Source organism: Lissotriton vulgaris, unplaced genomic scaffold (genome assembly GCF_964263255.1).
Source record: "Lissotriton vulgaris unplaced genomic scaffold, aLisVul1.2 SCAFFOLD_451, whole genome shotgun sequence".
NCBI classification, from domain to species: Eukaryota; Metazoa; Chordata; class Amphibia; order Caudata; family Salamandridae; genus Lissotriton; species Lissotriton vulgaris.
The window spans coordinates 995,552-1,139,730 of NW_028248472.1; the positions used below are offsets into that span (position 1 = coordinate 995,552).

The 144,179-nt window shown below is 47.3% G+C and overlaps 1 long non-coding RNA gene across 1 annotated transcript; it reads left to right on the forward strand.

The window, feature by feature from the left end:
• Positions 1–10,946: 10,946 nt before the first annotated feature.
• LOC147664115 (uncharacterized) lies at positions 10,947–90,280 on the forward strand. The gene is made up of 5 exons (XR_015305181.1): positions 10,947–10,990; positions 19,001–19,065; positions 34,722–34,786; positions 69,891–70,009; positions 89,626–90,280. It is a non-coding gene; the product is annotated as an uncharacterized LOC147664115 (long non-coding RNA).
• Positions 90,281–144,179: the final 53,899 nt, after the last annotated feature.

Sequence of the window (144,179 nt, forward strand, 5' to 3'; positions counted from 1 at the left end):
GCATTCTAACGTCCAAGAAAAATGATGAGTACTGTTATTTTAAAGTGATGCTTAAATATGTGTTCTTGCTGCTACGCTTAGGGGAAGAACCCAGACTGGTAGCCCTTAAGATGTAGAGGTGTATACTTCATGGTCAGTAGGAAATGCTCTGTCAGGGTTGTGTGTCAGAAGGGCAGGTGTACCTATTTTAAATGCTTGTTGAGCTAACAGGGTGGGTCACCACTGGGATGATAACAGTGCGCAGGGCCCTCGCTCCAGGTAAGGTTCAACTAACTGCATTTGGGGGTAAGATGATGTGCATACATGGGAGTGGTGGTACTGGACCCCACCCCCCTTGCGGGAGGGGTGGAGATGTTACGGAATGTCACAAAGTAATTCCAACAGCTTATGTATATTTGTAAATTGGTGCATAGTATTGAGTAGTGTGTGTTTAATAAATGTACTCTTACTTTTATAAAGCAAAGTACAGACTGAACAATCAATTATTGAGTGCTACTGCTGCACACCTGTAATGGTGATTACTAGCACACACCACCTCCCTTGAGTAAGCCTCAGACTGCTCTGCAACGCTACCCTGAGAGTCAGGCGCTGCAATTGGGCGTTTGGTTCCCAGTGAAGGACAAATGTAGTCGTGTTCAGTTCAAATGCTTTTATTCGGGTTGTCAAAACAAACCATATCAGCAGAACAATAAAACATACATTCGTAAAATAAAACATCAAAGTTACAAATGTGTCATTACAACTAGAACTATATATCCCTCCTTAGTACTAGACATATGTTCCATACCGTGCACCCTTCAGAAAGATCTACTTTAATGTATTTCGCTATTCATATTGTATTTTTTACATAATAAAGTGGCGAGTGCAAAAGATTTGTGCAAAGTTTGCAACAGTGCAAAATACAACAGAAAAATGTCATATGCTTACAAAAAAAGGAGTAGATATAGTTTAATTTGTGCAAATAAGCTTTAGTGCAAAAATGCATCAATAAGGTACAATATACTTCCATCATCACCAGAATTTTTGAGTAGAGCAGTATGTAAGATAAGCTTTGGTAGCAGCTAAAATTTCTATCTAAAATATTAGTGCAAATTTGGCAGAATTATTTAAAATTCAACAATTCCAAAAATTAAAATAAAATACAATTTCAGTTTAAAACTTTTTGTGGTTATTCATAAATGATTACATCAGATAATTATAGATTTCCTGGCGGCTATACATTTCATTATATACGTTGCAACGAAAAAACAAATATCTGGACTTTCTAATGACAACATTCATTTCATAGCTGAATTCATGGATTGAACTTTAGATTTTAAGAAGGTAGGTTTTAAATAAAATTTCCGTAAAAAGTAGTAAAATTTACAAAACAGTGAAAAATGGCATCAGCTTTGTCTTGAGGCACAGTCGCATGGGCATACAGAGTTTGTACCAGTTTTCATGTGTGGAAATGCCACCAGATGGTGCACAATTCCTAGCCTGAGACAAGTTAAAACAAATCGATAAGAGCTGTGTGTCACCATGGAAAGATAAGCCGGATGTGCCTGCCTAAGTTATAGAGGGAAGACTACATCTCCCATAATGCCTAGTGGAAAGGGGATGGACCGCGAAAGGCATATAGTAGCTTGGGAGGCAGAGGTTATCGCACGTGATTCGTCATTGGAAGTCAGCTGGATAGCGGACGCCCTGTCCTCGTGGATCTGCTGCGGAGTTTGTTTGTTTTGTCTTCACGTAGCTGTTCCTGCTTTGTGGCTGCGAAGCAAGGGTGAGGGCTGGTTCGGAGGAGCTAGTACGCCTGACGCATTTACCGGCTGGTACTGCCGACGATGTTTGGGTGAGGCGCTAGAGACGCAGGATTGCCCCCTCCGCGGCCTCACAGGGTATCATCATTGTCTGCCTGAAGCAGTTACCGGCTGGTACTGCTTTTCATAGTTGTGTGAGACGCGAGAGACGCAGGATTACCCCCTCCGCGTCCTCACAGGATTTTGTCATCATCATTAAAGGGTAAGGCGCGTGAGATGCAGGATTGCCCCCTCAGCATCCCCTAGTAGGCGTTTGCCTCGTTGCACTCGGCTGAGTGTTACTTACCCCAAGAGACCTGGTGTTTGGGGGTGCTTTTCACTTGAGAGGAGAAGGGGGGCGTACTGTCAGGGTCTAACGGATGTGCCTGCCTAAGTTATAGAAGGAAGACTACATCTCCCATAATGCCTAGCGGAAAGGGGATGGACCGCGAAAGGCGTCCATCCCCTTTTGTAGCCTTTGACAATACCACAGAAGAAATTATCCAACCCTTGATCGCCCGAACCAGATCTGGCTCACCTTTTGATCCGTGCCCTCCAGGTGTCCTCAATCTCATCTCAGAAGCTATTGCCCCGTCACTAACTATCATCTGCAACGCAATGTTCACATCTGGCACTTACCCTTCAGTATGGAAGGAAGCTACCATAAAACCTCTACTCAAAAAACCCAGTCTAGACCCTTCTCTTCCGGCTAATTACAGGCCTATTGCATGCCTCCCATTCCCGGCCAAGATTTTTGAAAAAATCATGAATCAGCAATTGTCAACCTACATCCACAATAACAACTTACTGGATGACACCCAGTTCGGGTTCCGTCAGGGACACGGCACGGAAACTGCGCTCCTAAAAGCTGCGGACGAGATACGGTCCACAATGGACAATGGAGGAGCCGCAATCCTGATACTCTTAGATCTGTCCCCAGCCTTCGACACGGTCGATCATGCCACCCTGATCGACCGTGTCGCGCCATAGGAATAAAAGATAAAGCCAAGGAGCTCCTCGCCTCATTTCTGTCCAACCGCCCACAAACGGTGAAGCTGGGCCATTACACCTCCCAGACCTTCTCCTTGCCTTGCGGTGTTCCACAGGGATCCTCGCTAAGCCCGACACTATTCAATATATATGTGTCCGACTTGGCAAGGGTCATCAAATCCCACGGAATTTCCCTCACTACCTATGCAGACGACACGCAACTGGTGTTGTCTGTATACGACGATGGCATTGCAGTAGCGGCGAATTTCCAAACTGGAATGAAGGCAATAAGCTCCTGGATGTCATCAAACTGTCTTAAACTAAATTCTGATAAGACAGAAGTGATGACATTCGGGAGACTGCAACCAATCTGGTCTCCACAATGGTGGCCCCAACAGATGGGACAACCTCCAGAACCAGTAGCTAAGGTACGAAATCTGGGCGTTATCTCCGATAACAAATTGTCCTTCCAGCATCACGCCAACTCAGTGGTTTCATCCTCCTTCCACATTTTAAAAAGGATCAAAAAACTCATCCCTTACTTACCATCTTCTGCAGGCAAAACTTTAGTCAGTACATTAGTTTTTTCCAAAACTGACTATTGCAACGCCTTGCTTCTAAACGCACAACAAAAGGTCCTCAACAAATTACAGACGGTACAGAATGCAGCAGCTAGGACCCTGCTAGCCATTCCTAAATTTGTATCTGTCTCCCCTTACATCCAACAGCTACACTGGCTGCCGGTGAGGAGCCGCATCAAATTTAAAGCTTTATGTATAGCTTACAAAGCTATTCACAACCATGGCCCCCTATTCCTTAAACAAGCCTTCCGTCCACTCGAACACCAAAGGACATTACGTTCATCCTCGGCTCACCTGCTAAGAGTTCCCCGCACAAGAAGGGCCAATTGGGGAGACAAACGTTTCACTGTTGCCACTGCCAAACTGTGGAACACACTCCCTCTCCACATTAAATGTGCACCAACTCTGCTCAACTTCAGAAAAAAACTAAAAACGTGGTTGTTTCCAGCCTAACTTCTCCCTCTGACAGAGAAGCTCTGCAACAATAGCGCCGAGACACCTTCGGGTATTTGCGCGCTCTAAAAATCGATAAATAAATAAATAAATGTAGTAGCATGGGAGGCAGAGGTTATCGCACATGATTCGTCATTGGGAGTCAGCTGGATAGCGGACGCCCTGTCCCAGTGGATCTGCTGCGGAGTTCGTTTTGTCTTCGCGTAGCTGTTCCTGCTTCGTGGCTGCGAAGCAAGGGTGAGTGCTTGTTCGGAGGAGCTAGTACGCCTGAGGCAGTTACCGGCTGGTACTGCCATTGATGTTTGGGTGAGGCGCGAGAGACGCAGGATTGCCCCCTCCGGGTCCTCACATGGTATCATCATCGTGTGCCTGAAGCAGTTACCGGCTGGTACTGCTTTTCATAGTTGAGTGAGGCGCGAGAGATGCAGGATTGCCCCCTCCGCGTCCTCACAGGATTTCGTCATCATCATTAAAGGGTAAGGCGCGTGAGACGCAAGATTGCCCCCTCTGCGTCCCCTAGTAGGCGTTTGCCTCGTTGCACTCGGCTTAGTGTTACTTACCCCAAGAGACCTGGTGTTTGGGGGTGCTTTTCACTTGAGACTTCGGTCAGGAAGATGCAGGCTTGCACCCTTCTCGACCGCATCAAGTGAACTGGTGATAGTGATTGTGACCATCCCATCTAGAGTCAGAAGACGCCGGATTGCCCCCTCCTGGAACTCTAACACTAATATTTCAATTAGAGATACTCTATTAACTTTCAGAGAAGGAACGGAGATGTTCCTCATCCTTGGAACCAGCCGGTAGGCTGTCTTTGTTTTCTGCCGTTATTATTATTTCATTGGCCACCTATGAATATTAACTCTTTGTCTTGGTGGAACCAGGGGGAGAAGGAGATTATTGTTTAACTTGGAGAACTGAGAAGTGGAATATTCCCGATCTTCTCTTAGGGACTTATGAATGCACTTCTGGTATGTATGATAGCGGTGTGGTAAAGGAATACATAGTTTGTGAGTGACATTGTGATAGGAGTAAAACAGTTTATGTTCTCCCCTCTCTTAGACCAGTTATGCAGCAGAGGAGAGAAGGACCTCTGAAGAGGGAAGGGGTCGTCTCCTGAGTATTATCAGGTATTGTTTTGAGAATACCAAATAGTTTAGGAGCATAGAGAGAAAAGAGGAGTGTACTAATGTGTGTCCTCTTTTGTTACAGGTCTCCCTATCCCTTCTGCTCCTACCCCTACCTATCCCTCGCTTGACTGCCTTTGTGCTCTGGATGTTTACAGTTAGTCAGAGTCCAGGGACGTCAGGAGGTGGACCCCATTTGAGCATCGTTCCGAACCCGAGGACCCAGCAGCCGTGACAGAATCACGTACCCACGTTAATACACTCTTTCTGGTCTTATGATCAAACTGTTATAAAGCATTTGCGAATCTTCATTGGGACATACGCAATTGGCACACTAGATTCTGACCAGGTCCTAACGTTTAGCTCTCTGGCATACATGGGAAGTATGGGTGTGGCCTTGCTGTATTCCTCCCCCTACCATTCTGAGGTAAACTCTGTAGTTGAGAGGAAAAACTTTGACTTAAAGCAGTCTTTAACAGCAAGGGTATTAGGCTCATGTGGTAGTTGACTCAATTACATATATGGGGTCCCAGGGGCACTCAATAAAATGCCAAGAAAATCCCTAAGGGGTCATTTTCCTTAAGAACTCCTGTTTGTTGTGAGAATGTGGGTAGCAGACCTCGATAATGTCAGCACAGTGCTAGTGAGAACACCATTAGACATCAATGAACGTTTGGCTGTTTTACAGGACGGAGGGGCGTACGGAGGGGCGAAATAGGTATACGGCTGTATACAGACCACTGAAACTAATACGTTTCCTGTACTGTGGCATCCCTTCCCTCTAATCCCGTGCAGCATTCTAAACCCCTAACAAGGATTTTTTTCTGCTTTTAATGCAACCACTTTTGGGTTGCCTATTCCTCTGCCCTATAACTAATTTTGTTATTTGGGAACAAAGGGTTGAAGGTACGGCAGGGTGTTAGTGTACCCTGACCACCCAACACCTTTATTTTTGGTCCTGATGAAAAAGCGGTAATTTCCCTGACGGTTTGAAACATGTAGACCTCACACATACCTCACAGATGCATTTGGTCAGAATAAAACCATCACTGTATCGACACGCACTGTTTTTTACTTTTGTCCAGTAGTCCTAGAATAAAATATTGTATAAGCCATACCAGGACAAATTTTAACTCACTGACTTTTTTCTTTACATTCATCACTCACATACCCGCTCCACTGTATCCCAGGTGTTGCAGCACACCTTGATGGCACTCGGCTGTCAAGGTGGCCCCGATGATGAAGCATGTCACCGACCAGGTCGGTGAGTGAGGGGTTTATTAAAAACAAAGAAGGACTTCTTCTTTTTTCATTAGAATTCCATCCCACCGATATCGCTCTTTAGCCTTATCTATGGTGATACTCCTCCTTTTGTTATATAGTGTTTTACAGGACCTCAATAAATTCTGTGGTGCACAAATCAACGTCCAAGAAAAACGTACAGCCACTGGAGAAGTGAAGGTTGTACCGGCAAGACCATCCAGAATCCTGAAGATTGGAGATTTAGTCAGAGAGAACATTTTCGATAAGAAAGAATTTGGGTAATTTTTCAGAGGGTCTGTACCTGTCCTGGCTTTTGAAGGGACTAGAACTGTACTTCTACCACCACTTGCTGTTTGCAGAGACAAAAGGGTTGTCTCATTGATCTGATCAAACCACACTATGTGGCCGATTCTCAACAATAGGATACGTGGGCTGCTAGGTACCCACCCCACTCCTCTTGCTACTGTCAGGAAGTTTGAATGGAAGCTTTAATAACTGCAGAAGATTCCCTCTGCAAAGAAAAGCTGTGCACAAAGATGAAATAATACTTCTTACTGTTGAAAGAACTGCAACTGTACAGTCGACGAGTACTGAAATCTCAATTCGAAATCTATGTGAATATGCCACAGATCGAGTCATCTCCCAGTTCTACAAAACCTGCTGAGCTGCCAAAAATAGTTCGAACGATGTATGGCTACTTTGTGCATTATGGCAACTTCTCATCAGATTCTAGTGAACATGAACTGCCACCACTGCTTCTCCCTTTCAAGCTACGACTGTATACTCTCTATCTTTGGCTCAAAAAGACATACTTTGTTGTTCCATGGATCCATCTCTGGATTACATTCACTTTACTGTTTCTGGCCTCTGGATTGGCTTGGTGACTGTCTTGTTCCTGCTCCTGGGTGGACACTATCTCCTAGAACACTCCACAGTACAACTTGTGAACTTGGTTCTGAAACCACATACATCATCACACCGTGAACTAAGAGACCTGTTCCTGGTGACGATTACAGCAGTTCCAGTTCTGGAGGGAATAGTTTGGGAAAGTGTATCATATGATGTATATAGTCCGAATGAGCTATTGAAAATTTAATATTTGTTTAAAATTTCCTTAAATGATATCTTCATTTCTAGTACTTTCTCTGATGATTGGGACATTGAAACTGTGCATAATTTGACCAGGAGCAATCAGCTGCATTTTTTAATGATGAATTGTATAATGGTCCATCTAATTAAATTATGGAGACATGTTCTATTAACAACATTATGGTCACCATTTCTTACACAAAGCTAGTGTCCCAAGCACTGTTATAATTACAATCAGTGGGAACATTGCACAACACCGCCAAAGGGTAGTTCAAAACGTTTGCACAAATGTTAGCGTATTTTTCTTGTTCAAAAAACATGTTTTATTGAGTTTGTGAAAGTCAACACAGGGTTTCCATACGATGATAGACATATAAATCATATATAGAAGGAAAATTACAGTCCATATCTTATGTATCATATGATTACACACATAAAACAAGAACAAATGCTTCACACAGGTCCTAACTCTGCGCCTAGTCTTGGGCATTCTATTCTTGGTTACTCGTATCTCTGATACAGGTGTGTGTAATCTGTATAAACCCTCCATCTTTATTGGAATGCTATGACTTCATTCATTAATTGGCAATCCTCTGTGCTGTGCGTCTCCAAGGGAATGTCTCTATATGTGGCCCACCGTTTCCATATTTTGGTGTGCTTCCTTGGGCATCCACGGGCTATGAATACAGGTCGTTCTAACTCCATAGCATAATCCATGCCTCCCTTCCATGTCGATACATGAGGAGGGGAATCAGTCTTCCAATGTTTTCCAATATCCCATTTTGCAAGGGTCAGGCCCAAAAATAGTAAATGTCTTTTGTAATTATTATCGAAAATCTCGTCTGTGCAATGCAGGGGCGTGAGTTTGGGAGACTGGGGAATGGCCCATGCTAATACTGTAGATAGGCTTTGAAGCAACCCTCACAAGAAACGATCGAGAGTGGGGCACGTCCAAACTGTGTGTAGGAAGGGGCCGTCCTTAAAGTGACAGCGGAGCACTGAGGAGAGGCGATCAGTCCAGCCCGCCATAATCTATCTCAGGTGTAATACACCCTATGCAGGTATTTAAATTGAATATAGTGCAGGCGGGTGGCGATTGCAGTTCTACAAGGTGATTGAAGTGCCTTGGACCAGTCGTCGTCTATAGGTCCTATGTCCATGTCCTATGAGGCCCGAAGGGGAGCAAGGGTTGCGGGCTGTTAGTCACTATGGTATGACAGATTTTGGAGATTCTATGGTCCCTAAGGTCCCCCATCAGGAGCTTGCACTCTAGAGGACTAAACTCAGGTAAGGCCTTAGGGTGTGGCCCCTCATGACATCCCCAAGAGTTGATACTCCAATGCGATCCCAGCCTCTGAACTCCTGTAGGTCTGCTACCTGAGACAGTAAGCAGTTTCCCCACAGCGGGGTCTCCAGCGTAAGATGCCCCCACCAACCCATGCAGTGCAACGTCTGTCAACAAGATGTGATTACCACCTGTGTTACGGGGTGTGGCCCTTGGTGGTCGATATGCTGCACAGGAGTGGGTATAGAGATGGTTCTCGCATAATCCACCATTCGATCTTATATGCATGTTCATCCCTAGGCCCATATCACCATTCATTCAAGACCTGTAGTTGTGATGCTGCGTAGTAGGAGTGTATGTCTGCAGTGGCGATGCCGCTGAAGTACGTGGATTGCATACATGTGCGCAGGGCGACTCTAGCCGTGCTACTCCCCCCACATAAACTGACTCAATGCTGCATTCATTTACCGAAACCAGGTCATAGGAATGGAAAAAGGATGAGATTGTCATTGATATAGTAATTTTGGCAAAGAAACCATCTTGAAGATGGCCGACCTTCCATAGAGTGAGAGGGGGAGTGAGGCCCATTTTTTCATCTCAGCTTTGACTTTGGTTGTAGATGCTCCAGATTTTCCCTCCAGGAAAGTATTTGACTATTTGATACAAAGATACCCAAGGAGGTAAAGCCTTGTGTTACAATCTTCAGCCCATCAGCCCATCTCCCGCTCCCCAGTGACCCTCTGAGTGGCCATATTTGAGACTTGGTAGGGTTCATGTGTAGGCCTGATGTCTCTCTAGAGATGTGCATGACCTGTAGTATTCAGGGTTCTGTTCAGTGGGGATCGGTCAAGAAGAATAGGATGTCATCTGCTTATAAAGCTATACGATCCGATATGTCCGAAGTCCACTCGAACCCACAATAAAGTGCATTGCATTGTACCTAGGCTGCTAGCGGCTCGATGGCAATGGCAAATTATAGAGGTGAAAGGGGGTACCCCTGACAGATGCCACGCTTGACAGGAAAATGGACTGATGTAGTTCCGGCCACGCGCACAGATGCTATAAGGTCTGTATATAACAATCTAATCAATGCAATGAGGTGGGACCCATGTTTAAATGCCTCAATAAGATGAACATACAAGTCCAACTCACCGAATCAAATGCCTTGTCCATATATAATAGGAGCAGGGCAGTTGGTCTGTTTAGACAATCAATAGCAGCAATACATTATGGAGTCTACGGATGTTGTGTCAGGTCGATCTTTGCATATTATAAAGCAACAAGGGGACCCAAGGAGAGTCAACCAGAGACCTTGGGAATCAATTATTTTAAACAACAACGGTCCCTAGAGAAGTTAGAGATAGGAAACCAAACAATTAATATAGACTCAATTGGTACTAAGGGGAGCAGTGTCTCTCTTCGGTGTCTGTGCATAGCGCCCCGAGGCTCAGGGCGGAGGCAGAGGCGCTGTATGGGGTGGAATGAACTCTGGGCTCCTCTGTCCTTAATGAGAATCCTTCACCGAGAGGCCTGTCCAGAGGAGGGGCAGAGGAGGAGAGGCCTGTCCAGAGGAGGAGAGGAGGAGAGGCCTGTCCAGAGGAGGAGAGGCCTGTCCAGGGGTGCAGAGGAGGAGAGGCCTGTCCAGGGGTGCAGAGGAGGAGAGGCCTGTCCACAGGAGGGGCAGAGGAGGAGAGGTCTGTCCAGGGGAGCAGGGTCTCTCTTCGGGGCCTGTGCATAGCGCCCCGAGGCTCAGGGTGGAGTCAGAGGCGCTGTATGGGGTGTATTGATGCATGTTGGAGTGCAGACATGTTATAAATCCATATTTTGTAATGTGTATTAAATATTAGAGATCTTTTTGTGAATTCTCCTGGCTAGTTTCAAAATTGATCGTAAAACGTCACATAATTACTGTGTCACTGTGTCTATAGTCGAATTTTTGTAATTATATTGATCAGAAAAATTCGACCATAGACACAGTTACATAAATGACCCCACGGGCACTTTACTTTATAATAATAGACTACGGTAGCAAAGATCACCCAAGGATTGGATCGACTTTCTACACAAGGACATAATTATGTGACGTTTTACGATCAATTTTGAAATTAGCCTGGAGAATTCACAAGAATATTATAACATGCCTGCACTCCAACGTGCATCTTTTATACACGCCACCCTTTCAATGACCTCAATTGTATTTTTGAGATTACATTTATGAGAAGTAGATGAGTCTACAGAGCACGAGCTCTTGACACATTCACCGTTCCAAGATGGCTGCCGGTTCGGTCACCGCAGTCCTTCGTTGGTTGTTATGTCGGACACCGGAAGTCACCCAGAGCCTCGGACTGAGCTCTTCTACGCCGGTTGCTACAGCACTCGGGCTGCGGCTGTGGATGCTCTGCCGTCCTCTGCGACGATAGAGAGGTGAGTGTAGTATCCTGCTCTTCTATGAAAGTGTATTGACCTTCATCCCCCGATGACACAGCGCTCAAAGGAGAGGTTTAATTAGGCGTTAAGAGCACTATCCATCTATGTGGTTCATTCGGAGGCTTCGCACACTGGAACCGTCACATTTGATTTGCAGATATTGTTTGATTCTTGGAGAAAACAAGAACACATTAATCAGAGGACCCATCCTTTGGACCCATCCTTTGGACTCCTCGCTGGTACTCACGGACCCCCGTGTGGGTCGCAATTAACACGGCTTTGAAAGGAGGTTTCTTTGAAATATCAGTCACTCTGGAACTTCACAGATCTGGATTTTCAGACGTTTAAACAGATTCCTTCTTTATTTACAGAAAGTTACACTGGGACAGCAGAGGTATTTATTTCTCACCTTCATGCTTGATCCACTCGGGGCTCTAAAGTTTGGGACTTATGACCCCCAGACTAGAGCCCGCGGCTTGAGAGCCCATCATGACCCCCAGACCAGAACCCGCGCCTTGAGAGCCCATCATGACCCCCAGACTAGAGCCCGCGCCTTGAGAGCCCATCATGACCCCAGACTAGAGCCCGGGCCTTGAGAGCCCATCATGACCCCCAGACCAGAACCCGCGCCTTGAGAGCCCATCATGACCCCCAGACCAGAGCCCGCGCCTTGAGAGCCCATCATGACCCCCAGACTAGAGCCCGCGGCTTGAGAGCCCATCATGACCCCCAGACCAGAACCCGCGCCTTGAGAGCCCATCATGACCCCCAGACCAGAGCCCACGCCTTGAGAGCCCATCATGACCCCCAGACCAGAGCCCGCGTCTTGAGAGCCCATCATGACCCCCAGACTAGAGCCCACGCCTTGAGAGCCCATCATGACCCCCAGACCAGAGCCCACGCCTTGAGAGCCCATCATGACCCCCAGACCAGAGCCCGCGCCTTGAGAGCCCATCATGACCCCCAGACCAGAGCCCACGCCTTGAGAGCCCATCATGACCCCCAGACCAGAGCCCACGCCTTGAGAGCCCATCATGACCCCCAGACCAGAGCCCACGCCTTGAGAGCCCATCATGACCCCCAGACCAGAGCCCGCGCCTTGAGAGCCCATCATGACCCCCAGACTAGAGCCTGCGGCTTGAGAGCCCATCATGACCCCCAGACCAGAGCCCACGCCTTGAGAGCCCATCATGACCCCCAGACCAGAGCCCACGCCTTGAGAGCCCATCATGACCCCCAGACCAGAGCCCACGCCTTGAGAGCCTATCATGACCCCCTGACCAGAGCCCACGCCTTGAGAGCCCATCATGACCCCCAGACCAGATGACCCCCAGACCAGAGCCCACGCCTTGAGAGCCCATCATGACCCCCAGACCAGAGCCCGCGCCTTGAGAGCCCATCATGACCCCCAGACCAGAGCCCGCGCCTTGAGAGCCCATCATGACCCCCAGACCAGAGCCCACGCCTTGAGAGCCCATCATGACCCCCAGACCAGAGCCCGCGCCTTGAGAGCCCATCATGACCCCCAGACCAGAGCCCGCGCCTTGAGAGCCCATCATGACCCCCAGACCAGAGCCCGCGCCTTGAGAGCCCATCATGACCCCCAGACCAGAGCCCGCGCCTTGAGAGCCCATCACTCGGACCAAACCACAGACGCGGGTTCCACACTTGAAATTACCAAGGTGGATGTTGTGCACCAGGGCTATAAGGAGGTCATTTGCCATTGGAGTTTTATCTAGATTCGCTCTCCATCGTATACTGAATCTTAGATGCTTTTTTTACATGTATCTTCTCAACAAGGTTAGGTTACCATTGTCTGTATACCTAACATAGACAATCCCCTTAGTTTATGTGCGCTGTGGCCGTATTTCATTTTACAAAAAATAATACCAATGACTGAGAAGGATGTGACTTCTATTTAGATCATGGTTCTCTACCTTTATTTTTTACACAGCCTTGAGAAAGTCGCAGGATCACACCCTGTAGCGCCGAAACACGTGTTGGTTGTGCCCGAGAACACCAGAATAAAACACGAACAAGACAAAAGAAAGAAAGAATTGTGTATATTCTGTGACTCATTTACTGTACTTGTTTTTAACTTGGAGGGAAACCACATCTTACTTAAATACGTGTGCTGGGGAGTTGATTTTCGCAGAGGAGGTGAGGCCTGTACCGCGGGGGTGCAGAGGAGGTGAGGCCTGTCCCGCGGGGGTGCAGAGGAGGTGAGGCCTGTCCAGGGGTGCAGAGGAGGTGAGGCCTGTCCAGGGGTGCAGAGGAGGTGAGGCCTGTCCAGGGGTGCAGAGGAGGTGAGGCCTGTCTCGCGGGGGTGCAGAGGAGGTGAGGCCTGTCCCGCGGGGGTGCAGAGGAGGTGAGGCCTGTCCGGGGGGGGGGGGGTGCAGAGGAAGTGAGGCCTGTCCGTGGGGGGGGGGGGTGCAGAGGAAGTGAGACCTGTCCAGGGGGGTGCAGAGGAGGTGAGGCCTGTCCAGGGGGGGTGCAGAGGAGGTGAGGCCTGTCCAGGGGGGTGCAGAGGAGGTGAGGCCTGTCCAGGGGGTGCAGAGGAGGTGAGGCCTGTCCATGGGGTGCAGAGGAGGTGAGGCCTGTCCGGGGGGCAGAGGAGGTGAGGCCTGTCCAGGGGTGCAGAGGAGGTGGGGCCTGTCCAGGGGGCTGCAGAGGAGGCGAGGCCTGTCCAGGAGTGCAGAGGAGGTGAGGCCAGTCCAGAGTGGTGAAGAGGAGGTGAGGTCTGTCCAGGGGGAGAAGAGGAAGGGAGGCATGTCCAGGTGGCAGAGGAGGTGTGGCCTGTCCAGGGGGCTGCAGAGGAGGTGAGGCCTGTCCGGGGGAGGGGGGGTGCAGAGAAAGTGAGGCCTGTCCGGGGGGGGGGGTGCAGAGGAAGTGAGACCTGTCCAGGGGGGTGCAGAGGAGGTGAGGCCCGTCCAGGGGGGTGCAGAGGAGGTGAGGCCTGTCCAGGGGGGTGCAGAGGAGGTGAGGCCTGTCCATGGGGTGCAGAGGAGGTGACGCCTGTCCCAGGGGTGCAGAGGAAGTGAGGCCTGTCCAGGGGTGCAGAGGAGGTGAGGCCTGTCCAAGGGGTGCGGAGGAGGGGAGGCCTGTCCAGGGGGTGCAGAGGAGGGGAGGCCTGTCCAGGGGTGCAGAGGAGGGGAGGCCTGTCCATAGGTACAGAGGAGGTGAGGCGTGTTCAGGGGTTGCAGAGGAGGTGAGGCTTGTCCGGGGGGTGTACAGAGGATTTGAAGCTTGTCCAAAGGGTGCAAAGGAGGTGAGTCCTGTCCATGGAGACGAGAGCAGGCGAGACCTGTCCAGGGGGAGAAGAGGAGGTGAGGCATGTGCAGGGTAGCAGAGGAGGTGAGGCTTGCCCTGGGGGGCAAGGAGGGTGTGCAGAGGAGGTGAGGCTTGTCCCGGAGGTTGCAGATGAGGCGAGGCCTGTCCAGGGGTGCAGGGGAGGCCAGGCATGCACAGGGGGTGCAGAGGAGGTGAGGCATGTCCAGGGGTGCAGAGGAGGTCAGGCATGCACAGGGGGTGCAGAGGAGGTGAGCCCTGTCCAGGGGGTGTAGAGGAGATGAGGCATGTCCTGTCCAGGGGGTTAGGAGCAGGTGAGGCCTGTTCAGGGGTGCAGAGGAGGTGAGGCATATCGGGGAGGGGTGCAGAGAAGGTGAGGCCTGTCCAGGGGGTACAGAGGAGGTGAGGCTTGTCCAGGAGTGCAGAGGATGAGAGGCCTGTCCAGGGATGCTGAGGAGGTGAGGCCTGTCCAGGGGTGCAGAGGATGAGAGGCCTGTCCAGGGGTGCAGAGGAGGAGAGGCCTGTCCATGGGGTGCAGAGGAGGGGAGGCCTGTCCAGGGGTGCAGAGGAGGTGAGGCCTGTCCAGGGGTGCAGAGGAGGCGAGGCCTGTCCAGGGGTGCAGAGGAGGTGAGGCCTGTCCGGGGGCAGAGGAGGTGAGGCCTGTCCAGGGGTGCAGAGGAGGTGGGGCCTGTCCAGGGGTGCAGAGGAGGTGAGGCCTGTCCGGGGGCAGAGGAGGTGAGGCCTGTCCAGGGGTGCAGAGGAGGTGGGGCCTGTCCAGGGGGCTGCAGAGGAGGTGAGGCCTGTCCAGGAGTGCACAGGAGGTGAAGCCAGTCCAGAGTGGTGAAGAGGAAGTGAGGTCTGTCCAGGGGGAGAAGAGGAAGGGAGGCATGTCCAGGTGGCAGAGGAGGTGTGGCCTGTCCAAGGGGCTGCAGAGGAGGTGAGGCCTGTCCAAGGGGGTGCAGAGGAGGTGAGGCCTGTCCGGGGGGGGGGGGGGGTGCAGAGGAAGTGAGACCTGTCCAGGGGGGTGAAGAGGAGGTGAGGCCTGTCCAGGGGGGTGCAGAGGAGGTGAGGCCTGTCCAGGGGGGTGCAGAGAAGGTGAGGCCTGTCCAGGGGGGTGCAGAGGAGGTGAGGCCTGTCCAGGGGGGTGCAGAGGAGGTGAGGCTTGTCCATGGGGTGCAGAGGAGTTGAGGCCTGTCCCAGGGGTGCAGAGGAAGTGAGGCCTGTCCATGGGTGCAGAGGAGGTGAGGCCTGTCCAAGGGGTGCGGAGGAGTTGAGTCCTGTCCATGGGAAGGAGAACAGTTGAGGCCTGTCCATGGGTGCAGAGGAGGGGAGGCCTGTCCATGGGTGCAGAGGAGGGGAGGCCTGTCCAGGGGTACAGAGGAGGTGAGGCGTGTTCAGGGGTTGCAGAGGAGGTGAGGCTTGTCCGGGGGGTGTACAGAGGATTTGAAGCTTGTCCAAAGGGTGCAAAGGAGGTGAGTCCTGTTCATGGAGACGAGAGCAGGCGAGACCTGTCCAGGGGGAGAAGAGGAGGTGAGGCATGTGCAGGGTAGCAGAGGAGGTGAGGCTTGCCCTGGGGGGCAAGGAGGGTGTGCAGAGGAGGTGAGGCTTGCCCTGGGGGGCAAGGAGGGTGTGCAGAGGAGGCGAGGCCTGTCCAAGGGTGCAGGGGAGGCCTGGCATGCACAGGGGGTACAGAGGAGATGAGGCATGTCCAGGGGTGCAGAGGAGGTCAGGCATGCACAGGGGGTGCAGAGGAGGTGAGCCCTGTCCAGGGGGTGCAGAGGAGATTAGGTATGTCCTGTCCAGGGGGTTAGGAGCAGGTGAGGCCTGTTCAGGGGTGCAGAGGAGGTGAGGCATATCGGGGAGGGGTGCAGAGAAGGTGAGGCCTGTCCAGGGGGTACAGAGGAGGTGAGGCGTGTCCAGGGGTGCAGAGGATAAGAGGCATGTCCTTTTCGTGGGGGTTGCAAAGGAGGTGAGGCCTGTCCAAGGGGTGCAGAGGAGGCGAGGCCTGTCCAGGGGTAGGAAAGGAGGGGAGACTTGTCCAGGGGGAGCAGAGGCGGTGAAGAGCAGGTGAGGCCTGTCCAAGGGGTGCAGAGGAGGTGAGGCCTGTCCAGGGGTAGGAAAGGAAGTGAGACTTGTCCAGGGGGAGCAGAGGAGGTGAGGCCTGTCCAGGGTGAGCAGAGGAGGTGAGGCCTGTACAGGGGTAGCAGAGGAGATGAGGCCTGTCCAGGGTGCACAGGAGGTGAGGCCTGTCCAGGGGTGCAGAGGAGGTGAGGCCTGTCCAAGAGGTGCTGAGGAGTTGAGTCCTGTCCATGGGAAGGAGAGCAGGTTGTCCAGGGGTGCAGAGGAGGGGAGGCCTGTCCAGGGGTGCAGAGGAGGGGAGGCCTGTCCAGGGGTACAGAGGAGGTGAGGCGTGTTCAGGGGTTGCAGAGCAGGTGAGACTTGTCCAGGGGGTGTACAGAGGATTTGAAGCTTGTCCAAAGGGTGCAAAGGAGGTGAGTCCTGTCCATAGGGAGGAGAGCAGGCGAGACCTGTCCAGGGGGAGAAGAGGAGGTGAGGCATGTGCAGGGTAGCAGAGGAGGTGAGGCTTGCCCTGGGGGGCGAGGGGGGTGTGCAGAGGAGGTGAGGCTTGTCCCGGGGGTTGCAGACAAGCTGAGGCCTGTCCAGGGGTGCAGGGGAGGCCAGGCATGCACAGGGGGTGCAGAGGAGGTGAGGCATGTCCAGGGGTGCAGAGGAGGTCAGGGGGTGCAGAGGAGGTGAGCCCTGTCCAGGGGGTGCAGAGGAGATGAGGCATGTCCTGTCCAGGGGGTTAGGAGCAGGTGAGGCCTGTCCAGGGGTGCAGAGGAGGTGGTGCCTGTCCTGGGGGTGCCGAGGAGGTGAGGCATATCCGGGAGGGGTGCAGAGAAGGTGAGGCCTGTCCAGGGGGTACAGAAGAGGTGAGGCTTGTACAAAGGGTGCAAAGGAGGTGAGGCATGTCCTTTTCGTGGGGGTTGCAACGGAGGTGAGGCCTGTCCAAGGGGTGCAGAGGAGGCGAGGCCTGTCCAGGGGTAGGAAAGGAGGTGAGACTTGTCCAGGGGGAGCAGAGGCAGTGAAGAGCAGGGGAGGCCTGTCCAAGGGGTGCAGAGGAGGTGAGGCCTGTCCAGGGGTAGGGAAGGAAGTGAGACTTGTCCAGGGGAGCAGAAGAGGTGAGGCCTGTCCAGGGGGAGCAGAGGTGGCGAGGCCTGTACAGGGGTAGCAGAGGAGATGAGGCCTGTCCAGGGTGCAGAGGAGGTGAGGACTGTCCAGGGGTGCAGAGGAGGTGAGGCCTGACCCGCGGGGTACAGAGAAGGTATGGCCTGTCCAGGGGTGCAGGGGAGGTATGGCCTGTCCAGGGGTGCAGAGGAGGTGAGCCCTGTCCTGAGTGGTGCAGAGGAGATGCCTGTTCAGGGGAAGCAGAGGAGGCGAGGCCTATCCAGGGGGTGCAGAGGAGGTGAGGCCTATCCAGGGGGTGCAGAGGAGGTGAGACATGTCTTGTCCATGGGGTTAAGAGCAGGTGAGGCCTGTCCAGGGTACAGAGGAGGTGAGGCATCTCCAGTCTGGGGGTTAACAGCAGGTGATGCCTGTCAGGGGTACAGAGGAGGTGAGGCATGTCCTGTCCAGGGGGTTAAGAGCAGGTGAGGCCTGTCCAGTGGTGCAGAGGAGGTGGTGCCTGTCCTGGGCTGGGGGTGCAGAGGAGGTGAGGCATATCTGGGAGTGGTGCAGAGGAGGTGAAGCCTCTCCAGGGGGATGCAGAGTGGTTCAGGCTTGTCCAGGCGGATGCAGAAGAGGCAAGGCCTGTCCAGGGGTACAGAGGAGGGGACGCCTGTCCAAGGGGTGCAGAGGAGGTGAGTCCTGTCCATGGGGAGGAGAGCAGATGAGGCCTGTCCAGGGGTGCAGAGGAAGTGATGCCTGTCCTGGGGGTGCAGAGGAGGTAAGGCATATCCGGGAGGGGTGAAGAGGAGCTGAGGCATGTCCAGGTGGCAGATAGGAGGCCTGTCCTGAGGGGCGCAGAGGAGGCGAGTCCTCTCCACGGGTGCAGAAGAGGTGAGGCTTGTCCTGGTGGTGCACAGTAGGTGAGGTCTGTCTAGAGGGTGCAGAGGAGGTGAGGCCAGGCCAGAGGGGTGGAGAGGAGGTGAGGCATGTCCGGGTGGCAGAGGAGGTGTAGCCTCTCCAGGGGGGCAGAGGAGGTGAGGCCTGTCCAGGGGGAGAAGAGGAGGAGAGGCATGTCCAGGTGGCAGAGGAGGTGGAGCCTCTCCAGGGGGGGGGGGGCAGAGGAGGTGAGGCCTGTCCAGAGGGTGTAGAGGAAGTGTGGCCTGTTCCTGGGCTGCAGAGGAGGTGAGGCCTGTCCAGGGGTTGCAGAGGAGGTGAGGCCTGTCCAGGGGTTGCAGATGAGGTGAGGCCTGTCCAGGGGTTGCAGAGGAGGTGAGGCCTGTCCAGGGGTGCAGAGGTGAGGCCTGTCCAGGGGGAGCAGAGGAGGTGAGCCCTGTCCAAGGGGTGCGGATTTCCTTATCCAAAGTGCCTATGGCTTTGGCTCCTCTTCTATTCTACAATATAAGTATTCTATTCTTTGGTAACCTGCAATATAAACAACTTTTTAGCACCCTTTAACTCTTGTTACATAACATTTATTCTTTTTTACTCATTTGTTCATTGACTCTCTGCCTTACTTTCTTATCTTCTGAATTCTTCTTACTTCTCCCTTAGGAACCTTCTGGAGCGTCCGCTGTCAACCAAGCGACGAAGAAATCAGGAACTGAAGTTGTCAATGGGTAAGTATTAATTCTTCTCTTTATATATTTTTTTCCTATTTACTTTAAATTGGTATTTCTCTCTAGCCTACGCCTGGCACAAAACTGCACTTTTTCTATCTAACTAGACTACAGAAAGAACGTGACTAATCTCTGAAAATCCGTTAGTGAAGTGCGTGGTTCTAAAATCAGCCGGCGCACTTCACAGCTTTTCTAGACCTCGCACCCGTTTCCAGGAACGCAGGACTAGACCGACAACTTCTATAGCGGTCCCCCCTGTTGGTAGTACAGGGGAGAATGCCCAGTTCCGCAGTATAATCACCCGCGACCTTTTGCGAGTGGGTAATCTTTGCAATGCCCATTTAATGGCAGATACTGCGGGACAAAGAAGAGCTTTGATTTCTTTTTCCTGCACCATAACAGTACCCCTTCGCAAGTTTAAGCCTCCGGGCTGAGGTTTGTGAGGATTTTGCAAGTGAAGGACTGGGTTTTTCTAGACCCAGTGGTGCCAGGGATAACACCTAAAACCTTCGTGGGTAACCTGTTCCGGCGTACAAATGACAGAGACACGGGACACTTCCTTCGGCGTCAAAGATTCGAGGTTTATTACTGCAGGGAACACAGAAGTCACAGGAAGTACAACACGTGTAGGTTCGAGGAGACTGTTTCAACTTGTATCTGTGGATCGCTCCTTTTATACAGTTTTCAAGCATAGGATAACATGCTGCACAAAAGATTACAACTTGGTTCCCATCGTAAAGATCATGAGGGGTCGCTTTCATGTATCCGGAGCCCAGAACATAATCACAGTAACATTTGGCAGTTCCCAACTGTAAAAGTACATCTTCCCACCATTAGTACATTCCATTCAACAGTAAACGAATCGAGGGAAGGACAGAACCAGGTGCAGAGGAAGACGAGGACAGTGAACAGATCGAAGAGGGTGTAAAAGGGGTGGTACCAAGAAACACGAGTTGCAGGCATCAAAGGGGACGTGCCTAATGAATGCACAACTGAGACAATAGACCAGCACGGCAAGATGAGCCTCGAGCGGGGCCATCTGCCTTACGGTGTCATCCCCCTCATCATAAAGACACCTTCAAAGGAAACGTGTCTTCCGCAAGAGTTTGGGAATCCCAGGGTCGCGAAGCGGACAGCGTCCGTTCGCTGGCTACTTGAGGGCAAGAAACAAAATGGATGCCGTATCTAAGATGGAACCCGTGGGTTCAGATGAAGAAACCCACGAAACAGACGAACGGTTTAGGCTAGCACAGCGAAAACGCGTACACCCACTAAACTCGTCATTTGCGGTTCATAGATACCAGACTCGACCACACCACTTACAATTGTCACGGAACCTCAGACGCTCCTTTTGCCCTCATGTAGGCAAGCACTAGTCGGAATCATAATCAATCTCGATATTCATCAGACTATCTAGATGCTGTTGTAACATAATTCTATCCATCAGAGTTCCTTTGGTAACAGGCGGCTGCCTTATACACGTTGTAGCACAGAGGCCACATAAGGCAGGACCACACTGCACACAAAGACAACACGTGAACAGGAATGCTACAACAACCCCAATGATCATCAGAATCTTCCAACCCCAAGTCGACATTAGGCCCCAAAACCACCCGAGAAGCGTCCAATCCCCTACGTCCACGTGTATGGACTCAGAGATCTTATGCAACTTCGAGATGGCTTGATAGACAGTCGGAGCGTTGTCTGGAATGAATATACAACAACTCGAATGGATCACCTTACATACTCCACCTCGATCTGCTAGGACAACGTCCAAAACCATACGATTTTGTAACGTCATAAGCCTATCCGCCTGAAGCTCTGCTGTAATGTTGCCAAGGGCACTGGCAGTGATATTAGCAGTCGATTCCACCACTCGAGTCAACTGTCTCAGGTTCCTACTATTAACCATAGGTCCCCAAAACGGAAAGAAACCCTTGAAAAAGTCTCCTGCCTCTTGACCGGCAGTGTCCTCTTTGCTAATCACGCCCCTCACAACTCTAGTCTTGTGATAATCTGAAGCAACCGTAAAAGTCGGTGGCAACAAGTTTGCAATATAACAGGTGCCCGCGAAGTCAAGGGGCAACCATGTATATGCACGGTCGTAACAGACAAAGTACGTACCCTTGGCAGTCAGGAAAACAGGGGAAGAGAGCATTGGTAAGACATACGTCTCAGATCAAGCACTCTCCCCAAGGTGAGCTCTCGGGCTTCGACCACGACCTTTCAGACAGAAATTACCAAGGTGGGGTACGATCCATATTGGAGACGAGCTTCTAAGCTGTCTTTCGCCCACGAGCGCACTATACTCAACCTCACGCAGATCCCTATAAGCTCGCACCTCTTCCTCTGGAATGAGCAAAGGCTCATAGATATCCCTATCTAAATCAGCAATCGCTATCACCAAAGACTTATGGTACGGACCGGGACCAAAGTGTGGAGGACGTGGCTCTCGATTGGGGTAGGAATCTAGTGCGCTTCGAAACATTGTTTGGAATGCTCGAGCTGAACCCTGGGAACTATAAGGAAGGACCAAGTACGGAATTCCCTTATCCGTGGTATGTGGCATTAACCCACACACCCAACAATTGGTAGTGTTCACCACTAACTGATGCTGATGAAGGAGCTGAACGAAGGAATTGTTCATGAATTCCGCACGTCTAACCTGCTCGTGTTGGGGTAAGATGTGGAAGGAATGAGGAGAAACAGTGGAGGTAGTTTTAGGTTCAGAAGAAGGAGTAGGTGAGGCAGTAGGCAACAATGACTGTATCATGTAATACACCCCACCCACCAATAACGAGGAAACAGTTAGGAATAAGAAGAACATCTGAAACATGAAACGTTTTGTATGTACAATTCTGCGCAAATTGAATCTGTGGGCCTGTGCCTTTTCCAAGTCCGACAGCTTTGAGAAAGCCATCCTCTAAAACCGTCCGCAACGTTCTTGACACACTTCGTTCTGTGTAGCAGTAGTCAATCCCCAGGAGTTCCTAGGAATCGACGGTCTTCGACCTAGTGTCAAGACCTACTAACCAGAAGGAAGTACCCGCGCGGCCCTACGGTCCACCCGGATGTAAGGTACTTTAATCAACAATATATACAAAATCTGCTAGCTGTGGAAGCAAAACACATGTGGAAAAGACTCAAATTTACAAAAATCACAATTATAGAAGTGTGTTCAACTGGTCAGTGATAATGGGGAAACGTGGATGTCCGGGGAGAGAGCAAAAATATTTTCATTAGTCTCTAGTACTAGATCGAAGAAAATATCGGCTTCTCCCAGGACGTGTCTGTTCGTCAAACAATTGATCCGATGATGAGACAGAGTTCTGTTGATCAGTCAATTGTTCAGATGTTGAGTTCTGTGATGACAAATGTTCAACAATGTCGTTCTGCTGCACTGAGGTCTCTCCGACAGGCTGAGCGTCGCTGAAAGGAACGAAGGTCGGTACAGTTTCGACTTCAGACGAGGCGATGCCCTTCCTCACCCACGAGTCTGCTGGTAAAGGTATAGGTACCTTTTTGGTATGGGTGGCATGCACCCAGTTCTTACGCCCTTCCAAACGAACAGCAGTCCTCGTGGCAAGGAGCACTTGGTAGGGTCCGGTAAAACGAGGCTCAAGGTTGCGCTTTCGGGCGAAATTCCTCGTCACCACCCAGTCTCCGGGCTGGAGCTGGTGGCCTGGACCCTCCGTCTGCGTCAGCAGTGCTTCAAAGACCTGTTGGTGAATTAACCTCAGTTTAGCAGTCAGATCAGGAAGATAATCGATCAACATTGGGTACTCAAGATCAGAGAACACACTGGGTCTAGGGACCCCCCCAAACATTGGCAGGGCGGCCGAACACAATCTCATAGGGACTGAGCCCTACTCGGGAGTGTACAGTCGCCCTTGTTGACAGAAGAGCTAAAGGCAAAGCGTCCGGCCACGAGAGACCAGTCGTAGCCTGAATCTTCGCTAGTTTCAGTTTAAGGGTGCCATTATACCCTTCAACCAAACCTGCTGACTGGGGATGATTGGCACTATGGAATTTCTGTGTAATTCCAAGGCCCTTACACACATTCTTCATCACACTCCCTACAAACTCACTTCCGTTATCAGACCATACAATCCGTGGCATTCCATACCGAGGAAAGTATTCCTTCAGTAGGATTTTAGCAGTGGACAGAGCAGTATTGTCTTTAAGAGGGTAGGCTTCAATCCATCGGGAGAATGCGCAAACCACAACTAAAACGTACTTTAGGTTATTGCATCGCTCCATATGGATGAAGTCTAGCTGAATCACCTCAAAGGGACATGAAGGGGGAGCAAAATGGCCAGGAGGTGTAGGAGTTCCCTTACCAGGATTATACATCATACATATCATACAATTCCTCACCAATCTCTCAGCACACTTAGTGATACCATCATTCTTCCATACAGGGGACAACAACTTACAGATACCTTTCACACTAATATGTGCCAAGCCGTGTGCCATCGTCACAACAGCTCGCACATACGCATCCGGCAACATCCACCTCTTATGCTCCGACAAATCAATCCAGCAGCCATTCGCGTCCAACTTTCCCGTACTCTCTTTCCACTTCGTTTTTTCAGATTCAGTGGCCTCGTTCTGAATCGCTTTCACACTCTCGATAGTGTCTTCACACATACCAGTCTCTGTAAGCCACCTTACCGAACTAGTCACATACATTCTAGTGCTAAGATTTCTGGCAGTCTCCTTAGCAACTTCATCCGCAAACGCATTGCCACGACCAACATCATCCGTCACCTTACGGTGTGCACTACATTTAATAATCGCCACCTGCTCGGGCAATGTAAGTGCATCCAAAAGATCATTCACAAGCTGTCCATGCTGAATCTTCGTACCATGCGACGTCATAAAACCTCTCTCTCTCCACAATCGTCCGAAACTATGGGCAACGCCAAATGCGTATTGGCTGTCCGTAAACACATTCACCCGTTTCCCTTTCGACAACACACACGCTCTAGTCAAGGCAATCAGCTCTGCCGCCTGTGCAGAATTCTGATTCAGTCTCAGTCTCCACAACCGTACTCAACGTCACCACAGCATAAGCAGTCGTCCCATCACCATTCGGCAACTTAAAACACGACCCGTCCACGTACAAGGTACCATCGGGGTCTTCCAATGGAGTATTTTTCAAATCAACACGACCTTTTGTTTCCTCCTCAGTTCGTAAGTAGCAGTCATGAGGTGCTACTTCGTCTGATTCCATACTAATTGGCAACAAAGTCGTCGGGTTCAGGACATTACAACGTTTTATTTGAATGTGACTTGCCAAGAGCGTCAACTCATACCCAGACAACCTTGCACTCGTCAGGTGTTGAGTTTTCGTACGATTTAAGAGAGTGTCAACTGCGTGCGGAACCATCACCGTAAGCATATTATCCATGACCAATCCTGTAGATTGTCGGATGGACACCGCAGTTGCCGCTGTTGCTCTCAAACTACTCGGCAATGCTCTAGCTACCGGGTCCAAGGTCGAGGAAAAATATGCACATGGACGCTGTTTACCACCTAACTGTTGCGTCAAGACACTTAACGCACAACCTTCCCTCTCGTGAACGTATAGTGTAAACTGCTTACTGTAGTCAGGGGTACCTAACACAGGAGCCGAACACAACGCATCACGCAGTTCAGAAAAACTTTTCTTGCATTCGTCCGTCCATGGTAAAGGAGTTGGAACATCCTTGCACGTAAGAGCTACCAATGGTTTCGCTAGCAATGAAAAATTTGGAATCCATTGCCTGCAGTATGACGTGATACCTAAAAAGGCACGCACATCTCTCTGAGTCGTTGGCACAGTCATTCGAGCAATCGCTGCAATTCTCTCTGGGGTCAACCTTCTTCCCTCCTTTGACAATAAGTGACCTAAATAGGTGACTTCTTGGCAACAATATTGCAGTTTAGAAGGTGACACCTTGTGATGTAAGTCACAGAGATGCTGCAACAACGACACCGTAGCAATTTTGCAAATGTCCTGAGTGTCTGCAGCCACCAATAGGTCGTCGACATATTGGATCAAGGCCGCACCGGCCGGCAACACAAACGCATCAAGTTGACTCTTCAAGGCTTGACTATATATCGATGGACTCTCACAGTAGCCCTGAGGAGCACGTTTAAACCTAAAGCTGCGACCACCAAGAGAGAAACCGAAAAGGTCTCTACTCTCCTCAGCAATCGGAATGCTGAAGAACGCATTCTTCAGATCGATCACTGAGAACCAAGATGCAGAGGCTGGAATCAGAGTCAGTAGAGCCGTAATGTCAGGCACCACAGGGAACTGAGGAATCACAATTTTATTCACCTCCCGTAAATCGATAACAAAAAGATAAACAGGAGGCTTTGAAGGATCAGTGCGTTTCAGAATGGGTGGCACAGGACTATTGCACACGTTTCCCCGAGTCTCCTCGATAACATCTTTCTCAATCAAATCGTAGATGATTGCTAACAGCGCTCGCACACCATCAAGGGAGATACGATACTGGGGAATACGTGGCAAACGCACATTAGATTTCAAGTGAACAACGTAAGGGGAGATATCAAGCAGGCCCACATCATTGGGACCTGTTGCCCACAAAGATGCAGGAAGAGAACTCAATTCCGGTGGAAGCTTATCGAGAGACAAGTAGATAGGAGAGATAACTCTCTCACCCAAAGTAAGCTTCACTCCCGCAGGAGAACAATACAAAGTCGCATATAGTCGTTTCAGCAAATCCAGGCCCAAAAGATTTTCACCACAACCAGTAGTCAAAATCAAGGGAGCTTTCAGCTCACGAGGCCCAATTGTAAGGGGCAAAGGGCGAGAAACCGGATTGCTAACAGGGGCGCCAGAGAATCCAACGGAAACATTTGTTAAGCCAGACAAAGGTGCGCCAGGGAGTTTCGAATGCATGATGGAACTTTTCGCTGCACCAGTGTCCAACAGAAAAGGCTCAACGACGCCCGAGGTGGCAACTGCGACGTAAGGCCCTCTCTGATCAACCGGAACTGATACTACTCCCTCTCCTTGCCTATGGCTATCCTAGTAATTACTGTCGTCAGTGCCTTGATCGACGTAATAGTCATCCACATTATACTGGGCAGATCTGCCTTGCGACGATCCACGCTGATCAAAACAATTATTAGAATCAGAAGCATTATCAGAACGATCATTTTGAGCACCGCGGCCTCGACCACGTGATGCTTGTTGAGGACCACTACGACCTCCTCTAGATGAATTACCACTATTTCGATCACGCAATACTGGACAATCGAATTTCAAATGACCCTCTCCCCTACAATAGGCACATTGATTGTACCCCAATGAAGATCTCTGCGAAGAGGAGTCATTTCGTGATTGCGACCTATTCGACTGAGACTGCGATCGATTCCGCTGTTGCGAATCATTCTGATTCGAACGTGGAGGATACGCTTGTTGCAACAACACTTTAGTTTTGAGCTCTTTTGTCTTTTTATCGGCACGATCATTTTCCTCTTTCTCCCTATTTTCATAATATTGGGCCGTAGCCAATATCTGAGCAGAAGTGGAAACAGCCCACGCACTCTCTGAATTCCTTAATTTGTTGCTTAAGTCCGGCAACAAATTAGACACAAATTTGTCCACAAACAACCTCTGACCTCCCTCAGTACCCATATCCTGACCACTATGATCAATGAATGCTTCCTCAAATCTGGTAAAGAAATCAGAGACACTCTCATCCTTCTTTTGTTTGCAAGTGGACAACTTGTCCCAATTCACCTTCATAGCTGGCATAAGCGTCTTCATAAGAGTGATTATTCTCTGAGGGAGATTAGCAATCAGCTGTTCGGGTTTAGCCCCACCAACTTGCAAGGCATCCGCAGCAAGAAGTGCAGCCCAGTCACCACCTAATTCTGCCACATGATTTTCTTGACGAATTTTCGCCCAAACCGGTTGCGGAACTACGTTACCGAACAACATATCGATGTCAGCAAGGTTCATAACCGTAGCATCCACTAGCTGCGACAATTCTTTATAGTCCCCTGCAGGATTTTTGCGAGGGTCAGGCAAAGATTGCTTCACCTGCAAAACTTCCGATCGTTTCCACGGAAGATGTATCCACACTCTCTGAAAATATGGCGGAATAATGGGATTAGCATTAGGATCGCCAGGCATCCACACCGGTGGAACCTCGCGCATGGGATACTGACCAGGCGCTGCTGGCGGTCCCTCAATGTCTTCTACAAACAATGCCCGAGGCATTATAGAAGGACGAAAAGATAGCAACTGCTCGACAGCACGTCGAACATTGCTACCTACCATTATACCACTCGCAAACTGGAGCTGAAGATTAGATAGAGCAGTCAATACCTCATCAGACGCATCAGCCGATATTTGATCACGTAAAAGTTTGCACATTTCCTCAAACACGAACCTCTGTGTCGGTATGTTGAATTGAGAAAACGTATCGAGTACTATACGTGGAGGATTCCTAAGGGGGTATCTAATCCATCCCATCGCCATATTATATAGCGAATCACGTTCCCTACCACCAGGAAGCTGACTTCGTCTTTGGGGACCATCAGAACCAGCGGACTCAAGAATTGGTCCGAGAGAAGTGAAGAAGTTAGCAGCAACAGAAGGGACACGACGTCGAGAAGATGGGGAAGAAGAATAACTCAACGGGGTAACAAGAGAAGTATCAGGAACAGAAGAGACAGCAGGAGTAACCAGAACAGTAGGAGCAGCGGGAGCAGGAGTATGAGGAATTACAAGCGGAGGAGCAGTAGGGACGGGAGCAGGCAAAGGAGCAGGAACAAGCGGAGGAACGGGTACAGGTTGGGGAACAGGAACAGGAGCAGGAACAGGGACAGGGGGAACCACAGGAACTGCGGTACCCTGTGCATACGGAGGTGGTGACTTCATGAGATAGGACAACAAGGGGTCCTCTACTACGTCCTCCTTCTTATCCGTACCCGTCGGTAAAACGGGGTAACACTTATCGACAGTCATGCGCTGCAATCTATCGAAAACTTCCTTTTCCTTTTCCTCCTTATCTCGCTGAAACTGTTCTGCGTTTCTTACCGTGGTGACAATCCCTTCTCTCTTATTACGCTTAATCTGCTTGATTTCTTTCTGCTTGGCTTCTTTACGCCATAACCGAAAGGAATCAAACATGGCCGGCCTTGTTTTTCTTTTGAACAATTTAGCTTCAAGATTATCTAGAATCGGTGCCTCAAAACTACCATGAGGTGGCCAACTAAGGACACCGTCTTTTTTAGTGTAACGAACCCAACACTCATTGAATGCAATCGGACCTAATCCGTGTCGACTGTACAATTCGTAAGTTGGAGTTCCAACCGGAGGTATCGGACACGAGTCCTCCAGTCGGGAATCCGTACCACAACCCTTAAAACAACTGAACAAAGTACTACAGCTAGGCATCATGCACACTAACCGAGTTTCACAAACATCAAGGGTTATAGGATTATAATGTCCCTGCAAAGAGCAAAAACCCTCGGTTTTTGGCGACTGCAGACGTCAAATATCACAACAAAGAACGAAATACCAAGAACCACAAATGCAATGGAACCATGCAACAACTAAGCACCCACAACAAAGGACTCTGGGAGCGACCCACAAATACTTAACTCAAAGATCAATGGCGTCACCAGGAAGGCCCGTCAATCGTCTCGCTGTACCAAGGTCTACGCCAGGCGCCAAAACAGGTCTACAGTCAGGGCAGCAGTCCGTCGCAGCCGTCAGGAGGCGGGGATCTTCGCGGGAAAAGTCGTCGGGCCACTTGTGTCGACAACAGGATCGATGAAGCGGGGTGCACCTTCCCTCGGAGATTTCACACGAAGTTCCTCACGATCGTCGGGCTTTGGACCGGTACCACTGATGCAGCCCAACGTTGGGCGCCAACTGAAGGACTGGGTTTTTCTAAGACCCAGTGGTGCCAGGGATAACACCTAAAACCTTCGTGGGTAACCTGTTCCGGCGTACAAATGACAGAGACACGGGACACTTCCTTCGGCGTCAAAGATTCGAGGTTTATTACTGCAGGGAACACAGAAGTCACAGGAAGTACAACACGTGTAGGTTCGAGGAGACTGTTTCAACTTGTATCTGTGGATCGCTCCTTTTATACAGTTTTCAAGCATAGGATAACATGGTGCACAAAAGATTACAACTTGGTTCCCATCGTAAAGATCATGAGGGGTCGCTTTCATGTATCCGGAGCCCGGAACATAATCACAGTAACATTTGGCAGTTCCCAACTGTAAAAGTACATCTTCCCACCAGTAGTACATTCCATTCAACAGTAAACGAATCGAAGGAAGGACAGAACCAGGTGCAGAGGAAGACGAGGACAGTGAACAGATCGAAGAGGGTGTAAAAGGGGTGGTACCAAGAAACAAGAGTTGCAGGCATCAAAGGGGACGTGCCTAATGAATGCACAACTGAGACAATAGACCAGCACGGCAAGATGAGCCTCGAGCGGGGCCATCTGCCTTACGGTGTCATCCCCCTCATCATAAAGACACCTTCAAAGGAAACGTGTCTTCCGCAAGAGTTTGGGAATCCCAGGGTCGCGAAGCGGACAGCGTCCGTTCGCTGGCTACTTGAGGGCAAGAAACAAAATGGATGCCGTATCTAAGATGGAACCCGTGGGTTCAGATGAAGAAACCCACGAAACAGACGAACGGTTTAGGCTAGCACAGCGAAAACGCGTACACCCACTAAACTCGTCATTTGCGGTTCATAGATACCAGACTCGACCATATTCGTGCGAGTCGAAAACACCACTTACAATTGTCACGGAACCTCACAAGTGAAAAATCTTCGTTAATCGGGGAGCATGAACATCTGATTGTTCCACCCACGACCTATCCTCTGGGCCAAAACCCTTCCAGTCTACAAGATAGAAGATTTTCTCTCGAATGGACTTTGAAACTAGGATTCTTTTAACTTCAAATTCTTCTTGTCCTTTCTCTAAAATAGGTTCTCTGTTTCTCAATTCTTTCAAATGGGGTGAAACCTTTTTAAGAAGAGAAACATGAAACACTGGGTGTATTTTTAGCTGTGGTGGTAGTTTTAGTTTGAAAGTCACTGGATTCACTACTTGCTCCACAGGAAATGGACCTATAAATCGGGGTTGAAACTTTTTCCTTTAAGCTTTAGGTTTCTTGTGCTTAACCAAACCCATTCCCCTTTACTCAAATCTGGTTCAGGTCTTCTTTTTCATCTGCACTTTGCTTGTAGCGTTCCTTAGCTTTCATTAAGTTCTTGGTGGCAGACTCGTGTACCTTGCTAAGATGCTGTACAAAGTTTTGTGCTGCAGGCACCAACACTTTTTGAGAGGAAACCTCAGAATTCGGATGCCTTCATAATTCAAGTAGAAAGGGGGAAAACCAGTTGAGGCATTCTTAGCATTATTATGTGCAAACTCTGCAGTCCTAAGAAGATCAAGCCACTCTCCCTCTTGATCCAAAAGAAACAGTCTGAGATACTTTTCTAACTCTTGATTTGCCCTTTCAGTTTGACCATCTGTTTGTGGATGAAACCTTGTTGGGTAAAGTGTCTCAATTCCCAAACCTCTTGGGTAAGCCTTCCAACAATGGGATAGAAATTGAGATCCACGATCTGTGATCAAAACCTTTGGAATACCATGTATCTTAATAACACGTTAATTGAATTGTGTGACTATATCTATTGCAGATGACTTCCCTTTCAGGGCAACAAAATGCGCCATTTTTGAGAAGGAGTCTTCCATGGGTCATACTGAACTGAATCCCTGACTAGAAAGCAATTTAACAATCAAATCCATAGTCACAGAGTGCCAGGAAAATCGAGGGGTAGGCAAAGGTCTCAATAAACCCTGAGGAGCCAGCTTATTTGTCTTCCCCATTGTTCAAATCTCACAGCCTTCCACATAAACTCGAACATCTTAGGACAACCATGGCCACCAAAACTGTCTCCTTAACAACTCCTCCATTCAATGGATTCCAGGGTGACCTGCCGATGGACTGTCATGACAGTCGATCAACGCTTGTTGTTGAAGTTCTTTGATTGGTAAGTACAAGGCCTTGGAATAAAACGGTAATCCATCGACAATTTCTTGAGTTGACTCCTTCTCTGCCCAGCTCCGCAGTTCTTCAGAAGGTAAGGCTTCTTTGACCTTGTCTATGAGAGTTTTCTCACTAGTGGCTCCAACGATCTTAGTTTCAGGAATTATCTTTTGATCACTAATGGGACTCTTTCTTCCATCCGTGTCAATGCGAGACATGGCATCTACCTTTCCATTAATTCTTCATTGCCGATAAGTTATTACAAAGTCATAATTGGCGAAATACAGGGACCACCTAAGTTGGCATGGTGTGAGCATTCTGGCAGACTTCAGAAACTGAAGATTCCGGTGATCGGTGAATACTGTCACCACATATTTTGCTCTGACAAGGTAATGTCGCCATTCTTGGAAGGCATCTTTGACAGCGAGGAGTTCTTTATCTGAAATAGTATACGTTATTTCCACTGGTTGCAATTTTCTAGAGTAATATGCCACTGGATGCAACTGTTCTGTCTCTTTTTGTCCCTCTGAAAGTACCTCTCCGATTGCCTGTTCAGAAGCATCAGTCTCCAGGTAAAACGGTTGAATAGGATGCGCATGCAGCAGAATTGGTGCAGTGGTAAAACTCTGCTTCAAGAACTGGAAAGCATCTTCTGCCTCAGTAGACGTTCGAAAAGGTACTCCTTTCCCTAGCAATTTAGTAATTGGAGGTACCTTCAGGGAAAAATCTTGAATGAATCTGCGATAAAAATTTGGAAACCCGATGAAGCTCTGTATTTCTTTCACAGAGGTTGGAGGAGGCCAATTTAAGACTGCCTCAATGTTTTTAACATCCATGGTAAGACCTTCTGGAGCAATTACAAATCCCAAGAAATCCACAGGTTTCACTCCAAAAGCGCATTTTTCAAGTTTTATGTAAAGCTTGCTTTCCTTCAGGCAATGCAAAACTCTTTTTACCAGTTGCTGATCTTCTTCTGATGAGGAATAAATCAAAATGTTGTTGATGTAAACAATCGTGCATTGATCAATGAACTCCTTCAGGACATCATTAATGAAGTACTGGAAGGCTGCAGGAGCGTTGCTCAAACTGTAGGGCATCACTTGGTACTCATATAATCCATACTTTGTTCGGAATGCTGTTTTCCATTCCTCTCCACTTCTCACTCAAATTAAATGGCACTCCCCATGTAAATCTAACCTCATGAAGATTTTGGCATCTTTTAGTTGATCTAGAAGAACTGAAATCAGGGGAAGAGGATAACTATTCTTTATTGTAATCTTGTTAAAGGCACGATAATCTATACACATTCTCAGATCTCCGTCACGTTTCGGAACGAAAAATAACGGTGAAGGAACGGGGGACTGTGATGGTCGTATGAACCCGTTTAAGTATTTCTGAATTAAATCTTTAGGATGACGGTTTTCAGCTTCAGTAAGCGCGTACATTCGGCTACAAGGTAGGTTAGATCCAGGTTCCAAATCAAATTTTGCAGTCATACCAATGATGTGGGGGCAACTTCTTTGATTCTAAATCACAGTTTGCACCTCACACACCACCATCTTTTGCTTGCATAATAAAGCTGCTGGATTTCCATCTTGCTCTTTCTGCTTTTCTCCGAAGCAACTCTCCAACCAATAACTTGGTTGTGTTCAGTTAACCAAGGCAAACCCAGGATGATTCCAAACTGCGGAGCATCGATCAAGTTAAATTGAATCATTTCCTTCTGACCTTCAACAGAGACAAGTTCCACAACTTCTGTGTGACTGGTTATTGGGCTGGAAGATACATTTGTACCCTCAACAGCCCTAACTGCCTCACTTCTCTCTTTAGGTAATGCCTCAGACCAATTTTCGAGGCATATTTGAGGTCACAAAAGTTCCCCGTAGCACCGGAGTCCAGCATCACGGCCACTCCTGAAATAACTTTTGTCTTGAAATCTTAGAGTCCTCGTCTGAATAAGGTGTGGAGCAGAAGATTGTAGAATATTGGCCACTTGATGAGAAATTGGAGTTGTATCCTTGTTAGCAACCACCAGCCCAACTCCCTCTACTAGTGGTGCAGAGAGTTTTCCTTCTTGAAGGTTTTTGGCTTCTTGGGACATTTCTTTACAAAATGTTCACTGATACCACAATAAAGCCATAGATTATTCTGTCAACGCTTTGCTTTCTCTTCTTTGGAAAGGAGGCATCTAATAGTTCCAATTTGCATAGGTTCGACTCCATGTTCTTTATCACCAGATTTAACAACCGCTGCGCTGACCCGTTCAAAGCATGGTACACTGGGCCGAAATTTGCATTGTCTTTCACATCTTCTTTCAGTTTGTCGATAGTCTATCTCAAAAACGAGATCAATCAAAGCTGAAACTTCTGTAGGGCGATTTGGGATCTGTGACACAGCATCCTTTAACCGCATCGCTGCGGCGCTGTTTCCCCCCCGGTGCTGACCGTTTCCGAAACGGGCGTGGTCATGACGGAACGGTTCCGTCATCAGCGCAGCTCAGCCGACGCCCATGACGGAACCGTTCCGTCATCAGCGTGGAAGGGGTTAAGTCATCTTTCAAACCCCGATAGAACAAGGCTGCCCTTTTGGCCTCCGGCCATTCAGTTTCTACAACAAGTTTGGTAAATTGGGCCAGGTAAGTGACAAGCTCTCGATTCCCTTGCCTCAACTCCAGTAATTCATTATCCGACGATCAAAAATTCACAAAAACTCTTTCTTGAATTCCTTGAAGTTATATAAAATTGGGCAGTCTTGGGTGACCAGGGGCATTGACCACGAAGCTCCGTCTCCATTGAGATACGACAAGATGGAAGCTCTACAAGATTGTGCATCTGGGAAGACAGAGGGCCGACACATGAAGTACAATGAGCACTGAGTTAAGAAATGTGGGCCTTCATTTAAAATTTGATTACCATATTTTTCTCCCTGACTCCTATCAACTCTTGTTGAATCTCCTTAGGAATATTTCTAATTTTTTTTTTAATTGAACCCTTTAGCCATTCTGCTCAGGTGAATATTGACGTGGGCACCTCACTCTGTTAAGGGTCGTGGTTACTCACAGTGCCAACACTCCCAGGAGCAGAACTATGAGATTTTCCAAATTCAGAGCAGAACTATGACATTTTCCAAATTCCACCACTGGTTTTCCCACAGCCACCAACTGAAGAGTTTACTAGTGGCCGTGTGAACCCAGCCGGGGAAAAGGGGAATGGAACAGAGAAGAGACTTCCTGACCATCTGGCTCTTCCACTCTATTTCTTCCTTTCTGCCGTACTCCGTTTTATGCCTTTCTTACTCCCTCTTCAAGCATGAGTGGAAATCGATGTAACAGAAAAGCACACCATTACTAATTTCCTTCAATTCCTTCTCCACTTTCTTACTCTCTCACTCTATATATATAGATTTCCTTACCCAGAGAGCCTATGGCTTTTGCTCCTAATCTATTCTTCAATATAAGTATTTTATTCTTTGGTAACCTGCATTATAAACAACATTTTCGCACCCTTTAACTCTGTGAGTTCATTTATTCTTTTTCACTCATTCGTTCATTCACTCACTGCCTTTTATTTTTATCTTCTGAATTCTTCTTACTTCTCCCTTAGAAACCTTCTGGAGCCTCCGTCATCAACCAAGCAACGAAGAAACCAGGAACTGAAGTATTCAATGGGTAAGTGTTAATTCTTCTCTTTATATTTCTTTTTTCCTATTTACTTTAAATTGGTATTTCTCTCTAGTTCTAAATTACCGAACTAACTAACCGACAGCACCGAAGCGCTCAAACATGCGCCTAAGCCTGGCACAAAATTGCGCTATTTCTATCTAACTAGACTACAGAAAGAACATAACTAATCTCTGAAAATCCATTGGTGCCTCGGTTCTAAAATCAACGGCGCACTTCACAGCTGGTCTAGACCTCGCGCCCGTGTCCAGGAACTCAGGACTAGACAGGCAACTTCCACCTCGGTCCTCCCTGTTGGTAGTATAGGGGAGAATGCCCGGTTCCGCGCTATAATCGCCAGCGACCTTTTGTGAGCGGGTGATCTTTGCAATGCCGGTTCAGTGGCAGATACTGCAAGACAAAGAGGAGCTTTAATTACTTTTTGATGCACCCTGACTCTTGTCCAGGGGGTGCAGAAGAGGTGAGGTCTGTACTGTGCTAAGGAGGAGAGACCTGTCCTGGGCTGGGGGTGCAATGGAGGTGCGGCCTATCCAATGTAGAAGTAAACCTCAGCAAGGCCTACCAGTGCAAGGGGTTCACCCTGCTCTGCACAAAGTCCTCAGACCATAGGAAGAAGTTGGCACAGAAATTGGAAAATAGAAAAGTATAGTTTATTAACCTCCGAAGGTGGTACTACAGTCCGCACAACACCCTTCAGTATTGTATGTAGTAGCACACCGAACTAAAGCACATGGCCCCTTTTATACACAAAGAGGGGGCTCAAAGAAGGAGGTACAAAACACAAGAATGAGTTTTATGTACATATATGGACATTTTAGAAGCTCAATCGATGAGTGGGCGGAGTTAACGGTTCTCGAGACCTTTTAAAACACATTCCTATCTGGAACGAATTACTAACAGCTGCAGACTCTACTGGGCATGCGCTAAAACAGAAGATACTAAATATAGCCTGTTGCTGGGCAGATTTTGAGCGCAGTTAACAAGCAAGTAGGACAAAACACACAATGAGCACATGGCAGCATATGACAGACAAAATGGGTGCCGCAAATACAAAATGGAGTCGACTGAATTGTTACGATAGTTGCCAAATACAGCATGTCTTATGCTAATGCTTAATCTAATCGCTGTCGCAGACGACCCTTTCAGCATTAGCTGAAGACATTCAACTTCCTGGGATAGTCTAAATATTCATCCTGTATATCAATTTTCATCATTTCACCTACTTCTTTGTCTAAAATACTTTGTACTTTCATATCTGCAGTATTTTTCCTAGCTGGTATACAAGCAGTAATGCACATAGAGCATAATATTGGACCACATTGCACACACATACAACATGTAAAGATTATCGCAATTATGATACATAGGACAGTCAATATTTTCCAGCCCCAAGCCGAAACTAGAGTCCAAAACCATCCCGCAAAATTCCAAGTACCATTTTCTGTATGAATTTCTGCAACAACCTTATGGAGTTTATTTATCGCATTATACACTGACGGTGTGTGATCAGGGATGAACACACAACCACTACTACCAATGATGCAACATGCACCACCTCGGTCAGCAAGCATAACATCTAGCACCATCCTGTTCTGGAGTGCAACAACTCTAGCAATTTTCAGTTCTTCGGTAATATTTCCAAGTGCTAAAGCTGCCTGATTTGTAACAGCTTCCACAACCCTAGTCAATCGTCGCACTTTCCTACTATTTAATGCAGCACCTACAAAAAAGAACAGTCCTAGATTAAAGTCCACATATTGCTGTAAACTAGTACCTGTTTGATCTACATCATCTGTACTTAATGTCCTTTTATACCGATTCATAGTAGTATTACTAAACAATTTAAGATCTCGATGATATGATGCAGGTGCTAAAAATACAGGGGGCTATAAAAAACGATACATAACATACACCCGACCACCCAGCTGGTAGTCGGTAATACCCATAACTGCCACATACAAAGTATGTGTTATGTGAAGCTAGGAAAGAACTATAATTTATTCCATCTATATTCAAAACGGTAATGCAGTCACTTATTCCAACAGGAATCTGTCCAACACTTTGTACACATAAGTTAGCTTTAGTCTTTGTAACAGAAATCACAAAGCGTTCACTTTTGGCAGAGTCTCTTGTGTTGATGAAGACATATGGCGTTGAAATATTGTCCGGTCGGTATTCCTCCCATTCCCATTTAGTTCCATTAGCTTGAGGATTTGTCTTGATAACACTCTTTACTCAAACGGAAAAGAAGTCCACCTACTGTAGGCTTTCTGGTTGCAAACAAGAGAGTGAACCAGGCTCGACAAGAGCCATTATGTGAGAAAGGAAGAGGTATAAAAGGTGTTCCTCCTTTCTTTTGATGAGCAGGCATCATCCCACATACCCAACTATTGGTTGTGTTTGTAGCATAATGAGTATGATGCAGAATCTGAATAAAAGTGTTGTTGAGATAAGATTGATGATGCTTCTGCTCCTGATACGGGAGCGTAAAGAAGAAGTGCTCCTCCGGTATTGGCGTAGTAGCAACAAACAACTCATGAGCAGGAGTTGTCTTCTCAACAGACCAAGTGATTGTCGCCATAATCACCAAAGCAGCAATAAACCCTATAGCACAAAAAAATCTTCTTTCTCTCCATTTCAATAACAGCACTAGACCATTCTTCCAGAAACTAAAGCAGTCGTCAGAGCGCTTACCCCTGATTAACCGTTGATTTCTTCACCACGGGCCAAGACGGGTGTCACTACTCTAATGCTTGGCTGATTCCCTCCCCCCTTGCCACATCGGCTCTCCGTTTCACTGACTCCGGGAATGCTCAGGCAACTTTCACAGGTACTGCAAACTCCTTCCTTGGCCTCAAATTATATCTCGATGCACTAGGGATTGTCGGGTCCGGGAAGAACTCATCAGATCCGTCAGGTGTCACGGCGTGGCCTTTCTCCGCAGTCAAAACCTCTCGATGGTGGGTCAACACAGCAGGCTCCACCAAGGCATGAAGTACTCTCCGGCAGTGAGTACTGTGGACCCAGTTCTTCCGATTAGTGACTCGAACCGCTGTCCTCGCAGCAAGTAATACTTGCTCTGGTCCGCGCCACCACGGCTCCAGACTGCTCGACCTCTCGAATGACTTCACCATGACCAAGTCACCCGGTCGGAGTTCATGGCCTTCACCTGTAGATCTATCAGGAAGTGCCTCTCGAACCTGTTGATGAATAGAAACCAAGCTATCAGTTAATTGTGCCAAATAGTCGCTCATTAAGACACAAGGTACATCATATACAGAACTTGTTTTAGGAACTCCCCAGATATTCATTGGCCTCCCGAACACAATCTCATAGGGAGTGAGACCTTTCCGGGAATGCGGCACTGATCTAATAGACAACAATGCCAGTGGCAATGCATCTGGCCAAGTCAAAGAAGTAGAAGCTTGTATTTTCGCTAATTTCAACTTCAGAGTAGCATTGTATCTTTCCACTAATCCTGCTGATTGCGGGTGGAACACGCATGGAACTTCTGTTTGATCCCTAATCCTTTCAGGACATACTTGATAACTTTCCCTATAAAGTGAGGTCCGTTATCACTCCACAAAAGTCTACAAACACCATATCTAGGAAAGAATTCCTTCAAAAGCACCTTTGCCCTAGTAATAGCAGTGTTGTCCTTTGTGGGGTACACCTTGATCCACTTACTAAAGGCACATACCACCACCAACACATACTTCAGATTATTGCAGCGTTCAAGCTGAATATAATCGATTTGCAAAACTTCAAAAGGTGCAGTTGGTGTAGCAAAACCTCCTGCAGGAGTTAGTGTCCCTTTTCCAGGATTAAATGCAAACCAATCATACATGATTGTACTACTCTCTTAGCTGTGCTAGCAATTTCTGGATGCTCCCAAACTTGCGTAAGCAATTTCACTATTACTGAAGCTCCAACATGTGCCAGCCCATGTGCCATCTGAACCATAGGTTGTACAAAAGCTATGGGCAACTTCCATTTATCCATTTTCTTATTTCGCCAACAACCTTCATCAACAACCTTCATCATCCAACTCTCCATCTTTAGACCATTGCTCCCGTTCTTTCTCAGAAGCGGCTCTCTGTATCTCTAATACTTCTTGCCTAGCATCGTGCCACCGCTCAGCTTGCGACTTCACTACATACATGGAAGTAGTGCTGGGCTGCATCGCAGTCTCATGTGCCACTCGATCTGCCAAGGCATTTCCTTGTCCCACCTTATCTGTAACTTTCTTGTGAGCACTACATTTCACAATAGCTATTCTTTTTGGGCATGTCAACGTAGTCAAAAGGTTATGCACTAATTCTCTGTGCATTATCTGCATCTGATGTCAGAAAGCCTCTTTCCTTCCAGAGCAGGCCAAAAGCATAGCGGCTATCTGTATAAATGTTCACACACAAATCAGTACTAAGCTCACATGCTCGTGTCAAATCTATTTGTTCCGCTGCTTGAGCTGACTTCTGTGGTATACGAGCTGTCTCCACTATCATGTGAAGTGTGGTAATTGGGTATGCGGCTGAAGTTGTACCATCTGGCAACTTCAGACAAGACCCATCAACCCACAGTTCTCCATCTACATCTAGAAGGGGCGTATCTTGCAAATCAATACGACCCTTTGTCTGTTCTTCAGTCAGGAAAATACATTCATGTGTTTCTTGTGCCTCAGCCTGAGTCACCGGAAATGGAAACAACGTGGCTGGGTTTAGTGTTGCACATCTCTTCAGTGTAATGTGAGGAGCTAACAGCGTCAGCTCATATCCTGTCAGACGAGCACTAGTTAAATGCTGCGTCTTTGTTTGATTCAAAAGGGCATCAACAGCATGGGGTACCAGCACCAACAGTTTATGTGACAAAACTATCCCTTCACTCTGGCATATTGACACAGCTGTTGCCGCTACTGAGTGAAAACATTCAGGCAACGCTCGAGCAACAGTATCAAGTACTGCTGAAAAATATGCACAAGGACGTTGCTTATCGCCATGTGTCTGCACTAAAACTGACAATGCACATCCATATCTCTTGTGTACGTACAATGTAAAAGGCTTCGTGTAATGTGGAGTACCTAACACTGGTGCTGAACAAAGGGCTTGTCGTAACTGTTAAAAAGCATTCTCACATTCATCTGTCCATGGAAGGGGTATTGGAGTATCTTTTGTCAAGAGTGCTAACAAAGGCTTAACAATGTATGAAAATCCTAATATCCATTGCCTACAAAAGTAAGTAAGACCAAGAAATGCACACACTTCTTTCTGTGTAGAAGGTACTGGTGTGTCTAAAATTGCCTGAATACGATCTGATGTGAGTGCACGTCCCTCCTTAGACAAAAGGTGACCTAAATAGGTTACCATTGGTCTACAATATTGCAATTTCTTTCGTGATACTTTATGATGATGTGAAGCAAGAAAGGAAAGCAAAGACAGAGTGCATTTTTCACATTGCTCATGGGTATCGGCTGCCAACAAGATATCATCGACATATTGTATGAGCGCCACACCTTCAGGCAGAACAAAAGAATCTAGTTGTCATTTTTAATGCTTGGCTGTAAATACTAGGACTCTCGGTATAGCCTTGAGGAACTCTACAAAATCTAAACGATCGATTATTCAAAGTGAAACCGAACAAATATCGGCTATCAGGATGAATTGGGATCGAAAAGAAAGCGTTCTTCAAGTCTATAACAGAGAACGTAGTTGCAGTTGGAGGAACTAGAGTAAGAAGTGTCGTGATGTCAGAAACCACTGGGTATTGTGGTACCACTATCTTATTCACTTCTCGCAAATCAATTATGAATCGATACATTCTAGAGTCAGTATCTATTTTCAAAATAGGGAGAATCGGACTGTTGCAGACATTAAATGGAACCTCCTCAACAACCCCAACTTCAATAAGATCCTGTACAATTCGTGTGACTCCTGTAAAATTCTATATTGAGGCAAACGTGGTAACATTGTTCCCTCCTTTACACTAATATGCACCGGTGGAATAACCATCTGTCCCACATCAGTATCTGAAGTAGCCCACAAAGTTTCAGGGAGGGAAGCTGATGCAGTATCTTCTTTAACAAGGCAAGCTCTTTCCATTACAGGGTAATTATCATTCAAAATCTCACGTACTCCTTCAGGGGAACATCGTATTGTAGTTCTGAAATACTTGAGCATATCAAGACCCACAATATTATCTGGTGCATTCGGGGAAAGCAAAAACAGACATGGAGCAATGAATTTATCAACATGAAATGCAAGTGGTTGCGACAATGGGCTAAGGGAATGAGTTCCATCGAACCCTATCGATGTGATCGTTACGCCAGACAGGGGAGCCCTTGGAACCAATTGTTTAGACAGAGCGCTACGAGTAGCTCCTGTATCAACCAGAAACTGATCAGTAGAACCCAAAACATGTGCTGTAACATAAGGACCCCTCTGATCTACTGGAACTTCAACTGATTCCTTACCCTATCCTAGGCAATCCTATGCATAAGCAGAATCATGTAAATCAGGCTGCGCATAATCAGACATTTGATATTGATTACGTCTGTCAAAAGTATTGAACCCGTTCTGTATTCGTGCATTAGAATCAAATCTAGCGCGATAATTCGTATTTCCCCTAGGCCCTGAATATCCCACCCGATTTCTCATTTGTCGTCGTCCACGTGTATACTGCTGTGAGCGCAATGCTGGAAACTCCGCTGCCCAATGCCCAGATTTCCTACAATACGCACATTGATCAACGGCCAAATTCGAGCGCAAGAAGAACCATAAGAACCACGTCCACCTCTATCATTATCCCTAGAAGGCGGACCATATACTTGGGCTAACATGACCTTTGTTTTTAACTCCTTAGACTTCTTATCCTCACTACCCTTCACTTCTAATTCCTGACGCTCGTACTATGAGCCATCGTCAAGAGAGATGCCGGTGAAGCTTTCACTAGCTTTCAAACGACTAGCCACTCCTGGTAATAAATTTGCGACATATTTAACTACAAACCAATGTCGGCCCATATCGTCTGTTAGCAACTGGCCGCTAAAATCATGAAAGGCTTCCTCAAAGCGCGTAAAGAAATCTGAAACCGATTCATCTACCTTCTGCTTACACGATGCTAGAACAGTCCAATCAATCTTTTTAGGGGGATAATAGTTTTTAACTTAGTTAATATCGCGGCGGGCAGGTTCCCTTTCCTCGTCCTCTTGTTCTATCTCCTTCCATAACGCCCCAAAAACTGCACGATCATCAATTTTACGCACAGACCTCCACATATCAGGCGGTAATATGAACCCGAAAAATAAATCAATGTTAGCTAAAGTCATAGTACAAGAGTTAATAGCACCCTCAACTTCCTCATAGAAAGCAGCTGGATTTTTCCGCGGGTCAGGTAATGCTGCTTTAAGTGCCATTACCTCTTCCCTATTCCAGGGAGTGTATACCCAATTATAAATTTGTACCCGTTCCTTTAGGAGGAACATATAAAGGCGCTGCCTCTCGCATAGGCTTCGCATCCACTATCATTGTCTTATCTGTTTCAAAGATAGATGATTGCTTTCCGTCAGCTGAAACCGTCCGTGCAGCTGCATCTGCTTTCATTTTCTCCTCTCGTATACGGATCGCATCAGTTCGTACTTTAAAAAACCGTCTTATCGCATAAGCCACCTGGGGGAGAGTAAAAAGACCATCACGCATTTGTTTACAATTGGCTGCTACATCATCAGGTTCTAAAATACCAGAAACTTTCCGAAACATCTCAACAACTTCTCCAGCAAATGACTCAGTAAACTATAACTGTTCCTTTTCCTGCCCCCCCTTTAAGCTGTCTAAAATGTTAGAAACAGAAACAGTATCATGAAGTGCTTGACGAGCGATCTTTCTGAGTTCGGACGCACGATCGACCGACAGCATCGAGCAAGTGCCTCGTTTCTTTTGGTCCGAATCAGAATCCTCATCTTCGCCAGACGGAGCGGACGGAACGGCATACGGAGGCGGAGGACGATCTAATAACAAAAAATAATCCTGTGGTTTATTAAGGACAGGATAGAGAGGTTGCCGTACAGCATATTGGCCAGATATCTGTAATCTGCGTTCCTTCTCCTGTCTCTCTTCAAATTCTTTCACTTCTTTCTTTCTCAACTCCTGTGCTTTCTCATACACACTCTTCCGCTGCTCTTTCTCAATCAACGCTTGCTCATGCCTCTCTCGTTCATGTACTTCTTTCACCCACATTCGTATACATTCAAACATATCTTGTCTGGATTTCCGCTCAAACATACTGTTCCACGTACTCAATCTTTCGCGAATCAAATGACCCATGCATTGGCCAACGTAACTCTGGATCCACACAAGTGTATTTATTCCATAATGTGCTCTACATTATAGAAGAAAGACCATATTTGATATACATATCCCTATTAGGCGTCCCCTCTGGTGGAGCCGGTTGCGATTCCTCAAGTCTTAACCGGTTATCACTACAAAAGCAGCACATCCTACGAAGTGCGCTAAAAACAGGCATGCCAAAAATAGTGAAAAATATGCAGTATTATAATCAAAGTAGCTTTAATACATTGTGCCGTTCAAATCAAAATCGCAATTTGGAGAAAAGTCTCCTCATTACCTGCCCATATGGGTTGCAACGCATATATCCAATTCCAAATCATACCAATCATGACTAGTCTTCCAAATCGAATTGCCACAGCAAGCGTTCCTAAAACTGCCTTGCCACTCCCAGACTTCCAAAACCCACAGCAAGTACCACACAACGGTTTTTACCAATCACAGGATGTCCAGATTCCAACTGCCAAGTTCTAAATTCGACCAATCGGTCACTGCGCGGCGAGTCAATAGAAGAGATCTCAGTCGAGGACCGGCGCCACCTGGATGGTCAGATCGGAAAGAAAGGAAAAACGCTGTGGGCGCCAAGACTCGGGTCTCTTCTGGCATGCGATCCCGTCCGCAGCGAGATTCCAATCCTTCGTCACGACCACTCCTTCGGGCATCCGAGTCGCCGATGAGCCCCACGTGTCGGGCACCAATTTGTGGAAGTAAACCTCATCAAGGCCTACCAGTGCAAGGGGTTCGCCCTTCTCTGCACAAAGACCTCAGACCGTAGGAAGAAGTTGGCAGAGAAACGGGAAAATAGAAAAGTATAGTTTATTAACCTCCGGAGGTGGTACTACAGTCCACACAACTCCCTTCAGTATTGTATGGAGTAGCACACCGAACTAAAGCACATGGCCCCTTTTATACACAGAGGGGGCTCAAAGAAGGCGGTACAAAACACAAGAATGAGTTTTATGTAGATATAAGGACATTTTAGAAGCACAATCGATGAGTGTAAAAGTAAATGTAAATGTATTTGAGCTTATATAGCGCACAGCTACCCACAAAGGGTTTCCCGGCGCTTGCTTAGGGAACCCGTCCTGGTATTCCCCTGTGAGATAACCCCGGCAGGGTATCCACAAGGTGAAAGCCAGGCATCCCGCCGCGAGGGGCCGTTGTGGAGATTAAGCAAGCTATTGCCCAGAGTCGCAGAGTGTGAACCCGTGAGTTGAGAAGGCACCAGAGCGAGAATTATCGAGTCCGTGGAATTTTTGAGCCCAAGACCCGCCGAGGCGGGGAATTGAACCCTGGTCCAGGGCCGATCTCAGCTTCCGGGTCTGCCGCCTCTAACCCCTGAGCCACACTGAGTGGGCGGAGTTAACGGTTCTCGAGACCTTCGAAAACACATTCCTATCTGGAACTAATTACTAACAGCTGCAGACTCTACTGGGCGTGCGCTAAAACAGGAGATACTAAATATAGCCTGTTGCTGGGCAGATTTCAAGCACAGTTAACAAGGAAGTAGGACAAAACACGGTGAGCACATGGCAGCATATGACAGACAAAAAGGCTGCTGCAAATACAAAATGGAGTCGACTGAATTGTTACGATAGTTGCCAAATACAGCATGTCTTCTGCTAATGCTTAATCTAATCGCTGTCAAATTACAACACCAGGGGGGTGCAGAGGAGGTGAGGCCTGTCCAGAGTGTGCTGAGGAGGTGAGGCCTGTCCAGGGGGTGCAGAAGAGGTAAGGCCTGTAGTGTGCTGAGGAGGTGAGACCCGTTCAGGGGGTGCAGAGGAGGTGAGGTCTATCCAGGGTGTGCAGAGCAGGTGAGACCTGCCCAGGGGTCTGGTGGCTCAGGTGACTAATGCATCCTTGCAGGGGTCTGTGTTCAACCTCATGATCACAGGTTCAAATCTCGGCGGGTCCACATAGCCTTTCATATATCGGATGTCGATAAAATGAGTACCATTGAGTTGGGTAACAATGAACATCTGTTTTTCAGCGCCAAGAGACCTATTGGTGAATGTGCGCTTTACAAATACACATGCTAGTTAATGTAGGGGGGTGCAGAGGAGGGGAGGCCTGTCCAGGGTGTGTGCATTGGAAGTGAGGCCTGTCCTGAGGGGTGGAGAGGAAGTGAGGCCTTCCAGTGGGTGCAAAGGAGGTGAGGCATGTCCAGGGGGTACGTAGTAGGTAAAGCATGTCCAGGGGCTACATAGTAGGTAAAGCCTGTCCGGGGGGGCAGAACAGGCTGGGGGTGATGCAAAGGAGGTGAGGCCTATCCAGGGGTTACAGTGGAGGTGAGGCCTGTCCAGGGGATACAGTGGAGGTGAGGCCTGTCCAAGGGATGCAGAGGAGGTGAGGCCTGTCCAGGGGTGCACTTGAGGTGAGGCCTGTCCAGGGGTTACAGTGGAGGTAAGGCGTGTCCAAGGGGGTGCAGAGGAGGCGAGGGCTGTCTAGGGGGTGCAGAGGAGATGAGGCCTGTCCAGGGGTGCAGAGGAGGTGAATCCTGTCCAGGGGTGCAGAGGCGGTGAGGCTTGTCCAGGGGAATGCAGAGGAGGTGAAGCCTGTCCTGCGCGGGTAGGAGGAGATGCCTGTCTTGTCTTGGTGGGGTGATGCAAAAGAGGTGAGGCCTGTCCTGTGCTGTTATGAAACCTACCATGGTGGGGTCGGAGGAGATGCCGGTCCTGGCTTGTCCTCTGGGTATGAGTGTTGTAATTTGACAGCGATCGATGTTAGCATTTAGCTGAAGCCATCTTGTTTCTGGCATTCATCTTATCTGCCATGTGCTTACCATGTGCTCTGTCCGTCTTTACTGTCATTGACCCTTGTACTCTGCTTATGGACTGGCTATATTTAGGCTTTGCTACTCTGCACAGAAGAAACTGTACCTGTTCATACACATGTTCTAGTCTGTAACTGTCAGGTTATTTTTACTGAAGTCAGCAAACTGCTAGCTCCTCCTTACTGTTGACTGTGCATTTCTGTATGACCATTTATGTATGTGAACTCTCCACTGTCAACTTGTACCGCCTCCTTTTGAGCCCCTGTGTGGGTATAAAAGACCCATGGTCCTTCTACTCCTTGTGCTGCTTCATACACTACCAAAGGGTATTGTGTGAATGTAGTTCCACCTCATGAGGTTAATAAAGCTTTTGTTTTATATTCCAGTTTCCGTGCCAACTTCTATTCTATTGGTTTGAGGACTTGTGCAGAGAAGGGAAAACCCCTAGCACTGGTGAGGCTCACCACGACATGAGGAGTGTGGACCACCTCAGCCGCTGCTCTCCCCACCCAGAGATGCTCCTTTCCAGACATATAATTTTATTTTAAGAGTTCATGGTCAGACCTGAAACCATTGGTGTGGGTCTCCCTTCCATTTTTGCTGTTGCCTCATGTATTTTTGCTGGTGTTAGATGCTTTGGGCACTGTAACACTGCTGCCCAGTGCCACAGTGCAAGTGCTCCCTATTGTAAATTGATGTATGAATCAGTGGTTCCATGTTTGGCTATTTGGTTTACTTGACAAACCCTAATCTAGTGCACTGAGTGTGCCCAGGGAGTGTAAATTCAAATGCTGCTGGTGGGCTTGCAGCACTGGTTGTGCCACCCACAGAAGCAGCCTTGTAAAATGTGTCTTGGATCTGCCATTGCAGAGCCTGCGTGCAGTCTGGTACTGTCATGCTGACTGGGCAAGTGCACCCATTTCCCAGTCCCTAAACCTTCCCTTTTCTTCATATCAGTCACCCCTATGGTAGGTGCAAGGGCAGAGTGCATTGTAAGTATAAGGTAGGACAAGCCTTGATGTGTGTGGCATGTCCTAATAGTGAATTACAGCCATTTTCGTTTTTCACTATTGCAATGCTATCTGTTCTCCGTAGGCCAGAATGGGCTGTTAGAGTCATTACATTTTATAATCCTAACAGACTCAGAGAACATGGTAGAAATTTGAGTTTGGTATGCCTGAACTCAGAATAATAAAATACATCTTTTTGTGAAGTTTATTTTAATATTCTGTGTTTGCAAATACCACTTTTAGAAAGTAGGTGTTTGCTTGTCTAACCATTCAAACCTGCCTCTGCTAGGTTAGGTTGTGTATTCCTATGTCTGGTTTTGTGAGTGACAGGGCTGGGGAATTCCATGAGACAGGCGGAGTCACCCAGTGGTGCATAGAGAGATCTGCATCTAGATGGGAGGGAGGAGTTGCACCTGAACCTTGAATAGGGCTGTGCCTGCCTTCCATAATGCTGGCTCCACCCCCTAGGGAGCGGCTGAAGTCTCTGCCCTGCACACTGAAAGAAGAGAAGTATTCCTGTAAACAAAGTGCTCCAGGACTGTACTTGCCTTCCACAATGCTGGCTCCCCCTCCTGTGGGGCGTCTGATGTGCCTGCACTGTGAAAGGAAAGGAGAAGTCTGGTAAACAGAGTGCTTCAGAACTGGTTTGGACTTGGAAAAGGCCCCTCTCCCCTCAGAGAACAAAGAATTTTGGGGTATAAATATTGGGACCCTGATCTCATGAAATTAGATCACTTTGGACTACAAGAAGAAACCTTTACTGAGGAGAGAAACCTCAAGAAACTGAGGAGAGACTATTCCCAAGCTGAAGTGCTGCTTGGGGGATTGGCCTGCAGTGGTTGCCTTACTGCCAAAGGAAGGAGAAAGGAACTTTGTGTACTTTGCTTTCAACTAGTGAAGGATCTCCAAGGGCTTGGAAAAGAGCTTGCCTCCTGCTGAAGTCTCATGGACAATAGACTTCACCCCCAGCTCCCCAGAGTTCTTTAGGAAGTGCCTGCTGCTGTTTTGGACCTTCTGAGGAACTGCGTGTCGCAAGGAGCTGGAAGCGCGACTCAACGAGAAGAAGCGTGTCGCTGGGCCTGCCGTTGCAACTCCGAAGGAGGGTGTCACCGCTGGAACTGTCGCATTGCACCGCATCGGATGGAAGCGTGCTGTAACGAAGAGGAAGCGTGTCGCCGCCCTCACAACTCCGAAGGAGGGTGTCGCTGCTGTAGTTGTCGCACTGCACCGCATCAGGAGAAGAATTTTGTAGCGAGGTCGGAGCATGTCGCCGTCGCTGTGCCTGCCGTCGCAACTCCGAAGGAGGGTGTCGCCGCTGGAACTGTTGCTTTGTACCGCTTTGACCTAAAGCACCTCGCGTCCCCGAGAAGCGCGCCGCCGTCGGAGCTGCTGCCGGCGCATCTTGGATGTCGCCGCTGTAGTTGTCGCATCAAGCGGAAGCTTCACACATCGTGGGAGAAGAGCGTCGCCGCTGGAGCTGTTGCCGTCGTATCGTAGGGGTGTCGCCGCTACAGTCCACGCATCGAACCGAGGACTTCTTGCATCCCGAGAAGTGTGCTGCATCTGGGAGATCTTCACGCCTTTATTTCTTTGTATCTGAACTTTGCCGCATTTCCCATCGCTGCGACATTGCTTGTTGTGGAAGTGCAACGCAACCTAAGGTACATTGACGTAGAGTGTTGCATCTAGGAACTGAACTGAACTAAGCTTAAATCTACTGTTAGATTTGGGGATCTCTGGTTGGCACAGGTAAGTACTTGTGATGGGCAGGGACACTCTCCTCTAGTCAGGATAAGGGGATTACCCTCTTAAAATAACCCCTGCTCACCCTCTAGGTAGCTTGGCGAGAGCAGACAAGACTTTTTTCAGAGGCGTTACAAGTTAAGCATTTGTGACCACATACAGTAACCCAGTGACAACACCACAAATGGACACCACACTAGTATTATATCAAAAATAGTTTTCTTTATATAGAGACTTAGCACAAGACCAAATAATGACAAAAATGAGCCACAATACTATTAGCAATAAAGAGTTCTTGTTGAAATCGGTATTTTAGAGTTCTGTGTGCTTTGTACCATTTGTCCGGCTCTCACGGTGATGAAAAACCCAGAAAGAGTCTAACAAACGCAGCGGACACTCCGGTCCGATGCGTACCAAAATGCGCTGCGAGTCGTACACAGTACCTTTGCTTTTGATGAGTTTGTCACGGATAATGCGTTGGAAAAGAAAGCGTTGCACGCGGCGAAGTCCTCCTGTCGCGGTGCGAGCTGCGGCTCGTTGACGGCGCCTGTGCTTGTCAGTGAACGCAGAGTTACGTTGCTTGAGGGGACGGTGCCTTGTGCGGTGCGAACTATTCCGTTGCGACGTACGAGCCGTACTTTGGAAGCTGGAGTCGTACAGTCCTTGAAAGCGGTGCGAGTCGGGCCGTGCGATGCGTACCCAACTCAGTGCGATCCTCAGACTCTACCTCAGCAGTAGTGTGCGAGTCGTCCTGACTTGTTGCGAGTCGATGCATGGAGCGTTGTACGCAGCGGTGCTTCCCAGTCTTGGTGCGAGCTGCGGCTCGTTGACAATGCTTGTGCGGGTCGGTGAACATAGTTGCGTTGCTTGTGGTTGGCGATGCTTTGTACGTTGCGGTCAGGCTTCGGTTCGATCGTACGAGGCGTACACAGGTCCCGGCCTCGGTGGCGACTGAAAACAGAGTTTCCAGCGGTGGTTTGTGAGGTGGATGAAGTCCAATGGTCCTGGGACTTCGTTCAGGGGGCAAGCTCACTCACAAGCCCTTGGAGATCTTTTGCACAAGTTGGAAAATAAATTCTTTGTAGTCTTTTTCCTCTCCTTCAGCAGCAAGGCAACCACTGCAGGCCAATCCCCCAGGTCAGGGACAGTACTCCTCCTTCAGTTTCCCAGTTCCTTCTCGTCGGGCAGAGGTTTCTTCTTGTCAAAGCAAGATCTAATTTCTTGGGAGCAGGGTCCCAATACTTATACCCCTAATTCCTTTGTTCCTCTGGGGTTGAGGGGCCTTTGCCTAGCCAGAACCAGTTCTTGAGCACTTTGTTGACATGACTCTGACTTTTCATTCACGGAGCAGGGCTGAGACATTAGACGCTCCACAGGAGGTGGAGCCAGCATTGTGGTGGAAAGGCACAGTCCTATTCAGAGTCCAGGTGCACTTCTCCCTCCCATCTGGATGTAAATCTCCCTATTCACCACCGGGCTGCCCTAGCCTGTCTCCTGGAATCCCCCAGCCCTGTCACTCACAGAAAGCAGACATCAGATACACATCCTAGCAGAGGCGGGCTGAAATGGTTAGGCAAGCAAATACCTACTTTCTAAAAGTGGTATTTGCAAACTCAGAATATTAAAATAAACTTTACTAAAAGATGTATTTTACTCTACGGAAACTGCCCTACTACGCGCCACGGAAACCATCAGACAGGGGGCTGATGCGGGACACACCATGGCACTGATTATGTTAGACCTCAGTGCAACTTTCGACACTGTGGCACATTACAACCTGCTACAGTGTCTGAACAAGGGTGAGCTGGTTAAAATCTTTTTTAGTAGAGCGCAGTTTCCAGGTCAGACAAGGTGCGCATCACTCCGAGGATATCAAACTGGAGCAGGGAGTTCCCCAGGGCTCTGCCCTCAGTCCCACCCTGTTTAATCTGTACATGTCTCCTTTGGCAGAGATAGTACAGTCCTTTGGAGTAGATGTAGTCTCCTATGCTGATGACACTCAGCTGCTGATCTCCCTATCCCAGGCACCTAAGGTAGCAGCATCCAATTTCAGAGCGTGCATGCAGGAGCTTGCCTCCTGGATGGATAAGAACTGCCTGAACAGCAGCAAGACCGAGGTGCTGGTGGTGGGTGGTGACACCTCCAGCTGGTCCTCGGAATGGTGGCCTCCAAGTTTGGGCCCCACTCCACTACCTTGTACCGAGAAAAAAAATCTGGGGATTTGGGTAGACTCAACTCTCGCCTATGACGGTCACATCCGTCGTGTGGTTGGGAAATGCTTTGGTGCACTAAAAAAATTGCGAAAACCACTGGACCTCCTCCCTCTAGGGGCTAGGAAGACGATGATACAGGCTCTTATTACGTCTCGTCTTGACTATGGGAACATACTTTATCTGGGAGCCTCTACTAAGGGCCTTTGACGACTAAAGGTCCTACAGAATGCCGCCGCACGACTGGTTCTTATGCAGCCCAGGAGGGCGGCTTCAAAGAAAGCCCTTGACTCCTTGTATTGGCTCCCAGTTAAGAAAAGTTATGTTCAAGACGCTACTTACCTGTCATCGTATCTCTCAGAATGCCGGCCCGGCATATCTGAGAGACCTGGTCACCAGCTATGTTCCTAAAAGGCCTCTTAGATCCACTGGGACTGGCCAGCTGGTATTCCCGAAGGTAAAGAAGGCTAAAATGGGTGGCCGCTCTTTTCGGTTTCTAGCGGCTCAGAACTGGAACAAACTACCTCTAAACTTAAGGCTAGAAGGTTCGGAAGCCAAATTTAGAAAGATGCTGAAAACGCACCTGTTTACTGCCTAGCATGATACAGCCTGCTGATGCAGTACTCTGCCCTCCCTCTCACTTAGCGCGGGGACACGCCGAGATGGCGTAACCATGCGCTTTATAAATTTCTTTATTATTATTATTATTATTATGAGTTCTGGCATATTAAACTCATTGTTACCGTGTTCTAGCAGAGGCGGGCTGAAATGGTTAGGCAAGCAAATACCTACTTTCTAAAAGTGGTATTTGCAAACACAGAATATTAAAATATAAAAGATGTATTTTATTATTGTGAGTTCAGGCATACTGAACTCGAATTTCTACTGTGTTCCAGGAGTCTGTTAGGATCATAGAATGTAACAATTCCAACAGCCAATTCTGGCCTATGAGAACCGGTAGCCTTGCAATAGTGAAAAACGAAAATGGCTGTAATTCACTATTAGGAAATGCCACACACATCGGGCTTGTCCCACCTTATACTTACAATGCACCCTGCCCTTGGGCCTACCATAGGGGTGACTGCCTGACAGCATCAGACTGCATGCAGGTTCTGCAATGGCAGACCTTAGACACATTTTACAAGGCTGCTTCTGTGGGTGGCACAACCAGTGCTGCAGGCCCACAAGCAGCATTTGGATTTACAAGCCCTGGTCCAATCAATATCTACATTTTATACAGGGAGCACTTGCACTGTGGCACTGGTTGGCAGTGGCACAGTGCTCTGAGCACCTAACACCAGCAAAACACATGAGGCACAGCAACAAAAAGTGGAAGGGAGACTCACACCAAGGTGCCGGGTCTAACATCTACCATCTTAAAGTAATCATAGAGTGTATTTTTTTGTCATTGATGGTCTTGTGGTAACTCTATATAAAGTCTACTTATGTTTGATAGAAAACCTGTGTGGTGTCCATTTGTAGTGTTGTCACTGGGTTACTGTATGTGGTCTCACCTGCTTAACTTACAACGCCTCTGAAGTAAAGCCCTTCTGCTCGTGCCAAGCTACCAAGTGGGTGAGCAGGGGTTATTTTGGGAGTGTAATCCCCTTATCCTGACGAGGGGAGGGTCCCTATTTGTCACTAGTACCTACCTGTGCCAGCTAGAGACCCCCAAATCTAACACTCATAATCTGAGTTTTTGAAAAGTATCCGGGGTTACCATTGAGCCCCAGATGGCTCATGACAAAGGCACACATCTCCTCCAAGCAAGGAGTTTATTTTTTGAACCACTTAATTTTTTTAGTGAAGTAACGGAGACTACAAATCCCAGAATGCACTTACGTATTACATGAAAGTACAGGCATGAATATTCGGGGGATCACTCTATGGAAATATTTGGTACCTCCCAGGGCATTGTGGCAGAGAAGAGTAGAACAGTTAATGTGCAAGGACTTTCATTCTCAGCCTCTTTCTGCAGATTGTGAGTCCAGTGAGATCTGGGATAATCTGAATCTCTCTCGAGGAGATTTCACACAGTTGTATCAGTTTCATGGAGAAATACAATGAAAAACAGGGTGTGCAAGTCCAGGGCCCCATTCTCTGGTGTCCGTGGATCACTGTACTGGCCCTTGCCTGGTCCTGCAAGAGAGGACGAACCGGGTGTTTAGTCGGGCCTCTCAAAGGGAGCGAGAGTGGGCTCAGTATCCTGGTCCTCACCAGGCCCCGGCTCAGCATCCTGGTCCTCACCATACTCCAGCTCATGTCCTGGTCCTCTCCAGACTCCGGCTCACGTCCTGGTCCTCACAAGGCCTTGGCTTACGTCCTGGTCCTCACAAGGCCCCGGCTACGATCCTTAGTCTTCACCATACCCCGGCTCACATTCTGGTCCACCAGACCCTGGCTCACGTCATGGTACTCACAAGGCCCTGGCTCGTGTCCTGGTCCACCAGGCCTGGCTCATGTCCTGTTCATCACAAGGCCCCAGCTCACTTGCTGGTCCTCACAAGCACCTGGCTCACATCCTGGTCCTCACAAGGCCCCATGTCACGTCCTAGTCCACCAGGCCCCGGCTCACGTCCTGGTCTTCACAAGGCCGGGCTCAAATTCTGGTCCTCAGAGGGCCCTGGCTCACGTCCTGGTCCTCACAAGGCCCTGGCTCACGTCCTAGTCCCCCAGGCCGGAGCTCACGTCCTAGTCCTCACAAGACCCTGGCTCATAGCCTGGTCCACCAGGCCCTGGCTCACATCCTGGTCCCCACCAGGCCCCATCTCACGTCCTGGTCCTCATAATATAAAAACATATAAAATATCACAAGGCCCTGGCACACGTCCTGGTCCTCACTAGACTCCGGCTCCAATCCTGGTCCCAACCAGGCCAAGCCGGAGAGGGAGATCAACTGGTTTTTGACCCACAATGCCACCTCAAACAGGAAGCAGACATATGCAAATCAGCTTTAGGCTCCTCCCAATAGGAGCAGTCCAGCCTGAAGAGCCAATCCAGATTCTTTCTGAACCGGAACAGAAGCAACCCAAGACTGGTTTTAACCTATTTGGGCCTCGACTGTAGTTTGCAACTTTATTCCAGCGGTGCAGCACGCAAGGGACCCACACCTGGGCCCTGACTGTAGGGTGCAGCTTGATTCCAGTGGTGCAGCGAGCTCGGGCCCACTTCTGGGCCCTGACTGTAGGGTTCGGCTTGATTTCAACAGTGCAGCAAGCACAGGACCCACATCTGGGCCTAGACTCTAAGGTGCAGCTTGATTTCAGCACTGCAGCCAGCACGGGACCCACATCTGGGCACACCTGTCGTGTTTAGGAATAAGCAAAATGATGGGTGGAATGTTTGACTTCATCCCAGGCTCTGGTTATTACTCTGGGACACATCCCAGCCCAACCTTCTTGTTCCTGCCCTCCGTCGCACCTCAGCGTGCAGCCATTCATAGCGTTTCACCCAACATTACTTCCAGATGTCTGCTCCAGTAGTCGCAGTAGTTCTAACTCTAAGGATCGGCCTGTCTCTCTGTTCCTGATGTTCACCAAACTAACTGAGGCCACAGTGAACAAGCAGCTCACCAAATATCTTGAGTCCCACCAACTTCTGCACAAAGTCCATCCAGGGCTCCAACAGAGCTCTATGCAGAGACCATGCTGGCTAAAGCCACGTGGGATATTAGAGACATTATGTATGGGGGTGGGAAGGTGGGGGCTTTGATCTGATTAGATCTGTCAGCAAACTTTGACACCATCTCCCACTCCACTTTACTACAGAGATTGCAGATGGTGGGTCTTGGGGGAAAGTGCCTGCTTGGTTCTTATCCTTTTTGATAGATCTGACCCAAAGGGTGGCATCAGCTAACTTCATCCCCTCAGACGATCTCCACAGGAGCCCCCCAGGGACTTGTTTTGAGCCACAATCTTTTGAATCTTTACATGGCCCACTTGGCCAGCCTGATCGAGTCATTCGATATGACCTCTACTCAAATATACACAAATCATTAGATTAGAATTAAATACTGATAAAATGTCCAGTAATTTCAGGAGCTGCCGCCAGGATGTCGCTGATTGGATGAGCTCAAATCCCTGGCGCTGGACAGTGAAAAAAATGGAAATAATGGTATTTGGGTCCAGAGCTTCATGGCACAAGGGTGGAGGCCGTTGTCGTTGGGAGCTCTGTCCACCCCATTCTGTCAGGTCAGCACACTGGGAGTTTGGGTGAATTTGCATCTGTCCTTAAAAGGATACATTAATATCATCTGCTCTTCAGGTTTCTGACTGCTGAAAGTTATCAAACAAATACTTCTTTCATCCCTGCTTCATCTAGGAAGGACCTGGTTCTGGTTCTGATTCTATAGAGAAGGAATTTCTGCATCTCTTTATATGTAGGCATATCTAAATTTCTGATAGATACATCTGCCAGTGGATTCCCCACCTTGTGAATATCCCCTTGCGTCAGCAACATTCGGAAATTCTTTTTGTAGCTTCGTGCCGACGTGGACTTGGGCGTCATAGAGACACGGCATCGCTCGCGACTCCGCTGACGTCACCGACGCCCATAATAGGCCCACGCCGGCGTGATGACATCAGTTCCCTTTTTTCCGCGTCGTTCACGCTAACGGTTTCGGGGAATCTCTGTAGCTGTTGGTAACTCTGTTACTGTTTTCCTTGTTTTCTTGTTCTTTGTCTCTCTGAAAATGTCAACTAAGAAGACCGGATTCAAGCCCTGCAGGGAGTGCGGGAAAATTAAAGTCCATCACGGATCCGCACGAGGATTGTATCTGGTGCTTAAGCTCCGACCACGACGTGGATGGATGTTCATCATGTCAAAAAATGAATCCAAAGGCCCTGCGAGAGAGGGAAACCAAACTTCTTGTGGCGAAGCTGAAGGCCGACAAGGGTAGGAAGACTTCAAGATCCCGCTCGAGGAGGACGAAGTCGAAGTCGAGGTCCAGATCTCGAGAGGCGTCGGCTTCGAAGTCCTCATCGGACCATGCTTCGAGGTCGCATAAGAAGCACAAGAAAAGGAGGCATGAGTCTCTGCGTCACTCGGGTGAGAAGTCGGACTCGAGGTCGCCCAAGAAGGTTCGATCGAAGGTGATCCCGCCGCAGGAGACTTCGGATCGGGAAGGTGAGACTTCGCCTTCGGAGTCGCAGGTACAATCGCCGGCTCCGGTTTCTAATCCATCTCCGGCGCCATCTCCGGCTCAAGAGGAGGAGGAATTAGTCCCTGTGGAGGAGGAAGAATCGGCGCCTATAGAAGAGCTGGATTCGTTCCCACCTCGAGAGCAGCCTGAGGGTGTTCAACCACCTTTTCCTGCGCCAGGCCAAGACCCATCAGCATTCCTGAACGCTATGTATGGCGTATTCTCAAGGGCATGGTACCCCTCTGGTGCACCTTTGGGTCCCATGGGTCCACTGGCATACAATTTGGGTGTTCCACACTCTTATGCCCCGGCTCTGTTCATGCCGTTTATGCCAGCCCTGCCGCCGCCGTGGCAGTACCCGGCTCCGCCGAGGTCATTACCGGCTCGGCCGAAGTTGACGACTCCGATACCGGCGTCGCCTGCTCCAAGTAGACCTTGGGAGCTTTCAACTGGGCCATCGGATTCGGTACCGCTCCGGCTCCGTCGGAGTCGATGGTGGATCCGGCTGCGAGGCGTGTAAAGGAGAGGTCCAGGAGGGAAGCACAACGCCTCATGGAGGAACAAAGATATGTCGAGTCTCATCCTGACATAGAGGAAAGTGAGCTGGAGGAAGATTGCTTCAAAAAGATGTTTGATGCTAGTGGCCTAGATTTTTCCCCGCAGTGGGAATTACCATCAGGTCCAGATGCGCCTTCAAAGGACGTCCAACCATATCATGTGGTGATGAGGAAGGCCACAGGCCTTTTAAATTTGACTTTACCATCTGGTGAATTTAAATCAAATCTTCTGTCGGAAGTACTTCATTCACCAAGCTCAGCAGTGGAGCTGTTACTTCCATTTAATGAGGCTTTAACTGAGCCTATTATGGAGGTGTGGAAAAAGCCACTTTCTGCTCCTGCTGTATCCAAGAGTGTGGCAAGAAGGTACAGGGTGGCACCTGAAGACCCTGCTTTTTTAACATCTCACCCTTCTCCTGAGAGCCTCGTGATTCAGGCTGCGTGCTCTAAGAAATCTATTCAACAAATGCCACTTGTCTCATGGGGAGGTATGTGCACACACTTATGGACTCAATGCGCACATTGGTTCCTAAGATCCCGGAAGACAGCAGGAGTGACTTTGAGGCGGTGTTGTCTGACACTCAAGCTGCAGCACGACAAGTTATTCAAAGCGGTCTAGACACTGCTGATTCTGTGGCACGAATCATGGGCACTGCAGTAGCCACAAGAAGGTCGGCTTGGCTAAAATCCTTGGATTTTTCTGCAGACGTACAGGCGGCACTGTTAGATCTGCCATTCGATGGAGTTGGACTCTTTGGCAAGAAGGCGGATATGGCCTTGGAGAGATTTAAAGACAGGAGGGCTACTGCTAAGTCTTTGGGTCTTCAAGTTAGAGGTTCAACGACCAGGAAATTCAGAGGTTTGGACGCTCTTCATTTCGGAGCTATAGACAAGGTCAGCAGCAGCAACAATAGCAGCAGCAGCAAAATACCTTGTATAAGTCATACAGGGGAAAGCAAAGGGCTCGTCCTCCACCTCCTCCAACCCCCGAGCCTCAGAAAAGCAGCCCTAGATCCGCCATTCAGGATCATGTGGGTCCAGTGCGGGGCCGGCTTACCTACTTTCTACAGGATTGGGAATCGGCTACATCAGATCTTTGGGTTCTCAATCTCGTAGAAAATGGGTATGCCCTTACCTTTCGGGAATTCCCTCCCAATTACCCTCCTTGCCAAAGTTATTGCACGGAGGAACATCTGTTGCTTCTACAAGAGGAAGTACAGACTCTGTTAAGAAAGGGTGTGATAGAGGTGGTCCCAGAGCAGGAAAGGGGTCAGGGATGCTACTCCCGGTATTTCCTGATCCCCAAGAAGGATGGCAGACTTCGTCCAATCCTGGATCTCAGGATCTTGAATCTCTATCTGAAACAAGAGAAATTCAAGATGCTTACCCTTGCACAAGTTCTTCAAGCGCTGCTGGAAGAAGACTGGACGGTGTCGCTCGACTTACAGGATGCGTATTTTCACATCCCAATCCTGAAGTTGCACAGGAAGTATCTCTGTTTTACGGTGAGATCGCAGCACTACCAGTTTGCGGTCCTTCCTTTTGGAATTACTACTGCGCCTCGAGTCTTCACCAAGGTGATGGCGGTGGTGGCAGCACATCTCAGAAGGTCGGGGATTCCAGTATTCCCTTATTTGGACGACTGGCTGATCAAAGCAGAGACGTCAGAGAAAGTGCTCCAGCATCTGCAAGAGACAACCCAGTTGTTGTACAGGTTGGGTTTTTCCATAAATGTACCCAAATCTCACCTGGTGCCCTCCCAGCGCAACCTGTTCATAGGTGCGGTACTGGACACAACTGTGTGTCGGGCATTCCCTCCTCCTCAAAGGATTCGCGACATACAGGAAATGATTCCTTTATTTTACTATGGAGCGGTTGTTCTAGTCCTGAAGGTCCTTCGCCTGCTCGGTCTGATGGCTTCATGCATTCTGTGAACCATGCACGCTGGCACATGAGGGCGCTCCAGTGGTGTCTCCGCAGGCAGTGGTATCAACACAACGGGGATCTCAGGGAGTCAGTGAGGATCTCCAGAGAAACTGCAGCGGATCTGTCTTGGTGGGGCGTGGAAGGCAACCTGTCTCAAGGGAAGCCTTTTCATCTGCCTCCTCCGGTGGCCACAGTGTTAACGGATGCATCCACTCTAGGGTGGGGTGCTCATCTGGGGGACCTGGAGGTCAAGGGTCTTTGGTCTCCAGAGGAAAGCTCCACATCACGCTTGGCGCTCAAGGCCTTCCTCCCTTCCCTTCGCGGTCAGTCGGTTCAAGTCCTGACGGACAACACGACCGCGATGTGGAACATCAACTAACGGGGAGGAGTGGGGTCTCAGTGTCTCAGCAGGGAGGCTCTGCGGCTCTGGTCCTGGGTTCAGGACCATCAGATTTGTCTAATGGCAAATCATCTGGCCGGAGTTCTGAACGTTCGTGCAGACAATCTCAGTCGGCAGTTCCCGGCCAACTACGAGTGGAGGCTCCACCCAGAGGTAGTTCGCGACATCTTTCAGATGTGGGGAACTCCTCAGGTGGATCTGTTCGGAGAATGCTCACTGCCCGTCATTCTGCAGTCTCCAGAATCCGATGCAAGGAGCCTTGGGGGATGCGTTTCAGTTGCATTGGGGAAGACAACTCCTTTACGCGTTTCCTTCTATACCATTAATTCCTCGGGGTCTGAGGAAGATTTGCCAAGACCGGGCCAAAGTTATATTGGTCGCCCGGATTGGCCGAGAAGGGTGTGATATACAGATCTTCTCCACCTCTCCTCTCACCTGCCGCTCCGTCTCCTTCTCAGGGCAGACCTCCTCTCTCAGATGGAGGGGTAGGTTCTACACCCCCACCTCCAGACATTACACCTTCATGCCTGGAGATTGAACGGGGAAACCTGAATTCCTTTTTTCTTCCGCCTGAAGTGGTGGATGTCATCTTATCAGCCAGGCGCGACTCCACTAAGTCCATCTATTCATATAGATGGTCAAAATTTGTCACTTGGTGTGGAGAGAAATCTATTGACCCTTTGAAAGCCCATTTGTCTGATGTTCTCCAGTTTGCTCTCTCTGGCGCAGCAAGGGCTTGCTGTTGCCACAGTTGAGGGCTATCTTTCAGCGCTGTCGGCATTTCTCTGCATGCCAGACCAGCCATCTCTTTTTAAATCTCCTGTAGTTTTAAGGTTTTTGAAGGGCCTCACAAATAAGTTCCCTCCTGCTCCTTTTATTGTGCCTCAGTGGGACTTAAATTGTGTCTTGACCTTCTTAATGGGTGCTCCCTTTGAGCCCCTTCACAAATGTCCTATGAGGCTCTTGACTCTTAAGACAGTCTTCCTCGTTGCAATAACCTCAGCAAGGAGGGTAAGTGAGCTTCAAGTTCTTAGTTCCAAGCCCCCATTCTTGACAATTCATGCTGATCGAATGATTCTTAGGACCAGGGCTGCTTTTCTCCCTAAGATGGTGACTCCTTTCCACCTTGGACAATCCATTACCCTCCCTACCTTTTATCCTCCCCCTCACCCTTCCAAGGAGGAGGAGAGACTGCACCGTCTAGACCCTAAGAGGGCGGTAAGCTTTTACATGCACAGAACTAAAGACTGTCGTATGGATGACCAGCTCTTTATTGGTTTTGCTGGTTGTAAAAAAGGAAGAGTGGTCCATAAAAGGACACTGTCAAGATGGATCATTCTCTGCATTAAGATCTGCTACTCTTTGGCCGGTAAGAAACTACCAGAGGGTATACGTGCTCATTCTACAAGGGCTAAGTCATCAACCTCAGCCTTGTCTAGAGGTGTGCCTGTAGAGGATATTTGCAGGGCCGCAACTTGGACCTCCCTCCACACTTTCGCAAAGCACTACTGCTTAGATGCCGAGGTGAGGAGGGAAGGTCACTTTGCGTGCTCTGTCCTAGAGGATTTCCTGGTTTAGAAGAGTGGACACCCTCCTCCGGGAGTGGGGACTGCTGTGGGACTCTATTCACGAGGTGAGGAATCCCCTGGCAGATGTATCTATCAGAAGAACAAGTTACTTACCTTCGGTAACGCTTTTTCTGCTAGATACAGTATCTGCCTGTGGATTCCTCACTGACCCACCCGCCTCCCCGTTGTCCACTCTTCTATACCAGAATAACTGTATTGTAATTATTTCATGGTCAAGAAAATGTGTTATTCCAAATGTTTTAATGCATTTGCTTCGCACTGTGTGTGTTACCTTGACTATTGTGTACTGTGTATACTGTGAATATATCTACTGTCATTAGTCCGTCCGTGTGCCTCGAAGGCACGGAACAAAGGGCGGAACTGATGTCATCACGCCGGCGTGGGCCTATTATGGGCGTCGGTGACGTCAGCGGAGTCGCGAGCGATACCGTGTCTCTATGATGTCTCCAAGTCCACGTCGGCGTGAATCTACAAAAAGAATTTCCGAATGTTGCTGACCCAAGGGGATATTAACAAGGTGAGGAATCCACAGGCAGATACTGTATCTACCAGAAAAAGCGTTAACGAAAGTAAGTAACTTGTTCATCGCCTTCATAGATTGCTGCTGCTACAAATACAGCAGCTGAGCTGGTTCTGAGGTTAAAAAAATCAACGTCGATCTCCAACAAACTGGTCAAATTGTACTGACTTCCTGTCCTGAAAAGATGTCCATTTAAAGCACTTTCGGGCATATGTATCAAGCCCTTTTCCCGTTCGCCTTTTCCCGGCCCGTTTGTGAACGGGAAAAGGCCTTGTGGGATGCATCATCCCAAAAGGGCATCGCAAATTGCTAAATTTGCGATTCTCTATTTTGCAATTACATTTAAGGAATCGCAAATTGCGATTTCCTTAAATGCAATGTATGAAGCATGGTAAAAGTGCAATTTGGCCTTAAGAAATCGCAAATTACCACCAATTTCAAGTTGGTGGTAATTTGAGATTTCTTTGAAAAATGCACTTTTTTGAATTTTGAAAGTGCCATGTGGCGCACACACATGCCCTTGGGGCATGTATGTGCGTCACATGTGTACACATACATATTTCAGGGGTGCAACAGGGTGTCCTTTTGACACCCTGGCACCCTTGAAATTGCATTTTCAATTTGCAATTCTCTAATTGCGAATCACAAATTGAGAATGTCTTCCTATCCATTCCTATGGTCCTCCTAGCGCGTAGGAATGAATGGGAAGATATTCCTTAATTGCGAATCGCGATTTGCAATTAAGAAATATTAAGGAATCGCAATTATTATTGCGATTCCTACATACATAGCATTTTGCGATTCCATGATAGCAATTCGCTAAAAATCACAATTAAGGAATCGCAGAAGGGCTTGTCCACACATATGCCCCTAAATATCATTAAAGCTCTACAGTCAGAGGGTTCATTCTTATTTGTCCTTTCTTTTTGCCTGGTATCAGTTGGCCGTGGGGTGAGAACCCATCATGCTTTGCGGCGTAAAGTCTCTAAGTTTATAAAAATCAGAATAGATGGCTGCTCTCTGCCTGCGGTGACTGCAGGTACCTGTAATGGAATGCCCTCCCACCTGCCCTGTGCGCCCAAGAAAACATGAGTTCTTTCAGGAAACAAATCAAAACCTTTCTGTTCATGTTCAGGGGCTGTGGGATTTTGATACTTATGTGCTTATACTAGCGCTAGGACACTTCTTTCCCGAACTAGCTGTGCAGCGCTATATAAATTGGCTCTCACATCCAGTCATAAGCCATCAATCTCTGGGCCACAGATTGTTGCCGTTATAGACGCCCTAGGAGGAGGAAAGGCTCTGGGATCTGAAGGTTTGGTGAAGAGTTTTACAAACAAATACCAGCCGCATACCTGCTGGAGGTGTATGCTGAGGCATTGAAGGGCGGTGTGTCGCTGGCGCCTATAAATAATGCAGTCATATCAGTGCCCCCTAAGCCTGGAAAAGACCCTTTAAGTGATTATCTTATTGCCCTCTGCCACTGGGTAACAATGACAATACATTTCTGCCTGAGGTGATGCGACTCGGCTATCCCTCCTACTAGAGAAAATAGTCTCCCTAGTACAGTCGGGATTTGTCCGATGTAGATCTACAGGGGTTCATCTACAGACTGTAATCGCAGTGCTGCATCGGGTAAACCCAGACATGAAGTCAGCTGATGCCGATAAGGCGTTTGACTCCCTGGAGTAGCCTTTTATGATCGAGACGTTTAGATGGCTTGGTATGTCAGGGAGTTTGAGATCACGTATGAAGCTGCTGGACACACAGCCTATGGCCTGCGTTTACGTAAATGGGCGCAACTCAGACGCTATTCAGATCGCCTGGGGCACTGGGCTTAGTGTTATAATTTCTGATGTCTTTGTCTCAAAGTGGAGAGTTGCTAATTTGAATCCTGGTTGGTGCACTAGGGAATAGTGACTTGTATATTTACAGTGCTATGACGTCCCTGCCCGTGACAGACAGCACTTTGAATATGAAAGCCAATAGTTTAAAGAAAGAATTAAACAAAATATACAATACGCTACACAAATTATAGGATGAGCTGTACAGAGTAAGATCAGTCGAGCATAATTTGCAAAAAGAGAGAACGTGTAAATGCTTACTGTGCTATCAGATGTTAAATTTTTAGTATCCACAATCATACTGTAGCTAGAGTTAACCTTTTTTAAGGTTTCCATGAAAATACTGCATTAAAGAAGTACTGGGAACACCCTCACAGTAATCTTAAAAAGAATTACTCTTTGTTATTGTGATTCTTCTGGTTTGTCGCGCCCTCTGGTGGTCTGCTCCATTGCCTGCACTCATTTAGTGCAGCTCGGTGATGCCGGCACAACTGGAACAGCCTGGCAGGGCGCACACAGCTCAGCTATAAAAGTCCTGCTTGTTTGGTGCTGGGTGGCAGGAGCTGCCCGGCAGCAAGGATCGCGAAGTGAGTGTCCACATGCCAGTTTGTGGATCGTGTTCACAACCAAACCCAACCATTTCAGCATACTACGAATCGTTGCTGCCACCACACAAGCAAACGGACCCAGGAGTTACAAGTTAGCCAAAGCGGCTCTGGGCCATTGCTTACATTGATGGTTCCACCCAGGTCTCTGGCTCTCTGGACAGCTATCCAAACAGAGGACATGCCTTTTGAGAAGCTGGTAACCCCAGTGCTTCTTTGAACAGTTCTTTTACCGTGGTGCTCCATTTTACGCGACCCACTCTCACCCCAATGGCCTCCTCAACATGGTGTGATATTTGGGTGACATTCGTTCCACAAAGTCCTGAAGCGTGCATAAAGCACAAGCCCGAAACCCATCAACCTATATCTTCCAGGATCAACACCTAACGAGAAGAACAAACGCAGAACTCAAATGTTTTGATAGACCAATGTCATAGTCACAGTTTGATGCGCTGAGTCGTTCACCGTATTAGCAGGTCTTTTGTAATTAGACACTCCTACCTGGTGACGGTTGTTATGTGGTCACTATTAATAAGGGTTTATTGTCCGTCATTGTGGATATACTGTCTACCTTGATACTTCTGCTTTTCCTTAACCTTTGTGTTCTAAAAGTACCAATAACCTTTATAAGGCAAGTCGGTAAGCTTTATAATGTGGTCTATCAGTTGTCTCTTTATCCCCTTCTTGTAAAATATGCAAGCCAAACTTGAAATAAGTACACTTTGTTGTGAGAATAGCTATTGTTGCTGCTGATTTCTTTTATTGCAGCACAGCAATGTGTCTCTTCTAAATCGAACCTTGATTATTCGAATAGTATTGATTTAATTCCAGAGTGATTTTTGCACCATTAAGGCGATAAATAATACATTGACCTCATATTTGAGTTGGATTGGTTTATCCTGTTGTCCTGTCCTTCGTCGTCGTTTTCTAGTGAGCGGCCTAGGCTCTATAGGATCATACGGGCTCTCTCCCTCCCTTTGCTTCAACAGTGTTTGCCTTTAGAGATGCTGATATGGAGTGTGGAGACCTGCAGTTAAGCAGCTCTGAACGAGTGAATGAAATCCATGCTGGTGGTTGGTGCTGGGATCGTGCCTTTCATGTTTATTTCTTCCATCCATCTAAGGGGACAGAGGCACAGAAAGAGTAGGATTCATTTAGTACTAAACAGTTTAAGTTGGATGAACACAGAACCACCTTTTCCAAAGGTTATTACTTGGACATGTTACATTCTGGTGAATAGTCCATGACAGTGGGCGATGTGTACCCTTCCCCCACCCACCCAGGCAATGTCTATGTGGTAATCAAATTCTCGTGTCATCGGTAGGCTAAGGGTAAGATTTATTCACCACTCACCCAACTGCACAAGGAACATAACTGTCGGGAACACTCCTGGCAGCGCATCAACAACACTCCTGGCAATGCATCGACAACATTCCAGGAGCCGCTGGAAGGAATCTTTAGTTAAAGACGCATCACCACAGTCTGGGTCCATTTTTAAAAGCACAGTTTTACTTACAACTTTAAGATGGTTGTAAATACCCCCAATCTTGAACAAAATGGGAAAAGAAGCATAAATGTACTTAGTGATTCCCGAAGCGCACTATTTCACAAATTGGTAGGTCAGGTTTAAACACAGAGTCTCCTGGTTGCACAGTTTCCTAGTGCAGTAAACCACACTTGGGGTGTTGGAGATTGTGAGGTAGCAGCTGAGGGACTACTATCCCAGGATAATGGCCTGTACAGTGGCCCTGTTGAGCAGTACCATTTGGTGTTTATTTCCAGCATCTTTAGGTAAAGTGGTAAAGCCGGGATTAGATGTTATGTCTAGTGGTGGTGTGTGCACACACGATTGAATTGCCTACCTCGTTAAGGGTTGTGTCAAGGTTTTTTTTACAGCATTTGGTAGATGTATTGAGCATATTTATAAGTGACTGTCTACCAATATTTTCATGTAAGAAGGTTGAGGCCTTTTCCTTTTGTCGTCGGGCAAAGCTGCTTGTTGTAGGGGACTACTGTCTCCACAACCAGTCCATGACACTACTAACTAGAGTAGTCAGTTTCCAGTAACGTGTCCCTGAACACCTACTAGCTCTTCCTTCTATGTGTGTGTTCTGAGCACCTCCTCCTCCAGTCGGACCCATCAAGGATGATTGGTCTCTGTGTAAAGGCGCTTTCGTGTACTGGATTCATGTGAGGTGCAGAGCCCATTTCAGGTGTCTCCCTTGTATCTACGTAGCCTCTAAAGTTGTGTGCTGTTCCATAACGTTAGTGACAATCTGTGTTCTCTCCTCTCACTGCATGTCCCGCCGCTGCTTTTTAGAGTCACTCCTCGTATTGAAATTCTTTGTAAAGCAGATGACCCTTGTAGGGAAGATTATAATCTCTCTGACACTCCTTGGTACGTAATATCCCAAACTTGGACCCCCAAAAAAACAAATGACTGCATGATTTACTATATGGTGATACTTCCTTGAAAAATTGCTCATTTTGCCCATGCTTCAGTCCATTTGAAACTAGTCTTTACTTTCCCACCCTCTTGTCCACACAGTACCCTGGAACCTGTCAGCTATTACATGCTCACCTGTCAAGAGAACTTACAGACAGAATAGAAGTTTTTCTGCTAGTAGACATTGAACACTTTCTATTAGTAACTCCACTGGGTGCAAACCCATTGGTGCTTGTCCTGTGTTATTGCATTGTTTGCATTAGATTCTCCTCGTGCCTGGCCTGTGTTATTGCATTGTTTGCCTCAGATTCTCCTCGTGCCTGGCCTGTTATTGCAATGTTTGCATCAGATTCTCCTCGTGCCTGGTCCGTGTTATTGCATTGCTCGACTTAGATTCTCCTGTGCCTGGACTGTGTTATTGCATTGTTTGCATCAGAGTCTCCTCGTGCCTGTCCTTTGTTATTGCATCGTTTGCATCAGATTCTCCTCGTGCCTGGACTGTGTTATTGCATTGTTTGCATCAGATTCACCTCGTGCCTGGCCTGTGTTATTGCAGTGTTTCGTCAGACTCTACTAGTGCCTGGCCCGTGTTATTGCATTGTTTGCATCAGATTCTCCTCGTGCCTGGCCCGTGTTATTGCATTGTTTGCATTAGATTCTCCTCGTGCCTGGCCTGTGTTATTGCAGTGTTTCGTCAGACTCTACTAGTGCCTGCTCTGCGTTATTGCATTGTTTTCATCAGATTCTCCTTGTGCCTGGCCTGTGTTATTGCATTGTTTGCCTCAGATTCTCCTCGTGCCTGGCCTGTGTTATTGTAATTTAAATTTGTAACGCGCATTATCACCCAGAGGTCTCTAAGTGCTTTCAGAGGGCACACATGGACTAGGTGGAGAGAGGGGAGGGAAGGCTGCTAAGTCGTATCCCATGCTTCCAGGAAGAGCACGGTTTTGAGCTTCTTCCTGAAGGGAAGAAGATTCAATTCCTTGTGTAGGCTCACTGGAAGGCTATTCCAGGACAGGGGGATTGCGGTTGAGAACGCTCGCCCTTCCACGGAGGACAGTTTGAAGCGGGGGCAGACCAAAGGGGTGGCCTCTCCTGACCGCAGTGTCCTACTGGGGACCTAGGGGACAATGCGGTCCTTGCTATAACTTGGGGCTTTGCCGTACAGGGTTTTGTGTGTAATGCAGAGACCCTTAAATTTAATTATCTGCCTGATTAGGAGCCAATGGAGATCGCGTAGCAGGGGTTTGGCGTGCGTCCATCTTGGTTTTTGAAAAATTAGTCTTGCTGCGTCGTTCATGACAATTTGTAGTCTGTCCACAGTTTTTTGGGGTACAGGGAGTTGCTGTAGTCCAGATGCAACAGGATCATTGCTGAGACCGCTTGTCTGAGCGTGGCCAAGGTGAGGAGTGGAGACAGTTTTTGCAGTTGTCTCCGGAGGCCAACACAAGTACCTACGACTGCTGAGACTTCTTGTGTCATAGAAAGTTTGGCATTGATTTTGATTCCCAGGTTTTTCACGGCCACTGCCGATACAGGAAAAGGCCCAAGTTCTTTTGGCCAGAAGAGGTCATTCCATGGACTGGAAGCTGAGGTAACCTCCAGTACCTCTGTTTTATCAGGGTTTATTTTTAATGAGTTGGCTGACATCCAATTAACCATGAATTTTAGTATGTTTTGCATTCTTACATGTGCTGTCGGAGAGCTGTCGATTTGGATAATGATTTGAGTGTCGTCGGCATAGTTGTAGATCCGACACTCCATCTGGGTTTCCAGAGAGCGATTACGTCTTCATCGATTCCTGGAAGGCCATCTTGAAAATCTTGGGTGGGCAGGGATCCACTGGCGACCCTGATTTCACCCGCCTGGTCAGGACTGCCAGGGACTCCTTAGTGAGTAGTGGCAAGGTGGTTAAAGGATGGTCAATCATAGGGGGTGTGGGGGTGGGGCTTGTGGGACAGGGGAGGCTCGGGGTGCGATGAACTTCAAACAGGAGATCCTTTATTTATGCTTGAAGTAGTGCGGTGAGTGGTTCCATGACTAGGTTGAACAATGTTTGGGATAGGGAGGATCCTTGTGGAACACCTAGTGTTACTGGAACGGGTGTGGACATGGTATTGTTAATCTTAAATTTCTGAGTCCGATTATGTAGAAAGGAGGTATACCAATTGAGTACTGTCCCTGATAGACCCATTCTGAGACTCAGCAGATCGAGTACGTTCTGGTGTTTGACCGTATCAAAGGCTGATGAGAGGTAGAGTAGGATGAGGAGGCAAGTACCCTTCTGATCAAGAATTTGAAGTGCGTCATCAATTATGAGTGTCATTGCTGATTCCGTACTGTGGCCTGATTGGAAGCCTGATTCCTGCGCAGCACCACTGTAGGGTCAGGTAGGTTGTTGACCAGTTGTTTCCGGTACGTAGTGAAATGGCTTTCTTATCTAAATGATCTGTGAGGAGCCTGTCCTCCAGTGGGGAGGCGTCCACCAACGTGGTTTCGGGGGTAATGGCACCCCGGAGTGTGTGCCTGATTTGGGAGTAGCGGTACAACTCCGTGTCAGCCATGCCGTATTTTTCTTTGAGCGCAGCGAAGGAGAGGATTTCCCCCCGAACCCATAAGTCCCCAATGTTTGATACCTATGAGGTCCCAGTGTCTAAACCCTTTGGTGTTTGCTAAGATGCCAAGCGTCTTGTTTCCCAGAGTGGAGTAGCCAGCGTGAGCACTCCCTCCCACCCCAATGCCTTCTGGCCCGTGTGCCATATACGAATCGTGTGGGCCGTGGGGCCAGTCAGCGCCAGGCGTCTCTTAGTGGTGTATAAAGCCCTCTTTAGGCGGTAGTACCTCCCTATCCAGTCTGTAAGCTGGGTCGTCGTGGGGTGCATGAAGCCACTGATGGATTACCACTAGTTGAGCCGCCCAGTAATACAATTTGACACTTGGAAGTGCTACACCCCCATCATACCAGCTACGAGACAGTTTGGGGTGCGCTATTCGGGCCGGGCGTCCATCCCACAGTAAAGTCGCCACTTCGGCATTGATAGATTGGAAATATGAGAGCGGGACCGGGAAAGGAGTGTTTTGTAGTGCATAGAGAAATCTGGGAAGCGCCAACATTTTAAAGAGCCGCTCTACCTAGCAGGGTAAGCAGGAGAGACCGCCAGTGGGATACATCTGATTTTAGTCTATGGAGTGGCTTCAATAGGTTCTCCGCCATAAAAGTGGTGGCCTGAGGTGTAATGTAGATTCCCAGATATTTAAATCCCCTGGTCGCTATTTGTACTGAGTAAATAAAAGGAGGACCCCTCTCAGATATGATCTGGGACCAGGGGAATGACAGTAGAAAATACTGGGATGTCCCAATACAGGGTTGTTGGTGGATACCCCAAGGATTGTTGGTTTGGGCTAAGGGTACTGTGATGTTCATTATAGGTACTATGCTCTGGTGGTGTATGTACTAGGTCGTTGTGATGAGATTATCTAGCGGAAAAGCTATTTGTACTGGGCAGTCTGGGGGCAGGGTAGGAGTCAGGCCGCGCAATATGTAGAGCAATGATTTGGACCAGTTAATCATGTAGCCGGATTGCTCCCCGAAGCCGGTCAGTATATCCAGAAGGGTCTGCAGGGATGCTGTTGGGGATTTCATGTAGAGCAACAAATCATCGGCATACAAGGAGATACGGTCTTCCCAGCCCACCTCCCATGTTATCCCTTGATATAGTGGTGTTGTGCGTGTCAAGGCAGCCAGTGGTTCCAAGATTAAGGCAAAGAGGAGATCACTGGGACTTTAGAACCCATCCTTTTAATGAGAAGAACAAAACTACAAGTCCCATAAGCAATAGTGGTGAAAGGTGTCACGCATCACCTGGGGCAACATCCGATTCAGCACACCCAGTTCCATTTTTTAAGTATTTGACACAATATTGAATTTATAAGCTTTGTGTTTTATGGTCATGAGTCACCAGAATACTAAAAACTTTCTTTTATTGTCAGGGTCAATTAAGTAATGGTCACCAGCTTGGAAGCTCTGTCAATCTTCAGTATTTGTCATTGATCTCCATGTGTGGCTGGTTTCGGTCTTCTCCCTGCATCAATCCTGATAACTCACACAGGTAAGGAGCTTGTAGCAGCAACATGATAACCCCATACTCGTCTGTAAGAAGTGCGCTCGGAGGCAGGTATCCCATCATTTTTTTCGAAACCAGGAACGGCCAATATCTGCTATGTACATTTGTTAAAATAAAACACAATCAAATCACAGTATACTGTTCCAGAGGTTCAGTCCCAGAGACATTATCTGTAACTGAACGCAGGCACCCTAGGAAGCATGTGCTTTTAAGGCAAGTTGTGTTCACTCACCTGAAGGTGACATGCTTCATCATTGGGCTATACTCCTCACCAGGCAGGTGCTACAATCCCTGGCGGGCACCACCAGAGGGCACTTTGTTGGAGATCTTTTATTAAGTATGCCGGATGAGCATAGTAGGACAGAGGATGTTGTGTCATAAGATGTGAGATTGGTGAAGGCTAAATATAAGATCAACTATCGACCAGTTGCTACAATATAGTTAATGTGATCTTCCTGGTCCATGTTGAGATTAAAAACAGTGGCAGAGAAATTGAGGAACTAATGGCCCCTATCACTGTGTGAAAGTATCGATCACCTATGGGCCTGCTGGTAAGCTGGGGTCTATACGTCAGGTCCACATTTTTCATGCCTTGTGTAGTCATGGAGCAATCTGTTGGCATTTCATCAGGAACAAATATGGGAAAAGGGGTAAATGTGACCTAATCTTCTCCACAGCGTGAGGAGCTCTGTAACTCAAAGCCCTGCACAGTGCATAGGTGATAAGGTGCCTATTACCATCTTACCACCACAGGTGAGCGCTGTCTAACAGAGTGCACTAGATAAGTACCCCTCCTAAAATTCAGGACAAACTGACTTATCCAATAGCGAGGACGCCGCATCAGAGGGCAACTGGTTTGAAAAGCACATGCTTCCTAGGGTGCCTGCGTTCAGTTAGAGATAATGTCTGTGGGACTGAACTTCCAGAACAGTATACTGTGAGTTGATTTATATGAAGAATGTGTATACTGGACTGTCATTTTCCTCTTCATCTCTTATGATATGTAAAATAAAACACAACACACCTGGAGGCCAACAAATCTATCATAAATTTAATGCAAAAATAGCAAAAGGCCAAGCAAACTAACAAGTGACAATTGTCTTTGCAATGGACGAGAGCATCCACCCTGAAGCAAGTTGGAGTATATAATGCTAATGCTACACAATGTATTTTTATACACTTTTCACCTAATACAAGTCAATTAAACATGAACACGTGATAGAAACAGTTACTAAAAAGACACTAATGAGTGGGAGGCAGGATCTTCTCTCGAGAGGAATGTGAGGAGTCCGTGAGGTGCAGATAAAAGATACTCAGAGAAGCTGCAGAATTCACTGTTTCTGGAAATAACACTTCTGTTTGTCAATGTTCAATTTACTACAAGATGCAGGAAAGTGTGCAGATGGACTTCACTAAATAAAAGGGTTCTGGGCCCTAATAGAATCATATAACTTTGCAGGCATATTAAGGCGAACAGACACATCAAATTATATAAGAATATTGTAATTTGGTAATGTAATATATCAATGCACGTTGTGGCATTCATGTGTAACCAGTTATCGGTATTAAAGAAACCAGTATATCCAGTTATGCTTTCTCAATTCCTTCTTCCTAGAGGCCACCACTGCTGCTATCCAGCTGTATTCAGCAGTGCCTCCTGTGACCTGGAATCCTGCATTTAATCAATACCAAAGGTTGTCAATACTTCTAGCCAACTCCGGTCACTGGTGCCACTCGCACCCCCACCACCCTTGGGCCTGTTATTCTTTTATCTAGCTCCAGTCAGTAGTGGCCCCTTGGACCTCTATGAAAGCCTACTAGCCAGCTCGTGTTAGTACTGGCCCCTGGGACCTGTTATCATTCTAGCCAACTTGAGTCATTCGTAGCACCTTGGTACTAGTGATCATACTAACCAGCTTCAGTCAGTATTGGCTCCCTGAGACCTATTATCCTGCTAAGTAACTCCAGTCAGTAGTGACCCCTGTACCTTAAATCCTGCAAATATTCAAATCCAGAGTTCAACTCTACTGCCAACCAGTTCCAGTCAATATTGACATGTATTGTTACCCTGCTTGTAATGAATACCAGAGGCCAGCGTTGTTGCTAGCCAGCTCCAGTCACCAGTGGCCCGTCACATATTATCCTCAATAGGATCAATGCCCAAGGCCTGTGCAGCTGCTAACCTGCCCTAGTCGGTAGTGACCTCCCAGATCTGTTATTCTGCATATAATCAGCAAGGCTTCGCCCCTAATAACACTCACCCCACATCCTTATAGTATATTAGTGATGTAATTTATTTACATCATACGGTAGGTACCGCACTACACGATCCCAAAAACAAAGAAATTCAAAATTTGCCTAACCGTTCAGCACGCCACCTTGTCAAAAATGACCAAATCACACCAAGCACTATAGCCTGCCACATCACATGGCACATTCAGCCACAACATGACAAGACACCACGGCAGGGATTTGGGGCCATTAATCCTCTGTTCGATGCATGTATGCTGTAGATGCACATGCTTTGCATACTCCTGCCATCTTGTGTTGGGTCCGGATGTTTGCAAGTTGTTTCTTTATTACCCCTAGATTTATATTCCGGCGTAAAAATTACCTGCACCACTTAACAAATCTCTATTCGTTTCATCCCACCGCCAGAACCAACCTACACGAAGGGATGAAAGACGTAGCCGAGTGGATGATGAACAGACGCCTGAAACTGAACTCAGACAAGACGGAAGTCCTCATCCTTGGATCATCACCCTCTGCCTGGGACGACTCCTGGTGGCCCCCTGCCCTGGGCAGCGCACCCAAACCAATGGACCACGCACGCAACCTGGGCTTCATCCTGGACTCCTCCCTCTCGATGACCAGACAAGTCAGCGCCGACTCATCTTCATGTTTCAACATCCTACGCATGCTCCGAAAGATCTTCCGATGGATCCCCACCGAAACCAGGAAGACGGTAACCCAGGCACTCGTCACCAGCCGACTGGACTGCGGAAACACCCTCTAAGCCGGAACCACAGCCAAATTACAGAAAAGACTCCAACGCATCCAGAACGCCTCCGCACGACTCATCCTGGACATCCCCAGACACAGCCACATCTCCGGACACCTGAGAGACCTGCACTGGCTCCCCGTCAGCAAGAGAATCATGTTCCGACTCATCACCCACGCATACAAGGCCCTCCACGACCTGGGCCCCAGGTACCTCAACAACCGCCTGACCTTCTACACTCCCACCCGTCAACTACGATCGACCAGCCACGCCCTCGCCACCGTTCCACGCATCCGAAGAGCCAACATGGGAGGAAGATCCTTCTCCTACCTGGCTGCCAAGACGTGGAACTCCCTCCCCATCCACCTCCGCCTGACCCAAGATCACCTCTCCTTCAGGAAGCAACTCAAGACCTGGCTGTTCGAGCAGAGCAGACCCCCCTCCCCCAAGCGCCTGGAGACCCTCCGGGTGAGTAGCGCGCTATACAAATGCCTGATTGATTGATCTATTGATTGATTGATCCCCTCTGATACTCTCCCTCTTTGCTCTATTTGTTTCCAATTGTGATGTCTTATTTTGCACCTTTTTATTACTTTCCTCCACTTGCAGCATTTCTAAGGACTGAATTTTCCCATTCTCTATCACTTTTATACTATCAGCTTGATTGTTTAGGCATTTATTTTTCATAACTGCTTGTACCTCCGATAGATCCTTATTAAATAGAGGGTAGAAGGGTTTTGTTGGAGACATTTGTTTACCCTCACCTTCACAATATGATATTTGGTCATCGTTATTTCCAGAGTTCAATCTCACTATATCTGATGCATTTGTATTTTTTATACTTTTAGAAGCTTATTTCTTGCTTTCCGTTGTTTTTTCCTCTGTCTTTTTGATAGATGAACGTCCGGAGCTGCATCTGTCATTGTTGATTGTGTCGTGCATAGTTTTATCACTTCTTGATCTTTTGTTTTATCATCTATTTTTTCTTTAACAACAACAGCATTATCTTTACATTTTATTGTACCTTTAGAGGGGCAGTCAGTCTTGATGGTTTGAATTCCCTCATTAGGAAAATTCACTTTTACATCGTCAATTATTGTTTTTTAAATATCCGGAATGGTAGCTAGTTTGTTAATTAGTAGGCACAACTACACTCTGCATACGTAGATATTGGCTGGGATTGTGCCCTTACTATTAGATTATTTTGCGTTGTTATCTTCTGCTCAATTCCGGTAACAGAGGATGCCATAGCGCTCGATCTATTTGGACCTTCTTTTTGTTGGACTGATATGTTAAAGCTTCCAGAGTTAATTGCAAGGTTTTGAAGAATAAATCCCAAATTGCTCCTGCGTTCCCACTTCCTGGTACCCGAGTACCTGGGCTATGATGTTGCCCATTTATGAATGATAGGTCCTTATACCCTTCTTTTTGTTGTCCTTGAAAATCATGTCCTCGTCACAAGAATTAATGAATTGTGGACTACTATTCAAAACGTCTTTTTGATACGGAGTACTCCAACGCTGCAGAGTTTCTGGGTTTCTGTTGTATTCGTCCTTATTCATTTAAGATCCGTTATTTTGATTACATTTCGACTGGTCCTGTTTTTAACTGAATTTATTTTAGACAGAGTAAGATCCTATTTCAGTGGGGTATTGGCTTCCCTTATGATTTTCACCCCACCATTTAGTTCATTTGGAGCTTCTTGCTCTCGTTGATTTATTTGGCCCAAATTAGATGGTTTCCCTATACCGTTAGCTTTTCTGATTTTTACTTGCACTTCTATTGGCATTGGATGCCTAGTTGGTAGTAAGTGCTGAGTATCTCCCATTGTTAGATTTGTGCATTTTGTGTCCTTTTGTTGTGAATGACCAGTAAGTGGAATAGTTAACATTTCTAGGTCCGTTATTTGACCCCAATGGTTGACTTGGTCCTTAGTTGAATTTGACATTCGTTCGACTTCAGCTTCAGACTCAGGGTGGCCTCGTTCACTTACTCCTTGCTTAGGGGATATAATATTTGTTCTACTCAGTGGTTTAATTGGAGTTTGAAGAACACATGGGTTAGTTAGCAATATTACCATAGCACCAGTTGGATCTTTCATAAAATCAAACTTTGACAGCGACTTTCCCAGTTCCCCAAATGTATAGACCTTAGATGATTTAAAGGACTATATGTCACCTGTCTGTTATTTTAAACATATCTAATGTGAGAAGTTGGCCCGATATGCAGTGCTCACTATTCTAGTGATCACTATGCATCAGTCCAAACGACCCTTATGGTGATTGGTTGTAAGTCAACCTTAGACCAGCTATCCTAGTAGCGTGGATACGAGCAGTCTTCGGGCTAAACTCTAGAGGGCGCGTTAAGCCAGCTGTTATACCATCACATACCCCTTGAACACCAAGTGAAAGGACACCACACAAGTGTTATGAAAATAAACAGTATATTTATTAGAATCACAACAGCCCTGGACTCTTTATGAGGACAGGGTACTAAGCACAGAACAAAACTCTTGGGAAAATACTTCAAGTGCACAATCAATACAAGTGCCCGAGGGCACGGAAAGTTTAGTGGTCTCGGGCGGACCCGATAAGGCAAGTCGGAAGCGATAGGGACTCGGGACCCTTAAGTAAGGAGGCTATGCAGGCACCAAAATGCCGAAGTTACCTAGCCCCAAGGGCTGCGGCTGCACAAGTCTTTACAGGCGTCGGGAGTCTTCGCTGACGAGCCAGGAGCCGGAAGGAAGGAGTTGCTGGCCGGCGACCAGTGGAAATAGTTCGTAGAGATCCAAGCCTGGATCAGAGATAGATGACACCTGAAAGCAGAGGGGACCAAGTTCGTACTACTAGCCAGTAGTCAGAGGGTACCAGGAGGGCACCAGATGATCGTCACCTCGACCAGGTGAGTGGGCGACGCTAGGCTCTGCAGTCTCACGGACCAGGAGGCGTTGTCGGCGACCAGGATGGAGGTGCGAGCTGTCCCACGACGGTTGATGCTGTCGGCATCGCTGGGCCCAGGATTGGGGCTACAAGCCTTGGCAAATTTCAGGGCCACGTGGTGGGCCTAAAATGGCGTCTTGAGTGGACCAGGAGGGTCCGGGATGCTCCTCTCGCAGAAGGGAGCAAAGGCCAGTCTGGAGCAACCAGACCAGCAGCGTTGGTTGTCGGGTGTCGTCAAGAAGGGCACAAGCCAGCGGCTAGTGACCAGACAACGTGTTGAACAGCAAAGAGCAGAAGGGCCCCACGCAGATCGTGGAGATGCTGGGAGGCTGCACTTCGGTGCTGGAGCTGCTCAGGGTCGGGGCTTCTCGGACCCCAGAGCACTCACCAGAGGATTCCTTCGGTGGTTGTGCTGGTTAAGAAATCGTGCAGGTTTTGATGATGGCCGGTCCCTCGAGGTCTCGTCGCACCCACGGATCTCAGCTGAGCTGACGATGTGGGTAGAGGTCAGAGGTGCCAGGGAAGCCGGTTCTCGTCGAGCTGGGCAGTCGGATTCCTGAAGAAGGACTTGCAGCAAACCGCAGAGTTCTTAGATGGTGCCTGCGGACGCAGGGTGACTACTCCTTAGCCACAAGGGAGAAATCTTAAGAAGAGTCTCGAAGTCCTTTCGTAGAAAGTATTCTTGATTCAAAGATGATCTAATTTGGAAGGGTCCCCGCTCCTGCCTTTATCCTAAAGAAAGGGGTGGGTACATGACTAGGTCCTGCCCTAGGGGTGGGACCAGGAAGGGGGGTAGTTACACCCCTCTCCCCTGCCGGACTTTCCCCAGGTCAGGGGCTGCGCGCCCCTGGAACTGGTTCTAACCGGCAGATGCGTAGTGAGCACCGGGGTGCCACTCCGCAGTCACCTTCTTGTAAAGCCCTGCCTACCCAGGATACACAAAACCCTGTCTGGGATGGTGCGAGCACCGCCCCGGACAGGAAACCCTTTGTCCAAGCTCTCCTCGCTGGAAGGACTCCCAGCAGCAGGAGGTCAGACTCGTGTCTGTGGTGGCAGCATCCATTTTGTGGAGCTGAGGCTTCAGTTAACTTTAACCGGGGTTCACAGTTACGTACATGTCGTGTCCCTCTAGAAGGGCGGAATGCTAACCTCGTCGCCAGCATTGGTGAGGGGTCAGCATCCCGATTCGTATGACACCTTACTCGACATGTCTTGATAACGCGATACCGAAGTTACCAATATGGCACGCGTTATCATGGAACAGCCATTGGGTCTTGGTTCCGCAAGCTGCAACCGGGCTCGGCTCGTGCCAGAGCCCAATTCACACGATTCCACGCACTCTGCTTTCAGGATTGTCAAGGCCTGCCATAGGAGTGACTGATAGGAACTCGGGTGTCCATTTTAGGGTTAGATATAGGGATACTATACCTAAAGCAACGGGCGAGTACGCCACGTTGCCCCAGCTGTCGCGCAGCCAGTTGTGTCAGATTTAGATGGCCATCCAGGGGTGGCATAATACATGCTTCAGCCCCTGGTAGGCCCTGGGTACACCGAGGCCCTGAGTTACAGGGTCTGACAAGGTGGCCCAGTTCCAATTGGGTAATGCACCTAGGGTACACATCAATTTAGCGAGAGAACAGCTAGGCTGTGGGTCTGATTGGCAGGCCCACAGCCCGAGAAAGTCGTAAACCAGTGAAACAAAAGCAAAAAATCTGGGTGATCATAGGATTGCAGACCCTACTCTCCTACATGACCCCCCCCAAACGTTGGGACAATAAACTAACCTTGACCAGGTGAGTCTTCTTGTTCTAAGTAGAAATACCTGGAGAGCCCATCTGCATTGCCATGATCAGTGCCAGGTCTATGCTCCACTGTGAAGTCCATCCCCTGTAGGGAAATGGACCACCTAAGCAGTTTGGGGTTTTCACCCTTGAATTTGAATTTGCGGGTTTATATCGCGCTAGGATCATCTCCCGGAGGAGTATCTCCGCGCCTTTGAGGACCTTTACAGCTAGTAACAATAGGTAGGCAGATGGCAATGATTAATTAGGAAATAAGAAGGTTTTTAACTGTTTCCTAAATAGGAGATACTCCTGACAAAGTCTCAAAAAGAGAGGAAGGCTGTTCCACAATCTTGGTCCGGCAATGGACAGAGCTCTTCCACCTTGTCTGGTCTTTCTGGCTCTTGGAACTTGTAAAAGACCTTGTTCACTGGATCTCAAGGATCGAGCGGGCCTATAGAGAGAATCTATTGTTTAGGTACTCTGGGCCTTTGTTCTGGAGACTTCTATGTATAGTGCACCCTATCTTGTATTTTACCCTTTGTTTGATAGGTAGCCAATGTAGGGTGTTCAGAAGAGGCTTCGATGGTGTGCGGGGAGGCTGATTTAGGACAAGACGGGCCGCCGTATTCTGGACTACCTGCAATCTCGCGATAACTCCCTCATTTACTGATAGGAGCATCCCGTTGCAGTAGTCCAGTCGACTCAGTATAAGGGCCTGCACTAACGTTCTCCTAGTTGTGTCAGGGAGCAAGGGGAAGACTTTCCTCAGCATAGCGATCACATGGAAACATGAGCCCACTACTTGATTGCTGTTTTGTTTTAAAGAGAGCTCCTGGTCCAGACGCACACCGAGATTTTTTACCACCTGCTTTGGCTCTGGGACTGGGCCACGGTCTTGCGGCCACCAGTCTGGGGACCATAGGAGCTTTGCCTCACCGAACAGCATCACCTCCGTTTTTGCCACATTGCATTGCAGGAAGTTTGATGCCATCCAGTGAGCTACTGCCTTCATCCCCAAGGAGAAAGAGTTCCTGACCGTATCCGTAAGATGTTTAAACGGGAAGAGGAGTTGGGTGTCATCCGCGTATGACATGGGGATGAACCCATGGGATCTCATGATGTTTGCCAGGGGGGCCACATAGATATTAAACAGGGTCGGGCTTAAGCAAGACCCCTGTGGCACCCCCTTTGAGATCCCCTTCATCTGATTTAGCCATAAGAGGGGCTTATGGTCGGTCTGAATCTTGAAATGAGTGCCAAACAAATATGGCCTCAGTTTCTTCAGGGCCCACACCACAGCGAAGGCCTCCCTCTCTATAGCTGACCAATTTTTCTCTCTGGGGGTCAGCCGTCTGCTTATAAAAGCAATGGGCTGGTCATTACCATCAAAATTCAGTTGAGATAGAACAGCTCCCACACCCAACTCAGAAGCATCTGTTTGGACAATGAATGGTTTGGAGTAGTCTGGACTCTTGAGGATAGGTGCCGTGCACATGGCCTGTTTTAGGTCATCGAATGCTTTTTGACAGCTCGCTGTCCACTGAACCTTTTTTGGCATTTTCTTACTTGTCAGTTCATTAAGCGGAGTCACAATCGATCCGTAATTTCTGACAAACTTTCGGTAGTAACCAGTCAGGCCCAAGAAAGCTCGAACCTGAGTGTGGGTGGTTGGAGGAGCCCAGTCCCTGATTGACTGTATTTTGCTCTCCAGTGGCTGAACTTGGCCTCCACCGACAAGGTGGCCCAAGTATACAACCTGTGTCTGCCCTATCTGGCACTTGGTAGCCTTGATAGTGAGACCTGCTGCTTGCAGAGCCTCTAACACTTTCCGCAGGTGGACCAGGTGATCCTCCCAGGTGGAGCTAAAGACAGCAATATCGTCAAGATACGCCGCACAGAAGTCATCCAGCCCAGTGAGAACGTGATTCACCAACCGTTGGAAGGTGGCAGGTGCATTCTTCAAACCAAAGGGCATTACCACAAATTGATAATGCCCACCAGGGGTAGAAAATGCGGTCTTAGGCTTGGCGTCCTCAGCTAACCTGATTTGCCAATACCCAGCTGTCAGGTCAAACGTACTTAAGTAGTTGGCAGAAGCCAATCTATCTATAAGCTCGTCTGCCCTCGGTATTGGGTGGGCATCAGTCTTAGTGACTGCATTGAGACCTCTGTAGTCTACGCAGAACCTCATCTCTTTCTTACCACCCGGGGTGTGAGGCTTCGGCACTAGAACTACGGGGCTAGCCCAAGGGCTATCCGAGGGTTCAATGACTCCCAACTCCAACATTTTCTGCACTTCAGTCTTGATGCAGTCTCTAACGTGATCGGGCTGCCGGTAGATTTTACTCTTGACGGGCAAGCTGTCACCAATGTCAACCTCATGGGTACACCAATTGGTCTGACTGGGTGTTAGAGAGAACATATGCCGGAAGGATTGAAGAACCTGTTTACAATCCTCCTGTTGATGTTCGGAGAGGCTGCCACAAAAGACAACACCGTCTACTGATCCATCGTCAGGATTCTGAGTGAGCAGGTCGGGGAGAGGGTCACTCTCTTCCTCCTGTCCCTCATCTATGGCCATGAGCAAGCTCATGTCCTTCCTGTCGACATATGCCTTGAGCCTGTTGACATGGAGCACCCGGTGGGGGCTCCTGGGAGTTTCAAGGTCCACCAGGTAGGTGACCTCTTCCTTTTTCTCCAGGATGGTGTAGGGCACAGACCATTTGTCTTTGAGTGCTGCTGGGGCCACTGGCTCCAACACCCACACCTTCTGTCCGGGCTGATAAACAGTCAAGACAGCCTTTTGGTCATGCCAAGCTTTTTGGAGTTCTTGGCTGGCCTTAAGGTTTTCGGATGCCTTCTCCATGTACTCAGCCATCCGGAAGCGGAGGCCAAGCACATAGTCCACTATGCTGGTTGCAGGCTTTTTGAGAGGTCTCTCCCATCCTTCCATCACCCAACACAGGGGTCCTCTTACAGGATGTCCGTACAAAAGTTCAAAAGGGCTGTAGCCAACCCCCTTCTGTGGGACCTCTCTATAAGCGAATAAAAGGCAGGGAATCAGGACGTCCCATCTACGCCGGAGCTTTTCAGGTAGTCCATTAATCATCCCTTTTAGGGTCCTGTTGAACCGCTCAACAAGCCCATTGCATTGTGGATGATAGGGTGTAGTGAACTTGTAGTTGACACCACATTCCTTCCACATAGCAGTCAAGTAGCTCGACATGAAGTTTGCACCTCTGTCAGAGACAACCTCCTTAGGGAAGCCCACTCTGGAGAACACTCCAACTAGGGCTCTTGCCACAACAGGTGCTGTAGTGGTCCTAAGGGGAATAGCTTCAGGATACCTGGTGGCATGATCCACTACCACCAGTATAAACTTGTGCCCTGATGCTGTTGGGGGTTCCATTGGACCGACAATGTCAATCCCCACACGTTCAAAGGGCACCCCCACCACAGGCATGGGTATAAGGGGGGCCTTTGTCGTGCCACCTGACTTACCACTGGCTTGGCAAGTGACACAGGAGCGACAAAACTCCTTGGTATCTTCGTTCATGTGAGGCCAGTGAAAGTGCGAAACAAGCCTGTCCCACGTCTTCGTCTGGCCTAAGTGTCCTGCTAAGGGAATCTCGTGGGCCAAGGTAAGAAGGAAACCACGCTGAGACAAGGGGATAACCAGCCTCCTGGTCATGCCAGGCTTGGGGTCTCTTGCCTCAGTGTATAGGAGTCCATCCTCCCAGTATACCTTGTGGGTACCTGTGGCGTTCCCAGCAGCCTCAGCAGCAGCCTGCTGTCTGAGGGGTTCATGGGAAGGGCAGTCTAACTGGTCCTTCCCCAGGTCTTCTCGTGTGGGTCCCCCTGAGCCCAGAAACTCAACTTGATCAAGTTCGAGTTCTTTAGGTTCAGTTTCCCGCAATTCCTGGAGGTCAGCCTCCCCTGAGACCTGATCCTCGACCTGGGGCAAGGGGGAAGGCGCTGCCATAACCCGACTGCTCTTCTTCTTGGGAGGTGTCTGGTCCGTTGTTCCAGGATCCGGCACCTGTTCAGTGAGGCATCGTCTGACCTGTGACCTAGTCACAGCAAGCACATGCGCTGGCAAGCCTAACATCTCCATGTGAGTCCGGTGCTCCACTTCTGACCATTGCGATGACTCCAAATCATTGCCCAACAAACAATCCACTGGGAGGTCTGAACTAACAACAACCTTTTTCTGGCCATTTACCCCTCCCCAGGAGAAAGCAACAATCGCCATACTATGACTGGTAGTGACGTTGCTGGCATTGGTCACCAGGAAATCTGTACCTGGCATGATCTGTCCAGGGTCCACAAAGTTAGGTGTCACCATGGTGACACTGGCACAAGTGTCCCTATAGGCCTGAGCCATTCTTCCATTGATCAAAGGCGTCTGTCGGTATTTGCCCAAAGTATTGGGACTGACATCAGGGGATATATCCACATCCCCTGTACAGACAAGGACAGCCTGAGTGAGTGTGCCAACTAAGTTGTCACACCCCTCAGAACCCAAGGTTAACCCAACTAGTCCCTTGGGAGGCGCACTACTACTGCTGGCTGTACTAGGGGGCACAGGTGCCTTAGGGGCTGCAGTAGCAGGAGTCTGCCCTCCTTTCTTGGTGCACTCACTAAACCAGTGAGTTTTACTTTTACAGTATTGGCACCACTTTTTCGATTGGCCTTCTTGATTCTTCTTTTTCTGGGAAGCCTGACCCCCCCCCTCTTTGGGTTGTTGGGGACCTGTTGAAGACTTCTGGTCATTTTGTTCCCCTTTCGAATCTTTACCCTTCTGGTCTGCTTTCTTCTGACCACCCTGGTTCTGGCCCTGGTTTTGCTTAACCCTTGTTCTGACCCATCTGTCTGCCTTCTTTCCCAATTCTTGGGGAGAGGTCAGATCCGAGTCGACAAGGTGCTGATGCAACAACTGGTTCTGACAATTGTTTAAAATCTGTTCTCGCATGATCAAATTATACAATCCTGTGTAATCAGTAACCTTACTGCCCAGCAACCAGCCCTCCAAAGCCTTAGTGGCACAATCAACGAAATCAGACCAGTCCTGAGACTGAGTTTTCTGGGTATCCCTGAACAGCAACCTGTACTGCTCAGTGGTTAGGCCGAACCCATCAATCAGTGTGTTCTTCAGGACCTGGTAATTGTTAGCATCCTCGACTCTAGTAGTGAGGAGCTTATCTCTACCTTTACCTTCAAAGGAGAGCCACAAGATAGCTGCCCACTGACTCTGGGGGACGCACTGTAAGGGTGCAGGCCCGCTCCAAAGCAGTAATCCATTTGTGGATGTCGTCCCCTTGCTTGAAGGGGGGCATTATCTTACTCAGGTGCCTAGTGTCTAAACTCCTGTTTTCCCGTGGGGGAATGCTGCCACCAGTGGGAATGGTCCCACTCAATTCTTGCTCTCTAGCGAAGGCGAGTCTCTCTTTGGCTAGGGCAAGTTCTTCCCTTTCGATCCGCAGATTGACTTCCCGCTCCTTAGCTTCGTACACTCTCCTCTGAGGGGATGTCATCCCTCTTCGAGCAGAGCCTCGAGAGCCATTGGTTCAAGCGGATCTGTTAGAGCCTCTCGATAGAGACCTAACTCGTCCACTCCCAATGTTAAGCTGGCCTGAGAGGGGCCCCAGGGGTCTCCTAGTACCATTCTCGTGCCGGCTTAAGTTGTCCTGAGTTAGCTGGCTAACTACGACTGGACCTTTGTCTGCCTCGTCCTCAGATGTCTCTAGATCCTCATCCTCCTCTTCGCCTTCTGCGGAGAGATGGATAAGGTCAGGGTCACCTGCAGTTCCCTCGAGGGGGGGCATACTCCCTTCCGGATGAGAAGGGTCGGTGTTACCGGCCCTCCTAGCATCATAAGTCTCCAAGAGACCGATCAGAAACGAGTGGTAGGGTTTGAACCCTGTTTTAGCTTCCGAGATGTACAGAGTTGTCGCATCTCTTGGAAGCTAAGTGCAGCATATCTGGACATGACCTGTGGAGGGTCGACTGACACGAGGGGAGACTCAGAGTTTCCTCCTTTGTCTGACATGCTGCTTCTAGTGTGGTGTAAGTGATGCACCTACCTACACTATTTGTTTACCTACTGATCCCTTGCTAAGAGTTGCAGCCAAGGTGTGCTAAGCCTTGCGGAGCTACAACAGCTGGTTCAGTAGAACTCAGAGTATTCTAAGCTAAGTTATATGTACCTGAAGTACGTATGCGATCTTTCACAGGATATTCTTAGGATACGCGTGGTAAAACAACAGCAAGCTCAAATCCCAACCGCTGCTCACCAATGTGAGAAGTTGGCCCGATATGCAGTGCTCACTATTCTAGTGATCACTATGCATCAGTCCAAACGACCCTTATGGTGATTGGTTGTAAGTCAACCTTAGACCAGCTATCCTAGTAGCGTGGATACGAGCAGTCTTCGGGCTAAACTCTAGAGGGCGCGTTAAGCCAGCTGTTATACCATCACATACCCCTTGAACACCAAGTGAAAGGACACCACACAAGTGTTATGAAAATAAACAGTATATTTATTAGAATCAAAACAGCCCTGGACTCTTTATGAGGACAGGGTACTAAGCACAGAACAAAACTCTTAGGAAAATACTTCAAGTGCACAATCAATACAAGTGCCCGAGGGCACGAAAAGTTTAGTGGTCTCGGGCGGACCCGATAAGGCAAGTCGGAAGCGATAGGGACTCGGGACCCTTAAGTAAGGAGGCTATGCGGGCACCGAAATGCCGAAGTTACCTAGCCCCAAGGGCTGCGGCTGCACAAGTCTTTACAGGCATCGGGAGTCTTCGCTGACGAGCCAGGAGCCGGAAGGAAGGAGTTGCTGGCCGGCGACCAGTGGAAATAGTTCGTAGAGATCCAAGCCTGGATCAGAGATAGAGGACACCTGAAAGCAGAGGGGACCAAGTTCGTACTACTAGCCAGTAGTCAGAGGGTACCAGGAGGGCACCAGATGATCGTCACCTCGACCAGGTGAGTGGGCGACGCTAGGCTCTGCAGTCTCACGGACCAGGAGGCGTTGTCGGCGACCAGGATGGAGGTGCGAGCTGTTCCACGACGGTTGATGCTGTCGGCGTCGCTGGGCCCAGGATTGGGGCAACAAGCCTTGGCAAATTTCGGGGCCACGTGGTGGGCCTAAAATGGCGTCTTGAGTGGACCAGGAGGGTCCGGGATGCTCCTCTCGCAGAAGGGAGCAAAGGCCAGTCTGGAGCAACCAGACCAGCAGCGTTGGTTGTCGGGTGTCGTCAAGAAGGGCACAAGCCAGCGGCTAGTGACCAGACAACGTGTTGAACAGCAAAGAGCTGAAGGGCCCCACGCAGATCGTGGAGATGCTGGGAGGCTGCACTTCGGTGCTGGAGCTGCTCAGGGTCGGGGCTTCTCGGACCCCAGAGCACTCACCAGAGGATTCCTTCGGTGGTCGTGCTGGTTAAGAAATCGTGCAGGTTTTGATGATTGCCGGTCCCTCGAGGTCTCGTCGCACCCACGGATCTCAGCTGAGCTGACGATGTGGGTAGAGGTCAGAGGTGCCAGGGAAGCCGGTTCTCGTCGAGCTGGACAGTCGGATTCCTGAGGAAGGACTTGCAGCAAACCGCAGAGTTCTTAGATGGTGCCTGCGGACGCAGGGTGACTACTCCTTAGCCACAAGGGAGAAATCTTAAGAAGAGTCTCGAAGTCCTTTCGTAGAAAGTATTCTTGATTCAAAGATGATCTAATTTGGAAGGGTCCCCGCTCCTGCCTTTATCCTAAAGAAAGGGGTGGGTACATGACTAGGTCCTGCCCTAGGGGTGGGACCAGGAAGGGGGGTAGTTACACCCCTCTCCCCTGCCGGACTTTCCCCAGGTCAGGGGCTGCACGCCCCTGGAACTGGTTCTAACCGGCAGATGCGTAGTGAGCACCGGGGTGCCACTCCGCAGTCACCTTCTTGTAAAGCCCTGCCTACCCAGGATACACAAAACCCTGTCTGGGATGGTGCGAGCACCGCCCCGGACAGGAAACCCTTTGTCCAAGCTCTCCTCGCTGGAAGGACTCCCAGCAGCAGGAGGTCAGACTCGTGTCTGTGGTGGCAGCATCCATTTTGTGGAGCTGAGGCTTCAGTTAACTTTAACCGGGGTTCACAGTTACGTACATGTCGTGTCCCTCTAGAAGGGCGGAATGCTAACCTCGTCGCCAGCATTGGTGAGGGGTCAGCATCCCGATTCGTATGACACCTTACTCGACATGTCTTGATAACGCGATACCGAAGTTACCAATATGGCACGCGTTATCATGGAACAGCCATTGGGTCTTGGTTCCGCAAGCTGCAACCGGGCTCGGCTCGTGCCAGAGCCCAATTCACACGATTCCACGCACTCTGCCTTCAGGATTGTCAAGGCCTGCCATAGGAGTGACTGATAGGAACTCGGGTGTCCATTTTAGGGTTAGATATAGGGATACTATACCTAAAGCAACGGGCGAGTACGCCACGTTGCCCCAGCTGTCGCGCAGCCAGTTGTGTCAGATTTAGATGGCCATCCAGGGGTGGCATAATACATGCTTCGGCCCCTGGTAGGCCCTGGGTACACCGAGGCCCTGAGTTACAGGGTCTGACAAGGTGGCCCAGTTCCAATTGGGTAATGCACCTAGGGTACACATCAATTTAGCGAGAGAACAGCTAGGCTGTGGGTCTGATTGGCAGGCCCACAGCCCGAGAAAGTCGTAAACCAGTGAAACAAAAGCAAAAAATCTGGGTGATCATAGGATTGCAGACCCTACTCTCCTACATCTAATATTAGTGTTTGTTGTATTTTTCTTTTCCTTTTGATAGGTGGGAAAGGTGGCCGCTCCTTTCCTGACCTCATAATACACCCTCTAAGGTGAAGAAGTCTTGCTTCTTTCAGAGAATCAAACGGGCCAGTGACAAGACCAAACGGTGCTTTGATTGGACAAAAACACCTCCAAACACCTCCAAGGGAAAACACCCCCAAAGCACACCTCAGTACAGAATCCGTCGGTGCTGCTGGTTACTTATTTAATGAACTAATTAATCAATCAATTGATTAGTATCCGGGCTCCGGGTAGGGCTGTAGTGTAGGCATGCATAGTAATTCAGGGGTCGAGGGGTGCTTCAAGAGGGTCAAAGTCTATTGTCACTTTCCCCTTTGCATAATTTCTCAGATTTTGTATTACAGACTTGTTACAGACTCCAATGGCTCAGCGACTTACGGACGGATCAACCTTAACTACTCGCCACATGCCACACACCTCTTGCCACTTGTCACTCACTGCTCACTGTTCATTGCTTGTTCGTTGCTATTCATCCCTGTCAAGAGTACAAGGGAGAATGCTGGCAATTGTTCAAGAGCGGGATCCAGAGCCAGTCCCTCTACAGACGGCAGATGTAGGCACTTCCCTCCACTCCTCTGCTCAGCTCTGCTCTGCTCAATGCTTTGTGTATACATAAAATCAGGCGGCAGTTCCCTGAGTTCTGAGGAATGATTGAAGCATGTGATGTCAGACCATAGATGCGTCCATTCCTCATCGGAAATAGGACGGTGAATTAAGTCTTCCCACATAGACATATACCGGGGGCGTGGGGAAAGCACTGTTTTAAGGAGGAAGCTATAGATAAATGAGATCACCCCTTTCATGTTAGCAGTCTTGGTGAGAAAGGCCTCAAATTTTATGAGAGGTGGAGTAGCAGCCTCCCATATCTGAGGTGTGAGGGCCCAGTGCATCAATTGGATATACTGATATCTTTCTGTGTTCTTCAATTCAAAGTGCCTTTAACATTGATCAAAAGTAAGGGGATCGAAATTGTGGAACAAATGTATTAGAGCTAAGCAGCCTCCCCTTCTCCAGGCATCAAAGGGTCCCTTATGTTGGGCCGGGGGGAAATTTGGATTGAAATGGATTGGAGTGAATGCGGATGGAAAAGGAGTCCATACTTTAAGAGTGGTGCGTGTGGGGCAGCTAAGGTCACCCTGGCAGCCGCCTGGAAGAGAAGGGAGGCTCCAACTATTTCCCTATGGCACTCGCGTCTTTGGAGACTGCTTAGTCTAGAACGTATGGCTGATATTTTCAGGGATAATTATAAGAATTTCGAATTTAAATGGGGCCCCCTTGTCGTCTTCCTCTCCCAGAGCCGTCCGTCTGCGGTGTGTCCCTCCACCATCAGAGCCCGCCATCTCGTCCAGTTTTGATCACAATCCCAGTGTCGACCAACCTCTCGTTAGTATGAACACACCGCCACCACGGGTGGGGTGGGGGGGGTGGATTTTTTCTTTTTTTTTTCTTTGTTCCTTGTTAGATTCATAATTACTTATCCCATGTTAAGATGAGTTTGTCCACGCTTTTTGGCTATTCCGCATACAACACCTTGGTGGAGCAACCTGGAGAAATTACCGTTACAGAAGGCCGTTAAGTTTTCTTTAGACCTATCTGCAGGCTTAGCAAAGTTGCATGATCTTTTTTTTCTTTTTTTATCTTTCTGTCTCATCTCCGGGGCACTTAGAAGCTGTATCTTTCATTTGGCTTATCTAATAAGAGGAGGAGCTGGTTTATATATTTTTTTTGTTTGGGATTTTATATAGCGCGAACTTGAACCGATTAGGTTATCAGAGCGCTTTACATAGCACCAGTTACGTTACATAAGGACACACATTCATTTTTGTTAGGCACGGGGAGATTAAGTGATTTGCCCAAAATCACAGGATGTTTTAGCGACATTACCGAGACTCGAACCCAGTTCCCCAGGCTTTCTGATCCCCTGCGTGGGACCAAGTGATGATGTAATTTTTGCCTGTGGACTGTGGAAAAAAAATTTATGAACACATTTTTGACATAAATAAGGTGGCAGGCCAAAGGCTCCTCTGTGCCTTGCAGCAGCCGCCGCACGAGCAGCACCACAAGCGCCTTAGCACCGCGGTGCCGGTAGCGTCCGTTCCTGCCCCCAAAGCAGATCCGTAGAACTTAATGAGCCTTTATAACAGGACGCGGGTGAAGCAGGAACCGGTCACAAAACAAACCCTCGCAGTCGTCCCAGGCTCCGCTCCGCTTGCTCGTCAACTCCTCTTCGGCTCGGCCCCTCGGCTCTAATCGATACACTCTGCACTCAACGCCGAATCACAGGCCGACAACAACTGTGAACACCAACAGAGGGAAGAATTGTGTGTTTCCCCCAGTTAGTGAAAAAAAACCAGCATAAGCATTGGCTGCTTCTGCTGCACCCAGAGTCTTGTGCGTCTTTTCAGTCTAATTTTTCCGTCTGGAAAAAGATTGTGTCCTGGTTTTCTGCACCCAGTAAATCCAGGTGCAGAAAAACCTAACAACTGATAATCAAGTGGAATAAAATGAACACATGAAAGTACGCCTTAATTTCATTGCCCTTGATTCACACTCTGGACCATAGTTGAGGGATAGGTCTAGGCATAGTCCTCGCAGCACACAATAGATTTGCTTGAGGCAGAGGCCAAAACTCAAAAGTCAGGAAACCAGATACAAGTAGGTGGTAACTCAGGGCAGGGGAAAACGCCTGTTGTCCGTAGAGGAGCCATTCCCGTCCCAGAAATCTGCATTACAAATTAATTAATAGTATATATTTTTTAATATCTGTTTGGTGCCAGTCCATATGACTTTCATATCTGCCTTTGGGATTCTATGTTGCAACTTTATAGGGTACATGTATCCTTTGTGAGCTTAATAAAATGTTACAAATTCTACAAATCCTCACTCCTACATCCAAGTACTCTCTTGCTACCATTCTACACTCTGCTCTGTCTGAAAAACAGCTCAGCATTTTCAAAATTCTGCATTGATTTGGCTTGTAAATTATATTTTTGGAAATGCACATGTATTAACTATTTAATTTTAATACTATAGGTGATTGAAATTACGGACGAAGAAAGCAAGATTTAGCACTAAGCAACTGAATGTCAGTGCCATAACAAGGATTATTTAAAAAAAACTGAAGGACATCCAGCATTCTACGTTTAAACAATTTCCAAAAATCTAAGTGTGGCGAGGAAAGTACTATACCTGTAAGTGAAGTCTCTAATTTTGCATTTCATTAACCCAGAGCAAAGCCATATCTGTGCACACAGCATCAGAAATAATGTAGAAAGACCGCTTCAGCATCCTCATCTGAAATATTATCAGAAAGACACATTGTCTCAGCATGACAGAATAACGTTCATCTAAAGCATCATGTAATTTCAGAGAGGAAACACACACTGCATAAAAGAAAGTTACAACTAAAGGTTTCTTCTGGATACCATCAAAGAAAAGACACTGAAAGAAGTCTCCGAAGCTGACACGTTAACAACTAAAAGATTGGAAAATCACCTTTGTTCAACAACCGTTTTTACAGTTACGCAAGTTTGAGACTATCTGCTTCGGGATATAACACCTCGACCCACTCTGCTCACTCTTGCGAAAACCTTAAAAATTCACCACTTTATTGTGTTGATGACCATCTCAGATTGTTTCCTTTTTATTGTATACTGTTCTGCAATTCTATGTAAATCGCCTCAACATTATCTGTTGTGCAAGAGTGATATGTACAACTGTTAAATATAAAAATGGGTTAAAGGATCACCGTTGCACTATAGGTAATGTAAATAAATCCTCATCTTCAAAACTACAATCCTTAACCTTACACCAAACATAGAAAGGGTAAAAGGAACTGATGTTCTGCGACTGGTGATCCACAATAGTACTGTGCACGTTCAAACGCCCTCAGATACTGCCATTACATTAGTGCAAAAAGGTACTTCTCAGTTTAATCATTATATATCAGACTAACACCTTATTACTGCATTGCTAAGAACCTATACAAATAGACTTGAGAAAAACGTCAGTCACAAATGAAGTTGCTGCCGGAGAGGCTATTACCTAAAGACTATTATCTGCTAGAACAATTTCAACAGGTGTTATAGGGCTGCTTCCAGACATTTTTTGCTCAATTCAAGTGTTGAGAAGATTACACACAATTTCTTTTAGAGAGAAGTACTAAACATTATCTAAACAAGCACAACTCTAAAATCGAGGCAAAATAACCGAAGTTGGGGAAAAAAGTTACCTGTGCCCAAAAAGATACAGCCATAAATCTTATCTCACAGAATTTGACAGAATGCACACAGGGGGAAACCACTTTCAGTGCAATGTATGCCAAAAACGTTTCAGGCGTAAATCTTATCTCACTGAGCATATGAGAATCCACACTGGGGGAAAACACTCTCCGTGTAAAGTATGCAAAAAAAGTTTCAGGCGTAAATCTTATCTCACTGAGCATATGAGAATCCACACTGGGGAAAAACCTTTTCAGTGCTCTGAATGCCAGAAAAGCTTTAGAGTCAAAGCGAGTCTATATCAACATGCATTAACCCACTCTATGGAAAAACCTTACCAGTGCGCTGAATGTCAGAAAAGGTTCAACCAAAAATGTTATCTCACTGAACATATGAGAATCCACTCTGGGGAAAAACCTTACCAGTGCTCTGAATGCCCAAAAGATTTCAAACTTAAATCACTTCTAACTGCACATGTGAGATTCCACACTGGGGAAAAACCTTATCAGTGCTCTGAATGCCAGAGATGTTTCAGTGACAAAATGAGACTCACTAAACATACAAGGATTCACACTTGGGTAAAACGTTATCGGTGCACTGAATGTGACAAATGTTTTAGTGAAAAAAGCAGTCTCACTCAGCATATAAGAACCCACACTGGGGAAAAACCTTATCAGTGCTCTGAATGCCACAAATGTTTTAACCAAAAAAGCAATCTCACTCAGCATATAAGAAGCCACACTGGGGAAAAACCTTATCAGTGCTCTGAATGCCAGATATGTTTCATTCGAAAAAGCAGTCTCATTCAGCATATAAGAATCCACACTGGGGAAAAACCTTATCAGTGCTCCGAATGCCAAAAATGTTTCAGCCACAAATCTAATCTCACTGAACATATGAGAATCCACTCTGGGGAAAACCCTTATCAGCGCTCTGAATGCCAGAAAAGTTTTTGTAACAAACCAAATCTATCTCGACATGCAATAACCCACTCTGTGGACAAACCTTATCAGTGCCCGGATTGTCAAAAATGTTTCAAAGACAAAAGCACTCTCACTCGGCATACAAGAACCCACACTGGGGAAAAACCTCATCAGTGCACAGAATGCCAGAAATGTTTCATTAACAAAAACAATCTTGCTCAGCATACAATAACCCACACTGGAGAGAAACCATATCAGTGCACGGAATGCCAGAAATGTTTCAGTTGCAAAAGCAGACTCACTGAACATGCAAGAATACACACTGGGGAAAAACCATATCAGTGCTCTGAATGCCAGAAAAGGTTTTGTAACAAACAAAGTCTTTCTCATCATGCAATGACCCATTCTGTGGAGCAACCTTATCAGTGCTCTGAATGCCAGAAATGTTTCAATGAAAAACGCTATCTCACAGTGCATATAAGAACCCACACTGGGGAAAAACCTTATCAGTGCTCTGAATGCCAGAAATGTTTCAATGAAAAAAGACATCTCACGCTGCATATAAGAACCCACACTGGGGAAAAACGTATCAGTGCTCTGAATGCCCAAAAGATTTCAAACTTAAATCACTTCTAACTGCACATGTGAGATCCCACACTGGGGAAAAACCTTATCAGTGCTCTGAATGCCAGAGATGTTTCAGTGACAAAATGAGACTCACTAAACATACAAGGACCCACACTTGGGTAAAACGTTATCGGTGCACTGAATGTGACAAATGTTTCAGTGAAAAAAGCAGTCTCACTCAGCACATAAGAACCCACACTGGGGAAAAACCTTATCAGTGCTCTGAATGCCAGAAATGTTTCATTCAAAAAAGCAGTCTCACACGGCACATAAAAACCCACACTGGGGAAAAACCTTATCAGTGCCCTGAATGCCCAAAAGATTTCAAACTTAAATCACATATAACTGAACATGTGAGAATCCACACTGGGGAAAAACCTTATCAGTGCTCTGAATGCCAGACATGCTTCAGTTTAAAAAGTAGTCTCACACGGCATATAAGAATCCACTCTGGGGAAAAACCTTATCAGTGCTCTGAATGCCAGAAAAGCTTTAGAGTCAAAGCGAGTCTATATCAACATGCATTAACCCACTCTATGGAAAAACCTTACCAGTGCGCTGAATGCCAGAAAAGGTTTTGTAACAAACCGAGTCTATCTCGACATGCATTAACCCACTCTGTGGAACAACCTTACCAGTGCGCTGAATGCCCAAAAAGTTTCAACCAAAAATGTCATCTCACTGAACATATGAGAATCCACACTGGGGAAAAACCTTATCAGTGCTCTGAATGCCAGAGATGTTTCAGTGACAAAATGAGACTCACTAAACATACAAGGACCCACACTTGGGTAAAACGTTATCGGTGCACTGAATGTGACAAATGTTTCAGTGAAAAAAACAGACTCACTCAGCATATAAGAACCCACACTGGGGAAAAACGTTATCAGTGCTCTGAATGCCAGAAATGTTTCAGAGTCAAAATCCGTCTCACTCAGCATATAAGAACCCACACTGGGGAAAAACCTTATCAGTGCTCTGAATGCCAGAAATGTTTCATTCAAAAAAGCTGTCTCACACGGCACATAAGAACCCACACTGGGGAAAAACCTTATCAGTGCCCTGAATGCCCAAAAGAGTTCAAACTTAAATCACATAGAACTGAACATGTGAGATTCCACACTGGGGAAAAACCTTATCAGTGCTCTGAATGCCAGACATGCTTCAGTTTAAAAAGTAGTCTCACACGGCATACAAGAACCCACACTGGGTAAAAACCTTATCAGTGCATTGAATGCCAGAAATGTTTCAGTGAAAAAAGACATCTCACGCTGCATATAAAAACCCACACTGGGTGTAGTATCGGGTTCCCAAGGCCTACATGTTCCGAAGGTAACCGACTTACATTGAAAGAAATGTTGGCACGGAAACTGAAAAATTCAAAGAACAAGTTTATTAAGACCCCATGGGGTGGTGGTACATTCCTACAGCACCCTTCGGTAATGCAAGAAGTATCACCCCGAACATCGGTGTGACTCATTCTTTTATACATTTTGCAGGTAATAAAAGATAGGCGGCACAAAGTTACAGAGCGTTATGTACATACATGGTCATGTTTTGGAACCTAGCCAGCTCATTGGAGGGGATTCACCCCGCTGGTCAGTTTGGCGGCACATTCCTGAGGGACGACTGGTCAATGGGGACTGCGCATGTACAGGCTTGACTGTTCCTAAAAATAGCCTGTTGCTGGGCAAACTCGAGTGGTCAGTGGTACGGACAACGGACTAAAGGGCACGCTCACCACGAGGCCGCTCATGATGCAAGATGGCCACCGTGACATTCAAAATGGCGTTTCCATATATAGTCAAGTTAAGCGGGAATACGTGTAGCACAGCTAAGTGCTAACTCGGCCATTGTCAAATTACGACAGACGACCCTTTTAGCGTTTAGCTGAAGCTACCTCATAGTGAACATAATCAGGATGCTCATCTTCAATATCAATTAGCATAATCTGGGCTACTTCTTTATGAAGCATCATTTTGTCATGAGCAAGAGCTCGTCTTGATGAAAGGCAAGCTGATAAACACATGGAACATAGAGTTGGACCACATTGAATACATAGGCATACAGAAAACAATATCCCAACAATGATACATAGAATCGTTAGCAGTTTCCAACCCCAAGTGGTAAGCATTGACCAAAACCATCCTGAAAGAGTCCAAGTACCATTGTCCGGGTGTATTTCAGCAGCTATCTTATGCAATTTTGAGATAGCATCATAAACGGATGGCGAATTATCAGGTACGTATACACAGCAGCTGCTTCCGATAATTCTGCATGCCCCCCCACGGTCAGCTAGAACCACGTCCAGAACCATTCTGTTCTGGAGCGTAACAATCCTAGAAATCTGAAGTTCTTCGGTAATATTCCCTAGCGCAATCGCAGTATCGTTAGCTACAGCCTCAACAACACGGGTCAATCGGCGTATTTTCCGGCTATTCAAAGCAGCCCCCACAAAGGAAAACAGTCCCAAATTAAAGTCCACATACTGTTGTAAAGCAGTGTCTGTCTGGTCAATTTCATCCAAAACGACATTACGTTTAACACGATTCAGCATAAAGTCGTGATAGAGAACATAATCATTATGGTACATGGGTGGGGCAATGAATACAGGGGGCAATACAAAGGACACATAACAAGTGCCCAACCATCCCATAGGAAGCTGATGATAACCCTTCGTTCCACAGATAAAGTAAGTATTGCGAGATGCTACAAACGATATGCCATTTGGGCTGTCAAATGTAAGTGTGGTGTTGCATTCACTTTTCCCAACCGAAATTGTACCTTTATTGCGTAGACACAAATCAGCTTTAGTAGCAATAACATTAATGACATGCGAACTGGATACATTGATATTCCGTTGATTGCTGTAAACACGTGGGGCAGACACATTATCGGGGCGGTACTCCTCCCATTCAAATCGAGTACCCTCAGCCCGTGGATACCCATCCCGGTCATGATAGCAAATTTTATTCAAACGGAAAAGCACCCCCCCTTTTGTTGGCCATCTCAAAGTGAATAGAAGAGTGTACCATGCAGTGCAGGATCCATTATGCGAAAACGGGAGTGGAATAAGTGGTGTACCCCCTTTCTTCTGGTGCCCAGGCAACATCCCACACACCCAACAGTTAGTCGTATTTGTCATATTATGCGTATGATGCAGGATCTGAATAAAGCTATTGTTCAAATAAGTCTGTCGGTGTCGTTCTTCATGGTAGGGCAAGGTGAAGTGAAAATGTTCAGCTGGAGCCGGGGTAGTCGGCAGCAAATGTTCACGTGCAGGTACCACAAGTTCAACTACCCAGGCTATCACTGCTATTACTACAATCGTCAGGACGAAAAGGATGGCACCAAATATTTTTTTGTCTCGTGATGCAGAAGACGCCATAGTTCAAAAAGTTCTTAATATCTCAGATAGTTCAAAAGTTCACAAAGTCTCAAATGTACATATGTTTATACCTAAAAAAGAAAAATACGGTGCTGAGCTCCGAGGTAGCTGTTGTTTTCTTCTCCGGGGCCAAGACGGGTGTCACTACACTTGGCAGAACTGATCCCCCCCCCCTTGGAATTCCCGGTTTCCGTTTCACAAACCCCAGAGCGGTAACCAACCAGTCTCGAAAAACCAAAAAATCTTCTTTATCGTGGCCGCAGATTATAGCGCTCTCGTCCAGCAACAGTGTGGTCCGGGAAGGCTCCCTCAACTTCGGCCGACGTCACAGCTGGGCTCTTTTCTTTCTCCAGGATCTCTTTGTAGTCGGTCAGTACAGCAGGATTCACCAGATCAGGAGAGACACGACGGCAGTGGGTTGAATGCACCCACCGCTTCCTATTGGTCACTCGTACAGCTGTCCGAGTCGCCAGGAGGACCTGCTCGGGGCCCCGCCACCTCGGTTCCAAGCTGTTCGCCCTCTCAAACGATCTGATCATAACGTGATCACCAGGGCGAAGATCATGGCCCTCTCCAGTAGAGTTGTCAGGGAGCGCTTCTCGAACCTGTTGATGAATAGAAAGCAAATCATTTGTTAATCGTGCCAAATAGTCGTTCATCATTATACAAGGCACATCATGTATCAATCGCGGCTTAGGCACTCCCCAGATGTTCATCGGCCTTCCAAACACCACTTCATATGGTGTGAGGCCAGTTCGAGAGTGGGGTACTGATCTGAGAGAGAGCAATGCTAGCGGTAGGGCATCCGGCCACTTCAACGACGTAGACGCCACAATCTTAGCCAGTTTTAATTTCAACGTGGCATTATACCGCTCAACAAGACCTGCCGACTGAGGGTGAAACACAGCGTGGAACTTCTGCTGGACTCCCAACCCTTTCAGCACATACTCCACAATTTTCCCGACAAAATGAGGCCCATTATCGCTCCACAAAAATTTGCAAACTCCAAATCGAGGGAAAAACTCCTTAAGCAACACCTTAGCTGTTGTCAGAGCTGTATTGTCCTTCGTGGGGAAAGCCTCAACCCATTTGCTAAAGGCACATACCACCACTAAGACATACTTCAGGTTGTTGCAACGCTCAAGCTGGATATAATCCATTTGGAGTACCTCGAATGGTGCAGAAGGTGGAACGAACCCTCCTTTCGGAGTATGGGTCCCCTTAGCAGGATTGTGCTGTAAACATATCAGGCAGGTCTGCACTACTCTCTTGGCGGTGTTGGCAATCTCGGGATGCTCCCAAACTCGTGTTAACAGTCGAGTGATTGCAAGAGCCCCCACGTGCGCCAACCCATGCGTCATCTGGACCATCGCTTGCAAGTAAGCTGCAGGCAATTTCCATCTCTCCATATCCTTGCTTCTCCAACAACCTTCATCATCTAGCACCCCATCTACTGCCCATGCCGCAAGTTCTGGTTCAGTAGCTGAATTCTGAATATCTAGTATCTCTGCTCTAGCATCATACCATCGCTCAGCCTGTGATTGTGTCACGTACATAGGGGAGTCAGTTCGGGACATAGCCGTTTGTCTCGCTATGCTGTCCGCAAAGGCATTTCCCTGACCCACTGTATCGGTGATCTTCTTATGAGCACTACATTTGATTATCGCTACTTTCTTTGGACAAAGCAACGCGTTTAAGAGATCACGCACTAATTCTCCGTGCATAATGTGAACTCCATGGGAAGTCAAAAACCCACGCTCTTTCCAGAGTAGCCCGAAGTCATGCGCTACTCCGAAGGCGTACCGGCTGTCTGTGTATATGTTCACACATAGGCCAGTACTCAATTCGCAGGCTCTTGTTAAGGCTATCAGCTCTGCTGCTTGAGCCGATTTCTGTGGTATTCTAGCTGTTTCTACCACTGTCTTAAGCGTCGTGATCGCATATGCTGCTGACGTCGTACCATCTGGCAGCCTCAAACACGATCCATCAACCCACAGTTCCCCATCCACATCTGAAAGTGGCATATCCTGTAAGTCGACACGACCCTTTGTCTGTTCTCCGGTCAGGAAAACACAGTCATGATGTTTTTCTTCCTGACCCTCCTCGACCGGATAGGGCAATAAAGTGGCAGGGTTCAGGGTAGCGCATCTTTTAAGTGTGATATGTGGCGCCAAAAGTGTAAGCTCGTATCCTGTTAAACGTGCACTGGTGAGATATTGGGTCTTTGTTTGATTTAACAGAGCGTCTACTGCATGAGGAACTAACACCAACAGTTTGTGTGATAACACTATTCCCTCACTCTGTCGTATAGCTACCGCTGTTGCTGCAACTGCTCGAAAACACCCAGGTAACCCTCGTGCTACAGGAACAAGAACCGCCGAGAAGTATGCGCATGGCCTCTGCTTATCCCCATGTGCTTGCACTAACACCGATAACGCGCACCCATCTTTCTCGTGCACGTACAATGTGAAAATCTTCGTGTAATCTGGTGTGCCTAACACAGGGGCGGAACAAAGGGCCTGTCTCAATTGCTCAAAAGCATTCTGACATTCATCTGTCCATTCAAGGGGCATTGGTGTAGATTTGGACAGTAATGCTAACAAAGGTTTTATAATGTGCGAAAACCCCATGATCCACTGTCTACAAAAGGACGTTAAACCTATGAAGGCACGTACATCTCTCTGCGTGCGGGGTACTGGCGTATCTAAAATCGCCTGAATTCGATCTGATGTTAATGCACGCCCCTCCTTAGACAAAAGATGACCGAGGTAGGTCACCTTGGGTCTACAGTATTGAAGCTTCTTCTTAGAGACCTTGTGATTGTTCTGTGCCAAAAAGGAAAGCAAAGCAATCGTACTCTCCTCACATTGTGCATAAGAGTCTGCAGCAAGCAAAAGGTCATCTACGTACTGGATAAGGACAACCCCAGACTGCAACTCAAAGGAATCAAGCTGTCTTTTCAGGGCCTGGCTATAGATACTAGGGCTCTCAGTGTAACCTTGAGGAACACGACAAAATCTATACGACCTATTATTTAACGTGAAGCCAAACAAATATCTGCTATCAGGATGGACAGGGATAGAAAAGAATGCATTTTTCAAATCAATGACACTAAAGGTCGTTGCCGTTGGTGGCACCAGTGTAAGCAAGGTCGTGATGTCGGACACCACCGGGTATTGGGGAATGACAATTTTGTTAATCTCTCTCAAGTCAATAATAAACCGATAGACTTTGTCGTCAGTATCTCTCTTAAGAATCGGTAGAACAGGGCTGTTACAAACATTATAAGGAACCTCCTCCACCACTCCTGCGGTTATCAAATCTTGAACAATATGTGCTAAGGCAATTTCACCTTCCCTCGAAATCTTATACTGTGGCACACGTGGCAGAGAAGCTCCCTCCTTAACAGTAATGTGAATAGGTGGAATACGCATCTCTCCCACATCCGTGTCCGAGGTTGCCCACAACGTGTGCGGGAGAGAGGCCAAAGCTGGAATGTCTAAAATAGTGCAAAACCTGTCTGATTCAGGGTAATTGTCATTCAGAATAACCCTCACTCCCTCGGGAGCGCACCGTATCGTTGCTCGAAAATATTTAAGCAAGTCAATGCCCAGGATATTATCTGGTGTATGAGGAGATAGCAAAAATTGGCCAAAACTGAAAAATCTGTCAAGACAAAGTGCAAGGGGTTTCGACAATGGGCTAGGGGAGGGTGTGCCATCAAACCCTACACATGTTATCATTTCGCCAGACAGGGGATCCCTCGGAACCAAGTTTTTTGACAAAGCGCTACGAGTAGCTCCTGTGTCGACTAAAAATTGATCAGTAGAACCCAAAATGCACGCTGATACATATGGCCTTTTCTGATCTACCGGCACTTCAACTGGTTCCGTACCCCATCCTACGCAATCCTATGCATGCACACAATCCTGATGCTCCACATTCTCACCCTCCGCTATCTGATATTGATTTCGTCTATCAAAAGCGTTTCGTTCATCCTGGCCACGGCCCCTTTCCTCAGTCCTTCCACGATCACCTCCACCACCTCTCGCCCCCGAATAACTTCCCCTCGACCTTCCACCTCCTCGACCACGCTGGCTACGTTGTTCACGAAGTACCGGACAATCTTCAGCCCAATGCCCAAACTCTTTACAATAAGCACATTGATCCTCCGCTATATCCGTACGACCATATGACGTATTGTCTCCACCTCGTCTACCTCTATCACTCCCTCTATTCTGTGTTCCACGAACCTGTGCCAACATTACCTTCGTTTTCAACTCTTTCGCTTTCTTATCAAAACTTTCTTTAGCCTCCAACTCCTGCCGCTCATAGTACTGAGCCATTGTTAACAAAGACGCAGGGGTCGCCGTGGCCCAGGAACTCTCACTCATTTTTAATCGTTTCGCGATCTCCGGTAGGAGATTAGCCACATACTTATCTACAAACAAATGCCAACCCGTATCGTCTGTTAACGATTGACCACTGTAATCGTGAAACGCTTCTTCGAAGCGTGTAAAGAATTCTGAAACCGTTTCGTCTGGCTTTTGTTTGCACGAGGCTAACATGGTCCAATCGATCTTTTTGGATGGGACGAGCGTTTTCAATTTAACCAAAATAGCTGCCGGAAGGTCTAGGATCAACTGACATGGCTTACATGCTGGTTCTCTCTCTAAATCAGCCTGCTCTAAGTCCTTCCAGCCAGCCCCAAAAATCGTTTGGTCATTAGTTTTACGAATCAATCTCCACATATCAGGCGGAAGAATTAACCCAAAGAAGAGATCTATATCTACAAGAGTCATAACACAGGACGAAATAGCCCCTTCCACCCCTTCATAGAATGCTGCCGGATTTTTGCGAAGGTCAGGCAAAGAATTTTTCAACGCCATAACATCTGCTCTATTCCAAGGCGTATACACCCAATTATATTTAAAATACCCCTTCGCATCCTTCGATGTTTTATCATCATCTGTACCCTCTCCCTTTGGAGGAACATACAAAGGCGCTGCTTCACGCATAGGCATAACATGCATGTTGATATTCTTATCTGAACCCCGTAGAGAACACTCCTTAGACTGCCCATTAGACTCCGGCCCGGACTCCTTATTCTTTTTCCGCTCGTCCCGCAATCTGGTAGTCTCATCTCGCAGCTGGATCAGTTGCTTGTAAAGGGCATCAACATCTGCAAGATCAAATATACCTTTATCCAAATTCTCACGGTGAACTGACACAACCTTAGGTTCTAGCGTATCTGAAAGTTGGCGATATACAACAACAACTTCATCTGCCAAAGAAGCCAGAAAATACAGTAATTCTTGTTCTGTCCAATTACCCCTTTCAGTAACAACTTCAGACTGAGAAACAAAATTCGTATTCACTTTACGAGCCCAACTACGTAAATGTGCGGATCTCTCCGCAGAAAACCTGACACCCGATGCACCCTTCTTCCCTGGCTTATCCTGTCCTTCATCATCCGATTCTGCAGTTGGAGCCGTAGGCGAAACGTACGGAGGCGGTGATCGATCTAGCAATGAAAAATCATCAATTTCATTATTAAGGACAGGATAAAGCGGTCGACGAATAGGAAATTGACCAGTCGTTTGCAATTTAAGTTCCCGTTCCTCCCTCTCTCTCTTTTCTTGGGCCTCTTTTTCCTCAAGCTGTAAAGCCTTATCACGAGCAGCCTTGCGCTGCTCTTTATCCGCCAAGGCAACCTCACGTTTCATTCGCTCACGCACCGCTTTCTCCCACATTCGCACACAATCAAACATATTTTGTGTAGACCTTCGTTGAAACAAACATTGCTCCACAAACTGAACCTTACGCAAATCGAACGACCCATGTAGTGGCCATTGAAATTCAGGGTCAGATTTAGTATACTTATGCCATAATTTGCTGTACATTATAGGGGGAAGGCCAAATTTTATATACATGTCTCGGTTTGGTGTTCCTTCTGGGGGAGCCGGCTGTGATTCCACTAACCTAATTGTGGTACCATTTCCAAGACAGCACATCCCTCGAAGTGTGCTGAAAACAGGCATGTTCAAAAAGTATCACGAAAACGTGATACCATATAAAATGGCACTTACAGTACTTCACACAAATGTGCCGCTCAGAAGAAAAAAAACAAAGTTAGAGAAACATCTCTACATGCCTGCCTATGTGAAGTGCACTACACATATATATTCAAAGTTCACAAATTCACAAACGTTAGCTAACTCGAATCAAAATCATAGATCATAGAACTTTGGCAAGCGTCCGAGGACTACCTTGCCGATCACAAATCATAGAACTTCAGTAAGCGTCCGCAGACTACCTTACCGATCACAAATCTTACCCAAAGTCTCAAAGGTCCAGATTCCAACTGCCAAGGTCTTTTAATCGAATCAGCCAAACGGCACTTATCCAGTAACGCAGACGATCGAGTACTCAGTCAGAGACCGGCGCCACCTGGAAGGTCAGATCAGAAGGAAAGGAAGAAACACCGCGGGTGCCAAGACTCGGGTCACTCGGTGGCAGCGTACGCGTCCATGGCGAGTTTCCAAACCTTCGTCACGACCTCTCCTTCGGGCATCCGAGTCGCCGATGAGTCCCTTCGTGGTCGCCAATTTGTAGTATCGGGTTCCCAAGGCCTACATGTTCCGAAGGTAACCCACTTACATTGAAAGAACTGTTGGCACGGAAACTGAAAAATTCAAAGAACAAGTTTATTAAGACCCCATGGGGTGGTGGTACATTCCTACAGCACCCTTCGGTAATGCAAGAAGTATCACCCCGAACATCGGTGTGACTCGTTCTTTTATACATTTTGCAGGTAATAAAAGATAGGCGGCACAAAGTTAGAGCGTTATGTACATACATGGTCATGTTTTGGAACCTAGCCAGCTCATTGGAGGGGATTCACCCCGCTGGTCAGTTTGGCGGCACATTCCTGAGGGACGACTGGTCAATGGGGACTGCGCAAGTACAGGCTTGACTGTTCCTAAAAATAGCCTGTTGCTGGGCAAACTCGAGTGGTCAGTGGTACGGACAACGGACTAAAGGGCACGCTGACCACGAGGCCGCTCATGATGCAAGATGGCCACCGTGACATACAAAATGGCGTTTCCATATATAGTCAAGTCAAGCGGGAATACGTGTAGCACAGCTAAGCGCTAACTCGGCCATTGTCAAATTACGACATGGGGAAAAACCTTATCAGTGCTCTGAACCCCCAAAAGATTTCAAACTTAAATCACTTCTAACTGCACATGTGAGATTCCACACTGGGGAAAAACCTTATCAGTGCTCTGAATGCCAGAGATGTTTCAGTGACAAAATGAGACTCACTAAACATACAAGGACCCACACTTGGGTAAAACGTTATCAGTGCACTGAATGTGACAAATGTTTCAGTGAAAAAAGTAGTCTCACTCCGCATATAAGAACCCACACTGAGGAAAAACCTTATCAGTGCTCCGAATGCCAAAAATGTTTCAGCCAAAAATCTCATCTCACTGAACATTTGAGAATCCACACTGGTGAATTAAATTATCAGTGCTCTAAATGTCAGAAAAGATTCAGAGGTAGAGATGGTTACAAGCGCCATAAGAAAACACACTGTAGGAAGGTGGATATCTGACTATGGTTACCCCCAACTTTTTGCCTAGTGTTTAGCTGGTTTTCGACTTAGCCTGGGCCCTGAATAGCAGGATCCCAGGCCAACTATAGGCTCTCTCCTTAAAACGGACTCCATGTACCTTAGGTACATACACAATTGGATATTGGTTCACCTTATGAGTCCCTGTATAGTGTACCCAAGGTACTCAGGGCATAGGTGCAACCAAGGCCTACCAGGGGCTGCAGCATGTATTATGCCACACCTGGCTGGCCACCCAAATAGACACAACTGGCTGTTCACTCAGCTGGGGCAAGGTTGTGTAGTCACCCCTTGCTTAGGTGTAGTATTCCTATACCTACATACATAGTAACCTATAAGTCACTCCTATGGCAGGCCTTAACAATCCTGTAGGCAGAGTGCTTGGTTATATGTGAGATGGTGCTCTAGCATGAGCTGAGCCTGTCTGCAGCGTTCGGAACTACTTCCTTATAGCTGTTCTATGATATTGAAAAACCATATACTCTTAAGTGCATTATAATCCTCGCGGTTAATGCTAACTTTGGTTTGGCTTTATCGAAACATGTCGTGTAAGGTGTCATACACTTTGGAATACTACCCCCTCGCCAATTCTGGCGACGGGGGTAGCATTCCGCCCTTCTAGAGGGAAAAGACATGTTAGTTCTGACGATCACGGTTAAAGTTAACCAGAGCCCCAGCGTTACAAAATGGACGCTGCTGCCCCAGACACAAGTCTGACCTTCTGCTGCTGGGAGTCCTTCCAGCGAGGGAGGCCTGGACAATAGGTTTCCTGCCTGGAGAGGTGCGAGCACCGCCCCAGACAGGAGTTTGTGTATTAGGACAGGGAGCGTTGAAAAGAAACACACTGCCTGGAGCACTCTAGGTGCTCCATGCATACCCCAGTTCAAACCGGTTGCTGGGGCAGCCCTGCCCCAGCTCTGGCGCAAAACTGGACAAAGGAAAGGGGGTGTAACCACCCCCCTTCCTGGTCCCACCCATAGGAGGGACCTAGTAGGTAAACCAGCCCCCTTTAGTTGTATAAAGATAGGAGCTGACACAGGAGACTTTAGATTAATCCTGGAATCGAACTGAAGACGAAACTCTGGACCCTTCGACATTCACCTAAGCTGAAGACTGAAGAATCTCCCTTGTGGCCAAGGAGTGACCACCCTGGGCAACCAGGCACCATCCAGCAACTCGACGGCTTGCTTTGCCCCCGTTCCCGCCAGAACCCGAGCTCATAGCTTGACAAGATCCTGACTCCCTGAGCCCTCTGACCCCACTGCACGACTCCAGCACAGATGAGCACCTGGACGGCGTTGGACCTCGTGGACCGGACATCTTGAAAAGTCCTTCTTCTTGCTACCAGCGCAGCTCCTGAGGCATCCTCGAAGCTGTGCACTGGGGACCGAGACACCCCGACAATGAGCACCACATGCACCGAAGATCAGCCCTCCACACTCCACGTGTTCTGCGTGGGGCCCTTCTGCTTGTGTTCTACTCGACGCGTTGTCCCGGTTGCTGGCCAGTTGGCTAGTAGCCCTGTGACGACGATCCTTTAAGAAATCCATCGCTGGTCTGGTTGCTCCAGACTGGCACTTGCTTCCCTGAAAAGGTGAAGAACTTCAGACCCTCCTGGTCTGCACCAGAAGCCTTTTGTGTATCCTGCGTGGGACAGCTCCTCTCCAGCGCCTGGTCGTCCTCGACACCTCCTGGTCCGCGTGGCTGCAGAGACCAGCTTCACGACAGCACCTGATTGCTCCTCGACGACGTCTGGTTCCTTCCTGATTCCACCCGGTCACTGGCTAGTGACCTAGACTCTGTCCCCTCTGCTTTCAGGTCCTTCTTCAACTTCGATCCACCCTTGGATCCACCCGGACATCTTCCTCCTGGTCGCCTGCAGCATCTTTCTTCACGGCTCCATTGGAATCAACGCCGAAACCAGACACACTTTGACACCTATGCACCCGTGGGTGAGGTAACGCGAGTACTTCGGTGCTCCTGTAGGGATTGACTATCCTAGTGTCCAGATTTGCTTGTAGTTTCCTCCTATCTAAACCGGAAGTGTCCTAAAACTATAATTACTTACCTTTTAAGTTCCCATAGACTTTCTATTGACTCCCGCGTGAGTGTTCCGACTCTGCACGCGCCGCCTGTGGGCCTCCTACTCCTAACCTAAGGGTCAGATAGTGTAGCCCCAGCGATTCCCTAGGCCTTCTCCTTTCACCAGTCGTGGTTCTTATACCACTTACTTAGTATATGGTTTTACGCGCCCCTAGGGCCTAACTGTAAATTGTGCTATTTAAAGTATTTCTAAGTGTAACTTGTTATGTGCTTTTGCCTCTGTCCTCATAAAGAGTTCAGAGGAGTGGGTTAGTGAATAAATACATATATATTTTATATATATCCTGTGTGGTGTCCTTTCATTTGGTATTCAAGGTGTTACATATGGTAAAACAGCTGGCTTTACACGCCCTCTAGAGTTATAGCCTAAGACTGCTCTGTCCATGCTATCTCTAGGATAGCTGGTCTATAAGGTGTCACGTGTTTGTAATTATACCTTCACACTGTGTTAAGTTAGCATGAGCGTTTTACAAGTTTAAAAGCCATTTTCCTTTTCTGCTGCCTCTGTACACGGCACATTATGTTATTACAGCTTTTCGCCTAGTTGCATATTTTGTTTGACGCGAGAATAACAAGGTTTGCTTGATAATCTATGTCTGTACAGTGAGTGCCGAGGCCTTCAAGGTTTTTCAACACAGTGCTTGTTGTTCGAGTTGATCAGCGCACGGTCTAGACATAACACATTTGCAGCTGTGGCCAACTTTGGGTTTGAGCGGGTTTAATAATGCACTGCACAGAGAAGTAAAACACACTTGATGGAGATTCGTATGCTGAGTGTTGGTGCAGGAGATGATGTGATCCGTTTCTGCTAAGACCAAGAGGTATGGGTCTGCCCTTCTAAACCCAAAAGGCACCTTCTTTAGATATAATATAATATACTGGCTAGGGAGGGTAAACTTATGTTTAATGTAACCTTTTACTATTAGCATTTTGACATGCTTTCTCCTTTTGTATTTTATGGAATAGTAACAATGCTGATAACCTTGTTCTTGATAATGTTTCCTTGTATTATCTAAGACACTGCGCTTAAGAACACGGCATTAGAAATAAACATTTCAAAATTGCATGTGTCTTCATTTACTCCTCATTCTGGACTGATATGTTGGTATGACGAAAGAGTGTTCATGTATTCCACTTTACCTGAGGTGTTCTGAGTTCATGTTCTGGGTTGTCTAATCATTGGGGATGAGAGAGAACCAATGAGACACTGATTGCTAGTCTGGTAGAGGATTTTGGATACTGAGGTGAGTTTTTGGCACACCCTCATTCACTGAGGTTTTGAGTCTCTATGCACAGTTCTGTATAGGTACAGAATCCCTGCTACAAAGGTTGAGTTTACAACCATCACCATAAGGGTTGTTTGGACTTGTGCAAGGTGCTCACTAGAAGAGTGAACATCATTTATGTGTGTTCTGAATGTCAGATAAGGTTTAGTCTTGAATACAATGTCATTTCACATGAGAATTCACACTGGACTAAAGCATTATACAGGAGGGGAAAGCCAGAAACGTTTTACTCAGAAAGGAGATCTCACTAAACATGAGAAATGCATCCACACCAGGTGAAAAGTAAGGTGTATCTTGAGTTGCAGAAAAGCTTCTAACAACCTGACTTTACATGAGAGAGCACATGTTGTAGTTGCCATAGAATTCATCAAGAAACTCTGCATGATAACTTAGGCTGCCCGCTTGCAATCTCCAAAGAAATTTCAGACCTGGAAATATTTTTTACAGAATCCACAATTTGAGTATCTGAAAGTTACAAAACTCTCATGGTCTTTACTTTACACAGAGAAGTTTTAGTGCTTGCAAAAATCAACTAATTGCCCCAAAAATCACAATAATAATGTCTTAAATTTTACTCCACCCAAAATGTTTCTACTCACCCTTGTTTCTTAACATATGACTGATATCTATTTTTTCATGATAAGATTAAGCCTATGTGACAAAAAAACTCTGGTGGTCTATGCGGAGTTCCGCAAGCAGCGGAGTGCGAAAGGGTCATGCCGTTTGTGGTAATTTCATCCCATGTCGGAGGATCATTTGGCCCTTCTCTTCCAGGAAGTTATGGATCTCTTTGGCAAGGGAGCTATCAAACGCGTCCCTGTGCCAGAAGTAGGTTGGGGTTGCTACTCCCACTACTTCTAGGTACCCAAGAAGGACAAAGGCCTGCATCCTATCTTAGTCCTCAGGGACATCAACCGCTTCCTCCTAAAGGAGAAATTCAAGATGTTAACCTTGGCTCAGGTCTTGTCTACCTTCGAGCCTGGAGATTTGATGGTAGCATTGGACTTGCAGGACACTTACTTTCACATCCCCGTCTTGCCTGCCCACCGTCATTACCTCGGTTCACGGTAGGCCACATGCATTTTCAGTTTACCACGCTCCCCTTTGGCCTTACCAGCCCTCCCCCGGGTGTTCACTAAAGTGATGGCTGTGGTCGCAGCTCATCTGCGTAGATCAGGGGTTCCAGTCTTCCCCTATCTCGACGACTGGCTGTTGAAGGCGAGCTCGCCCAGGCTGTCATCTCCCACCTCCAGACTACGACGGACTTCCTGCATTTGCTGGGGTTCACAGTTAACGTGCTGAAGTCGCACCTGATTCCCTCCCATAAGGTCCTTTTCATCGGAGCGGTTCTGGACACAGCACAGTTTTGGGTCTATCCTCCCTAGCAGCAAGTCCAGGATATTCGGGCTATGATACCGATGTTTCAGCCTCCATCCTGGTGTTCAGTGAGAATGACCCTGAGGCTGCTGGGCCTCATGGCCTCCTGCATCCTGCTGGTGCATCATGCCAGATGGCATATACGTGCTCTGCAGTGGAACCTGAAGTTCCAGTGGGCGCAGCACCAGGGGAATCTTTCCGATGACGTTCAGATTTTGGAGGGGACTGCAAGTCAGTTGCAGTGGTGGTTCACGAACCAGGATTGAGTCAACAGCAGATCCCTCTCCCTTCCCCAACCTGAGTTCAGAGTAGTGACGGATGCGTCACTCCTGGTTTGGGGCAGCCATATGGGAATGGCGGAGATCAAAGGCCTCTGGTCTCTGGCGGAGTCCAGGCACCACATCAACCTTCTGGAGCTCCGGGCGATTCGTCTTGCACTGAAGGCATTCCTTCTTTCTGTCAAAGGAAGAGTGGTGCAGTTGTTCACAGAGAACACCACTACCATGTGACACTGCAACCAACAGGGCAGGGTCGGGTCGTGAACCTTATGTCAAGAGGCTCTTCTCCTTGGACATGGCTGGAACATCAGGGCATACCTCTGGTGGTTCAACACCTAACAGGTTCCCTGAACACCAGGGCAGAAAAACTCCGCTGCCGGTGCATGATGGATCACGAATGGCGTCTTCACTCGAAGGTGGTGCAAGGTCTCTTTTAGCAGTGGGGAGAGCCTTGGTTAGATCTATTTGCCACCGAAGGGAACCCGCAATGTCAGCAGTTCTGGGTGTTGGAGTTTTCAAGGCGGCTCTCGCTCGGCAACGCTCTTCGTCACGAGTGGAGTTTCAGCCTCCTGTACGCCTTTCTGTCTGTACCACTTCTGCCAAAATTGCTGAAGAAGATCAAACGCGACCGCTCCCAAGTCATTCTTGTGGCTCCGGACTGGGCACGAATAGTCTGGTACCACGAGCTGTTGAGCATGGCCATCGATCCTATTGTTAACAGATTTCTGAAGTGCATTACTCATCTCTTTCCTCCTTCTCCTTTCGTAATGCCCCAGTGGGACTTGAATCTTGTCCTCACTTATCTTATGTGTGCTTCCTTTGAGCCCCTACATAATTGTCCTCTTTGCCTCCTTTGAAGATTGCATTTTTGCTTGCCATCACCTCTGCTCGCAGGGTGAGTGAGCTTCAGGCTTATCTTCCAGACCTGCCTTTCTTGCTGTCCATCCAGAGAAAGTAGTCCTCCGTACTAAGCCCTCTTTTCTACCCAAAGTGATTACCTCTTTCCACATAGGTCAGACCATCACATTGCCCACCTTCTTCCCGCCTCTGCACCCTTCCAAAGAGGAGGGTAGATTCCATTGTCTGGACCCAAAATGTGTGCTGTCTTTCTACCTTGACCGCACTAAAGACTTCCGGGAGGACAATCAACTGTTTGCGGATTATGTGGGCACCAAGAAAGGTCGGCAATGCACAAAAGTACCATCTCTCGATGGGTCTTCCTATACATTAAGATCTGTTATTCTTTGGCTAAAAAGGAACCTCCAGTAGGACTGCGCACCCACTCTACCAGGGCGACGGCAGCCACTACTGCTTTGAGACGTGTAGTTCCACTGATTGACATCTGTCACACAGCCACGTGGGCATCCCTGCACACGTTAACTAAGCATTACTGCCTGGACAGCCAAGTCCAGAGAACTAGGTTTTTTGGCTGTTCTGTTCTCCAGGATTTCCTGGTGTGAACTTAATTCGAAGACACACCACCTGGTTTGGTATTGCTGGGGTATCTATTCTAAGGTAAGGAATCTATAACTAATAGTCTATTTCAGATGAAAAATTTACTTACCTTCGGTAACGATGTATCTGTAAGAGACGTATATTAGGTATAGATTTCCTACCTCCCCACCCATCCTCCCCATTCTGCACACGGACTTCTAGGGATAGGGACTCCCTTACAGGGCCCTAGTTTTGTGCACCAGAGGTCAGTGTTTTGCTTGGCTCTGTGCTTCTGGCATGGAACGTCGTATCAGAACTGACATTAGTGTGCAGGAGCGGAGTCTAAATAGACACCACTGCGTCATCCCGGCGACCATGATGCCCATGACAGACGCTGAGTTGACCGATGCCACCTACCGACACGTAGGGGTACTGCTAAGTAAAAATTTCTTCGGATCCAGTCTGACGCCTGGGGGTAATTCTAGGCTAAAGAATCTATAACTAATATATGTCTTACAGATACATCGTTACCGAAGGTAAGTAACTTGTTCATTTTGTGCCTACCAGGGACGGTGCATCACTTGAGAAAGAGGGCAGATAATGAACAACATTAATATAGAAAAAAAACTGGGTGAGCGCCTGTGCACAACCCTGGTGAACACCTTAATTGATAGTTAATCGTTCAGTCACCTGGCCCTTGGTTTTCCGGCGATTCTGGGCATAATAACCCTCATATAGACTGATCAATAGGCTCAAGAGCCTCCTGGGATGGCCCATGTCACCCCAGACCTTCCATAGCCTGCTTCGTGGAACCAGGTCAAAATCAGATTTAAGGTCGATGAAGGCAACATACAAGTTTCCCTGCCGACCACAACGATCTTCCAATACAGTAAAAGGAAGCGGAAACCTGATGAATCGTGGATATCTTCTTCCTAAAGCCTGTCTGAAAGGGGGATACAATGGCTTTAGCTGCAGTCCTTTCCTCAATCTTGCTCAAGACCAATTGGGCAGAAATGCTCTTCGCACAGTTGATCAAGCTGATCAGCCTGTAATTGGCTGGATGGAATATATCCCTGTTCTTATAAATCGGGACGACGTACGCTCCCTTCCAAGAGTCAAGTACCGGGGCACCACTGATAATGGCATTAGTTAAGAAAAGGTTATACTAAGACAATTTATCTCTTTCTAGCAGAAGGATATAAGCTGGAATGCTGTCTAATACTGGAGCTTTACCTCTGGTTATTGCATCCAGAGCTGAGGATGTCGGCCAGGTCAAGAAAAGGCCCAGATACAGCTATAGAGTTGTCTGTTTACACAGTCCCCAGCACAGTGTCTGGCTCATTAAAAGGAGTGACTAAATAAAGATTGGAGAAATGATCAACCCAGGTCTGGGGAGAAATGTTATTTTGCAGAGGTGAAGCAGGGACCTCTCCCCTCCACTTTACAAGTACCCAAAACTTGGTGGAGTTCTTAAGAGAGCAAGCCAATTTGAGTTCCTTCCATCTTCCTCCCATTCTTTCTTAGCCCGAGCCTGGGCCCTTTTGTACTTCTCTCCGTCCAGACTGATTTCTGAGTTGTCCTTTGTGAAGGATATCTACGTGATAGTCTGAATTCCTTATTAAACCAATTGTTTACTTTATGAAAATTCTGTTTGTGGACTTTAATAGGGACTATAAGGTAGTACAATATTTTCTTGAAGTCGTTGTGGAAGCAGTCATTGGCATGCCACACTCTTAGTTCTTGCAAATCAATTTCCCGATGGTAGTGATATATTGATCTTCACCTCGCCAGATGACCAAAATATTGTCGATACACAGATATAACTGAAATCCCAATTGGCACAGACAAACCATGGGAACAAAAGCAGTGATTGGGATCGGACGGGCCTAAACACTATTTTCCCTTGTTTATGTAAAATATTCCCAAATCTTCATTGATTGCAATAGGAACAAGGGAGTTGTCCCTTCTCTGACGGAGGGGGCCCCATTAGACTTGACCTTTTCCGCATGAGCGATTTTTCTGGGTGTGTGGCGAAGTGCCACCAGTCACCTAACATACAAGAGAATACATATGGCTAACCATATAGAACTATGGCTCCTGATAACCAGGTGCCTTAGAATATGTGCGAGGGACACTGCCTGTTCTTTTCTATATTTTCATATATATGTTTTTTTTTATTGTACTCTCATAAGGTCAGAAAATTACCTCCACCAGATACCTGTAACAGACTGTCCATTGGACATGGTCCAAACATCCTACACTTATCCATACAAGATTGGGCACTCTGATTCAGGTGCACTGACCTCTCTATACCCTTAGACATATTGGGCTGACCGCTTGCAACAGGATACATGCGTAGTACAAGGGACATGGTTTACACACCCATCACTCATTTCAACTATGGGCAATCTGGTTTTCGGGTGTGATGATTTTCCTAATGGGTCTTTCGCCCTTGGCTATACAGCGCTGACCCTTTAAAAACACATGCCAGTACATCGTGGTATTTGCATTTAACTTCGATGGAGGCCCGTCTTTAGTGATTCTATTCCACGTGAAAAAGCGGCTGTGTGTGACAGAAGCAAGAAAGCCTTCAGCATTTAGTGCGCGTTCATTCACATTCATGCTGCCGGCATGGGACTACATTTCCCAAGTACTCGTGGTCACTTGACTGCATCAGAGTAATGCGATTATACAACCTGAGTGAGTAGCCACACACCAAATTCGGCTTTCGCTAGCTCCGGATCCTCTATTCGAGCAACAGCGATTACTCTGGACACCGTCCTCCATCTGCTGTGGTATAACGGATTGCTGGCTCCCCGTATACAGTTATGGGTCTCTGACCCTACGTTTGTTATACATGTAATTTTTTCTGCACCGAGGCAGCACGTTCCCTGTATACAGAAATGGGTCCCTGAACCTACCTTTTTGTTTAACTTGAATCTTTTGTGCATTGAACGCGTCTTTTCTTTTTTTTCTTGTTATGAAAACGTAAAGAATGCTACATTCATGTTAAAGATATGAAAGTGTCAAAGCACACTCTCATGTCGTATGAAAGTTCTCAGTGCACATGTGGCAGGTGTTGTGTCTTGAAAACAAAGCACGCTGCCCCATGCAGAGGTCAACTATTTTAAGCCCATTTCCTCCACTGCATCGCAGCTTTGTTATTGCAGTGCACATCAAACACGTCTGCAGTTTTCAACTTGAAGAATGCTGCATCTATGTTTAAACTAGGCAGTGTTATCATGTGCCTTACCGCTGCATATTTTAATGGGGCAGTTGCTTCTGAAATCTAAGCACGCTGTACTTGTGTGTTAGGCCAACTAGCTCTAAGTGTCTTTTTTTCCCCATAACACCACATGTTTCCTATGGAAGTTACTGAACTAGGTTCTGCCTTTGTTCACCCTGTGCTGCCGCAAAACAAGCCTGTTATGAGGCACGAGCCATCAAAAACATTGATACACAAACTTCAAGGCAGACACACGACTGCCTCCACTGTCTTGGCGTGTCTCCCCCTAGTGTTAAACACCATTACGCTGCCTGCTTGTCTCGATAAACCTTAGTGACATCTGAATACATGCTCGGAGAACGTATTAGGGACTTCACAGCCATACGAAAATACCTTGGTCACTATTGCAGACACCGCCTATGAGTATATGGACAGTTTTTAATCTACATGGGCACACTTTTTCTTTACACTTGTTCTGAAATGCCTAGAACTGTTACAGCCTTCCAGAAGACTTATTTTCTTACCATGCTCACCTTCCTATAATTCTTTATTAGGGCGGAGAGTCACCCTGAGCCGCATGCCACAGTGAGTTGAGGCACATTTCCCGACGTCAGCGGATTAACCTTTCTACAGAATATTATTATTGTCTATAAATTATTTTATTTTTCACCTATACTAAGAATAACAGACATTGACTATACAGTATATGGTTGTGTCCCGTTTGGACGGGTTTGTATGTCCTGGAATGAATAGCTTTGAAATGTAACGCTAGCACAGTTGTTCAAATGTCTAACCTAGATTTTTTCAAACCATTCTCATATTTCCTATGTATGTATTCTTTTTGGTACCACCAGTGAATTAACCACTCTATGAAGATTAATATGATCACTGGATGGTTTTGTATATTAAAACCGTTCTTTATACTTATATTGGGTCGTATACCATTTTTAGGTCTCGCCTGAGCCAGGCCGCATGCGTTGCTTTGTGAGGCTTTTAGTAAGGGATTTAAACTCTGAACACACTCTTGCGCGTGTGCTTATTTATCCTTGCTGTCTCTCTTTATCACCTTCCCCTTTTCTGCCTTTCCCTTTCTTGCTTTGCGACCTTTTCAATGTTTAACAAAAAGCTGTAAAACCTGCTGACCAATCTTTGTTCTTTTAATATAGTGGTTTTTTTTATCACCCTGTGCCTGGAAGCTGTGGCAGATTGGAGTACGACAAACCCCTGAAAAATGGACCTCGTCTGCCGGTTTCTAAGCATTAACCAAGGAGAAATGTATTCCGTGATAGCTTGGAGAGATGAACTGACCAGTCAGAGATCCCATGGCAGCTCTGTGGAGCCTCAAATTCACGAGCTCCTTCTTGCAAGGAGTTATGGGAACCAAATCATGCATGCCATGCCCTCTGACCTTTTGCAGGCGACATAGTTAATGTTAAATCCCTCCTTGCACAAACAATTTCAGAATGCCTAAGAATCCATTCTCTTGAGGTCCAGAGCGTGGGGTCGGTCTTCTATATCTATGCGTTTTAATACAAAAAATGAAAGAACCTAGATTTTCGCACCATGTAGGTCAAGGTAGTTTACGAGTACGATGCGTGCCCCTTGCATCTGTTCCCTGCTGCGTGTGAATCATTACAGGAATCCGACCCAGAGCTGGAGGCTCCCGCCACATTCCTGTGCCTTGGTAGCCTGGTTCATCGAATTGTTGCCTTCTGAAATATTTAATCTGCTACTCCAGGATCCAAAAATGATTAGTGGTGAATTAGTATAGGGAAATATAAAATGTATTTGAGAGCTGGACATGTTGGTCTGTTAGTTGGGTTAAAAAAGATAGTGGGGGGGAGAGAAGAGGGAAGGTTTTGCATTTATATAGCACTTGCTACCCCTGACGAAGTGTTGAAGTGCTTTTCGGTGAGTAGCATTCTACTCCAGATCCCAAAAAGATGAATAGACAGATCAATTATGGTGGGTAGGTTGTTTTATTGTATACACACAACTGTACAAAAATTAATAAAATTCTGTTGTAAAGTTGTATCCAAGAGGGAAGTATAGTCTCTGATAATAATGTATACAATACTGATAAGTTTTAAGTTCGCTTGCCATCAAGACTGATGTTCCGTAATGTTGATGCAAAGTCATCTGTGCTGGAGTATCTTAGACTCTTGTTGAATTGTACCATCCACCTTGTAGGTACTGCTATTTGTATCAGGTTCACGTTGTAGGCAGATACAAACGCCTAAATTGTGCACTATTTATATTAAGCATAATGTAGGTGAGCAGATGACAGTAACCACTGTACAAGCTGTATTAGGTGCTTAGAAGTTGAGTGACATAGAGGGCAATAAACACTCCACTACGTGGAGTGGTGTGGCTCACTGGTTAGAGGCGGCAGACCCGGAAGCAGAAGTCGGCCCGGGACCAGGGTTCGATTCCCGACGCGGCAGGGTCGTGGACCAGGGTCAGCGGACTCGATAATTCTCACCTCAGTGCCTACTCTAACCAGGGGTCCCACTCGGCAACTTTGGGCATTAGCTTGCCTAATCTCCACAACGGCCCCATCAACGCCGGGGATGCCTGGCTCCACCTTGGGGATTCCCAGCAGGGACCATCCCACAGGGAAAGCCAGGACGGGTTCCCCAGCGGTATACAGCGCCAGGACGCCGACTGGCAACAGTGCGCTTTACAAGTATACATTACATTTACATTTACATTTACATATACATAAATCTTTTTTTATTATTAACAGTGCTCATAAGGCCATACAATTCAATACCATGTACAAATAGCCCATTGGGGAACAGTTCAGGCATCATCTGGGGATTACATATCCGAGAAACACAAGTGTCTTTCATGAATACAAATTGACTCCTCCTCCAAGGACTGCACGGTATTATTGACACAGGCGAAAAGGCAATCAAGCAGTCAGGAGGCGCACTGATTGTATACCCCCCACCTGACAGGATGGTGACAGACCCCAACCACCTGCAGGGGAAACATGCCACCTCATTTAATAGCTGCCAGACGCTTTACTATGTAAGCAGACTGGTGGTTTACAACTGCGCCTGCATTGGGGCACCACATGTTTTTTCCAGCATAATCTGGTGTATTCCCCCTGTGTGGGATGATAGCACCCACTAAAAACTGCACTGTTGTGTGGTCTGGGACAGTGCACCTTCCATGTAATTCTGAACTGGGCCTTTAAATACAGTACTATTTTGTGTGCCTATTTAATTCAGGTATACAAAGAATGTGGTACAACTTGTATACTAGGGTAGGACAAGGAAGATTGAATTTCTATGGTGGCAGAAATGTTTTTGTCAAAGTGCTTTATGCTCTAAACACTCTCCCGTACCCTGAATATAATGAGATTACGTAGAATACACCTCTGCGTGCCTAATGCTGCCATTTGCATTTCAGGACCAGTGATAAATGTGGCTTTATCAAGTTCAAAGCCATTAGGCGTTCCTGACCTGGCTGATACTTGCATATGGAAAAGATGGGTGAAGAAGTGTGGCTCAGGGGTTAGAGGCGGCAGACCCGGAAGCTGAGATCGGCCCTGGACCAGGGTTCAAATCCCCGCCTCGGCGGGTCCTGGGCTAAAAATTCCATGGACTCGATAATTCTCGCTCCGGTGCCTTCTCGACTCACGGGTTCACACTCTGCGACTCTGGGCAATAGCTTGCTTAATCTCCACAACGGCCCCTCGCGGCGGGATGCCTGGCTTTCACCTTGTGGATACCCTGCCGGGGTTATCTCACAGGGTAATACCAGGACGGGTTCCCTAAGCAAGCGCCGGGAAACCCACTGCGGGTAGCTGTGCGCTATATAAGCTCAAATACATTTACATTTACATGGGTCATTTGAACCTAAAGATAGATAAACATATTCATAAATCACGATTTTTGTCTGCATCTAATATAAAACTGTAAATTAGGATAGGTGATAAGAGAGAAGTTGAAGGCAGCTGCTAATCGAGCTGCATTTGTACATAGGCCTTCCTATATTATGATAGCTATTCCTACTTCAGCCTTTAATTGTAATGAATCAGGCATGAAGTCATCGTCGAGCTGTTTAGATAATCCAACTGTCTCGCCACCTCTTCCCCACTGCATCCTTAACCAGTGGCCTAGCCAGTGTGCCCTGGGCCCCAAGGCAAAAAAGGAAATGTGACCTCTGCCCTTTATTTGGACTGTGGAAAACAGCAATAATCATTGTTCTGTGGGCCCATCAGGCCTCTGTTTGAACTGTGACAAACAGCAATTATCAGGGTTCAGTGGGCCTTTAGGGCATCTGGGACCTGGTGCCACTGCACCTGCTGCACCAATGGGAAGCTAAGCCCCTACCCTTAACAGCTTCTATTCTAGCCCCACTGGAGAACCGAAACAACCAAGTACTGATCTGGCCATATATGCAGGCATGCAGCCGCCTCTTCCACTGAAGGGATTTAAGTCGCATGAAAGCAGCATGCGGGAAACAACCATTTTCTGAGGTAAAGTCAACCAACACGTCATCTGTTCCAACCTGAATCCATTTAAAACCAGGGACGAAAAAACAGTTCATCGTCATCCCTTGCTTATCAGAAGGGTACAACAGATTAATCTAACATTATAGTGTACCACATAACAAATTGTGATTCTGTTTACAAATTAAAACTCGCATGCATATAGAAAGGGCAGCATTTGGCCAAAATAGCCATTTTCCCTACCCATACTTTTAACACATCTTATACAAAAAAAGCTAATTACATTGTCATCCGAAAATAGTCATTAGCGCCTACTCATAACCAAATGCCATTTAGAATTGTCTTTCACTTCAAGCTTTCAAAGGTAAATTGATATAAAAGCAGTATTGAATTGTTTGACGTTGTGTACTCTTACCAAAATTTATAGCATCAATTTTATATGACACACCATAGAAAAAAGGAGTTGTTTATTTATAGATTCCCAATAAGGAAGCATGCCAACTATGGTGGGTGAGGGAAATTGTCCTTTTAAAGAGATATTTCATCTTAGCTAGGTCTTCATTTGCAACAGTAATCCTCAGAGACCCAAGGGTTTCTTGAATGTGGTAGAAATGCATTTTTACCCCTTCATTGTACGTTCAAGCACAGACCATTGCATGAAATGTTGTGATCTATGTAGGAAAAATACTCTGTGCACTGACAAAATGTGTTAAAATAACAAAGTTGATAATCGCATTTAATAACTTCTCATACCTATATTTATCAAGAAGAGAAGCCTGTTAATTCTAGCATATTTTTGATACCACAAGGTATAAGAAATTAGGAGATCTTTATCTGATATCTTTATCAGTAAATTATCTGAAATTATTGAACATAAACTTTTCCAAGTATTATTTCTAAAGATTAAGGAATTGGTCTTTTCTAAACTAACCCCAGTGCGTATGACTACAATAACCACCTCTCTCAAATCAATATTGTGCTTGTTTTAGTGAGAAACCAGGAACTGGCGTCAGTATTTTTCTTAGGAAGCTTAAAGTTATAGAGTGAAAACACTTTTTAGAATGCCCCGAAAATTTTGATAAATATATTTCAATATGTTTGACAAAAAGAATAGGTACATTTCATGACAATATTGAAATGGGAACTAACAGGACTAAATATTTACACAACATTACAAAAATATTAGAGACTAGATTTCAGCAATATAGGAAATACTGAGGTTCATGTACTAATAATCCATTTGGTAAAAAGTGGTTGTTTGTAGAGTAAGCACACTACTGTGTCTGTGATTGCTTTTAAATCAAGGCATTTTTTAATGCACCCCATTTTACTTTCTGATTCACAAATGTCCCCTTTGGTTACTACCTCCTGTTACTGTTTTTCAGTCCACATATGGTTTCAAAGCTCAATACATACCTTAACAATGTATTCAATATTCAGAAGGGAAACTATTAACATTCCCCTTCCAAATTCGGAATTGTTAAATGGGCTTAGTACATTTCAAAAGGGGGTTTAGCATTTGCAAACTCTGTGAATTACTGAACCAGTGGATTTTTTTAACAATAAAACATGAGGCCATTTTTCTCAATTCCCTCTAAATTAAGTTTGCTAATAATGTTAGTTGAATAATAACCGGTGCATGTACCTATTTAGTGTTAGTGTTGCTTCAGATCAAATAAAAACCATCACACATAACTCTTACACAATACTTAAAGACAGAATTTCTGACATCCAGCGTTAATGTTTTGTTAGATATATTTGCAAATGTTGTCACTTGTACAGGAAAGCAGCTAAAGCAGTTTCTGGACATAAAATAGGATGTAATCATAATCTTTAGATACATTTTCTGAGTTTCAGGAACAATGTGTGTCTTCTGGGTTTACTCTAAACCACTTTAATAAACATATTCAATGCTTTTAGATTTGATCTGTTTGTACTGGTTTCTATTGCAGACAACAATCTAGATTTAGACCAAGGATCTATTCCACCCATGGCTTTTAAAATCTATTTATCAATGATCTCTATTAGTGTTATCGCAACTAAAACTGTAATAGAACTGATCTGAGAGATGGACCTTCAAGTATTATGCTCAGTAAATTTATTGAACAAACTATGGAGTTAAAATCTGAATAGATTAGATCCACAAGCATTGCCTGACCACTGTATTTTACATCAATAGATTACTTATCAGCACATTTTCTCTAAGTACAATTCAGTCATCTTCCATTTTTTGCGGAGCTCGTGCTGGGTCTGTTAGAACTCTTTCAAATATATGACATTTAAATGTCCCAAAAAATCAGGAATTCTAGTTTCAAGCCTGGTCAAACCTTAACGAATGCTACACCAAACGATACCCTTCTGTTCCTACATTTGATTGTGCACCATGATTCAGAAATGGCATGTTTTTGCTTTTGGAGGTAAAATTCTAAACATATTTATTGTTGTTGCCAGCCGAAACATTATCACTAATTGGGAAGATAACAACAAATGGTCTTGTGATGCTTGCTGGAATGGGAAGTGTTTAATCAAAAAGTGGATGGAATTCAAGTTTAGGAGACAATTTTACAAAAGTGTATGGACTTTGTATATATTTCAAATTGTTGATCTCCAAAATGGCCTAAATCAATAAATTGAATTGAAATTCAAGTTTATCATTTGAATCCTATTGTTGGAAAAGATGTGATTTTGAACCCCATGAGGTGGTTCCTTTCCAGGAAGCATTCAGGTTGTAATCATGAATCAATTAATGCTGAGGTTAACATCTTCAAATTGAATTCTAATTACATAAGAAATGTTCATTGTTCAATATATTTCTCTTAGTATTTTAATGTGCGGACTTTATTGCTTAATCAAAATAATTCGTATTTGTTTTTCTATATGTAGGAAGCATTACATTAATGAAATCACTGTATCCTACCTTCTTTGTTTCCTTTCCTGTTCTTTATGGACGTTTCTATTGTTGAACTTTAAAGTTTGCCCGAAATTAGGAATTGTGCTCTACATAACTTTGCTGTGTTACAGTGTGTTGATTTTTATGTACTACTTTTGTCTCTTATGTGTATGGCAACTGATGTTTTTTTTGTTTTAATAATCAGCTTATGTTTATTCGTTTTTATTATTCAATAAAATGTTTCAAACACAACAAATGGTAGTTGATATGTATTTACAACTGCAGCATTTTTATTGTATGGGCAGTTTCAAAGCGGCCAAAAATATGGTCTGTGGGATGACGGAGGACCACATTGGCATCAGCAGGGAGAGGTTTGGGCAGGTGATTGGGGTTATATTTTAGGTTGGAAGTAGGGGGAACAAAGCATGTACATTGTGTGGACTGTGACTCCTGGAGTTATTGTGAGGGATACCATGCTACCCTGTAAATGAATCCCCTGGTGATTATTATCAACAAACTTTATTCGGTTTTATAAAAGAAAACCATAAAAGTCACACATAAAATGATAAAACATCTTCCAAGTTACAGATTGGCAAATATAACATGTCCAAGTTAATCAGAACACAAGATAAAAATTCATGAATTACAGTACAGAAGTTAATCGCAGCTTGACCCGAGTCTAACAGCGACCCGTAAAAAGTTAAGCGCATGCAAAACAGTGGCATTGGAGAAGAGTTGTAAAAAGGTAAGAGCAGGTCTCACCCTCCTAAAGCCCGCTTTTTTGAGAATGGGAATAATAAATAACTTTCTAGGGACAGCATAAAAACTACAAAACAAGAAAAAGTGCATCATGTCCTGAGGAGACTCTCGGGTGCAGCCACAGGGCATGAGGCACTGGCCTCTGTGGGAGCCGCGAAGGTGTGCCAAGAGGTAATGGAAGAGGTTGAGCTGAAACCGGGTCAATAGAAAACGATCATGGATGCTTTTAAGCCCTAGAAGATGAGGTTTGGTGGTTGGTACAGTTTTTACCACAATGTACTTACGCACACTAGCCTTAACAAGTACTGAACATTTTATGGCATTTTTATGAATTATTAACAAGGGGAGTGCCAAGCCACAGACATAGTTTCAACTTTTATTTCGATCAATGTAGATCATAAAAGTATACAGCAATTTAACACTATTAAAAGGAATATACAGTATAAGAGAACATTAAAACAATACAGTTGATCTGTTACAAATGAGTTAAAATACAATAGATTTTAAAATCATCAAATGCAGTTCATTATCCTATAGCTAGCTAGATGTAACGTTTACGGGTGTGCCACATTGCTGTTAAAAATGTTGCCACTGCAAACACGATTGGAGGAGATAATTCTATCTTTAATAATCTATAGGCTGGGAGATAGTGCCCGAAGCCAAGGTTTTTAAGGAGTGGAACAAGCCAGTATTTCCTAGATCTATGATAGGCTGTACAGAAAAATATGATATGCAGGTCATTTTTTCGGGGATAAGAGCAAGCTGGGCACTGTGTTGTGAGCTGGTGTTTTGCCCAGCGGTCCGTGAATGCCCTAAGAGGGAGAGATCCATATCGCCACTGCATGAATAATAATAATTTCCTGGTAAGGACAGGGCTAATGCTATCGAGAACAGGCTCTAGATGGTATGAGTCTTTGGTTTTAATAAACAAATTAGTAAAAGATCCCTCACGTGTGCTCTCAGTTGAAACAAATAATTTGTGCTCATAGAAAACCCTGGAAAGACATTTGCGCGGGATCCTACCGCATGCGTTTTCAGGATCTGACCACAGTTCCGGTCTTCCCAGTGTCTCATAAGTTTGTCTGATGTATCTCAACCATGGGATTTGTCCAGCATTAGGTAGGCATAAGATCTCTTCGAGCTCAGACCTATAATTAGATAGTTCTGGCTGGGTCCAGATTTTACGCCAAAAGGTTAAAGGTTTAAGTCCCAGCTCTTCTGTAATAGGTCTGAGACCCAGGTCTAATCTCAGCGGGAGCAGTGGAGTACTCGGCCTGGCTATCACTCAGCTGCAGCTCTGTGACCTTCATTATTGATCCTGCACTCTTCTGAAGTGTGCTTGGCCTGGCTAACACACAGCTGCAGCAACCTTCATTATTGATCCTGCAATCTTCTGAAGTGTGCTCGCCCTGACGATCACCCAGCTGCAGCTCTGGGACCTTCATTATTGATCCTGCACTCTTCTGAAGTGAAGTACTCGGCCTGACTATCACACAGCTGCAGCTCTGTGACCTTCAGTGTTGATCCTGCACTCTTCTGAAGTGTGCTCGGCCTGGCTATCACACAGCTGCAGCTCTGTGACCTATATTATTGATCCTGCTCACTTCTGAAGTGTCCTGGGCGTGACTATCACACAGCGGCAGCTCTGTGACCATCAATATTGATCCTGCACTCTTCTGAAGTGTGCTCGGCCTGGCTATCACACAGCTGCAGCTCTGCGACTTTCATTATTGATCCTGCACTCTTCTGAAGTGTGCTCGGCCTGGCTATCAAACAGCTGCAGCTCTGCGACCTTCATTATTGATCCTGCACTCTTCTAAAGTGTGCTCGGCCTGGCTATCAATCAGCTGCAGCTCTGCAACCTTCAATATTGATCCTGCACTCTTTTGAAGTGAAACCTTGTGCTCGGTCTGGCTGTCACTCAGCTGCAGCTCTGTCACCTTCATTATTGATCCTGCACTCTTCTACAGTGAAGTACTCAGCCTGGCTATCACACAGCTGCAGCTCTGCGACCTTCATTATTGATCCTGCTCTCTTCTAAAGTGTGCTCGGCCTGGCTGTCACACAGCTGCAGCTCTGCGACCTTCATTATTGATCCTGCACTCTTCTGAAGTGTGCTCGGCCTGGTGATCCCACAGCTGCAGCTCCGTGACCTTCATTATTGATCCTGTACTCTTCTGAAGTGAAGATTTGTGCTCGGCCTGGCTAACACACAACTGCAGCTCTGTGACCTATATTATTGATCCTGCTCACTTCTGAAGTGTGCTGGGCGTGACAATCACACATCGGCAGCTCTGTGACCGTCATTATTGATCCTGCACTCTTCTGAAGTGTGCTCGGCCTCGCTATCACACAGCTGCAGTTCTGCGACTTTCATTATTGATCCTGCACTCTTCTGAAGTGTGCTCGGCCTGGCTATCACACAGCTGGAGCTCTGTGACCTTCATTATCGATCCTGCACTCTTCTGAAGTGTGCTCGGCCTGGCTATCACACAGCTGCAGCTCTGTCACCTTCATTATTGGTGCTGCACTCTTCTACAGTGAAGTACTCAGCCTGGCTATCACACAGCTGCAGCTCTGCGACCTTCATTATTGATCCTGCACTCTTTGAAGTGAAGCCTTGTGCTCGGCCTGGCTATCACACAGCTTCAGCTCTGCGACCTTCATTATTGATCCTGCACTCTTCTGAAGTGAGGTACCCGGCCTGGCTATCACACAGCTGCAGCTCTGTGGCCTTCATTATTGATCCTGCACTCTTCTGAAGTGTGCTTGGCCTGGCTATCACACAGCTGCAGCTCTGCGACCTTCATTATTGATCCTGCACTCTTCTGAAGTGTGCTTGGCCTGGCTATCACACAGCTGCAGCTCTGTGACCTTCATTATTGATCCTGCACTCTTCTGAAGTGAAGTGCTCGTCCTGGCTCTCACACAGCTGCAGCTCTGCGACCTTCATTATTGATCCTGCACTCTTCTGAAGTGTGCTCGGCCTGGTTATCACACAGCTGCAGCTCTGTGACCTATATTATTGATCCTGCTCACTTCTGAAGTGTCCTGGGCGTGACTATCACACAGCGGCAGCTCTGTGACCATCATTATTGATCCTGCACTCTTTTGAAGTGTCCTCGGGCTGGCAATCACACAGCTGCAGCTCTGTGACCTTCATTATGAATCCTGCACTCTTCTCAAGTGTGCTCGGCCTGGCTATCACACAGCTGCATCTCTGTGACCTTCATTATTGATCTTGCCCTCTTCTTAAGTGCGCTCGGCCTGGCTATCACACAGCTGCAGCTCCGTGACCTTCATTGTTGATCCTGCACTCTTCTGAAGTGTGCTCGGCCTGGCTATCACACAGCTGCAGCTCTGTGACCTTCATTATTGATCCTGCTCTCTTCTGAAGTGTGCTCGGCCTGGCTATCAAACAGCTGCAGCTCTGTGACCTTCATTATTGATCCTGCTCACTTCTGAAGTGTCCTGGGCGTGACTATCACACAGCGGCAGCTCTGTGACCATCATTATTGATCCTGCACTCTTTTGAAGTGTGCTCGGCCTGGCTATCACACAGCTGCAGTTCTGTGACCTATATTATTGATCCTGCTATTTTTGAAGTGTCCTCGGGCTGGCAATCACACAGCTGCAGCTCTGTGACCTTCATTATGAATCCTGCACTCTTCTCAAGTGTGCTCGGCCTGGCTATCACACAGCTGCATCTCTGTGACCTTCATTATTGATCTTGCCCTCTTCTTAAGTGCGCTCGGCCTGGCTATCACACAGCTACAGCTCTGCGACCTTCATTATTGATACTGTACTCTTCTGAAGTGTGCTCGGCCTGGCTATCTCACAGCTGGAGCTCTGCGACCTTCATTATTGATCCTGCACTCTTCTGAAGGTAAGCCTTGTGCTCGGCCTGGCTATCACACAGCTGCAGATCTGAGACCTTCATTATTGCTCCTGCACTCTTCTGAAGTGTGCTCGGCCTGGCTATCTCACAGCTGGAGCTGTGCGACCTTCATTATTGATCCTGCACTCTTCTGAAGGTAAGCCTTGTGCTCGGCCTGGCTATCACACAGCTGCAGGTCTGTGACCTTCATTATTGATTCTGCACTCTTCTGAAGTGTGCTCGGCCTGGCTATCACACAGCTGCAGCTCTTAGACCTTCATTATTGATCCTGCACTCTTCTGAAGTGAAGTGCTCGGCCTGGCTATCGCACAGCTGCAGCTCTGTGACCTTCATTATTGATCCTGCACTCTTATGAAGTGTGTTCGGCCTGGTGATCCCACAGCTGCAGCTCTGTGACCTTCATTATTGATGCTGCACTCTTCTGAAGTGAAGTGCTCGTCCTGGCAATCACACAGCTGCAGCTCTGTGACCTTCATTATTGATCCTGCACTCTTCTGAAGTGTGCTCGGCCTGGCTATCACACAGCTACCGCTCTGTGACCTTCATTATTGATCCTGCACTCTTCTGAAGTGTGCTCGGCCTGGCTATCACTCGGCTGCAGCTCTGCGACTTTCATTATTGATCCTGCACTCTTCTAAAGTGTGCTCGGCCTGGCTATCTCACAGCTGGAGCTCTGTGACCTTCATTATTGATCCTGCACTCTTCTGAAGTGTGCTCGGCCTGGCTATCACACAGCTGCAGCTCTGCGACCTTCATTATTGATCCTGCACTCTTCTAAAGTGTGCTCGGCCTGGCTATCTCACAGCTGCAGCTCTGTGACCTATATTATTGATTCTGCTCACTTCTGAAGTGTCCTGGGCGTGACTATCACACAGCGGCAGCTCTGTGAACTTCATTATTGATCCTGCTCTCTTCTGAAGTGTGCTCGGCCTGGCTATCACACAGCTGCAGCTCTGTGACCTTCATTATTGATCCTGCTCACTTCTGAAGTGTGCTGGGCCTGGCTATTACACAGCTGCCGCTCTGTGACCTTCATTATTGATCCTGCACTCTTCTGAAGTGTGCTCGGCCTGGCTATCACTCGGCTGCAGCTCTGCGACTTTCATTATTGATCCTGCTCACTTCTGAAGTGTCCTCGGCCTGGCTATCACACATCTGCAGCTGTGTGACTTTCATTATTGATCCTGCACTCTTCTGAAGTGTGCTCCGCCTGGCTATCACACAGCTTCAGCTCTGCGACCTTCATTATTGGTCCTTCACTCTTCTGAAGTGTGCTCGGCCTGGCTATCACACAGCTGCAGCTCTGTGACCTTCATTATTGATCCTGCACTCTTCTGAAGTGTGCTCGGCCTAGCTATTACACAGCTGCCGCTCTGTGACCTTCATTATTGATCCTGCACTCTTCTGAAGGTAAGCCTTGTGCTCGGCCTGGCTATCACACAGCTGCAGCTCTGTGACCTTCATTATTGATCCTGCACTCTTCTGAAGTGTGCTCGGCCTGGCTATCACTCGGCTGCAGCTCTGCGACTTTCGTTATTGATCCTGCTCACTTCTGAAGTGTCCTCGGCCTGGCTATCACACGGCTGCAGCTCTGTGACCTTCATTATTGATCCTGCACTCTTCTGAAGGTAAGCCTTGTGCTCGGCCTGGCTATCACACAGCTGCAGCTCTGTGACCTTCATTATTGATCCTGCACTCTTCTGAAGGTAAGCCTTGTGCTCGGCCTGGCTATCACACAGCTGCAGCTCTGTGACCTTCATTATTGATCCTGCACTCTTCTGAAGTGAGCTCGGCCTGGCTATCACACATCTGCAGCTGTGTGACTTTCATTATTGATCCTGCACTCTTCTGAAGTGTGCTCGGCCTGGCTATCACACAGCTGCAGCTCTGTGACTTTCATTATTGATCCTGCACTCTTCTGAAGTGTGCTCGGCCTGGCTATCACACAGCTGCAGCTCTGTGACCTTCATTATTGATCCTGCACTCTTCTGAAGTGTGCTCGGCCTGGCTATCTCACAGCTGCAGCTCTGAGACCTTCATTATTGATCCTGCACTCTTCGGAAGTATGCTCGGCCTGGCTATCACACAGCTGCAGCTCTGTGACCTTCATTATTGATCCTGCACTCTTCTGGAGTGTGCTCGGCCTGGCTATCTCACAGCTGCAGCTCTGAGACCTTCATTATTGATCCTGCACTCTTCGGAAGTATGCTCGGCCTGGCTATCACACAGCTGCAGCTCTGTGACCTTCATTATTGATCCTGCACTCTTCTGAAGTGAAGTACTCAGCCTGGCTATCACACAGCTGCAGCTCTGCGACCTTCATTATTGATCCTGCTCTCTTCTGAAGTGTGCTCGGCCTGGCTATCACACACCTGGAGCTCTGTGACCTTCATTATTGATCCTGCACTCTTCTGAAGGTAAGCCTTGTGCTCGGCCTGGCTATCACACAGCTGCAGCTCTGTGACCTTCATTATTGATTCTGCACTCTTCTGAAGTGTGCTCGGCCTGGTTATCAAACAGCTGCAGCTCTGTGACCTTCATTATTGATCCTGCACTCTTCTAAAGTGAAGTGCTCGGCCTGGCTATCACACAGCTGCAGCTCTGTGACCTGTATTATTGATCCTGCACTCTTCTGAAGTGAAGTGCTCGTCCTGCCTCTCACACAGCTGCAGCTCTGTGAACTTCATTATTGATCCTGCTCTCTTCTGAAGTGTGCTCGGCCTGGCTATCACACAGCTGCAGCTCTGTGACCTTCATTATTGATCCTGCACTCTTCTGAAGTGTGCTCGGCCTGGCTATCACACAGCTGCAGCTCTGTGACCTATATTATTGATCCTGCTCACTTCTGAAGTGTCCTGGGCGTGACTATCACACAGCGGCAGCTCTGTGACCATCATTATTGATCCTGCACTCTTTTGAAGTGTGCTCGGCCTGGCTATCACACAGCTGCAGTTCTGTGACCTATATTATTGATCCTGCTATTTTTGAAGTGTCCTCGGGCTGGCAATCACACAGCTGCATCTCTGTGACCTTCATTATTGATCTTGCCCTCTTCTTAAGTGCGCTCGGCCTGGCTATCACTCAGCTGCAGCTCTGCGACCTTCATTATTGATACTGTACTCTTCTGAAGTGTGCTCGGCCTGGCTATCTCACAGCTGGAGCTCTGCGACCTTCATTATTGATCCTGCACTCTTCTGAAGGTAAGCCTTTTGCTCGGCCTGGCTATCACACAGCTGCAGATCTGAGACCTTCATTATTGCTCCTGCACTCTTCTGAAGTGTGCTCGGCCTGGCTATCTCACAGCTGGAGCTCTGCGACCTTCATTATTGATCCTGCACTCTTCTGAAGGTAAGCCTTGTGCTCGGCCTGGCTATCACACAGCTGCAGCTCTGCGACCTTCATTATTGATCCTGCTCACTTCTGAAGTGTGCTGGGCCTGGCTATTACACAGCTGCCGCTCTGTGACCTTCATTATTGATCCTGCACTCTTCTGAAGTGTGCTCGGCCTGGCTATCACTCGGCTGCAGCTCTGCGACTTTCATTATTGATCCTGCTCACTTCTGAAGTGTCCTCGGCCTGGCTATCACACATCTGCAGCTGTGTGACTTTCATTATTGATCCTGCACTCTTCTGAAGTGTGCTCGGCCTGGCTATCACACAGCTGCAGCTCTGCGACCTTCATTATGATCCTGCACTCTTCTGAAGTGTGCTCGGCCTAGCTATTACACAGCTGCCGCTCTGTGACCTTCATTATTGATCCTGCACTCTTCTGAAGGTAAGCCTTGTGCTCGGCCTGGCTATCACACAGCTGCAGCTCTGTGACCTTCATTATTGATTCTGCACTCTTCTGAAGTGTGCTCGGCCTGGCTATCACACAGCTGGAGCTCTGTGACCTTCATTATTGATCCTGCACTCTTCTGAAGTGAAGTACTCGGCCTGGCAATCACACAGCTGCAGCTCTGTGACCTTCATTATTGATCCTGCACTCTTCTGAAGTGTGCTCGGCCTGGCTATCTCACAGCTGCAGCTCTGAGACCTTCATTATTGATTATGCACTCTCCTGAAGTGTGCTCGGCCTGGCTATCACACAGCTGCAGCTCTGTGACCTTCATTATTGATCCTGCACTCTTCTGAAGTGTGCTCGGCCTGGCTATCACTCAGCTGCAGCTCTGTGACCTTCATTATTGATCCTGTACTCATCTGAAGTGTTCTCGGCCTGGCTATCACACAGCTTCAGCTCTGCAACCTTCATTATTGATCCTGCAATCTTCTGAAGTGTGCTCGCCCTGACGATCACACAGCTGCAGCTCTGCGACTTTCATTATTGATCCTGCACTCTTCTGAAGTGTGCTCGGCCTGGCTATCACTCAGCTGCAGCTCTGTGACCTTCATTATTGATCCTGCACTCTTCTGAAGTGTGCTCGGCCTGGCTATCACTCAGCTGCAGCTCTGTGACCTTCATTATTGATCCTGTACTCATCTGAAGTGTTCTCGGCCTGGCTATCACACAGCTTCAGCTCTGCAACCTTCATTATTGATCCTGCAATCTTCTGAAGTGTGCTCGCCCTGACGATCACACAGCTGCAGCTCTGCGACTTTCATTATTGATCCTGCAATCTTCTGAAGTGTGCTCGCCCTGACGATCACACAGCTGCAGCTCTGGGACCTTCATTATTGATCCTGCACTCTTCTGAAGTGAAGTACTCGGCCTGACTATCACACAGCTGCAGCTCTGCGACTTTCATTATTGATCCTGCACTCTTCTGAAGTGTGCTCGGCCTGGCTATCAAACAGCTGCAGCTCTGTGACCTTCATTATTGATCCTGCACTCTTCTGAAGAGAAGTACTCGGCCTGGCTTTCACACAGCTGCAGCTCTGTGACCTTCATTATTGATCCTGCACTCTCCTGAAGTGTGCTTGGCCTGGCTATCACACAGCTGCAGCTCTGCGACCTTCATTATTGATCATGCACTCTTCTGAAGTGTGCTCGGCCTGGCTATCACACAGCTGCAGCTCTGTGACCTTCATTATTGATCCTTCACTCTTCTGAAGTGTGCTCGGCCTGGCTGTCACACAGCTGCAGCTCTGTGTCCTTTATTATTGATCCTGCACTCTTCTGAAGTGTGCTCGGCCTGGTGATCCCACAGCTGCAGCTCCGTGACCTTCATTATTGATACTGTACTCTTCTGAAGTGAAGATTTGTGCTCGGCCTGGCTAACACACAACTGCAGCTCTGTGACCTATATTATTGATCCTGCTCACTTCTGAAGTGTGCTGGGCGTGACTATCACACAGCGGCAGCTCTGTGACCGTCATTATTGATCCTGCACTCTTCTGAAGTGTGCTTGGCCTGGCTATCACACAGCTGCAGCTCTGTGACTTTCATTATTGATCCTGCTCTTTTTGAAGTGTCCTCGGCCTGGCAATCACACAGCTGCAGCTCTGTGACCTTCATTATTAATCCTGCACTCTTCTGAAGTGAAGTACTCAGCCTGGCTATCACACAGCTGCAGCTCTGCGACCTTCATTATTGATCCTGCTCTCTTCTAAAGTGTGCTCGGCCTGGCTGTCACACAGCTGCAGCTCTGTGACCTTTATTATTGATCCTGCACTCTTCTGAAGTGTGCTCGGCCTGGCTATCACACAGCTACCGCTCTGTGACCTTCATTATTGATCCTGCACTCTTCTGAAGTGAAGTACTCGGCCTGGCTATCACACAGCTGCAGCTCTGTGACCTATTATATTGATCCTGCACTCTTCTGAAGTGTGCTCGGCCTGGCTATCACTCGGCTGCAGCTCTGCGACCTTCATTATTGATCCTGCACTCTTCTAAAGTGTGCTCGGCCTGGCTATCTCACAGCTGGAGCTCTGTGACCTTCATTATTGATCCTGCACTCTTCTGAAGTGTGCTCGGCCTGGCTATCACACAGCTGCAGCTCTGCGACCTTCATTATTGATCCTGCACTCTTCTAAAGTGTGCTCGGCCTGGCTATCTCACAGCTGCAGCTCTGTGACCTATATTATTGATTCTGCTCACTTCTGAAGTGTCCTGGGCGTGACTATCACACAGCGGCAGCTCTGTGAACTTCATTATTGATCCTGCTCTCTTCTGAAGTGTGCTCGGCCTGGCTATCACACAGCTGCAGCTCTGTGACCTATATTATTGATTCTGCTCACTTCTGAAGTGTCCTGGGCGTGACTATCACACAGCGGCAGCTCTGTGACCATCATTATTGATCCTGCACTCTTTTGAAGTGTGCTCGGCCTGGCTATCACACAGCTGCAGATCTCAGACCTTCATTATTGATCCTGCACTCTTCTGAAGTGAAGTACTCGGCCTGGCTATCACACAGCTGCAGCTCTGTGACCTTCATTCTTGATCCTGCTATTTTTGAAGTGTCCTTGGCCTGGCAATCACACAGCTGCAGCTCTGTGACCTTCATTATTAATCCTGCACTCTTCTGAAGTGAAGTACTCGGCCTGGCTATCACTCAGCTGCAGCTCTGTGACCTTCATTATTGATCCTGCACTCTTCTGAAGTGTGCTCGGCCTGGCTATCACACAGCTGCAGCTCTGTGACCTTCATTATTGATCCTGTACTCATCTGAAGTGTTCTCGGCCTGGCTATCACACAGCTTCAGCTCTGCAACCTTCATTATTGATCCTGCAATCTTCTGAAGTGTGCTCGCCCTGACGATCACACAGCTGCAGCTCTGGGACCTTCATTATTGATCCTGCACTCTTCTGAAGTGAAGTACTCGGCCTGACTATCACACAGCTGCAGCTCTGCGACTTTCATTATTGATCCGGGGGTCATCCTCGAATCCGCCCTCTCCATGACCAGGCAGGTCAATGCCGTCTCCGCCTCCTGCTTCAACACTCTACGAATGCTCCGCAGGATCTTCAAGTGGATCCCCTCCAACACGAGAAGAACCGTCACCCAGGCTCTCGTCACCAGCACACTGGACTATGGGAACGCCCTCTACATGGGAACAACAGCCAAGCACCTGAAACGGCTGCAACGCATCCAGAACACCTCGGCACGGTTGATCCTCGACGTCCCCCGATGCAGCCTCATCACACCCCACCTGAGAGGCCTGCACTGGCTCCCCGTCAACAAGAGGATCACCTTCAAACTCCTCATCCTCGCACACAAAGCCCTACACAATGCCGGGCCAGCATACCTCAACGACCGACTCAGCTTCTACACCCCCACCTGCAGCCTCCGCTCTGCCAACCTCGCCACATTTCCACGCACCCAGAAAACCACCGGCGGCGGCAGATCCTTCTCATACCTCGCCGCCAAGACTTGGAACACTCTAACTACCGGCCTACGACAGACCCAGAACCTGCTGGCCTTCAGAAGACTTCTCAAGACCTGGCTTTTTGATCAGTAGCAGCTCTCCCCCCCACCACCTCCCCCAGTTCCTTGAGACCTTCACGGGTGTGTAGCGCGCTATACAAATGTAATGATTGATTAATTGATTGGAAATGATCTTCATTTGTTCCACATTAGAGGTAAATGTCATGCACTTCGAGGGTTAACCCAGAGAGCTGCAGCTCACATTCTCCTGCTTCAGAGGTAAATGTCATGCACTGCAAGGGTTAACCCAGAGAGCTGCAGCTCACATTCTCCTGCTTCAGAGGTAAATGCCATGCACTGCGAGGGTCAACCCAGAGAGCTGCAGCTCACATTCTCCTGCTTCAGAGGTCAATGTCACGCACTGCAAGGGTTAACCCAGAGAGCTGCAGCTCACATTCTCCTGCTTCAGAGGTAAATGTCATGCACTGCGAGGTTTAACAAAGAGAGCTGCAGCTCCCACTCTCCTGCTTCAGAGGTAAGTGTCATGCACTGCGAGGGTTAACCCAGAGAGCTGCAGCTCACATTCTCCTGCTTCAGAGGTAAGTGTCATGCACTACAAGGGTTAACCGTGAGAGCTGCAGCTCACATTCTCCTGCTTCAGAGGTAAATGTCATGCACTGCGAGGGTTAACCCAGAAAGTTGCAGCTCACATTCTCCTGCTACAGAGGTAAATGTCAGCACTGCGAGGGTTAACCCAGAGAGCTGCAGCTCACATTCTCCTGCTACAGAGGTAAATGTCAGCACTGCAAGGGTTAACCCAGAGAGCTGCAGATCACATTCTCCTGCTTTCACTTCTGCTTTTCTACACAGTTCTCTGGCCACTGTCACAGAACCATTAATGATGCATAAAATGACCAGAGCCACAGCCAGCTCTGAAGAAACTTCATTTTGTGCTTGTTAAATTGTTTTGAGTGTGTTGGGTTTATATGTGTTATCACTAATCTCCAGAATTAGCTGAAAATATCCTTGTTAGTCCAATCATTGTTCATGGTGTTGATTTTACAGGTAGCATGGTCGGGCGTGCTTGGATTTCTTTAGGTAAAACTCTCTCACAGAATAAAAACCAACAATGTTTCTTTACTTTTGGTCCACTTTGTGCTGTTGTGGAGCATTTTAGGACCCTAGCGTAATTTTCCCGATTCATGCCCTTATATAGTTGTAAATCACCCTATCCTTATATAGGCATAGAAATCCTAACCATATTTAGACATAGCTCATGCAGTATAAATACGGCAGGGCTACTTCCACTAGTTCTGAAAATCCAAAACGATTTCCTGGAAAAACCCGCCTTCAGCAGTCAGGGACTTCCACTTGCTTGAATATTAATTTATCCTAGTAATCATGGAGTTTTCAAAGAACTAAGTCTTTGATGACGTTATTATGTCCAACCTTACGTCAAAGCTTGGCACCTTCAAGGTATAAATATGCCCACATTTGCCTTAGCAAACACACGGTGGTCTGGAACAGTTTGACTATCTACTTGCCCGACGCAGCTCGCTACAGCATGTGCCGAAGGAAGCCGACCCTCCAGCTGACGCACTGAGAGACTCTGACTTTTCTCCTGCCGAGAAATACAGCTCCAGTGTTTCCAGACTATCCTTGCGGGTTGCTGGGAAATCGAGTCCTGAGAGAGAGAGAGATACTCTATCCCCGACATTCTAAACCAAGGTACAAAGCTGATTAGACCCTTAGAGAATTCTTGGATAGATTCTTGGCAGAGAATACTAAAACTTAGGCTACACCTCACTTACTTCTTCCCTTGTACTAGATCTAGGTTAGGTACACCGGGGTAGGCGTATTTTAGAAGCACTAGTTGAGAACGTTTAGTCTTTATTTATTAATGTATGTATTTTTTGTATTTTATGGCTTAGAAACCATACCATGCTTTTACAGTATTATTACATAATACTCTTCGTACTGTACGCATTGTACTTTGCAACCAGTCTTACGATTGTAGCAGTTCATTTCTCCTGCTTGAGAAAGAAGACTGTTCAATAAATACCTTTTTATTGAAAACGCCCGTCTCTCTATTTCTCTGCACCTCTGGTGAAACGAAGCATGAACGATTGACTGAGTGAAATAACTATCAATTGTTTCCGCGACTCTAGAGATATGTTTCTTATTCTTTGGAAACAAAGTTGTCATGTTTTAAGCGGTTGTCAGAAACGAATCCCTTCTTGTTTATTCAAAGCTGATGCACTTTTAGGTTTGATAAATGACTAAACCTCTTCACACATTCACTGCAATGATATGGTTTTTCTCCTGTGTGTATTCTCTGATGGCTTTTTAGGGCTGATAAATATATAAAGCTCATCCCACAATCGCTGCACTTGACGGTTTTTCCCCCATGTTTGTTCTCTGATGCTGTTTTAGGTGTGCATATTGACTAAAGCTCTTCCCACATTTATTGCACTTAAAGGGTTTTTCCCCTGTGTGTGTTCGTTGATGATACATTATTCCTGAAGAGGAACTAAAACTACTTCCACATTCACTGCACTTGAATGGTTTTTCTCCAGTGTGTGTTCTCTGATGAATCCTCAATCTTGAAAATTCACTAAAACTACTTCCACATTCACTGCAATGGTGTGGTTTTTCCCCAGTGTGTGTTTTCTGATGCTGTTTGAGCTGTGTTAATCGACAAAAGCTCTTCACACATTCACTGCACTTGTTCGGTTTTTCCCCTGTGTGATTTCTCTGATGGTATTTTAAGTCTATTAATCGACTAAAGCTCTTCACACATTCACTGCACTTAAACGTTTTTTCCCCTGTGTGTGTTTGCTGATGATACCTTAATGTTGACGAATTCCTAAAACTACTTCCACATTCCCTGCAATGGTATGGTTTTTCCCCTGTGTGTGTTTGCTGATGATTCCTTAATGTTGAGGGATTCCTAAAACGACTTCCACATTCACTGCAGTGGTATGGTGTTTCTTCTGTGTGTGTTCTCTGATGCTTTTTTAGGTGTGATGATTGACTAAAGATCTTCTGACATTCACTGCAATGATATGGTTTATCCCCCGTCTGTGTTTGTTGATGATGCTTTAATCATGAAGAGGAACTCAAACTACTTCCACATTCACTGCACTTATACGCTTTTTCCCCTGTGTGTGTTCTCTGATGCTTTTTTAGGTATGATAATTGGCTAAAGCTCTTCAGATATTCACCGCCATGATATTGTTTTTCTCCAGTGTGTGTTCGCTGATGCCGCTTTAGGCTCTGTAAATATATAAAGCTCTTCCCACATTCACTGCACTTGAATGGCTTTTCCCCTGTGTGTGTTCGCTGATGACTCCTGAGTTTAGATGATTCCGTAAAACTACTTCCACATTCACTGCAAGTGTATGTTTTTTCTTTCTTGGTTGGTGTCTCTGAGTCAGGTATGTATTTTTCTCCATCTCTTGACTGTGCTTTCTGATCAGCCAACATGACAGTTAAAGCACTTGTGTTATTCTCACACTCCATATATGTGTGTGGTTTTTGCACGTTTGCTTTCCTAAAGTGCAAAGGTCACAAAATACTTGCCACACTTATAACGTGTGTAAGGCTTCTTTGTGGGCACTTGTGTCTTTAGAATGGATAATGGTTCTGCAAGCTTGTGAGTAAAGATCCATTGTCCTTCCGGTCGGTGCACACTGGGACAGAACTCTGTATTTTATATAGCAGAACCCCCATTTCTTTTAACTTTCAGTTAACTGTGCTTTTCGCTGCTTGCTTTGGAATCGCTTGAAAGAGTTTACAATACACCTCTAGCACTGAAGGGTGGTCTGATATCACGTTAGGAAGCAGAGTACTGCTGTAACCACCTCATGATCAAAGCTGGTACTGGACATGTTTACACAAGAAGTGGTTGATCAGTGTTGTCATAATTTTCTAGAGGTCATTTCTTCATCTTTAGACACGGAGGTGCACAGCTGAGACTCTTATAATCACTGAATTGCCCTTGACGGTACTTCCAAGATCTGTCAGTTTATGTTCAGGTTCAGCTGCCTCTGTCGGCACTTATGTTTTCCTGAATACTGGAACTCAATGTTTCAGACTTTACTTTTGCAGATTTATAGTATTTTCTTCATTATTCTTAAACATTTTGTGCAATCAAGGATTGTTTTCTGTCGGATGTAAAGAGGTTTAAATTACTTAAATGGAAAATACCAGAATGTGCATATACAATTTTTAATTGATTGTAAAAGCATCTCATTTATTACTATTGTTGAAACGTATGAAGACATTTTAAGACATATTTAACCATACAGAGATATTTACATAAATGTTCCTTTGAACATGCCACAAACTTATTTATTTCAGCAAAGGTGTTCATAGAGTAACTTAGCAAAAAAAAGGGCACTCGCATAGCACTCATATACTAGTTCCAGCTTTAGGTAGATGCATATGGTCAAGGTTTTGTTAAAACAATTACAGCCCTTGGAGTAAGAGTTGGATCAGGAAGACTCAAGACAGCAAGGTGGACACCAGGATGTTGTGCCATACATCAAATCTTATTGTTCTTGGAGGTGACTGGTTTCATTCACTACTAACTCTTTTTTCAAGAGGATTACCTTCGCTGTTGTTTCAAAGCCTGATTAAGTGGGCCTTTTGTGTGCTGATTGTTTTTGGGACCCTTGTGGCGTAAAGGGGCTCTATTTGGGCATTGTAGGCCCTGCATCATGTATCGACCTTCTCCCCATATAATGTCCCTGCCCAATTTAAAATGGCGGGGCCTCTAGGAATCAAGATAGTGACCTAGGACTTAGCATGTCCTTCTTATGAAAGAAGGACTATCATGTTCTATAGCTTCTACAAATTTCCAAGGTGGCGGCCATTTTAGAATGAGGTTGTTTACTAATTCTGGTTAGATTTCCAGACTGGCTTGGTCTATCGAATTTCCAAGTTCATCCTAGGCCACTGTTCATCCCATCCCCCTCTATCACACCCCTAGAGCAGCGACCACTGAAATACACTGACTCTATACTGACACCGTTACCTCATCTCCGCCCTTGACCTCTGAACATATCCCCGCTGTAGGCACTGATGCATCTGTGACACCCTTTCTCGACCAAACCATGACACTTGCTATCTCAGAACCCCCTAACATGATCAATAACATGGTGCCTATCTACTCATCAATCAGTTTATGAGACCCCCACCCCCACTCCTCAATCATGACTCCATCTCTATTACCCCCTGCCCTGGTTCTCCCAACTCAGATTCTCCGTACCACCATAAACCAGAGCACCCTCTCTCCTGGCCCCCTGACCCACATCACGACCTCCTGTACCCACATTACTAATGACGCCAAACTCACTGAGATCTCTTGAGAGCTTCATCAACTTAAGGCTGAGGTTTAAAGCCTAATATCCCTCACCTCCGAGCTAGCTAATTGTTGGTGTCCCACCAGGCCGATGGGTAGGAATAGACACTCTCTTTAGCAATCCAATACCAATCACGTTAAATGGATGTCAACCCGCACACCCAGTGGGATCGCAGCAATCGCGTCTCCTCATTTGACCTGGAAGACAATTCCCTAGCCCCAAGCCTCCACCCGACATATCAGGATGAAGGATTCTCAATTGGATAACAATATTTACTCCCTCCTCATTCAGTTGAATCCACATAGAGATCCTAGGCCCAATCTCAGAGCAGGTAACAATTCCAAGTTCAAGCAAATTCCCATCACGCAGGCTGCCTCCGCTGGCGCCATACCCCACCTGAAATGTACGCTACTCAATTGGAGATCGGCATCTAAACACGCGGTGGATATTGCTGACCTTTTCCTTACTCATGATCTTGACCTGATAGTCCTGACTGAAACTTGCCTAAATGACTCCTCCACACCAACGCTCGACATTCTAGCACCGCCAAGCTACTGACATCTATCAGCAATTACATCCTTCCCCCTCCCGAGGACATGTCAGATGTCCAGGACCTTACTGATCATTACACTAATTCAATGACAAACATTCTAGACTCTATGGCACCCCTCCAACTACAAAGAGTATCCACCAAAGACTCTGAGCCTTGGTACAATGGTAGTCTAAACACTGAAAGATGCAATCTAAGATTGAGTTAAGGGTTATGGAGATTCTCCTCCTCGCTCTAACGCCTCCAGCACCTAAGATCTCTAAGAATCATTTACAACAAACACATACATAGCTCAAAAGCAAACTTCTTTAGGAAACAGCTAAACAATGCCAGGACTCGACCTAAAAAACAGTTTGAGCTTGTTAAATTGCATACTAACAGGAAACCCAACCTGCTTTCCGGGTCTAATCTGTAGCCTAACCGCTAAGAACTTGCCGCCTTCTCCCTGGGAAATACAAAAACATTGAAAGTGATTTAAAGACTGCATTGGATCTCCCCCCAACGCCTTCACATGCCAGCCCCCACCGACCCATGTGGCCTGAGCGTCCTGCACACACACCCAAAAATATTGCTGTGTGGAGTTCATTCAAATCCTTTGATGAAATGACCGTATTAAAAATCCAGTCAAAACACTTCAGAGATCCGCTTCCTTAAAATCTCTTCAGTGAGATTAAAACCCCTCTTCTACCACTCTGGATCAAAATAGTAAATGATTAATTAATTCAAGGCAGTATAGCAGACTGCCTCAAGTCTAGACAGATAACCGCCATTCTTAAAAAAAACACAGCAGACCACACTGCTCTATATAACTTCCGCCCTGTCTCTAGCATCCCAACTCTTTCAAAGCTCCTCCATTAACTTAGCTGCAAGGCTTATTACTTGATTTAAATGTAATAACCACATCACACCTTATTTGAAATCAGTAAACGGACTCCCTTACGAGGCAAGAATTACATTTTCAATTGCCTGCATGATAATGACGCTTTTTTGTATATATTGCCTTCATTGAATGAATGTCAAGCAATGTATAAAGTTGTAAATGAATGTATATATGGTTGATTTGTAAATACTGCCCATATAACGTCTACAAAGTGTCAAAAACGTACTGCACATGCTGAGAAAAACGCAGTACAATTTTTGTTGCCGTATATGAATGGATATGTGGAACAATATCTATACAATATAAAAAAGTATATGTTTTGAAAGAAAAATTGATATATAAAAAGAAAATATATTTTTTGATACAAATGTCTCTTGAGTATTGTGATTTCCTGCTCACTATTGTGACAAGTTATAAATTGTAAGTAGTGTTAAATTATTCCTTCAGGAACACTTGTTGATTTGTTATTGATTATACCCAGTTCCTTGGGACTATTGGGTTGCCCTATTGTTGTTTCATTACTCATGCATGACACACAAAGCCACACACTCCAACACCCGATGTACATTGTACAAACACGTTGTCTTTACTTTTGAACCTGCAGAAATTCAAGAAGAAAAACGTACAATCGAGCATTCTCTGGCATTGCCCCGAGAATCTGGAATTCGCTACCATCTGAAATCCAAATTAACTCTTCACCTGCATCTTTAAAAAAATAAGAGAATGCGGTACTGATGAAGAAATTCTTGCTTAAGCTCCCTTGATACTATTGTTGCGATGGTTATTATTGTTTATTATTGCCTGTCTTACCTGTGTCTCTGCGGGTGGCTCCTCCATTGGAGGGAAGGAGCGTCACCCCACTTAAATGCCCCAGAAAAACCCCAGAGACAAAAAATACCATGATAATGAAGATTATTAATTACCATTTAATTTTTCATCTACCCGGCCTGACTCAGGAAGGGGCGGGCCTGGTGAGTGGCAGCAGTGGTGGGCTTCCTGTGCACTAGTTTATAGTGTGCATGTCTGTTAAAATCATTCAATGAAGCAAGAAGTATAAAGATTTAGTTTAATGCAGCACTGGAAAACAGGTCCAAGCAGTGCAGTGACAAGAGTTCAACTGTCTACATAAACACTGTGCTAAACCTAACTAACTCCACTGGAATGTGGAACCTATTTAAGAAATAACATGTCTCATGCCATGGCTCACGCAGGAGCTCATGCAGATGCATGCGACAGGTCTGACTTCTTAAAGGAAAACACACAATAAATAAATGAGAATGTAACACATCTCCCTAATAACAAAACAAAGCAGATTGAATAAAAAAACGAGCAATATAACAATAGTAAGCAATATATACAGATAAACAAAAATATAATGTTATACATGAACTTAAAAGCTGTGGATTACATATCATCTCTAAACCTTGTAGGAGATCTAATAATCCTTTTAGAAACCTTAACTCTATGTGCAATGGAATCACATAGACCATCTTGAACATATCTTCCTACCACTTTCTTATCTGAATCATAAGGTATATGACATTTTGCCAATCTACAAAAATTCCATATTCTACCATCTTGTGTCATGGCACTGTTCTCAAACACTTTTTTCAATTGTATAGGCTCACTGTATTTATCAAAACCCTTTCTCATTAAACCTGGTTTTAGAACTCTAACCCAATCTCCTATATGGAATATTTGTGTTTTGACTTTCCATTTATTATCATACCACCTCTTAGTTTTGAGTTGTTTGTTCTCCACACATTTAGCAACATCATCCACACAAACTCTATCACCTGTAAAGTAAGAAGATTTTACCTTTAGCCACCATGGTAAGACTTTAGATGCAGGGTTCCTTCCCTTAAATAACTTAAAAGGACTTACTTGAGTGGTTGAATGTGGCGTAATACGATAATTCCATAACCGTTCTCTCAAAGCACTTACCCAACTCACACCGTACTTAACCGAATCCACAATGAAGTTTTTAAGCACCCGATTGAACCTTTCCACCTGTCCATTTTCGTGAGGTTCATACACAGATGTAAGCCTGTGAATAATATTATATTCTTTAAGAAACATTTTCATCTCCAATGAAGTCAACTGCACTGCATTATCAGTTACTAGACACAATGGACAACCTTCTCTTGAAAATATATCTTTGAAAAAGTTTATGACTGCCTCAGTGGCAGCTTTAGAATCAAACTTAACTTCAGGCCACTTAGAGTGGTAATCGATGATAACTAAAGCATAGCGTGATGCTTCAGGCAACATGTGAAAAGGACCTGAAATGTCAAACGCTATCTTCTCCCAGGGTTGAGATGGCCACTTCACTACTTTCAAAGGTGGAGTGTGAACTTTAAGCATCCTCTCACCCGAACAACACTCTGTGCATTCCCTAACAATGTTATCAATGAATCTATCAACACCTGGCCACCAAAAATAATCTCTCCCTCGGCCTGGTCGCCCCCACGCTCCTCGCCTCTCCTGCCTCCTGAGCCTCATCTACCTGCTGCCTGTACGTAGCGCCGACGCCGACGCCGAACCCAGCGCCCCAGCCGCCGCAGGGCCACCCGCCAAGCCTGCTCCCGTTTTCCCACCGCTACCTGCCTGAGGCCCCGCCCCCACGCCAGCCGATTGGCTCCCACGCTCCTGCCTCCCAGCAGACCCTCCCTCCCGGCTCCCTTCTTATGACGCCCCCAGAGCGACCGCGCAGCGGATGCGCGCAGCGGGAGCGCCGACTGAGCGCCGAAGGTGCGCCAAAGGTAAGCCCGTCTGCGCCTGGACCGCGCCCAGTGCCAGGACCCCTGGCTATCGCAGACACCAGCCCACCCGCCGGACCTACGACGCCACCGAACTCTACGCACTCAACGCCGGAAGAATCCCGGGTTGCTACCGAGCCACCCCGAGACGCACCCACGGACCCTTCAGCTGCCACTCCTGCAAGTTCACCTGCATTCGGACCGGCTCCACACCAGCACCGACCAAGAGGAACTCCAGCAGCAACCACCTCAAGTGCATCCTACTCAACACCCGCTCCGTCCACAGACACGCCGTCGAGCTCTGGAACCTGCTCGACACCACAGCCCCAGACGTCGCCTTCCTCACGGAAACCTGGATGAACGCCTCCTCAGCGCCCGACATCGCCATCGCCATCCCAGACGGCTACAAGATCATCCGGAGGGACCGCATCAACCAGACTGGAGGAGGCATCGCCATCATCCACAGGAACACGATCCGCATCACGACCAACACCGACGACACCCTCGCACCCGCCGAACACCTGCACTTCCAGATCCACATCAACCCCAAGACGACCCTCAGAGGCACCCTCATCTACAGACCCCCGGGACCACGCTCACAGTTCAGCGAAGACATCGCCGACTTCATCAGCCCGCACGCCCTCCCCTCCGCTGACTACATCCTCCTCTGGGACCTCAACTTCCACCTGGAGAACAACAGCGACCGCAACACCACCACCCTGCTGGACAACCTCGCCAACCTCGGACTCAAGCAACTGGTAACCACCCCCACCCTTTACGCCGGACACACACTCGACCCCGTCTTCTCATCCAGCAAGGACATCGCCTTCAGCCACGCCACCGGACTCCACTGGACGGACCACAGCTGCGTCCACTTCAGCTTCAGAAGAACAACGATCCACCACCACCAGCAACAGGTTGCACGCAGAAGCTGGAACAAGATCACAGCCGACCAACTCGCGACTTCCCTGAGCAAGAACCCACCCACCAGCGCGAAGAACCCCAGCCAAGCGGCCACCAACCTCACGAAGTGGATCAGCGACTGCGCAGACGACCTCGCCCCTTTGAAGACCCCGCCAGCAGACCCGGCAGCAAGAAAGCCCCATGGTTTACCGACGAACTCAAGAGCTCCAAGAAGAACTGCAGAGCCCTCGAGAAAGCCTGGCGCAGAGACCCCACACCGGACAACATGACTGCCCTCAAGCTCGCCACCCGGAAACACCACCAACTGATCCACGCCACCAAGAAAACTGCATTCAAGGATCGACTGGACAACAACGCACACAACAGCAAGGAACTCTTCAACATCGTCAAAGAGCTCTCCAACCCCAACGCCGGAAACAACCACATCACCCCTTCGCAAGACCTCTGCAACTCCCTCGCCTCCTACTTCCACAACAAGATCGCGGAAATACACAACAGCTTCAGCACTCATCCGACGCACGCCACGACCGAACCACCGCCCCCCACTACCACCCTCCACACCTGGACCCCGATCAGCACCGAAGACACCGTCCGCACGATGAACTCCATCCACTCCGGGTCTCCGACCGACCCCTGCCCTCACCACGTCTTCAACAAGGCCGACGCTGTCATCGCACCCCACCTACGGGACATCATCAACACCTCCTTCGACACCGCCACCTTCCCGGAGAGCTGAAAGCATGCCGAAATCAGCGCTCTACTAAAGAAGCCATCAGCCGACCCCACCGACCTCAAGAACTACCGCCCCATCTCGCTGCTCCCGTTTCCTGCAAAAGTCATTGAGAAGACCGTCAACAAACAGCTGGCCGCCTTCCTCGAGACGAACGGATCCCTCGACATCTCGCAGTCTGGCTTCCGGGCCAACCACAGCACCGAGACCGCCCTGATCACAGCAACCGATGACATCCGAGCCCTGCTCGACAACGGAGAAACAGCGGCCCTCATCCTCCTGGACCTCTCCGCGGCCTTCGACACTGTCTGCCACCGTACCCTAGTGCAGCGCCTCAGCGACGTCGGAATCCAGGAGAAGGCACTGGAGTGGATCATCTCCTTCCTCGCCGGAAGAACACAGAGAGTCCGCCTCCCCCGTTCAGATCAGAAGCCACCGAAGTCATCTGCGGCGTTCCTCAAGGCTCCTCGCTCAGCCCAACCCTCTTCAACGTCTACATTCGCTCCCTCGCAGCCATCGCACGCCAGCACAACCTCAACATCATCTCCTACGCCGACGACACCCA